The sequence below is a fragment of the Patiria miniata genome, unplaced genomic scaffold (genome assembly GCF_015706575.1).
Source record: "Patiria miniata isolate m_02_andy unplaced genomic scaffold, ASM1570657v1 HiC_scaffold_8, whole genome shotgun sequence".
Classification (NCBI taxonomy): domain Eukaryota; kingdom Metazoa; phylum Echinodermata; class Asteroidea; order Valvatida; family Asterinidae; genus Patiria; species Patiria miniata.
In genome coordinates, this window is record NW_024037075.1 from 3,433,239 (window position 1) to 3,550,412 (window position 117,174).

At 40.2% G+C, this 117,174-nt stretch overlaps 6 protein-coding genes and 1 long non-coding RNA gene across 7 annotated transcripts in view; 6 read left to right on the forward strand and 1 right to left on the reverse strand.

Moving 5' to 3' along the window:
• The window catches only part of LOC119719531 (intestinal mucin-like protein), a 4,502-nt gene extending 3,970 nt beyond the window's left edge, over nt 1-532 (forward strand). The window contains exon 6 of the transcript XR_005269981.1: nt 1-532. This exon is cut by the window's left edge and continues 583 nt beyond it. The gene's annotated coding sequence lies outside the window, so the exon portion shown is untranslated.
• A 4,936-nt stretch (nt 533-5,468) lies between these two features.
• LOC119719663 (mucin-5B-like) lies at nt 5,469-15,364 on the forward strand. The gene is made up of 13 exons (XM_038189161.1): nt 5,469-5,524; nt 6,450-6,590; nt 7,103-7,149; nt 7,331-7,429; nt 7,787-7,864; nt 8,539-8,722; nt 9,475-9,614; nt 10,631-11,098; nt 11,658-11,783; nt 12,458-12,566; nt 13,530-13,790; nt 14,246-14,462; nt 14,924-15,364. Exons 1-13 carry the CDS (start codon nt 5,469-5,471, stop codon nt 15,362-15,364), a joined length of 2,367 nt encoding a protein of 788 aa, XP_038045089.1.
• A 1,705-nt stretch (nt 15,365-17,069) lies between these two features.
• Nucleotides 17,070-25,985, forward strand: LOC119719664 (SCO-spondin-like). Its single transcript, XM_038189162.1, has 11 exons — nt 17,070-17,089; nt 17,168-17,214; nt 17,858-18,095; nt 18,742-18,788; nt 18,962-19,027; nt 19,752-20,015; nt 20,773-21,074; nt 21,878-22,034; nt 23,161-23,401; nt 25,235-25,287; nt 25,765-25,985. Exons 1-11 carry the CDS (start codon nt 17,070-17,072, stop codon nt 25,983-25,985), a joined length of 1,656 nt encoding a protein of 551 aa, XP_038045090.1.
• Nucleotides 25,986-26,404: 419 nt separating this feature from the next.
• Nucleotides 26,405-27,233, forward strand: LOC119719437. Its single transcript, XR_005269933.1, has 3 exons — nt 26,405-26,503; nt 26,698-26,761; nt 27,203-27,233. It is a non-coding gene; the product is annotated as an uncharacterized LOC119719437 (long non-coding RNA).
• A 615-nt stretch (nt 27,234-27,848) lies between these two features.
• LOC119719665 (mucin-2-like) lies at nt 27,849-66,306 on the forward strand. The gene is made up of 67 exons (XM_038189163.1): nt 27,849-28,338; nt 29,015-29,262; nt 30,036-30,264; nt 30,602-31,093; nt 31,618-31,659; nt 32,038-32,058; nt 32,857-32,907; nt 33,659-33,814; nt 34,701-34,735; nt 34,889-34,984; nt 35,361-35,412; nt 35,838-36,025; nt 36,641-36,791; nt 36,977-37,020; nt 37,197-37,313; nt 37,754-37,910; nt 38,581-38,625; nt 39,505-39,564; nt 39,837-39,860; nt 40,404-40,609; nt 40,928-41,069; nt 42,090-42,170; nt 42,913-43,311; nt 44,044-44,103; nt 45,036-45,248; nt 46,268-46,333; nt 46,653-46,757; nt 47,050-47,445; nt 47,542-47,859; nt 48,261-48,593; nt 49,811-50,158; nt 50,989-51,441; nt 51,690-51,935; nt 52,038-52,193; nt 52,316-52,489; nt 52,949-53,098; nt 53,272-53,472; nt 53,728-53,889; nt 54,176-54,367; nt 54,755-54,916; nt 55,330-55,521; nt 55,760-55,921; nt 56,373-56,564; nt 56,800-56,961; nt 57,396-57,587; nt 57,798-57,959; nt 58,382-58,570; nt 58,771-58,959; nt 59,083-59,274; nt 59,465-59,626; nt 59,852-60,043; nt 60,184-60,345; nt 60,617-60,805; nt 61,009-61,203; nt 61,377-61,568; nt 61,824-61,985; nt 62,197-62,388; nt 62,587-62,781; nt 62,955-63,146; nt 63,402-63,563; nt 63,775-63,966; nt 64,165-64,359; nt 64,533-64,724; nt 64,979-65,140; nt 65,352-65,543; nt 65,742-65,936; nt 66,110-66,306. Exons 1-67 carry the CDS (start codon nt 27,849-27,851, stop codon nt 66,304-66,306), a joined length of 12,213 nt encoding a protein of 4,070 aa, XP_038045091.1.
• A 707-nt stretch (nt 66,307-67,013) lies between these two features.
• Nucleotides 67,014-107,770, forward strand: LOC119719438 (mucin-2-like). Its single transcript, XM_038188894.1, has 61 exons — nt 67,014-67,116; nt 67,315-67,476; nt 67,881-68,069; nt 68,243-68,437; nt 68,594-68,785; nt 68,948-69,109; nt 69,323-69,514; nt 69,669-69,830; nt 70,059-70,250; nt 70,429-70,590; nt 70,816-71,007; nt 71,147-71,308; nt 71,534-71,725; nt 71,865-72,023; nt 72,528-72,746; nt 72,954-73,115; nt 73,402-73,581; nt 74,299-74,460; nt 74,981-75,436; nt 75,863-76,027; nt 76,223-76,384; nt 76,743-76,940; nt 77,244-77,693; nt 78,278-78,724; nt 79,053-79,226; nt 79,930-80,079; nt 80,344-80,534; nt 81,019-81,135; nt 82,135-82,192; nt 82,533-82,576; nt 83,313-83,417; nt 84,177-84,213; nt 84,440-84,538; nt 85,721-85,989; nt 86,393-86,513; nt 87,428-87,499; nt 88,018-88,074; nt 90,239-90,567; nt 91,319-91,436; nt 92,220-94,625; nt 95,119-95,375; nt 95,747-95,894; nt 96,540-96,593; nt 97,486-97,620; nt 98,009-98,206; nt 98,541-98,702; nt 99,440-99,637; nt 100,055-100,219; nt 100,551-100,727; nt 101,320-101,481; nt 101,789-101,980; nt 102,474-102,635; nt 103,300-103,488; nt 103,823-103,984; nt 104,211-104,399; nt 104,905-104,964; nt 105,116-105,244; nt 105,517-105,554; nt 106,131-106,232; nt 106,574-106,619; nt 107,304-107,770. Exons 5-61 carry the CDS (start codon nt 68,692-68,694, stop codon nt 107,627-107,629), a joined length of 11,868 nt encoding a protein of 3,955 aa, XP_038044822.1. The 5' UTR covers nt 67,014-67,116; nt 67,315-67,476; nt 67,881-68,069; nt 68,243-68,437; nt 68,594-68,691; the 3' UTR covers nt 107,630-107,770.
• A 3,327-nt stretch (nt 107,771-111,097) lies between these two features.
• On the reverse strand, nt 111,098-112,573 carry LOC119719666 (carbohydrate sulfotransferase 14-like). The gene is made up of 2 exons (XM_038189164.1): nt 112,565-112,573; nt 111,098-111,964 (listed from the first exon to the last, which is right to left on the reverse strand). The coding sequence occupies exons 1-2, from the start codon at nt 112,571-112,573 to the stop codon at nt 111,098-111,100; spliced, it is 876 nt and encodes a 291-aa protein (XP_038045092.1).
• Between the last annotated feature and the right edge of the window lie 4,601 nt (nt 112,574-117,174).

Sequence of the window (117,174 nt, forward strand, 5' to 3'; positions counted from 1 at the left end):
CTGCAGGTCTATGACGGTCAACGCAATAGCACTGCGTGCACAAACAATCGCAAAAATTAGCTCTACCTGACTACCATAGACTTGGTCCAAATTTCTTAACTTGAGCTTTATTTTCAACGTCTTTTTCACAATTAACTACTAAGTTCTTGTTGCTTTGGAATATCCTAAAACAGTTTCAGTTTTGGACCACTCTGTACAAGTAGCTTTTATGTATTAATCAATGAATTATTTATTCCTTTATTTTCTTAGAATAAAATATTTAGGCCACGGTCGTCGCTACAGAGGGGAGGGGTGCCACAGCCCCCATTAGTCAGTTTTGTTGGTAAAACCATGGTGATGTCAGCAAAATAGAAAATGAAGAATGGACAAGGAAGGGGAAAGGAAGAGGGAAGAAGAAAAAATGGAGAATGTAAATAATAAACACCGCTGCTAAAAACCCTGTGAAGCTAAAATCCGGTTCGGCAACCCATGGCAAAAGATTGTACATTCTGTCATGTCGGCACGAGCTGCCACGTGAGGTCGCTTCATAAACAGCCGTGCTCGCTCATAGGCAGTTACGAATTGAGCTGATTCTTTATAGTGACGACTCAGAATCAAGCTAAAGAGGGGAAATCTCAAAAGAGAGTCAAGCTACAGTTTTACTGTGACAGTCATGTTTGTGATGTAATATATGAACTTTGATGACCCGTCTCATCTCCCTTAACACGAGCACATTTCATTCAAAAAGTCTAGGAAATGCCTCAGATTGCACCACAGAACATCTAGAATCCAAAAATTGTCCCGTGGCCCTTAGGCGGGCCCCGGACACCACGTCTTCAGGGCTTCGCGCTCCGCACTGGCATATTATAAGTTCCACTTTAGGATTTGAAGACACCCCCCCCCCCAGTCTGGGATCAGGGAACGGGCCAGAACAAGGTATACGCACACGTACTGGGCGTGTACACGCAGTTTTGCGACGAGCAAAAACTTTTCAATATGATAGGGCAAAATTTTGACGATTTTCTTTTGAAGTTGAAGCTATCCCATTGCAAAATAAAATCCATTCAAAGTAATCAACATAATTAACCATTTATATATTTGTGGAGGAAATTAGAAATGGAGTTAAACGGATCATTTTGGGCGGAAATTATCAATTACACTCACTTTGCGTGACGGTTCGTCGGCAAATTTCACGATGGCACACCCCTCCCAATTCAAAATGGTCTAGCGACGCCCGTGATTAAAAAAAAATCTAGGATAATCTTGTAAACTTTTGTTGATAAGTGGACAATGATACACCTGTGTTTAGTCATTGAGATACGAACATAGATTGATACCAATCATACAGTACAGGTATAATATATTGACAATATTTCACTGTTGCTCTTCACAGTGTGTGTACTGTTTCAAATTAGTGAATGATAAAATCATTCATTCTGAATGAATGAATAAATGAATCATTCACTTTTCGAAAAATGAGAAACACTATGTGAGAAATGTCAATAAATATGATTTTGATTTTGATTTTGATTTTTTCCCAGTCCTTTGTGACTTTAATATTTAATATTTAAAACAAAGCTTCACAATAGTTCTTTCAGAAAACGTTGACAATTTTATTTTGCTCTTTTAATTTGTTTGCATTTTGTTTTATTCTCACGAGTGTATTCCGTAACGGTTACAAAGAATGGTGTAAAACGGTTACAAAGAATGGTGTAAGTAAAAGCTTCTAATTATTTTGGAAAGGATCATCATCAAAAAAATTTTAATGCTTGCAACGTCGTTTTCGTTTACATACATTTTGTCGTTAACATATATTTGTCGTTCGCATACACAATGACCTCGGTTCCACAATTATGCCCCTTTTTTGTTTTAAGATTTGATTCAAAAATGTTTTCAAAGAACATATGTCTCTGAATATCTGCAACGGAAAATTGAAGTTTGATTTAGCTGACTGGGGGACATTAAAGTGTTTCGTGAAATGTTGTTTAAGGGTCCTGTTAGGAATATGAAATTTTAAATTTTTCACAAACGTAGACTTGAAATCAAGTTGTTAGACATTGTCGTAATTGTCCGACGAGGCCCCCGATATTTACAAAGCACGGCACTAGCTGGCGCCCTGTGTCGTGTTTACATCGGTAGCGCCAGTATCACACCCGGAGGAAGGGACTTTTTATCAGTAACCTAGAGAGTATTATGTTATTATTCATGAGGACAGAACTACGTCACAGCATATTACTTAGTTGACGAGAATTTAAAGAACGGATGTCGTCAGGTTGTCACATAGCCTAGTGGTTGGTGGGATGGGTTTCTGATCGAAAAACCTTGGTTCGAATAATGTCCATTTATTCATCTACCGTGTTTCTTCTCCCAACTTATCTAAAGGATTATTTGAATTGAAGGGGAAAAGAAGACTGAAACCTAAGTTTCTTGAAAAAAATATCGCGAACCGCTAACCAGGCGCTAGTGTCCCTTCCTCCGGGTGTGATACTGGCGCTTCCGTTTACATCCGGCATCCGACAGGTATTGGAATTGACGCACACACATATTGGGGCCGAGGTTGCATTGAACGTTCCCGCATGTTATTATACCCCACACTGCACGCACCCCTGGACGGTACTGTATTCGTACAGTACAGCACTGTGTCAACGCCAGTGCAGGTGGAACGGTATAATACGCGGCGGCGCCGGTGTCACATGAAAATCCGACTCCTATGAAAATTGGACCCCTATTTCCCTATTATTGGTTGATCCCTCGCACGTGACAGGTCACTCTCCCGAAACGATCCTAAATATAGCATAGTATCGTACTCACGCGTGCGCAGTACTACCAATGAGTCCACATTTCATGGAGTCGGATATTCACGCAACACCGGACGTACTACACCCGGCCATATTACCGGCTATATTTCAAGTCTAACCCAAACGTGACACAATTATTAATCTAAAATATTAGTTATTTATTGTTTGGGATTTTGTGGGGTTTTAAGATTTGAGGAATTTATTTATTTGACGATATAAAATATTTCATCTTTGGTTTTTGGTGGTTCAGCGTTTTGCCTTTTTTTTCGTTTGCAGTGCGTAGAATGCGAATAAAATAAATGCATGCAGCAAAAAATGTTGTTGTTGTGTACGTGTGTGTGCCTTTGGTATTATGTATGGTTTGTGTTTATCACTCGCAAAAATACCATAACATTTTCTTAGCAAAGCAAATAAATGAAAATGATAATAACATATTTAAAACTATGAAAACTTAGAAAACATATCTCAACAGATAGGAAAAAGATGCATTTTTGATCCAGCAGGTCAGGCAATAATTTATAGGGTGTGCTTGTGCTTTGCCGTTTGGCTCTCGTTTATTTCTTAAGGTGTTTCGTAACTGTTTGATATCTTGGCTTGAACCTGTTTACGAAATCTCAACTGCTCTTCCGGGATGTCAAATTCCACTAAATAATGAACGTTGCAATATGCTCAACAAACACAACTGTTTGCAGAGGGGTAATTTATAATCCTGACTGATGAAAATTATGATAATTTAATGCACACCTGCCTCTCGGTGCTTCAAAACTGTTACATGTATTTATTTTTTAAAGATGCGCATAGTTTTCGTTCCATGGCTAAGATAAAAAAAACATCTTTGCTTAATCATAGTTTTAATTGATCGAGCAAGTATCGACTGGAAGTGAAGGCGCTGACAAAATTGATTTGTCCATTATGTATTGGCACTTGTGTGGTATTCCAACACCTGCGTGATAATTTGTCAGAGTTTTTGACAAATATTTCATTTATACTTTTATCTAATTCTAGTTCATCTAAGTATTTCTTTCGTAATCAAGCGGCATGCCCGTCAACGTTGGTATCGCACTTGACAATAGTCTAGCAAGAAGCTTAGCTGCGGTACTCTTGATAAAGAAACAGCATTTAAGACGCTCAAACGGTCTCAAACAGTCTGTACAAACATGTATTCTGTAAAACCTCTAAGAGGTTTAGCTGAAGAAAAAATAATTGGTTTGATAAATTTTAACATCATACGTTGATGCAAAAAAATGTACTCGACACTTAACTTGGGCGTCGGCCCAACTTGGCATGGCGTTGGCTATTGCTATTTGTAAGCTATGTTTTAAAGGTTTTTGAAATTGCATTGCTAGTTTGTGATAAAAAAAAAATCTTTGTAATTATTGAATATTGATGACATATTTAGGACAACATGATGTACCATTTAAGTGATAACGCACTGTCTTCCGCTGCAGTGGCGTGGCCAGGAATTTTTCAGTGGGGGGGGGGGGGGGCGCTGGGGGGGGGGGGGCTGGAACATTTCATGGGGGGGCGTCATGTAGATCAATGATATTTTTTTTAGAAACTCAAAATCTCAGTGGGGGGGGGCGACTGGGGGGGGGGCGACAAGGTTTCATGGGGGGGGGGGGTCCCCCAGCACATATATTAGGGGCCTTTGTTTCGCAATCAGTGGTGCTCAGTCACCGACGACGGAAGAAGTGCAATTAAGGTTTCGATTGAAAGCTAACAAACTACTATTTAAGAAGAAGCCATTTTGACGTTGTTCAATTTCCTAACTTTTACATATGAGCCCATTGGTTTTGGATTACCTGTATATTGAAACACCCTGTATAGACCTATGTGGTAACTAATTACTTGTATAACGGCAAGGCTGAAAATGACTACACTTCGTCAGTAGTGTCCTTTTTGTCTCTCGAGCTGAATAAGTCTAGTTTGTTTGTTGGTTGCTTGCTTTGGTTTTTGCGTAGATTAGCAATTATGAAATCCATAGCGATAAAAATTACACTAGTTACCCTTTAAAACTTATTTTGCTGATGCTGCAAGTAAGTGACCAATATATCTGAAGATTACTAATGAAGAAGTTTGTTGCATTTGGTGAAATTGATTTTTTTTTTCGTCAATATTTTGTTTGGGTAAAATAGAAACAGAACTACTTCAAAATGGCGTCACCAGCGTTCGATCTGAACTCAGGCCGCACTATGCATATATAGAGCGCATGCCTTATTTTGAATGACGTAAAATCAATTTTGAATGCAATTTTGACTTCCTGCAAGCGCAGCATTTTTGGTTCCGCATAAATCAGTGCACGATGTCGAAAGACAGTTTTGAAAGTCACCAAATTGAGCTAATTTGGAAGTGAAGAACTGATTGGTCACTGCTGTCTCGTTTCTGATAACCCCAACAGTTGTATCCAATGACGACCCTTCTTTTCATTCAAACCCAGTCAAGCAACCAATCAGCTGCATCCGAGGTTTTCAGAGCAATGAGGAGTGTTTTCCTTTTGCTAACGCAATCAGTTTTCTCAACCAAGTCTAGTACAAAAACCGCCGCCACACTCACAGCTGTTTGAGAAGCGCGCCCACCTCAGTGAAGCAACGACAGTCGGAATTTCTCCGTTTATTGTCGACTGTCCTCAGACTTAAAGACGGAAGAGAAAAATAACCGGCGGGAAAACTCAAGACCATTAGTGCCGTTGCCATGGCACGCATCTTCTTGCACTGTCTGGCACTGCTTGTTGCCGTTTTATTGACAAGGTATTGTTGATTAACTTTTACTTCTGAATTTACATCATTGATACATTTGCCTCTCTACAACGTACGCACATGAAGTCTATTGGGGGAATGTTTCAAGTTAAGTTATTGGTTGGGCAATTCCGTAAATTCGGACGTACATGTCAGACAGTGAATTGAGCTTCTGTTGATAGTGTGAATGTGAAATATTACTAATGTGTGATAACTAATGAAAAGAAAACATTACTTGCAACGATTTTGCTCAACAATTTCACTTCATGTTTCACGAGACACCCCTCTATAATGGAGTGTCCAGCTCGCGAATAAGTCGTAAACAACTCCTTTTATGGAGATTGTCGTGTGCGTCGCGCGTACTGCGCGATGTCGCGCATAATGCAGCTGAGGCGGTGCGCTGTGAAATAAGAATACTGACTCTTCGATGGTATTGCGAATGCCTACGTGAGGATTGTGAACGTTCAACCAATACTACCGTAAAAGTCTCTGCATTACATAGTAGTCCAAATTTCATGTGACACTGGGAATAATGTTTAAGACCAGCAAGCCGGTCTTTATAATCCGTTTAAGACCGACCACATGACGGTCTCTCGAACAATAGGGAAAATGTCAACACTAACAAAAGCAGGAAGATTTTTTTAGTGTAAACGTAGGATTTGAAATTGTTATTTAATTATAAAAATTAATTTTTAAAAAGGTCTTACAAATTTTGTTGAGGTTTGGGCCCTGAAAAGCACATTTTAACAGACAATACGTAATGACTTAAAAATTATTATTTCTTCATGAAATCGTGACAATAGGCCTATAGCTAGTTGGTAGTTTCGTCTCTAAATATCAAATACATGTATTATTCTTGAAATGATTTTGTTAGTGATGGCGTACATGATCCGATCAATAATTGTGTTCAACCTCGATTTCTATCCTGATGCTTCAGATGCAATGCGATGCGGAACGATGCACTGTGTAGAAAGATTGAGAGAGTGTACTACAGGCGAGGTCTGTACCAAGTCTTGTCGAATGTCTTTGAAGAAAGAACCATGCCCATTGATCGGCAAACACCAAATTACATGTTAAGGTAAGTAAAACGTAAATCTGATATGCACATTTGGTATAACGATTTTTGACGCCGAATTGGAGTTGGGGCAAACAGTTTAGAAATGCGCATGCTCAGAATAGCCCCACTCGCGTCCGCGTCACGGTGAGTGAAATTGACGCGAACATCTTGATCCCGCTGAAAGTTCATTGAACTACTTGAACTGCTTTAAACTGGCCAGTTACTGCAGATTCGTTAAGGTTCGACTATCAAGTTTATAGCAATTGCCGTACCGTGCTGAAGACGAGCTATTGTCGCACTCATCTCATTTATTAAAGTTCGGCGCGTCATTAGAACGGACCTGAACGTTTCGAACAGTATGCTCGAAAAGAATAAATATTTGAAATATTGTTGAGAGACCGTACCATTCCTTTTGGTATTTTATGTACAGCGAAAACTTATCATTTTGTTATGCATGTAAACATTCACCTGAAACATTTCCAAATAAGAGCCTTTTGGGTTTATTTTGATCGTTTATTAACTTTTTTGATCAGATGGGTATGCTGTGATGGAGAGGATCGTCCAGACTATTGCGGAAAACGTAAGTAAGATAGGGGGCATTCTGGAGTCTCATGACCTAATACTGTTTAATGCGGGATAAATAACATGCTTAAAGTGGCTGGATTGCCCGCCGGTTGCTATGAGCATGACGTAACAGACAACATAGTCTAAACTGTTTGGGAACTGTTTTCTTTCATTGGCCTTGATAAATCCTTTTGCAGCCTTCTGCGATCCCTTTTGCCCGGAATATGAGGGTGAATGCAACTTGGAGGACAAGAGATGCAGGGACAAAGCCGATATCGTTACGGATTCAGGAGTCGGTAGGTGTCTTGTTTCCATAATCCATACATAAAAGAAACTCATATGTGATTAAAAGAGAAAAGTGGTCTTCTTAATGCCAAGACTGGAGACCAATCTAAGAATGCCAATTAATTAGACACCTGTCTACTGATAGGAATCGACCTTTAAGTTGCGTCTGCTGTGCTTCTACCGTATATTTTATACTTCGACCTCATAATATTTACTCTTCCACCTGTCAAAGCCTCACATGTCACATATTTTGATACACGCCTCTGATGAATTCACATATAGCTGTAACTTATAAATACGTCTAAACAAAAATCTAATGGCAGAAAACAAACGCTGCACTGATCTGTAATATTGCTTTTCATTCGCAGGCCGTGTCGAGAAGAGGGGCAGCGCACAGTACTCTTTTGAACCGTCCGAAGAGCCATTTGCCGATGGGAATCCTGATGGTAGGTTAGATTGCAAAAAGCTTTTAGCCATTTTAGACTTGTGTGTCATAGTAGCAGTTAACGCAGTGGATGATAATGTTAAACAAAAATCAATACTTTGATAAATATTCAATCGGGATTTTGTATTAAAATGTTGTCTTGTGCTTTTTACATCAGAATTTTCCTCCAACGAATGTTTACTTTGTAACTTGTAAATAGCAACGGTAGAGCAAGGTGATTGTATTGTGTACCTGTGTATTTTACTGATTGCATTGCCTATGTATATTTATTGTGAGTGGATGTCGAATACCGAGGAATTGTTTTGGCAGTTCAAGAATGTAAAGATTATAACAGTTTCCCAAAGAAGGGAATGTTATTGATGTAACTGAGAAAAAAAATTGGCCTTGTAGAAAAAAGCCCTACTGAAGCCTCGATACTAATTCCTTGAGGTATTGTTCATCGAATTCTTTTTGGCAAGACTGTTTGGCTGTGTCAATTGTGCATCCAAACACTGCCATTCTTACTCATTCAAAGCGCTAAGTTAACACATCTTGGTTCTGAGCTCTCTATCCTACTACAGTTTCATCTTCGTATTTCAGAATACAATGATGTACAAGAAACATAATGATGATGAGGGAAATTCCTTATGCAGGAACTCGCACCTTACAACTGTGTATCGTTGTATACATTGACAGGAATGTGCACTCTTTGTTGCGGCGGATCAATCAGGACATTCGATGGGCTGACCTACAACTACCCACTACAGTGCCGGACAGTGTTGGCATCCTTCAAAGCTGAAAACCAGTTCACTGTGGACATCGTACCTAAGTATGAGTGCAATGATATCACCCATGAATGCAGAAGTGCTGTGAACATCACGTAAGTACATTATTTTCCCCATTTTTAATCTTGCCCGTGAAGCTAATCACCTCCGTAGTAAGCAAAAGAAATCAGCCTCACGTTTGCCACGTTTCGCTCTGAAAAAAATATATAGTTTCATCTTTACATTGCGGCATTTTATATTAATCCACACCCGGACTGGGACCACGAGTGCAGAAAAAAAAATGCAAAACAAAATCAGGCCAACTTTCATCACCCTTTAGCTAACAAATTCTCCAAAATGTTCATGAGGCAAAGACAGGATCTTCAGTATCGCCAGCCAAGTTTGAGGTTTTTTTAAGGAGACTTTTCTTCAAAATTTTGCACCTGAGAGTGAGACGAAGTGATTTTAATTTTAAGTCGAAGACTAGACTGGTATATGTCTTACTGTTTGAAAAGATTGACCTCTTAGTTGTGTGGTGGCAGACGATGGATATGTGTAGAAATAGAGACCGCGTACTGATTGATGCAGTACTAAAGCGGTGTTGGACTGGTTGTTTCATGTGCCAGTCTATTTTCTGGCGTTGCATTTTTGCAATACTTTACGTTTTGAGACTGTCATCATGTACACAGTATTGAGAGGAATTTTCGGACTACCCCAGGCCTCGCCCCCAACCTTACGGTTCAGGCTCCTCGCCTTGCGGCATTCATCCTAAGTCAACGCCTTGTTCTCTGCCCTGTTTGAGTTGCTTGGCGAAAGAACATGTTTAATGTATCGTTTATGCCGTGCATCTATTTCTATGACTCGACAGAAATAATCTAATGATGCTTGAGTTTCTACCTGGTGGTGTGGTTCGCTATAATAACCGAGTTGTACAGCCGCCGTACAGTAGCACGTCCGGCATTCTGATATTCAAGAGAGGGGCGGAGATAGTCTTCGAAGGGACAGACGGTGAGAAAAAAAGGAAACAAACTCTTTATTCCCTGAAATAAACATGTTTACATGTATAGTTCTGTTCACTGTTTGGTCTAATTTATTTCGATACTTTTTTGGCAAGGGTCGTTAAACAGGTCCTTCAAATCATATATTTTCTCAGATATTTTTTTGTGTGTATTTCGTGGCTCGTGCGGCGGTGGGACATTTCTAACAGGATACAAATAATTCCAAAGATTGTTCAAGACATGTTCCACATTTTTTTTTTAAAGAAAGCGATGAGAAAATCAAGGTTGGGGAAAATGCTTGTTCGTTGTTTCGCACTCTGCGGACGTGTAAGAAACAACATGTGTATCTGTAATGTATGTATTATGTACCACACACACAACGTGTACGCTGCATTGAATAGACACGACTTGAAATACGTATGGGTATGCCACAAAATGCCGTCGCGTCCGATGTAAACACTTAACCGGGTGTTTTTTTTGTCTTTTCTCGGGAACGGCAACACGTTAGGTTATTTTCCTTCCAACCTGACCACTGGAATAGTATAAATAAACAACTCAAAACGTTAAATTTTCGGGGATTTCAGGCCGTACTGTCCTTTAAAATTCCCCGGTCAGATTCGACCCTGAATCTGGGACAGTATGACCAGACTCTCTTAATCTGGGTCAGATTGACAATTGTTCGGGTGAAGTGACCCACAAGAGTGTCTCAGAGAAGTGTCATTATGACCTGGAAAAGTGTCGGCCTCAGGTCAAAGATTTGGGTCGCATCTGACCCAGGACTTTTAGGGGTGTATATGCCTAGGTATTTGGTATCATGGCTCCTAAATTCTCGCTATAGACCTTTATCATGCTGCCACCATTTCAGTCATGTTCCCTGTATCCAATAACAGTACTGAATGATAATGTGTTTTGTGCAAACAAAAGAACCAGACTATTTTTACTTTCAGCCTCGCTTTGGTTACGTTGAATTAAATGGAAAAAATCAAGATGGCCGCAACATGAGAATGGTCTATTATTTGTTTTCAGAGACTCGAGTGTTCTTCGACGGGATCAACGGCGTGTCCATCGAGGTGAATCGGATCTACCAAGCCGCAGACGGCGTGCACAGCCTGCGAGGCCTGTGCGGAAACTACGACAACGACCACAGGAACGACCTGGACGGCTTAGCCGTGGCAGACCTGGCCGGTAAATACAAGTTTCCGGAGGGCAGGTGCCAGCCGATGGACGCCCAGTTCATCGTCCCGTTCTCGAGCCTGAGCGATGTGCAGCAGTCGGAGGTCCGCACCGCTTGTAACGATTTTGCAAGAGACCCGATCTTCAAAGAGTGCAGGTCCAAAATCGTGATCGAGCCCTACCACACCTCCTGCTGGTTCTCAATGTCGCTGTGTATACTGCAGGGTTCGAGGTGCGACATTTGCAGTATTTACGCCGAGTTCTCGGAGACCTGTGCACGCCATGGTGTCGATGTGGAATGGAGATCAGAGTCGTTTTGCCGTAAGTATTCCAAACCCTTTGTTGCTTTCAAAGTTCTTTCTTTACGACTTGATCACGTTGCTCGCCTTGTCTGTTGACTTATAGGATAATGCACCTGTTATATTGTAATGATCAGCAACTTTAGCAAATTATTCCTTCACCAATTTCAAAATCTTCGGCATGTAGTTTCCATGTTTATGGATAGGTTTCGATAGAAAAAACCCTTCCGGCAATTTAGACAAATGAACTGATAAATTCATCATCAAAATGTTTAACCAAGTCAAAAATTGCAGTAACTACTCTGTGAAGATACTATACGTGTACATTACAGCTTCAATCAAAACTACATATTTAAAACGTCTATCAAAACGAATAATACAACATTTCGGTGGACCTTCCAAAGCCGATGACAAATCACTGCCTAAACTATCTTTTATCATTATAACTGATATACTTATAATACACGATCTATTTTCAAAGCAGAAATGAATCATGTAAGAACCGATTGGAACCATATTACACATGATCAGATAAATTGTTGGCTAGATGTATTATTGGTTGGGTGTTTTTGTCAATGCAGATATTGAATGCAGTAATGGCATGGAGTACGTGGAGTGCGGAACAGCTTGCCCACGCACATGTGAAAACATGTTCTACTCCGCCGACTGCGCCGAGCGGTGTGTTCCCAGCTGCCAGTGTCCATACGGTACGTTTCTTGCCTGGAATTATGGGAGCAGAAAGAGTGTTGGTCACAGAGAGTTGTCTGGAAAACTCAGTTTTGCACTTATAACAATTGTATATCGCTCTTATATGTATCTCATACTTCTATTCTACATGACAGTCAACTTTACGCTTCGCCGTAACTATAGTTCAGAAAATCCAAATGATAGTTAAGACATTCCCAACTATAGTTGGGTTTTCCCCGTCTATAGTTTGGACTATCCCAAATATAGTTTAAGGACATTGCTAGTATAGTTGGGGCGTAGCAACGTTAACAGAACGTCTTACTCTAGCCCTCCACACTATGGACCCCAACATGCCTGAAATCTATGTTTTGGATAAAACGTGCAATACCCGCTATGTTACCTATTCATTTACAATGCTGTACATTCTGCACACCATTCTGCGAATTGCATGTATTGTCTGAAACAAGGATATTTTAGACTTTTGGGGTTCATACTAAAAACCCAATCTCCTTACGTCTTGAGGCCAAACGTATCAACCAAGCGGTTTAATAAACGCACGGATGATGCAAATTTAACATTGTACCTGCTACTATAAACATATCATTTAAATAATTTGCCTTTCTACACAAAGTTTTTGTTGCCGAACAAATTGATACTGACCAGATGTCTTGGATCAACCTTGACTTAAACACAGGTACCTACTTGGATGGAGAGCTCTGCATCCCTAAGGAAAGTTGCCCCTGTCTGCAAGCAAGCGAAAGCTTTCCAGCCGGTGCCATCATGAAGGATGGGTGCAGGGAATGGTATGGACTCCTTATCATCTTTAACGTCTTTCATTAAACGGAAAGGGTCAATAACAAACTCACTTAGACGAGTACATTGTCAAGTCACTAAACACAGGTCGTTGACCCAAATTCTGCTATTGTCAGTCCGGACAGACAGGAAGTGACGGCGTACAAAACGATACAGTGGCATTCCTCAAAATGTTTTGAATTCAATTTTTGGCTTTGGTGAGAGATGGTATGCCATTCAGTTTTGTTCGCTTTTCTGTGCGATTTTGATTGTGTAGAGTTGGCTTGCTGCACGTTTTTAGTCAAAATGTACCGGGTGAGTAAGAAAAAAAGCGGAACCCAAACCGCAAAAAAATATATTTCATATTTAAACAAATTATGTAGCACCCAAAAATAATAATGAACAAGCCGATTTCATAAACTACTTTTAGATGAAAGAAATTACTGAAATTGCTTATTCCGTTCTAACTATATCACCATTTAAACACAATGACCCTAAAACATCTTTCGTCCAAAAATGCGATTTCAAGAATAGTCGTCACTATTGTCTTCAAACACACCAGCAATAAAAACTCAGTTTAAAATTGGAAAAAACATACAACAATGTCCTTTTGAAGGCCTGTCATTTGAAAAAAAAGTGGATTCTACAAATCATTTTTGATTAGTACCGAGCAACAATTTGGTGCGTGAAAAGGTGCATGGGATGTATGGAAGATTTGTGGGGGAAAAAACGTGTTTTAATCAATATGGAAAAGGTGCTTTGTGTGAAGAAAATGTTCTATCTGGTGATTGAATAAGTGCATAATGTCATGCATGGAAGATTTGTAAGGAAAAATGTTTCTATCGGGCGCCATATGAACTAGTCCGATTAAAAACATTAAAATGGAATGATCTTGAAGAATTTGTTTGAAAAACAACAGGAAAAAATTGGAACGATGAAAAGTTTGTTTTGTTACATTCAACTCTTTTCCTCAGTGTTTGCATGGAGGGCATGCTGCGGCAGTGTACCACCCATGCCTGCCCTGCAACCTGTTCAATCTTGGGAGGCCATGCCTTCCGCACCTTCGACGGCAGCAGGTACGAGTTTGACGGTAAGTGCGAGTACGTGCTGGCGCAGAACCTGAACAAAGACGACCCGCTGTTCGGTATCTTCATGGACAAGTCGGTCTGCGATGATAAAGATCTAAACTGCGTTCCGTACATCAGCATTATGGTTCCAGATGGAACCACATACGAGTGAGTTTTGATATCTATTCTCTGAGGATTCAGCTCAATCAATGTCTGGGTTAAGTTGCGGAACTTGTATTGCAATAGACCCATTTTGTCGGGTACGTGATGCAGAATTCTAAACAACTTTCACAAATATTCACGTAATGAAGTTGTTAGTTTGTAAACAATGGTGACAACTTCATTGCAGGAGAATATTAGGGAAGTTGTGGGGGAGATAGGGAACTATTTGGGGGTATTTTCTTTTTGATAATACAAGCATGGCATTTGGCATACAGTCAATCAAGTGTCACTTGATGCGTCTGGGGAATGACCTTCTTTTATTGTTTTCTTCCAAATACTCAGCTGTGTCATTACTATGTTTAAACCAAGTAAACTTTTTAACAATAATTTGGTCGGTTACGTTTTTGATAGATGCGAATGATCTACTCTATCTTTAATGTGTCATTACTGTTCCAAAACAGACTTCAGACGGCGGGTGCAGTGCAGATATCCAAAGCCAACCAACCCACACAGGAGCTGAAGCTACCATACAGCAAGGTGGACGGCGACAGTACCATCACAGTCACCCGTATTTCGTCTGTCGTGACTCGCGTGGCGTTACCAAAGCTGGGCATTGAGATCATGTGGGGCAGCGATAACCGCATATATCTCTCCGTGACAGAGCACCTGTTTGGCAAGGTATAGGCCTATTTCTTTCTAAATGAAACACATAATATTATGTATGACGTAGGCATATGTAATATGTTATTCCAAAAAAAGTGAAGCTACGGACTAGACTGTTTAAAGTGAAAATCACTTTACAGGGCGAGTCAAAAAAGAGGAAGCCCAAATGGTGCCCCTTTTTTTCTAAAGAAGTTCTACATGTAGCGCTTTCCAAATCTAGGATATGAAAGCCCAATAATAATAACAAACGCACAAAAGCCAAATTTAATAGGCGAATACTTTCTCATCTGTTTCACTGTCAAATACAGTAAGTTATTTCTGGTTATATTTTTTATATTTTCTTACTGGATAAAAGTTTAAAGGGTTTTTCATTGATTTCTAGAGTGCCCGGGGACCCTGCTCAAGTAGTACGTACAATACCTTTTCAAAATTAATGAACATTTACACTCTTAAGCCGTTTCATCTGTGCATCTTAGATTCATGGTCTTTGCGGGAACTTCAACCAAGTACTCAATGACGACTTCCAACTGCCCTCTGGATCCACTGTGGCCGTTGCTCAAAACTTTGTCGGCAAGTGGATCTCCAATGCCCTTTGCGAGGAGACGGACCACAAGGACAGTATCAACTTCTGTGAGGTCGAGAACTCCTTCGAGCAGAGTGCCAAGACTGTTTGTGGTAAACTGAAGTCGGAGCCTTTTCTAGAATGCAGTGCGAAGGTGGATGTGACCACGTACCTGAAGCAGTGCCAAGTCGACCGATGTAACAGCTTCGAGAGAGCTGAGTGTCTAGCCTTCGCCGCCTATGCCTGGGAGTGTGCCAAGGTGGGCGTGGAGATTGACTGGAGAAGCCCAGATCTGTGCCGTAAGTTGTGCTTTCCATTGCCATTTCTCGGTGTACAGCCAATGTCTTCTATTTGATGATACAAATGCTGTTTTAAACTACTTATTCGCCCGCTGGTGTTCCTCAAATCCATCGATCTTGATGACATTTAACCAAAGTGTGAGTCATGCCACTTCCTTGCAGTCCTTCCGTGCTCAACCGAATTCATTATTTGCAGCACTTAGATTCAAAGTATGCCTAATTCAAAAACAAATTCAGCAGCTACACTTGCAAATATTGGGAGAGCAAACATGTCTTTTTCGTACATGTTTTTTTTTTCTCAAAGTCTGTTAGAAATAAGCCTAATTTGTTATCCGTACGTGGCTACACATACAGTTGAACTTCATACTTAACATTCCAGAAGGCAAGGGTCACATTAATGTGACCAAACTGTAGGTAACACTACTTCATCATTACGAAAATATCGGCTTATATACAAGGACAAAAACAGTCGGAAAGTCATTTCTTCATTTCCTCCTTTTCTCTCTCAAATTTTCCTTTATTCCACTAGTCACTGTGTCGATTACATGTCTGCCGTATTAAACTAAATGTTGCAAGATAAATACAAAAATTGTTCCTGGATCAGGAATGATCTTATTTCTTGGTTTCCTTTGTTTTATGCCAGCCATCGAATGCCCGAATGGGATGGTGTACAAAGAGTGTGGGTCCATGTGCGAGATGTCTTGCCGTGATCTTGGGAACTCTGCCAATTGCACCGAACAGTGCGTCCAGGGTTGCCAGTGCCCGGGTGAAATGGTATGCATTGGATGCAGGATATCTTGTTAGGCCTTACAGACAAGAAATTTGATATTCATGGATCAATTACGAAGATTTAATTAAGAGGTTACTTTCAAATATCAAATGACTCTTCCCGGTCACGCTCAAACAAACTTTAAGCAATGGGGTGGTTTTGCCAGATGTTGAGCAACATACCGAGTGCCTATACTGATGATGGTAAAGCTTTCGAAAGGTTTGTCTTAGTGTACCCGAATTTACCAACAATGATGGTTATCTTCCAAAAGTGTTTATTTTGCGTGCCTGGGCACCGATTTTTATGTTTTGTTTACTTCATGAATTCAACCATTATACATGTATAGGCCTACATTTCAAGCAACTGTACATCAATGTTGAATATTGCTCATGGAAAAAAAGCTTTAGTCTTTAGTTTAACAAGCAGAGAACCATTTACTTGTGCTGATTGATTTTGAATACCAATGACTCCGATTTCAAAATCGCTAGGCCAAATTATCCCTTTGTTGTCTAAGTTAACGTTACAGTAAATGTGAGGTTGACACACCGAGAAAAACTGAAATCTTCTTTCATGACTCATGTTGAAGCATTGCACGTACGTTGGGATTGAGTAAGACCTCATTTCCAATCTCAATTTCTGAATTATTAATGGCGTCCAGTTTGATGAGAAGCAAACCCTGCTTTGTTCCTCAGAGGATAAATTCCATATTAACGACAGTGCTGATCCTTTTATCTCTAGGTATACAGCGATCAATTGGAGAAGTGCGTGTCGCAGTCGGAGTGTCCCTGTCACTTCAAAGGAAACGTATACCAGCCTGGCAGAACGTGGAAGAGTGTTTGCAATAAATGGTGAGTGTAGTTTTTGATCTTTTTATCCGAATAAAGTGTACAGTTGACGCATATTTCTGAATCTTTATTATTATTTTTTTTTAATCTAATTCTCAGCAGTCTGGGGGAAAATCACTTGTCATGGCATGCAATCATGTTTCAACTATGACAGTAAAACATCCCCAGTATTACATGTCTTAGTGTCTAGAACTTGGGCAATTATTTTGGTTGGTTTCTCAATTTATCAACATTTTTTTCGTCAGTGTCTGCAAAAAAGGAGTCGCTGAATGCACCGACGAAATCTGTACAGGTAGGTACAAAAATACATCGCTATTTAGAGGCAGTTGATATTACTTTAGATCCGTGCTTATTATCCTTCCTCTTTAAAAAAGAAGGATAAAGAATAGGAAGCTATTCCAACATGCGCCGTGCATTATTCATTGGAATAACGAATCATGACGAACAGACACTCTTATTCCCACCAAATGACACATTTAAAATATATTCCACAATTTCCTGTATAAAAAAATGTTAAGGTAAGAATTACGTATCGCCCTACACTTTTCTAAAGCACAGGTTCTTAACATGCACCATAACAAATCGGATTTAAATGTGTAGTCGAAGACGCATTGTGTCCATTTGGAAATATATTTAAACCTGTTTTGACAGCAATATGACGTATTGTTTTCATTCAAAATGACGTTTTGCTCTCCTGAGTTTTCTTTTGTTTTAAATTTCAGACAGCACACAGCTAACAACTGTAAAAAATAAAATAAAAAAAAATAAAAGAGTTGTTCGAGAATGCTTACTTAAGGTACATTTCTTAAACAACCCGCAAGAGCTAAATTATTGTCTGACAACTAATAATTTGAACGAAAAATGCTTTAAAATATCCGGAAAACCTATATTAATTGTGGTATTTAAATGTTGGTGGTTTCGTTTACAAATGACAGCTGCTGGAGAGGAATGCACAGGCACTCAAGAGTACATTGATTGCCTGGAATGCCAGCGTGAATGCACCAACATCCATCTGGCCTGCAATGCCAAGACTTGCACCGCGGGATGCGGGTGCGGCGTGGGCAAAGTGCGGAACGAGGACGGGACGTGCATGGACGAGGATCAGTGCCCGTGCTACTACAACGGGCACAGCTACCAAGTGGGCGAATCGTTCAGGAAGGACTGCAACTTATGGTAAAAACAATCCAAGCCACCCTGTACGTGGTGATCAAAAACACACGAAACCCTGATGTCAGGACTATTGTTTTTAGTGAAGTTCTGCATGTAGCACTCTCAAAATCTAGAATATAAAAGCCCAATTCATAAGCTTTCTTTTAGTAGAAAAATCATTCAAATCACTCATGTACTTTTCAAGTTATAGAACTTCAAAACGGTGGTTGGCTTTAAAATCCCAAAACTTGAAAAGTACATAAATGATTTGAATGATTCATGTACTAAAAAAAAGCTAATTAAGTGGGCTTTTATATCCTAGATTTTGAAAGTGCTACATGCAGTACTTCATTACAAAAATTGGTCCGGCTATTTGGGTTTCCTTTATTTTTACTCACTCTGTATAGTAAAATATAAAAGTGATGCATTGAGTTTTCTAGATTGTGTGCGTAATTCAACACAAGACCTTTTTGTTAATTCAGCCTCTTTGTTTTTGCATGCAAAGGGCCGACTATGACAATCCTCATATCTTGATATGTGCACGCACAGTTGATATAGGCCGACCGTACTGACTTCCACGACAGCTTAAACCAATATCTTTACAAGTCAATTCATTAACACAATTAAAATACATCAAAATTATGAAAGTCTTCTTTCCTTTTCCCCCCAGCGTTTGCACACCATATGCTATTTATTGCCAGAACAAGGTTTGTCCAGGTTAGTATTGCTATACAAAAGGATATTAAGATCGCAAAAATTAATTGCAACATGATCATTGATATTTTTCTGAGTCACCGCTTTGATTATACCGTTTAAGTCTAGAATCAATTTACGAAAACAAAATGTTAATTTTAAAAGGATCTTAACAATACCCTTTCTTACCACTACAGCTACCTGCAGAGGTTATGGGGATCCCCATTATGTGACATATGACGGTAAACAGTATGAATTTCAAGGTAAGCCTGTTAAAAAAAGTGTTTGTAATGATTTTAAAAGCAAAATTTTATAACACTTCCAAGTCCTAAACTCTTTGACGGGAAGGCGTGCTATACATGGAATAAAAAACAAACATTGAACAGTTTTAATTACATGTATTTGTTTTCTGAATGTAGCACTTTTTCGGGCACATTCTGTATAATCTCAGGGAGTCTGAGATGGTCTTTGGAATGTTTAACATGCCAAATGAGCGGTAAATGAGGGCAGTTAAATGCTTATATTGTGACCTCGCTTTGGGCAGGTTTAAGGCACATAACAGGATCATTTGCATTCATCCCAAAAGTCATCTAGCGAACTATCAAAATGCTTATATATGGACTAAAGAAATCAAGAAACTTACAAGGTGGTTTCTAACGATTAGTCAATTGACCGATCTTTGCAAACAAAGAGTTTTATTGACAAAATCGTGTTCCGATATCAAAATATTGTGCATGGTTTTTCATTGTTTTCTCGAACAGTGTGATATCCACTGAGCTGAAACTTTAATAGGTTAGGTTTTGAACATTCCTCTTTGGATATCGAGTGATGTTATTAGTAAACCAAAAAAAGAAATGCATGAAAAGCAAATAATCTTATATGCATTGAAGCAAAGATGCAGAGGAAGTTGAAAATAAGTACAGATGGTTCGAAAAAACTACTCTGAAAGAAACGGAGATTATAATTTATTACGCAACATCATTTCAGGGGATTGCAGCTACGTCCTCACCAGCAACAACTGTGGCACGGGCGACACTGGTGATGTAAGCTTCACCGTGATCGTAGAGAACGTGCCTTGCGGGTCAGGCAAGGTGACCTGCACCAAGGCCATCACCTTCCTCCTCTTGGACGTAGAGATCCGATTGATACGCGGCGATGACCCGCTTGTCATCCCAGCACCGCCTGCTCCAACTCAGGCCGTCTACAGATTCGTCTACAGCGGGATCTTCTTCATCGTCAACACTGGTTACGGTAAGAAGTCAAGTGCACTTTCAAAAACATCAAGCCCTGAAATTGTGGAAGTCTTTTGAAAATCCTTGAATAAGGCACAATTATTTTGAATCACAATTTAAATGACAGAAACCGTGCCCAAAGTAAAAATGAACCTGAACAGTGCTTTCCTGAAATGACATCACGGCAACTGCGCCCTCAGTTGTCCGGAAAAGCATAGACAATTTAAAATAAGTGCAAGTTTCAATAAAATTGACCAAAAAGGGATGCCAAATAGTTTACATACATTTAAGAGGAGTAGAAAGGAAAAAAAATCATTGCATTGCCCGTTTAATGTACAACGCCATGGTCCAGTGGTTACGGTGTTTGACTCGTGTACGAAGGTGCGTGGGTTCGATCCCTGCCAGAAACAAGCTGTTTGTGCCCTTGGGCAAGACACTTAACTACAATTGCCTCTCTCCACCCATGAGTATAAATGGGTACCAGTGAGGGTCGAGGACCGATTGAGCGCTGATATCGGCTGCCGCGTGGTCCCACGGCCTGATGAACGGGAAAATAATTGTAAAGCGCTTTGAGATTGTTGATAAAATTATGATGAAAAGCTTCATATAAGCACAATTATTATTAATTATTATTATTTAAGTCAGAAGCATCAGTTAGTCAGTGAGATAGTTACAGAGAGGACACTAGACAGACTCTTACATATAATTTATTTAAATCAAACTGTCACTGTGCAGCTTCATTTCATCCTCGATTATCTAAACCTTTTTTTCGCCAGGCATTACATTGATGTGGGATTTCGGCACGTCGATTTATGTCACCTTAGACGGGAAGTATCAAGAAACGGTCTGCGGTCTCTGTGGCGATTTTGACTGCAATGCCGAGGACGACTTTAGGTCCCGCTCGGGTGAAGTTGAAGCCACAGCCAACATCTTTGGGCACAGCTGGAAGACGGACGAGAGTTGTAAACTGCCGCCGGATATCATTCATCCGTGCGAGGAACACCCGGAGAGGAAGAACTGGGCGGAGTTTGCCTGTGGAATTATCAAGAAACCCATCTTTGAACTCTGTCATGATTTGGTAGGTTCCAGTTAGTTGTAGTTTTGCGCAGAGGCTAAAACCCCGCCCAATAAAGACAGTTATGGCTGACTCTCTAGAGCACCTGTTGTAAGGATTAATTTTCCAACTAAGCTCCGTTACTCTACTTTTTTTCCAGGATTGCCAACATTCCAAGAAAATGCAGAATTCCTCTTGTTCATTTTTCATGATAAGTTTTGTATTTTCAAAGCTTAAATGTAATAATACGACTAAGCTCCCCTACAATTCAAAACTTCCATTCCTTCGACCGAGCTTTAGTTGAACTTCTTTTTTTTCTCCAATATTGTCCATAAGGAAAAAGCGAATAATTATACTGATACCCGATGTTGTACTACTCTAGCTTTTCATCAGCTTATCACCGTTTCTAATTACCTATAGGCCTACCGTGGCAGCATGATACAATTAAAACGAACTCAAGCTGTTACTGATTGGATACATTGTAACGCTACGCACGAACGCATTTTGTTAGATTTAAAGAACAAAGTGTTAGTTAATGCTGCTGTTCTATTAACAGTGGAATATGCAAGTTGTTTTAATTCAAAACACTTTGTTTCAAGAGGACATGCAATTTCTCACTTGACCCACTCACTCACTCATCTCCAACCCTGTAAGGATGTGGGAGACGTTAGGGATGTGTACGCTGTCAGCCGTCTCCAAAAATGAAATAATAATGCAAAACCATAAAGAAAGTAACTGGCACACTGCTTAGAGATCGTCATTTCATTGTGGATTTGGCCAATTGATGCAGGCCTATAGATCGCAGGAATGTTTTTTTGGTAATCCAGATTGATCCGACCACATACTACGACAACTGCGTCTACGATAGCTGCGGCTGTGACCGGGGCGGCGATTGCGAGTGTCTGTGTACGGCCATCAGTGCCTATGCCTCGGCCTGCAACTCCGTGAACGCACCGGTACCTTGGCGATCTGACGGAAATTGCGGTAAGTTACGCGCCTACTCCGAACAATTGCCTGGGTTAATTTTACCCAAGCAAGGGTGAAAGCTGCAACTACCCCAAAATTGGATGGTGCTTTTCCCAACTGTTTGGGTTAGAATATGGGTTAAATTCAACCAAAACTTGTGGTCATACAAGACCCAATTAAATTTAGTCTGGTATGACCAGTCTGGTATGACCAGTGTGCAAACCAATTTGCATTGGGCGGCCCTCACTGAGGACAGGTTGATACAACTGATAATGTAGTAACCAACTGATAACGTTTCACCTAAACCATAATGTAACACAACATTGACCGATGGTGTAGTAAACTGTACTACACTATCGGTCAATCTGTTCGAAATTCCGTAATTACATAAGTACATAAGTGATTTGAATGATTCTTGTAATAAAGGTAAGCTCATTGATTTGGCTTTTATATCCAAGATTTTGAAAGTGCTACAGGCAAAACTTCATTCAAAAATTGGTCCTGCCATTTTAGGTTTCGTTTTTATGTAATCACCCTGTATATAGCTTGGAGTTCTGATTCAGAGTCCTTGCCCAGATGGTTCCAAACCCCGTTGACGCAGAAGCTTGCCGCAACATTGTTAAAACACATAGGTCACATTTAGCTAAGGCCACCCCAATTTGTTATAGTGTAATCTTACAGCTATTTAGAAGGATCAGTTCGTTATTGAAAGCCCTATAATACTCACGAGTAGAGTGCCAACCGTGCCATCTTTGTGTGGACCTGACAAACAAAACAGGTCCACACGATGCGGGTTATGTGAACCTTCTGTGGACTAAGCCTGGTCCACACTAGGTTTCCCCCTCTCTGAAAAAAACCCAAACTGGTATAGAACACTTTGGGTTTAGGGTTATATGTCGCAAAATGAAGAGGAACACTCAAGGAAATCATGAAAAGAAAATGGGTTGAAAGGGTATTCACAGTACAAGTAAAATCAGTACTTTTCCCCTGTTTTATTCTAAACGAAGACAAAAGAATGTCCACACTATGATATATGTAAGGTAGGCCTGTGTGGACGACTTGAGTATCCGATTGTTCTACTGATTTAAACATGTTTTGTTTTGATCATCATAGTCCATATTTATTTAATTTTTCAATTTCCCAGGTCTTCAATGTGATAACGGCATGAACTATCAGCCGTGCGGGGAAGTCTGTCCCGATACGTGCTACGTGGAGGAGACGTCAGCGAACAGTGGCTGTGAAGTCTCTTGCGTGGAGGGCTGCCACTGCCCAGAAGGATTCAAGCTTTACAAGGGGGAATGCGTCGACGTTGTACGGTGCCCGTGCTTGTACAATGGCCAGGAGGTGAATCCTGGCTTTGTTATCATTGTGGATTGCGAGCGATGGTAAGTGACAATTTATTTATTTATTTTATTTCTTTCTGGTAATGAAACCAATGATTCCTCAAAAGTGCCCTAGGCACTGTAGCTCGAAATCCTGAAGACACCTGTATAGAGAGAAGACAATGAGAATAAATTACAGTTTTTAGAGGTGGGAGGAAAAGCCCAGATGAATATTTTGAGGAAACCCGCGGAATCAGGTAGGGACTGAAAACCCAATCCACATTTTGGCCCAGTTGGGATTCAAATACGGGTCACAGCGGCGAAAGGCGAGGAAAGTACAGCTTTGCCAACCTGACTCTCAGTTTATGGTCGACAGAACACGACACATTTTAACTAATGTGTCCAAAGACAACTTGACCTAACTTGTCAGAGATTGGAAAAAAGCTTTACAAACCAGTGAAGTAGACTTGTAGTTGACTTACTGTCTAATTTGGAGCAATTCACAGTGCAGCGCGGTACGAAGAGTTTGCAACGGAGAGTTCATTTTTCCCGATGTATTGTGGACAATATTAGTTTTTCAGATCAGTAGTTTTGTAAGCAACACTGATTCAAGTATATGCTTGCCCTTTCTTTTCTTTTCATCAATACGGTGGGATTTTTTTGTAAGGCGGCAGAACGCTTTGCCCCAATCTATCACATCTCATTGAATACCTGCATGGTGAGTTGACTTTTGACGGGATGACTTGTGGTTCACTTGTTTAGAACAATGTTTGTCACGAGGATGGGGGCAAGGGGGCGCTCACCCCCCCCCCTCCGCTCCCTAAAAGGCAACAAAAAAGGAGAAAAATAGGTGCAAAAACAGTTATATTGCTGTTTAACGCACATTTAATGACATGGACGTCTGCAGGGATGTCAATGGGGATGGGGTGGCCGGCAAAGGACCCCCGCCCACCCTCGAAAACGAAAGATAAAGTGAGAATATCCTATACAGAAAGTACAAGGATTTAGAGAAAAAATGTGCTTTGCCCCCTCCCCACTCCTCTAGAAAAAAAATCTTGGCCAAACCCATGTGTAGGACTTGTGATGGTGTATAATCCATCACAAGGTCTTCTTCTACAACGTTGATTGGATCAGCTAAACAGACCACACTCAGTTTGATTTTTGACCTTGATGCTGTATTATTGTTAGAATACCTATACTATATGTATATCGAACTAGGGAAAGGACTGTGATTCCCTCTGTCGCTAGAGTTTCATTACGTTCAATGTTGGTTGCACAAATGACACCAAAACCAAACAATATTAATATAATTAACTCATATTATGGTTCACTCCTCAACCTATAGCTAACGCAGAGTTAAAACTTGTTCACCAAGGTTTCAGAGCTGTCAATTGGCCACAGTAGTCTGTTTGCGCATTATACAGTATTTTCCCAAAATAATTGTCCGTCTGACTATTTTTAATATAACTACAAAACCAATAAGAAAATTGTGAAATGTTTTAAATGTGCAGATACTCCTTATCCTTGTTTTACACCTTTATGAGTTTCATTCCATCACGCCTCGCTGCTCAATGGTCAAATGATCACAACAACATTTTCAGATAAGAAGTATGTTCATGGTTTTGCAGCTATTTCTAAAATAGTCAGACGGACATTTTTTTGGGGTGGGGCGGGGACGTACTGTTGTATAACCGGCAGGCAGTATTCATGAATGTCCTTCTCTGTGGTTGACCGCAATGTAAAATAGGGCATTTTTATCGTCACAAGAAATGGAATCTTTAGAGAACATGAAAGATTAATTGACGTTGTTTAAGTATGCAGATACAACTTTGTCCATGTACACTATTCAGTGATTTTTAGATGTAATAATTTTCCCTGGCAACTATATTTTTGTAGTGAATGCACCGATGGTGATATGGTCTGTACTGACGAACCTTGTACAACACCAAGTGAGTTAATTGTTTTTTTTTTTTTTAAATGATTTAAGGTTTTAATTGACTCGTTTAGTTTTGGGTTTCGAACTATTGTTGGTACTATCTTGGGCTGTCCTAACATCATTTTTGCCCATTATACACCTTTAACAATAGTAATCTACGAAACCGTCACATCGTAATTGATTGCTAATTGTAAGCTAAAGGTTTGGACTACAATAATATGTTTTCTCAGAGAATAACAAGTAGACGCACAAAAAATATTCATTTTAACGAGATAATGACATATATCTTCCCAACTAACATATTCAGCGTAAAGTTGACATTGCTTTTATAATTTTCCTTGAGCACCAAATCTTCAAACTGTGTTTTCTCAAATTCACAAAACCCGCTAACGACCTCTTGGACCACGAACCATTTATTCTTGTGGGTGTTTTACCCAAACGTTACGAGTGTTACGAGCCTTACACCATTCACCTCTCCCCCCCCCCCCAGTGACTACTGTGAGTGTCACCCCACCATGCACCTGCCCACCCGACGAGTTTGCATGCCGTGACTGCTCCGCTTGCCTGCCCTACGAAGAAGTATGCGATGGTGTGAGCAACTGCCAGGATTCCTCCGATGAAGAGAACTGCGAGTGTGTCTACGGAGACAAGGTTTATCCGGTAAGGACCCAATTGCCTAATGCAAAATCATCAGCAATTAAATACGTGTAAGCATCGGGGTCCCGTGGTTTCGGTGTGTTCGCGGCCGATGGTACGTTGGTTGGCAGTTCAACCCTGATGGGAATATGGTGCTTGTGTTCTTAGGCAAGACACTTTACTGCAATTGCCTCTCTCCTCCCAGCAGTATACATTTGTACCTGTGAGCGTAGAGCCCGGATTGCACTGACCTCGAGCTACTGCCTCATGAGCATGGGTAATTAGTTGTGAAGCGCTTCCAGATTCTGGTATAAAGCGTTATGTAAGGACCACATCATTACTTATAGTATTCATCTCTTGACATGATAATTCTCAATCCCAAACATTATTTTGTGACCTACATCCTCCTCTGCTATACCAAAACAACGAACCTCTGACATCCAACCTTTATATGTGGTGATTAATGTTATTTGTTTTTCTTTAAATAGATTGACGTACCATTTGACGGAGATGGTGCCTGCGAGACCTGCAAGTGTCCAATCAACACTACGACACCGACATGTGAAAACATTTGCACAATCACCTGTCCTCCAGTAAGCTCTGATTTTTGCAAAAATGCAAATTCGCATAATATTGAATTTTCCTTGCAAATTATGCATTAACGTGCCATTGATTTCCAAAAGAAATGAAAGGGGGGGGGGAAGGACTGGCTATGATGACGTCAGTGCAATTCTCTTTATGGGCTCAAAGTTTGAATAATTTGAAACTTGCTTTTATATGTTCACAGTACGAAAAGATTTACCTCAATGAGGATGACCCGACCAAGTGCTGTGAATGCGGACCATTGATAGGTGAGAACGAAATGTGTCGGAAGTTTTGGTGTGCAGTTGTCTTAAGTCCAGAGATGTAATCGAGTCACTCATGACTCATTCAAAAGTCAAAATCTCATATTAATCACAGATCAGGCCGCAACTGAACAGAGCATGAACAATGACCATGGAATGTCTGAGTTATGGCTCGTTTGCATGGCTTGTGGCACAACGTAAGATTAAATGACTTGCTATGACTTCTTGTGACTTGTTGTGACTTGTGATTGACTTGATAACTGAGCTGTGTGCCTCTCGTTTTAAATAAAACTTCTGTTTTTCCTCAAACAAACCAATTTACAGATTTGGTTGTTGTTTGATAACAGACACAGTGTATTATAAATTCCCCGTAAGTCGCATTCGGTACTTTAAACCATGTTCTCGCTCTCTAACATATGTTACTATATCTTCTTCTTTTTCAAATAGTTCCCACTACACAACTTGCAACTACAGCAGGTAAGTAAAGACAAATAATGTAAAACTATACATTGAGATACCAGGGGTGATTGATAAGTTCGTGGCCTAAAACACTTGAAATGTTTATTGTTTTTTATGTTTTAAATATCGGAAGAGTTAGACATTTTAAAAGAATATCTAGGTTCACCTAAAGCAAAGCAAAAAAAAAATAAACACTGGAAATGTTTATTGCTTTTTTATGTTTTAAATATCGGAAGAGTTAAGCACTTTAAAAGAATATCTAGGTTTCACCTACAATTAAACAAAATTTTTAAAGGGGTTTATATGTACCTATCATTATGTCTATAGCATTTGTTGCACTCGGACACAAACACAAGGAAAGAAGAGATGTTATCTGAATCGATAGAAAACAAGCCTTATTGGATGATTTTTGTGCTTTAGTATGTGAAAAAAACCCAAATAACTAAACAAAAACTCTACCACCTACGCTTTTACAATTTATCATTTGCTCAATATGCTGTACATTTCATCTCAACGATCAGTAATTGTAGTCATTATGGACATTCGTGTCATATTATTTTATTTGCCCCCTTTTAATATTCAAAGCATCAGGAATTCAAATCGAAGCAGTGTTTTTATGTATTACATTCCCTTCATGTTTCCATTCTCAGGAACTACCATCCGGACTACAACTCTCACTCCCAAACCGATCTGCGAGGACCAGCTGGACGAATACGAACACGTCCAGGTTGCTCGTTACAACTACCCGGAGAACCCAACACAGTTGATCCTCCCCACGGAGTGGTGGAGGCCAACCACCCCAGCCAGCTATGAAAATCCCTACGTTGGCTCACATCTAGAAGTGCGCTTCACTCCCAATGCACGGGTCACCTACGTGACCGTGGACAACGACCAGGACACCTCGATGACCATTCAGCTCAGTTTCCAGTACTCGCCAGACGGGCAGCACTTTGGCACCATCGACAACGGCTACGAGGCCATTTTCACCGGCAAGACAGGAGAGAGAATCGCCCTGCCGGACAACGTCCCTTACATGGTGGTTTTGTGGGTGTTCGTGGTAGAGAGTACAAGTATACCGGACGGCATGGGGTTCAAGGTGACGCTCTACGGCTGTGAGAAGCCCGGTAAGTTTAGGGACCATAATCTCTAGGCAGTGTCTGCTGTATGTAACCCAACACTTTTTAACGTCCCGTGTAAGATTGACCAGGATATTGGGTTCTTTTTTACCTTTCCAGGGTCAAACTTGGCACATCCCAGGGTCAAAATGACACGTTTCTTTTTCAATTTGCCGTTAAACCTTAGTAAAAGTGTCTGTTTGACCATGGAAAGGGTCAAGCCAACTAGACTCCTGATTCTTGGCCACATCTGACCAGGGACTTTTTAGATTTTAGAAGTGGGTAAAGTGCTTTTGCTGCAATATTCACGGTCCTCGTAAATATGCAAGTGGAATCAGACAAATTCAGTCAGTTTTGTGAGATTCGAATCAAAAGAAAGTTGAGTACGATTGTTAGTTATAAAGTAGGGGGCACTCAATGCGTTTCGTCTTACTTTTGAAACAATATACACAGCTCTTATCATTCGTTCGAAATCTGAGCACGGGCAGGACACTAGAAGGCACAGTGTCAAGGGGTCCCAACACTTCTAGAACATTAAACACTGCTACAAGATAAAAGAAAAGATATTTTTCTTGGATCCTACTTAACCACTGATTTTTGTTTAAGTCAGTGGCAATGATTTTAAAACCTAAGATTGGGATTTGATTTAATGAGGTTTCATTGTCTCTCTTTTTCTTTTCCAAAGTATCAACCCTGCCCCCGCCGACCACCACAGCGCCGGCTCTCATCACCACCACCGAGGTGTGCGTGGACGACCTGGATGTCTACGGCTCCCTGTCCGTCCTGCGGTTTGACTCCGTCTCGGAGACTCAGTATCCACCCAACACTCCCTGGAGTCCGATCATCGCCAACACGGACGACGCGCCCTACGGTGGCGCGGCGCTGGTAGTTTTCTTCATTCCCAGCGTCCAATTGACCTACTTCGTCATCCAGGTAAAGGTTCCTATTTTACCTGAAACTCCAGTGAGGAATGCACAATTCGGGCGATTCACAATGCATTGCGCCACCAAGGGTTAGCCGTGGAAAGTCATTTGTTCAAGTTTACGGGCAACAAAACATTACATGTCCCATTTGAATGAGTCTCGGTAAACAACTATTTTGTTATAGCTTGGGGCTCTGCCACCTTACAAAAAAAAAACATATGGATAAAAAGAAAAGAAAAGGGCAAATGGTTAATTCATACCCCTACAAAACTACTGACCGGAAAACTAACAATTTCAAATGTCCCGAGCTGCGAATTTGTCGATCAACTCCCACAACGCACTGGGAGAAAATGAACTCTCAGTAGCAAACTCTTGGTGGCGCACTGCATTATGAATCGCCCGAATTAAACAAGGGGTAATTCAATGTTTTAACCCTAAGGTATCACACAGAGCCCTGCTAAACCATTTAAACCTTAAATTACCGCCTTTGTAAATTTGCATTCTCTCCTGACCAAAGATACATTTTGTCAGAGTGACACCTCTCTTGATTTTTTTCTGACCACTGACCACTTGGGTCCTAGCTGTATGGTATCATATTCATGATACGTTTTGTATAGTGCAATAAGTATCTGTACCGATGACATCACACTTTGTTTACTGTGTGCTTTCCTATGGTGCTCAATGGACCGAGGGCCCCCACTGGCTCCATAGGAAAGTGCACATGTAAACAAAGTGTGACGTCATCAGTACAGAGGCTTATTTAGTATCCATTCACACATTCAGAGCATTGCTTCGGGCGTCAGCCAAGTCAAGGTGGCCATCAAAGTGAAACTGCCCAATGAGGATAGGTTTAGCGAAGTCAACTGGGACGTCGGCAGCCGCGTGCTAAGCGTTACCTTCGGGGAAAGGATATATTTGCCATCGGCCATCCAATACGTCAGCGGTATCCAGATCCATATCATTTCGTCAAACACTGAAGACAGCTACCTTTTCAAATTCCACGGCTGTGCAGGTGGGTAGTAGATTTTTACTGTTTTTTATCCCCCTGGCTGTAAGCCGGTGTGGACGTGCGTGTGTGTGTTATGTTTTGGTTAGGTCAGCGAGATAACTTGAGAAATACTGTTTTTTAGGAACATCAGTTATATGAAATCATAAAGCTTGAAGTTCACGTACCAGAAAATGTGCCATTTCAGATTTGGTTTTCAAAATAATAATTATTTGCAACCAAGCAGGAGAAAATGTAAGTACATGTATTAAGGGTCATATTTATGAAATTGGTTCACATAAAAAAATGGTCAAACAACACACCTGAAGTAATCTGCAATTATGTTTTTTGTTCACTGTTATAGCACCAGAATTCACGACTCCGTTGACTACTCGGGTAACTACCCAAGAGCTGACCACGACTCGGGAGCCCTGCACGGATAACTTAGACAACTACCAGCCGGTCATCGTCATCCGAATCGACATGGACACCGTCACTTACATCCACCAGGACACCGGCTTCAAGCCGGACGACCCACCGTCGGAGGACAATCCGCACAACGGGTCCCACGTGTTGGTCGTCTTCTGGCCGGCTGCCGAAGTGAGGTATTTCACTGTGACGGCCGAGCACGGGAACCAAAAGGAAGTGACTCTCGCTTTGAGCTTCAAGGAGAGTGAGCCCGACGATACCATCCCTGTGTATAACGAAGACGGGTCGCCGATCTTCAACGTTCAGTCTGGTGCTAAGGTGCCGTTTCCAACTAACGTGACTTACGTTTTCCACCTGAAAGTTTACATCATCGACCCTAATCCCAGCAGCGTATTTCTCTTCACCTTCTACGGCTGCGAGCAGATACGTGAGTATACACTCATCCGACTTTGTTTTTGCAAAGTTCTCAATATGGTGTAACAAAATATCCATGCATTAAATAATTCAAGAAAGGATTTTAACCACTTTATGAGAACGTTGTAGTAGCACCATAAAACAATTAAGCTGGACACCATACACTTTTTAATGCCGCCTTAGGCATTTTAATGACACATTTTAATAGTGGCCGTATTATCACCATGAAGGGTGTACATGTAGTAGAACCACGAAGAGCTGCAGATGCCTGGGACACCACGAATGATTGCACTACCACCTTGAAGAGTTGTTGTAGCACCTAGTAGCACCTAAGGTCCCACAGTAACACTAAAAGTCCCATAGTAACACAATGAAGCATAATGAACAGTATATAGGTCGTAATATACTTACTTAACTTCGTACGTAAGAATAACTTGCAACGTTAAACGCTTAGGGATTTTAACACTTTCAAATATATTCTACCATCGTTCCAATAAACTCAACTGTACCTATATATTGATGTTTTCTACCAAACAGTGCCAACCACTACTCCACCTGTCGTGACAACCACGGCTCCAGGTTGGTCAAGTCACATTTTAACTGGCATAGTAGATCATAACAACGTGCATTATAGTTTTCAATATGTGCGACAAGATTAGGAGATATTCCAGGCTACTTTTCATACATCTTTTGTCCTACATATTGACCACTTATGTATATTGACACTCATTTTGGAGGAACATATATTGAGCGTCATTTGGGGAAATACTTTTTATATGTTTCCTTTCACTCTCTGAAAGTTACTTATTAAAAAGTGTATTTTATTCATCGCCTGTGTCGAAAAATCGTGTAAATGAACTGGATATAACGAATCAATATTCCTTGCAGTTATAGATGATTTAATCTTTCAAATTTGATTTATCTGTAACTTGTTTTTGCTTTGTCCTTTTTCACCAGTGACAACGCCGACGGTTACAGGTAACCCGTTGAACAATTTATACGTTTACTTTACTATGGGAAACGAAATAAAGACTCCTTAAGTGTTTCCCATGCGTTTTTTTTTTTTTTTTAGAGTCGTGTCACAATGGAGACACAGTAGTAACGTGTACGATGCAACTACCAAATGCTTATGAAAGAAACCCTTAAATAGCAGTGGCGTAAATCTGTGCCGGCGAGTGGGGGTTGGGAATATCCAAAATCCTTAAATTGCCCTGTCGTGGAAATTCGAAGGGGGGGGGAGGGGGTTGGACCCCACATGGTACTAGGGGGCGTTGTTTATGATACAGAAATGTACATCTTATGCAAACTTGAGCGCTTACAATACATCAAGAGGGTGCATTCAAAGCTTTTGTGCTGTTCGTTTTCCTGTTTGTCAGTGCTATTTGATACATTTAAGTTGTTAGAAAGTTCGAAAATAACCTTCATACCGGCATTTTTGGTTTCTCATTACAAACTCCTGGGGGAGGGGTAATCAAATTTTCCCCCTTCCCCTCCCCCCCCCTCCCCCCCCCCCTCGTCAAACGGTGGGGGGTATATCCTCTCCAACCCCGGGATTGAGGCCTTGCTATAAATATGGAAGATATTGTAATTAATTGTGAATCCTGCATTAAAAAAAATGCCCTTTTCACAATGCGATTTTAGCCATTTTAAAGTGAACAACAAATTGACAACTCCATTCAGGGTGAAGTGACATGGGCCATAATGGGTAATGTTGTCAAATTGTGACCTAGATTAGTCATGTAATAACTAATCCTAATACAATGCTTCTTTTAACAGAACCTGTAACGGGCGTGTTGAACCATACCGCAGCACTAACCACAAGAGCACGTAAGTATGACTCTAAAGCCTGCTGGAATTAATACATAATGTACCTCTTCCTGGCGCAAATGACGCCTTATTGGTTGCGATATCATCGTCTTCTACGAATGATTTGCAACAGCCAGCCGACCCCGTCAAGTTGACGTCTGCACTTGTAAGCAGGTGGTCTTGGCTTAGGATCCCACCCGAAGCTTGTGATATCATTCTCGCAATTTTTTGGACAACACAGTATACAGTGATTAAAGACATACGTAGGTGGGAGGCAAAAGTCATAACCAAAATAATGCCTACTTCATTTATTGAATGTTTCAACTTTGACCGTCAGCTATGATATGAGTTTGGAAATATATCGCAAGCATCTGAACAGCTTTCAATCAGAAAGACTAAAAAAAGACCGAAAACATGTCATTGGTTTACAGGTGCTTCCCATATGGATTTGAGTTCCATTCCTTGTATATGTAGATAAAATTTAACTACAAGGTTTCATTTTTACGCAACATTTATTCGTCTTCCTTTTTTCGTTTTGTCACGCTCATTAAAATACCAAGTGGCCTAAAAAAAAAAGAGGGCCACACATCCCTGAGACGAAATGACAGTACGCTTTGTTTACGTGTGCGCTTTCCTATCGGGGCCAAATGGGGACGAGAGCCACCCGACACCCATTGCAACGCATATAGAAAGCCTGACGTCATTATATCTCTGGGCTTTAAAATTAATATTTCAACTGTGAAAAACTTCGAATTCATTTACTTTTTTTCAGCATGCATTTTAAATTGCTTTTGCAATGAGGACTGTTACGGTGATGTGACATGTGCCCCGGACTTTTCGCCGTGCCCCCTGAACTGTTATTGTGATAACGAGGGTAACAAACCAGATTCCTTGGGCCGCTGCGTCACTGGACCGACTGGTTGCTCCAGTAAGTTAACATTAATTGACACAAGGCGCACTATGGGTAGGGTTGTACCAAATTGAGTGTGGGATCAACCAATCCATATACAATGCCATTAATAAAATGGTAACCACCATGTTAAATTGGTTGAAATTGCTCCGAACTGTTGCATTTTAACGACAATCATCTTATTTTTTCTCTTGTCGAAGTCCAGCATGACAAAGAAGAATTGAACCTATCGTGCGTATCACAAGCGAACCCTTTTTTGAGGAAGGCCGTTGTTACACGTATTTTTTTTCGTTTTGTTGCATTGGCCACAAACGTAACACCAAACGACTTTCCAGACAAACTGGTTTACGTTTTAATTACGTTGTTCTTTGATATTTCAAAAGCATACCTCTTGATATGACATACGCGATTGGTGAAGAACATCAGCACGGTTATAAAAGAATTCAATATGGGCTCCCAGTTGGTCAAGGCATATACTTCCAGTCTTTTAGTTGAAACGTTGTAGGAAGTATTTGTAATTCTGTGCATGGAATGCTGTATCTCGCAAGAAATGATTTATGGACTAGCTGCAAACCAATATGAATAGAGTTAAGCCAAATAAAACAGAGCCGTTCAACACAAGTAAGCAGGAGTTCGTGGGTTCGAGTCCCACTAGAGTAATTGTGTTCTCACCATCTCTAGGGACAACACTGACTACACAGTGTTTTAAACAAAAAATTCATCGGTGAAGGGCAAAACTGAATATTGAAGTTACATTATCTGACGCAAAGTCCATATTATGAAAACAGAGCTGCGTAAACGATTTTAGTTGAATGGACGATAAAGGTTTTATCTTTACTTCTCACGTAAACTATCTTTATATCCTCTATTGTTTAACTATTTTTGCAATGTGTTTTTCTAACAGCCGTTGCTCCGACTGCCACTGGTCCTGTTTGTGAGGTAAGCATTTGGTATGTTTTTTATACCTTCGAAAATATTTTCATACGTAAAAGTCGAGTGTAATAATGTCAAAAATATTTGCCTACCAAAATAAACAGCATGCAGTTCATGGAATTGATTGCGCTTGATTTTTTTGTCTTCACACCTTGTAAGACCGGAGCAACAATGATTCCAGATGACTGCCAGACGTGTGAGTGTATTGACAACGAGTATGTCTGCCACAAGGACTGCCACAAAATCTGTGCCGATGTGAGTAATACGTAATAGTGTTACATATTTTCCGTATGTCAAAGACTTCATACATTTTCCTCACTGTGACATGAAGAATACCAGTAACTAAGAATAGATGAAATGAATGTTAATTTTAGCCGTTGACGTCATTAGCTGCAATCTAAACATGTGAACACCAAATTGCGAGATGTTCAATGTTACACTGTCCTTAGGGACGATGTTGGTACTGACACAAGCCTGGCCAATGCAGTGCAATGATAAGGCGAACTGTGAAAAAGTACTCAACGGTACTCTTTGGTCTTCCGTTAAATGTTCTTGACGATCACTTATTCAGTATAAACATTTCCCTATGCCCCTAGTTATGAACAGGTGAAATGTATCTTTTCTTCCGTAGGATGAAGAACTTGTTGAATACGACGATCCACTTTTATGTTGCGAGTGTATCAGTAAGTTCATAGTCAGTCTTCGCTTTTCTTAAAGTTTGTGCATGATGCAGATCCTTTAAGCCGGCCTCGGGTCGACCTGCGATTTTTTGGCTTATCTCTGGAACGGTAAAACATCTATAGGTTAGTTAGGTTCCTTCCAGCCAGACATTCTAAAATAGGATAAGTAAACAATCTTTAAAAAAATGACATTTTCCGGGATTTCAGGCCGTAATGCCCCTTTAAAGAAGCACTTCAAATTATTGGTATAGATGTTTAAATATCACACGCTCAATCATTTAATGTGAAGAGCAAAAACAAATAATTGTATAGACGAATGTAACGAGGAATGTGTAATGTTTGATTCTTCACACTTTGCTGGCTCATCTTTTGTGAACCAATGTTCTTAAGTTCCACAAGATTTTACTCCATCATTATTTCTCCAAAAGGATGCAATGACTCTTACGCGCACTCCGAGGAACCAGAATGCTGCCAAAATGTCACTAACTGCCAAATACCACCAGAAGACTCTGGATCCGAGTATTGCAACGCTTGTAAGCCACCATATGCCTTCAACGGCACTCACTGTGTCTTACCCATCAACTGCCCTTGTTACACTGAAGATGGATTTTACCAGGTAATTCAGACTTAAAGCTATAATATGCAATATTTGCTTTTGCTGTAATTTTGTTTCAAATGGAAAGAAATGGGGGTTAGTATTATGTAGCAAATATTGTTACACTATAAAGCTGTTGTGCTTTTTTGATAAATTGTCTGATAAGCCATGTTTGCTTGGCTTTGTGGGTAGGCATTACATTCACTGTGTGGACTTCCGAACAAAAGAGGTCCACATAAACCAAGTAGAGGAGACGTTGTGTGGACTTGGGCAAGTCCACACAGTGTTTCCCCATTTCTGGAAAACAGGTTAAGAGGCATTTTTTGTTAGGTTTATCTGTGGCAGAATGAAGAGAAACACAAAAGGAATCATAGAAAAAATTGGGTCGAGAGAGTTTTCACAGTTTGAGAAAAATGAGTTTTTTTTCCACTGGTTTTTCTTAACTACACGAAAGCAGTGGAATGTCCACACTTTAGGCACACCTGTGATGTGCACTAACGGTAAAACTCTCTGTCTTTTGATAATTAATGTAATTTTCCTATCACAATTTTTCTTACTGCACTGTATCCCCTGCTGAACATTCTAAAAGACAATACTAAGATTCGCACATTTTCATTTTCCCCTTATGTAAAACAGAATGGTGAAAGTTGGGATAAGAGCTCCTGCCAAACGTGCGAGTGCGTAGACAACAGCATCGTCTGCAGCAACAAAACGTGTGATGTGGTCTGCGGACCGGACGAAACAGTAGCCCCTCCAGATGATGATCACGAATGCTGCTTCTGCAAACGTAAGGTCTTCTTTTCTTTTCTTTTGGACATGATTCAAAAGAAGTTACAAACAGAAATATTCATTCGTTTTTGCTAGGACCCAGTCGAGTACTTTGAAGTTTCCAACAAATAGGTTCAGTTGGGACTAGGAACATAGCATATTTTTCATGAATGTTATTTCTTATTTTTTCGTCTACTGTTTTAGCGTGCGTCGGATGCTACTATGTGCCGCAAGAAAGATGCTACGAAGTAAGCAATGTTACTCTTTGAGACGTCTCCCATATATTCTGGAATGTTTTGTATTCTTCTGAACAAAACTGTTTGATAAATGTGTTTCTTTAATGATGAGTCTACATATTTCCCCATTGCCCATTGCAACATTAGGTTTCGATGCTACATATCAAAATGAATACTTCTTTCCGCAGGTAAACTCTACTTGGCATGACGACCTGTGCCGTGAGTGTTCATGTGAGAGTCCCACACCGAACGAGTACTTCATGAAATGCTTCACCATCGAGTGTCCCGATCTCACCTGCCCACCTGTACGTATTCTTATCAATTTTGAAAGCATCCGTCCAAGAAGCCAGCTATTTTTTTTCTCATTTTTGTCATGAACGGTATTAGTTCAAATAATTAGGAAACTCTCACAATCTTGATATAACTTTGGAAAATTGTGTTGTTATGTAATAAAACCCATTTGAAGGTAGCCCTACTAGAACTGAGACCTGATGAGGTTACAGTTTATTTACATATGCACTTTCCTATGGGAGCGAAGTCGGGACTCCAGACGAAGTAGGGACCGTCTACCAAATAGGAAAGCTCACATGTAAACAAAGCGTGACGTCATTAGGTCTAAGGCCTATTCACTTGAGCGACTACACTTTCAGCAAGCTGTTGTTGATGTAGAGTGTTAACATTACCCTGGATGTTTGTTAATGTTTTCTTTTCTTTCTTTTTTGGCCGATTTGTTTGGAATTGTTAGGGCTATGTGATTGTACATGACGATGACGAGTGTTGCCCTAAATGTGAAATAGAGTGTCCCAATGCGCATCTCTGCAACTCATATGACTGCATCCCCGACAAATGGCTGTGCGATGGGGAGGAAGATTGTACAAATGGAAACGACGAATTAAATTGTGGTATGAATATGAAGTGTGTTTGATGTAACCATTTGCCGACCAAAACAATGGGGATGACAACATTGTATCTCACTAACACGCTCCTCAAGTCCCCGGTCAGGTCCCACCCAAATAGTGATCAGAAGAGAAACACGTCTGGGTCAATTAACACGGAAGAGTGTCGTTTATATCAAATTGGAACCCAGATTCTAGAACGAAAATGACGTGTTGTAATGAAGCATAACAACATGAACGAAGGCAGCAATGAAACATGATTGGCGTTACATAGATTAGGAGGGCTTCATCCCATGGCGATGAACACGTAAATGTACACGTAAATGTATGCTCTTCCCATCAGTTTATTTTTTGTTTATAGCTCTTCAGTGTCAAAGAAGTAGCAGCAACGAAAAAAGTAGAGTGGGTCTGGAACATCGAACCCAAAATCTGTTGGCAATTGGGCAGATTGAGGGTCCAAGTTTAACGTTGGTTTGTTGTGAATGTGTCCTTTGGCAAGACACTTTGTCACTAATTACTAATCTCTACCCAAAAGTAAGATGGTACCTGAGAAGGTAGAAGTGATTACTGTGATTTATTGTTTCTGCATTGCGCCAAAATAGCATCAATAACCTGTATACATAGAGTATCTTTGTGCCATATATGAGTAACAGCCTTTTTTCTCTTATTACAACAGCCACAACCGGACCTCCCCCTACCACAGCAAAGACTACAACACCGCGTAAGTCTGTCAATTGTGTTGAAATAAGGGAATAAATGTGTGCTTGGCTGGTTTTAAACACTCTGTTGACTACCGGTTGGAGTGTGGATGCTGATAATTACCCGAGCAAACAAAACACACAAAAACTTGTCCGGACAGTCAAATAAGTCAAAAATTATACATTTCTAACATTTTTTTTCAATAATAATTTTGCTTCATATTTGTTTAAACACCCATGTAGCTTTTTGATGGTAGTGTCCATGTCGTACTTAACTCCTAATATGGAGATTGGCGCGCACAATGCGCGATGTCGCACAGAACGCAGCTGTGCGCAGGTGAAGTGTGAATTATTAGGCCTATGAAATATTGACTAGTATTGTGCATGCCTACGTGTGCATTGTGAACGTTCAACCAAACTGTAACTAAAAGGCGCCGGGTTTCATAGGAGACAAAATGTCATCTGACAGTGGAGAAGTGTTTAAGACCAGCCAGCTGGTCGTTATCAACCATTTAGAACCGGCCAGGTGACCGGCTCTCGGCCAATAGGAATGGGTAATTTGTCTTATGTATTTATGAATATCGGTGATTGCCAAGTTCCCTTTAGCTAATAAAACGTTCCGCCCATTAATCTCTAAACATACCAAAAGATCTATGAAAGCTGTAGTATGGTAATTTTGAAGAAACCAATGTTCTAATTAATAGTGAAGATGTTGAAGTCCTCACTCACACAATAAGATTTTAGAAGTTAAAGAAGATTCTAGAAGTTTTCTGCCGTTCTTGTACGTGTCTCATGTTGCTTACTTTTACGCACAATGTTGCTGTATATCCTAGAATAACTGAGCATTAGCATTGTAGCAAACCCCTACATGACTTGCTGTGTTCGGACTTTCTCGCTTTCAGGACCAATAACAACTGTTCCAACCACTGTGGCGTTCACTACTCATGCTCCAACAACGACAGGTGTGGATTTATGTCAGAATCTTTTCTAAGACGTATTTTTTGGGGTCTTTCTTGTTTTTTGACTTCACGGAAACGAGAGGCGGTAGGGTAACCGGCAAGAAATGAAAAAAGCTATGCTATTGCTGAAACTGGAATTATTAACGTTTTTGTTTCCTTAACGTTCTTTCAATTTACCCTGGTTAAAAAAAGTGATAACGTTTGAAGGTGAAGTAAATATATGCTCGTTTCATTATGTGTCATGAATTACAATTTATTTTTTCTTATTTTTTCAGAAATATTACCGACAACACAGCCAAGTGAGTATTGTTGTTATGCTTCAAAAGATGGACCAAAAAAGTATGGGGGAACATCTGTGGGCTTTAAATATTATAATTGCAAGTTTGTCATAAACATAAAACATATATCACTCAACTTGTACTAAAATTGTGTATTTTAAAACGAGTTTTGGCAACGTTAACAAAATGGTCGGTGTGCTTAACTAGGTATAGACCCCACTTTGAGGGTATTTTTTTCGGGGGGGGGGTAGGGTTATGAACTTCAAAAGTCATTAAGATAAGATTGTAGATAACGGAGCATCAATAATCCTCTGTACTGATGAAGTCACACTTCGTTTGCATGTGCACTTTCCTATGGAGCATGTTGGGGCCACCGGTCCACCAAGCACCATAGGTAAGCAAACGCACAAACAAAGTGTGAAGTCATCAGTACAGAGGCTAATTGAAATTCTTTTCTTTAGACATTGTTTTTTGCTACATTCAAACTTTATAGTTTAAAGCTTGGGTTTGTTACTGTCTGGCATGTTTTTCAAAGTTCTGTTTTGCTGGTCATTTCCTACTCAGCTTGTCCGGACGGTCAGGGGCCTAACGACTGTGCCAATCTGTGCCGACAGCAGGCGTGTAACGACGATCCTTGCTACACCAATCAGGTGGTCTATGGCAACACGGTGTTGTGCTGCGAGTGCCTCAACAACACCGTGTACAACGGCGTCGATTGCGTCGCACCGGAGAAATGTCCCTGTGTCGACGAGGACGGAGTGACTCATGGGGTATGAACAAGTTACTTTGCAATTAGACTTGGTCAAAGACTCCAATGGATTTTCTTTTTTCTCCCGAAATGCAACCGGTCACTGAAGTGCTTTAGAGGGCGGTCGAGTGCGCTAGCAACAGGATTTTAGCACTTGGCACTGTATTTAAGCTTATGCTCGCATTGTGAGCCAAACTTTTTGATTTGATCCATTGTGTTGGTAACACTCTCCTCAGTCAAACTGGCTTGGCCTCTCTTACCTGGGATGGGGACTGGCTGCATTTAAAGACGGGTATCACGATGGTTTAAACGAATGTGTGATTTGTTTGTCTCTCCTCAGCCAAATGAAGAGTGGCAGGGAAGTGGCTACTGTCAGCTGTGCCGATGTGTGTCTAACAGGATTCTGTGCTACGATGACGTCACGTCCCCAGGTTGTGTGCCTACGACCATAATGCCTACGAGCGGACTGTCTACGGCAACAAGTAAGAGTCAATGTATCTGTCTTGGTCCAAGAGGGCCAGTCTTGTATCTTAAATGTTCATCTGACTGTCTGACTGACTTACTGACAGTCACTTGTGATTTAGTTGTTGGCTGGTGCAGAGAGCTGGGCAGTGTTATCGTAAGGATTATCCTCGGGGTTCACTCCTGAAGGTGACTTTCAGTGAACAGCCATTCAGCATCAATGGGAGACGCTGGAGATTCTTTGTGCCGGCAGACTCTCACCGATCCTTCTCAATTGTTTCCGCCCATGTTTAAGCTAATTTGCATTTGCTCAGAAAGACGCAAACAATGGAAAAGGACCGGTACGATTGTTGCCTGCAGGCGTCTCAATTATCAAAAGTCTCCAATTGAATTAAATTGTGTGCGCATGCGCTTATTGACCTTTTAAGACAGTGATTACCAGCCCATTTTTCTGTAATACTACCCCAAAACGAGATGGTCAACTTTTTAGCTGTCCATTTAAATGACATTCTTTATAATTTAAATGTTTAGTTAAACGAAGTCTACTTTTACTGAACGAAGGGCCTGAACAGTTCCTTGAAAATGTGTTTTTGTTAACTCTTTATCTTGAGTGGGAGCGTGGCCTAGTGGTGAAGGTTTGTGACTCATGATCACAGGGTCAGGGCTTCACAAACCTAAACCACGAGGCCACACTCCCACTGAAGAATAAGAGTTAACACACAAACAAATGTTCAAAACAGTTCAAGTAACTGTTCAGCTGATGGCCATACGTTGTGTCCTTGGGCAAGCCACTTCATTCCCACTTGCCTCTCTCCACCCAGGAGTATAAATGTGTACCGGCATTACCTGGGGAGCAACCTGCGATGGACTAGCCTCCCATCCAGGCTGAAGAAAGAAACATTCTCGGTCGTTTCATGAAACCGAGATAAACGCCCGACCGTTGGGCGACATTGGCTTGTGACAGACTTAACGTTTACTTATCTTGAAAGATTTTTGGACAATAACATCAATGATCATATGTTGTGTTTACACCTCACCAGACTTCCGGACGACAACTGTTTCCATAACGACCGGGGCAGTGACTGAAACCACAACAGAGTTTGTTTCCACCGTTACTCCCGGTAAGATTGAGAAGCGCATTCTAATCTGAGCCTAATAAATGAGAAGTGTTTCAAAACCTGTAATTGTTAACAATTAGTTACAACTTCAAATCTGCGCACATCATTAAAGGCCAATTATAAGACTTGTATCAATTGAACTAATCCATTTTATCGGTTTTAGTATGTAGAATTCATGGGGTTGAACTCACCACAGTCATTCTGTAACATTTCAGCTGAATTTGTGCTCAAATAGGTAACGGTGATCATAATACATTACGGATCAATGGCAGTGTACTAAAAACCGTGTGTTAAAATGCCAAATACGCTTTTGACCGCGAAAGTACTGAGTTGTTACCACCCGATTTTTTGTTTTTGTTCGACTGGTTTAAAACAAATTTCTCCTATTTCTAATTTTTTTTCGCTATAGAAAGTTCAGTTAACCAATATACAGGTCTTAAGAAGAAGAAAAAGAAGAAGAAGATTAGCAGCACATCTAATTAACTGGTTTCAAATCTACTGTTAGAATTACGTTACTTACCCAGCGTTTGCAGTATGGGCATGCAGTTTACGTATGCTGGCCGAACTTCGCAATGTCATTCATTAGCTAAAACATTTTATATCATACAAAGAAAAGTCAGTTAAAAGTAGCCCATGTTACAAAAAAATCCTTTGTGGGTTTGTAAGGTTCTCAAGAAACATGGGAAACGCAAACCTGCCCTTATTGCTTACTTCACCGTGTAAACCATCCATCTTATCTGCACAGCATATTGTTACGACGACATGGAGACCATCGCCGGCCTGACCGTCCGCTTCTATGACTCTGAGAGCGGTTCCGAGATCCCCAGTGGTGCACCCTGGCCCTCCACGGGCGAGACCGGCTCCCATCTGATAGTTACCTTCTCTGAACCGACGAGGATCAACCAGCTTCTCTTCACCACCGTCTCGGGCGACGGCGTGAGGGTCAAGATTGGGGTGACCTTTCGACCTGGGGACCCGACCGCGGTCGACACCTACCTGTTCGGCGGGCAACCCCAGTTGCTGAACTCCGGGGAGAGGCTGGACATACCGACGGAGCCTGCTGTGACCAACGTCTACTCCATGCGTATAATATTCTACAATACTGATGCGCAGATTGTGAAACTGTTCGGCTGTGCCGAAAGAGGTGAGTCGTTTTCATGGGGAAAATTTCGGAGTGTGGATGCTTCGTGTGGAATTCTGAACAAAAGAGGTCCACATAAACGAAGTAGCAGTGACGTTGTGTAGACTTGCCCACGTCCACATAGTGTTTCCCCCTTTCTGGCAAACAGGTTTAGAGGCATTTGTAGGTTGGGTTTAGCCCTGGCAAAATGAAGAAAAACACTAAAGGAAATCATAAATATTGGGTTTAAAGAAAAATGTTTTTTTTACAGGTTTTTCTTAACTATACGAAAACAAAGGAATGTCCACACTACGTATGTAACGCCCGGAAGGCCATGGAAAATCTACAAGCACAACACAGTTCCTCAATACATCGTACATCCAATGGGTCCTCTATACCAACGAAACCCAACCAATCCCCATAGGTTCCCTCGTAAGTTTTGGCCTATGGTCCTTATTCCCTTTGCACTCTGCTTGATGTTCACCATAGCTGTTCCACATCCTGTTCCAGAATCTCCCTCCTCCACGGTCCACTGATCGCATCAGCTACTTAAACTACTACAACAGCAAGAGTCCGGCAGTCTCCTGATGACGAGCAGAGCATACTGTTCGGAACGTCGACTTAAACCAACTGGTTCTTCTCAGAACAACACAACGCACTACACAACACAAGATATCGTTCACATGGTGTTACCGCAAACCTCCCGTTCATTGTTCATTATTAATAATATGATACAATCCTGTGATTTTTTTGTAGTTACAACAACAACTGTATCAACGACATCTGAGACTTCTACTGTGACTCACATTACGACTCGTAAGTGTTCAATATAATGAAGCATTCAGTTCCACAACATTGTAGACTTGGATGGCTATAATAAGTCCTCAAAAATTCAGTTGTGTAAATCTTTGCTGGGGACTGGGGAGATGGGGATTGCTTAATTTTTAGCGGGGGGGCCTAGCTTTACCCTAGGGGGCGCTGTTTATGATAAAGATTATGTACATCTTATGTATACTTACTCCCCTTCACCTGATAATCAAAAGCTTTTGCCTTTTATTTCTCTTTTTTGGTTACTATTAATACTTTTTGACTGTTCGGAAGTTCGAACAATACTTCATAATCCACCTTTTAAACTCCCACTTCGAACACGAGGGGGGGGGGGCGATCCAATAGCCCATCCCCCCCCCCCCCACAACCGGTGAGAAAAGTGGCGGATATATTCCACCCATCCTTCCCCATGCAATGTTATATTATGGAATGCAAACTTATGTCATTCACCATACCACAATCGGCCCTCCGTTCTCCGTCGACGGGCAGTTTTTATTCTCCATGTTTGAAATTGAGAAAGCTTTTCTCATGCTATCCCTTATTCAAAATAATCTGACTTTTTGCAGCGCTATTTCAACAATCATGTAAAAAGGGAAAGTTTACTTCTGGGCAAAACTAAAAATAAATCATAAAATGACATCCAATCGGTCAATTTGGAACATATCAAATATGTTACAAACAGACGCAAGTGATTTATTCGGTATTTTATTGATATTTTATTCCAAAAAAGTGTCAAAGTCCGTCTAGCAGATATTCTACAGTGGTGCATACCGGTTTAAGACTAGATTCTTTTCTTTTTTCATGTGAAACAGAGCTAGCTTAATTCTTATCTCGTTATATCTCGGAAGTCCATTGTCAGGTGTTGTAGATTTGCGTTAAAATCATTTGCTGTAACTTTATCCTGACGTTCGTTTCCTCAGCCAATTTTTGCGCGACAAAGTGTGTGTGCGATCTGGACTGCGAAGGTCAAATCGACGACGACCAGTGTCCCTACGTGGTCCCAGAACATTGCATTGGCTGCATTGGCTGCCCTGATGGTACCAAACCATGGGGCGCATATTGTGTGCGGCCCCCAGATAGGGAGGAGTGTATGACCACGCTTAAAATGACAACTACCCAAAGCACCACACCCGGTAAGCATAGTTCTGATGTGGGGACGATTCCTTTGGTGTGCCTTTTTGGATTCTAAGTTTTACGCTATACTTCCTGTAGACCAATCCCAGTTGCTCACTTTTTGTGATAACAAAACATTACTGCCACATGTGTTTTGAGAGTAAACACTATTAGAAACACTTTCTGGCTATCACCTCGTGCTAAAAAATGTTTAGCATGTAAACATGTTAACAAACTGATAGCAAGAAAGAGTTTAGAATTGTGTTTACTCGCAAAACACATTTTTGTTGGCAAGGCAGATAATATCCACACAGAGGCAATTAGGCTACCATTGCCTCTATGCCTAAAATTAAAAACTTGGTCCCATGGTCAATTTGAACTCTCTTGGAAAATTGCTTATAACTCTGTAACAAATTATCAGATTTGGAGTTTTGATGTCTCAGTTGAAGGCGTATCTTTCAAACCATACCAATATTATCTATGCTCGCTACTCATTCTACGTCTGGCATTCCGTTGTATTTTGTTGGCATGTTTTTATACACACCTGTGATGGGTGCTACGGTATGGAAGCGTTCCAGTATTAAGGGCTACTAAAACTGTCAGCATTATTTCAAAATCGAATTGGTGTATACAACCCACCACGTCCGATCACTTGGCTTCAATACAATCTGCTTTGTTTTTCCATATAGCCTGGTTTTCATTTTGAAAACCTTTCATTTTCATTGCCTGAGAAGTAACTGAGTACTTTGTAAAGTTGGTTACGGGTACCAAATCCAATAATCTGGAATCGGTTCTTGACATCTGCCGATGGGTACTCGGGTACCCGGTGCCGACGCACACCCCTACCACAAACAGTGTTACTTAATGATCACAGGCCACGGCAGTGCCTCCCGAGATAATTTTCAGGTGAAATACGACCTGCAAAGTGATTGCACGTTTTCCGCCAACGGAATGTAGCCAAAGTCTTTATCTTTGGTATTATAAGATGAAGCTTGAAACGTTTTTGAGGGGTCCTCATTTTTTTTCTTCAAATAAGCAGAAGTGACCACAGAAGAAGAGACGACAATTGCAACCACGCAAGCACCAACAACTGAAAAAACAACAGGTAAAATGGGCAGCCTCATTATAATTGGGCTGCATAATGAGACAGGCTGTCAATTTAAACAGCAAACACCTCTAGTTGTACTCGTGTTGCAACAAGAAACCAAGATGAACAATATGTCACACAAACACTTTTGTTTCGAGATTCATTAAAGTACATCTCAGAAACAGCTCATTTCATAAACAACATCCGTGGATAGAATATAAGAAAATAATAAAAGGGATTTCAGATATTCGATCTAATTTTGAGTTCTTCATTCGAACAATTTTACCGTTAACTTAATAATTGTGACTAAAGATTTTTTTCATTTGAAACCATCTAGCTGCTCCAACAACTACTGAAGCCGCAACGACTACTGCAGCTCCAACGACTGCTGCATCTCCAACGACTGCTGCAGCTACGACACCAACCGGTCCCACAACACCAAGTAAGCGTCTCACTAGACTTTTCCCGTAGAATTTTTAAAGAATATTCTCACAATAAGAACTGAGTTATGCTCCAGTGTCTGATCACATTTGGGTGCAGCCCAGAGGGAAAAGATTTACAGAATGCACCTATCAACAGCCTCCAAACGTACATAACACTTTACGATTGTACGCATTTCGCCTATTTTTAAAATATAACTCGGGCCGTAAAAGGAATATTTTAACTCGCGTTGTGACAATGCTACAATGCCTATTTATTGTCACTTAAACTTGTTCCCCTTTTTCGAACACCAGAAGGGATCTGCGATTATGATCTAGACACCCTTGGCAATTTGACTGTCAGAAGATACGACACCGACAACCCTGCAACGGACATCCTTCCTAAAGAGCCGTGGGAGTCCACAATACCCAATGGTCCCGAATTCATCATTGCTTTCTCCAAAGCAACCGAGATAACCCAACTGGAGATCACCACAGACAACGGCCACAAGGTTATCGTAGAGATCGGATTTTCCAAGTCTCGGAACCCCAACATTATCGATTACCCCTTGTATGGTGGCATGGCAGTGGAAGTGAATTCCGGGGAGAGGCTGGATGTTGTGCCTTCGGTGAAAGACGTGTACTTCATTCATTTCAGCTTTTACACTCAGGAGTTCCAAACATTCCAGGCGTATGGTTGCTTAATAGAAGGTGAGTTTGCTGTCTTATAACTTCACTGCTCTTCCGTCTTATGTCTTCTTATTATTTGTGAAACATCTTTACTTTACCGTTGTCCCCATCATTTAGGTGGTGGAGGAGACTGTCCACCCAAAGCAAGATGCCTGTGCACTGGGGATTGTCGGGGTTATAATGTGGACCCTAGCTGTCCGGACGATCCCAGCGAGAACTGCACTAATCCGTGCTGTAAGGAAGCTAACACATTGATGTGCTTCAGGGATTGCCCGGACGGTTATTCTCTCAAAGGCGAATATTACTGTGTAAGAAAACCCTCAACATGTACGACACCTCCCCAAACACCTTCTGCACCACCCACCACCACGGCCGCCTTAACAACGACGCCCGCCGTAACAACGGCGAGACTAACCACGCGGCAAACAACGTCAAGTAAGAAAAGTATCATTCCTGAAACTGCTCTGCTAAAGTTCATCGTACATGTATGATTGAAACATCAAACCCCAGCTTCAGAACAGAACTAGAAAAAATCTCCTAGCCATGTACTGGCAAGGGAGGCTAAATATGGTTCAATTTTTGCATCTTCATACTAAAAATATGATAATATAAAAAAGATGAAGTATTAATAAAAACACTTAATTAGATTTATGGATGATTGGTCATTCTATTTAGTGCATTACAACCAACATGTGTTGTGAATTGTTCCTGGCACATATAAAAGAATTATTGGGAACAAAACATAAATCCAAATGCCATTCAGTACAAGAGTATGTACCTTAATGCATGTATACCTTTTGATCAGGTGACTTTTAGTCGTCCTTTTCCATTTTCAGTAATTTGTGATGAGTCGTGTGTCTGTCAACTTGACTGCTACGGATTGGTTGAGGATGCAAATTGTCCGAACACCGTGCCTGACTACTGCACTCGCTGTATCAGCTGTCCCGAGGGCACACAGAAGAGCCAGACGGGAACATTTTGCGTAAGACCCAAACCGCCAGAGCTTTGCGCTACTACAAAAGTTCCAACCACCCCCATACCTACAACTGTGGCACCGACGACGCTAGCACCTACAACTCTGGTTCCAACTACCACTGCACCTACAACTATCTTGACCACTACACCTTTGGTTACCACAATACAGACAACTACGGTGCAAACAACTAGAGGTAACATTTTTGCATTCGATTGTTATAGAGTATTTAACTTATTTATTGCGGACAACATCAACTTACCTTTTGATAAAATTATTAGTTGAACGGTTTAAAATGCGTTAATTTTATCAATTGGTCATGTGTGATCTTCTGTATGATGATGCAGTGAGATTACACAACACATTGAATCAGATGTGGAAACGCACCTCTCATGTATAAGCAAGAGGAGAAAGAAATGACTAAAACTGAAAAATTAAATACCTCCACGTATACCAGAACGAGTACCAGTACGAGTACGAGTACGAGTACTCCAAAACAGGTACTCGAATAGTACTCGAGTACGAGTACGAGTACTACAACACTGCAAAACAGTATAGCCAAATATTAACAAAAGGATAGGTGCACTATTTGATAATCACAAGGCACAGATCGAGTCTTGTTGTTTTAATTGGTCCTCCAAAACTACAGGCGGTCTTGATACAAAATTCTAGGAGCCACCAGCCTGTACCATTACTGATAACTTTAATACAGGGCGTTCCGGTTTCTCGGGGTCTCTTTTCTGCCTAGTTATAAGACAAGAGGAATAACTGAACCCATTAAATTTGTAAAAAAAATATAAAAATATGAAGCTGCCCCGCCTCTTCTGGAGATTGATCAGGCATCACAGATATGATTAGACATGTTGCAAGCATGGGCAGAGAGCTATGAATGGGGAAAAAACATGTTGATGACAGGATTTTGAGAGATGAAAACCAGTTTGAAAAAAAGTAATTACGGTGTCTCACGGCATTCTACGGGTGACTCCAAAAATGAGCCCCACTTACGACTTGTAAGGAAATAGATGAACTTATACTTGTAGCTGGATATTGAACTAAGTGAAGTGCCGGCAAAGCATTAACCTTTATCGAAATGTTTAAACAAGTTAGCAGTTATCAGCACCACCCATTGTGAACTGTATAATGGTGTAGCTTGTTGTAGCGCATCCTGTTGAACCAAACCAAAGTTACACTTGAATTTGTGTTTTAATAAAAAGTGCCGACTTTTAAGTGTGGTCACCGGAGTGATTGTTTGTTTGTTGATGTTTTTTTTCAGAAAACGACAATATGGAATATAGAATGCACCCGTTGTAAACCAGAAAGTTACACATCTTACCTTGCTGGTTTGATTAAATAATTTGAACTCAATATACTTGTGATTAAGCTGTTTCTTATTTAACCTTTTCCATTTTTCAGTAATTTGTGATGAGTCGTGTGTCTGTCAACTTGACTGCTACGGATTGGTTGAGAATGCAAATTGTCCGAACAACGTGCCTGACTACTGCACTCGCTGTATCAGCTGTCCCGAGGGCACACAGAAGAGCCAGACGGGAACATTTTGCGTAAGACCCAAACCGCCAGAGCTTTGCGCTACTACAAAAGCTCCAACCACTCCAGCACCAACAACGCTAGCACCTACAACGCTAGCACCTACAACGCTAGCACCTACAACTCTAGCACCAACTACCACTGCACCTACAACAATCGTGACCACTACACCGTTGGTTACCACAACACAGACAACTACGGTGCAAACAACTAGAGGTAACATTTTTGCATTCGATTGTAATAGATTATTTAACTAATTTATTGCGGCCAAATAGATTTACCTCTTGATAAACGTATTAGTTGAGCTTTGACGTTTAATGCGATTGAATTCCATACTAAACCTGTTTCATGCATATCGCGATAATCACAAGGCACATATTCAGTCTTTATTTTTTCTAATTGGCTTCAAAACTACTGGCGGCCTTTACCCAATATCGTAGGAATTCCAAGACCATACCAGTACTGACTACTTACTGTGGTTTTCAGGATCCTTTGGGGTCTCTGTTTTGTGAAGTAATTTGACGAGAGCAAAACCTAAACCCTCTATATTACATGCAAACCAATTGACGAAGCTGCCTGCGCTTCCTCTGGATATAGGTCGGGCATGTGCAGAAATGACCAGGCGTGAAGCACACAGTGTTAAGGAGCTGTGAACAGAAAAACCTTTATCGTTTTGCTTTGATGAGAGGATTGTAGGTAGTGAGCTGGGGAATGATGAACTTACTTATTTGTCACTGGTTATTGAACTCAACTATCAGTTGTCAACCTTTTATCAATTTATGACGCATTTTATCCTGTCGGTTAGATGGTATCAGTTACCCCTCGTGATCTGCGTATCGTGTTGTAGCACATCATGTTGTACCACACCACCGTTTTAGACTTAGGTGCAGAGTGCTTTGTGTTATTACCTGAGTGATTGGAGAAAACGTCTGAATCGATGCAAAACAGAGAGAGAGATACATCTGTCATTGCTAGTATAATTGAATGGCTGAACTCACTTTATTACTTTCAACGGACAATTTCTTAGTGACGTTTTCCATTTTCAGCAATTTGTGATGAGTCGTGTGTCTGTCAACTTGACTGCGATGGTTTGGTCGAGGATTTGAATTGTCCAAATAACGTGCCGGACTACTGCACTCGCTGTATCAGCTGTCCCGAGGGCACACAGGAGAGCCAGACAGGGACATTTTGCGTTAGACCCAAACCGCCGGAACTTTGCGTTACAACAAAAGCCCCAACCACCCCAGCCCCTACAACGCTAGCACCTACAACGCTAGCACCTACAACACTAGCACCTACAACGTTAGCACCTACAACGCTAGCACCCACAACGCTAGCACCTACAACGCTAGCACCTACAACGCTAGCACCTACAACGCTAGCACCAACAACTCTAGCACCTACAACTCTGGCACCAACTACCACTGCACCAACAACAATTGCGACCACTACCCCTTTGGTTACCACAACACAGACAACCACGGTGCAGACAACTAGAGGTAATTAACATCGAAAAAATGTACACTGTAATTAACGCTTACTAAGCCAAAATCATCAAAAACTTAAACAAGTTTGACCATTTGCATTCAAGCATTTCAAATTCAAAGTTCCATTCTAGCAGTAATTGTGGCTCACATAGGATATTTGTGTTTTTCAGGCTTTCTGATGAAACAAATTTGAGTTGTTTGGTCCTTCTAAGCTTAGTATTGGAAACGCGGCATGTTATCCTTTAATTGTCATTTTTCAGGAATTTGTGATGAGTCGTGCGTCTGTCAACTTGACTGTTACGGTTTCGTTGAGGATTTGAATTGTCCAAATAACGTGCCTGACTACTGCACTAGTTGTTTAAGCTGTCCCGAGGGCACACAGAAGAGCCAGACAGGAACATTTTGCGTTAGACCCAAACCGCCAGAACTTTGCGTTACCACGGAAGCCACAACTACTGAGGCACCTACGACTGCAGCACGGACTACCACTGCGCCGAAAACCACAGGTAAATATTGTAAGCCGTAAATGAAATGCAGTAATGGATTGTCAGTCTATTTTCAATCATGAAGTAGTTTGCCTTACTTTTGTTGTTGTTTTCAATTTACAGAAGTAACCACTGAAGTGATAACTACAGTTGCCCCCACAACAAGAGAAGTGACAACTACCGCGGTGCCAACAACCACGGAAGAGGTCACAACAACAATCAGGACAACTACTCCTGAGGCAACTACGACACAGGCAACCACTGTACAGACAACTACAGGTAGCTTTCGTAGCATCTTCCAAGCATCTTGCACTTTTCCGTAGCATCTTCTAAGTACAATCTCGTATATCTTAAACTCCCTTTAATATACAATACACATTTGTCCATAATTCTCACAACAGAAGAGGCCACTACCACAATTGTTACAACGCAGGTCACGACAACTGAATCAACTACAGCGGCGCCGACAACCACGACGGAGGCCACAACTACCGCTGTGATAACCACAACACCAGAAGTGACTACCACTGAGTCGACTACTCGCGCTGTGACAACTACTGAAGCAACTACTACAGGTATGTCATAGAAAACAGACTGATTCATTAGGCCATGCCCAGTGCCACTCTAGTGCAAGTGTACGCAGTCGGACATTAATTATGCCTGTGATTGGTCAAAACATCACAGGTCGTGGATTAATAGATCGGTCAATGGGAGACTTTTGAGACGTTGGTGGCAGCAAACAGACCGGTCCTTTTCCCATTGTTTGCGTCATATTGAGCATACACGCTTTAGCTTAAATTGAACAGGATCAGTGTGTTTGCTGCCACCTACGTCTCAAAAACCTCGGATTGGTAATATTGAAAGAGTTGATTCGGGATAAGCCTGCCAATCTAGCATTTTCGTTTACCTTTTCATCCATCTTTGAACTGAAATATTTATTGTACGTGTTTGAAATTGGGAATGTTACTCATGGGTGTTTCAGGTGGATTTCAAAGTTTGTTAGATATCCTATTTTGAAATATATTACCCATCAGTTCCTGGTACGACTACTGAAGCAAAAACTACTCGTTTGACAACGACCGAGGCACCTACCACCACCGAACAGCCAACAACCACAGTAGAGGAGACCACTACAATTGTCACGACAACTCCCAAAGTGACAACAACGGTGCAAACAACAACGGGTATGTCAACTAGTGCAAAAGAAACTTAAAGTTGTCAATTTACAAGATACATTTCTTATACTTCATTAAGGTAAATGTTTCATTAAATTTCATGAGGTAAATGTTTCATTGAATTTCATGATGTTAGACATTTCTCTCAACATAATAAAACAGCCAGTGATATCATTTAACAGCTGCCACTACTAGAATAGAAACCACCAAAGAAGAAACCACGATTGCTACAACACGGGCAGTCACAACGGTTCCTTTGACAACCACTGAGGCACCAACCACTGAGGAAGTTACAACTACGGCCGTTATCACAACGACACCAGAGGCAACCACAGCTGAACAGACAACTACTTCAACCACAACAAGAGCTCCAACTACAACTGGTACAAATTGTAGATCTTTTAAATATCTTTTCTATCTTTGAGATAGAAGTGGGGTTGAATACCTCCAAATGAAAACTGCCAAAACCGACTTTTTGGCTTTCGTTGCAGTACAAATATCGCCCCAGTAAACCTTTCAAGAATGCATCAAAATTCCTTTAGAAATGCTCGAACCTTGGACATCATTCTGCACTCTTTTTTATTAATTGTGTAACAAATCAATCAGATTTAAATTGAAGCTGTATAATTATTTTGCAGAGGCCCCGACAACCATAGAGAAAACAACAACCAGGAGGACAACCACTGAGGCACCTACAACCACTGCCCAACGCACAACAACCGAGGAAGTCACCACAACAGCTGTGACAACAACACCTGAGGCAACCACAGTAGAGACAACCACGGTGCAATCAACTACTGGTAATCATTGATATTGCTTTAAAAGAGTATGAAAATCCTGATGACAATGTGTTAATGCTTACAAAAAAGACATGAAATGGAAGCCACTAGCTGACAGTGCTACATTAAAACAATAGTGATGTTGCAATTTTGACAGACATGCAATTTCTTAACTTTTTTCAAACGTTTCGCGTCGGGCGTCTTACTATTTGTAGTGTTCAACTTCAGGCATTGAAATAATTGCTTTTTTTGAACTGCATCTATTATTTTCGCTGCCTGACGATTTTTGTTGTACCTGATTGTACAGTTGCTCCAACAACTGAGGAGACAACTACAACTGTCATCACAACTACCCAGACAACAAGAGCCCCAACCACCACTGCTGCACCTACAACCACTGAGGTTGTGACTACCACTGCTGTGCATACAACCACTCCACAGGCAACAACAACAGAGGAGACAACTACAGTAAGGACCACCACAGAAGCTCCAACCACAGGTATTTATACGCTAAAAAGTAACAGTCTCACACTTTTTTGTGTGTGTTTTTTTTCATTATTTTCACTTTGCTTTGTATGTCAATTTAAACAACCTACATTAATCACCATGTTTATGAGGAAAAAGACCATTATTAAAGAACAGAAATGAACCTTGACAAACGGTTCTGAAAAAATTATGAGACGTCGTGTCACAACGACTGTCACGTGAGGGAAAATTTTAGTCTTTGAGACGTATTCACATCTACAGCATAACTAGAAAGTGAAATAAATGCTAATTTTCCCCTACTGCAATCCTGAAGGTTATCCAGGGTATTGAAAAATATGTCTGTTTCAATCGACATCTTTGCTAATAAACATCACAAACACAAGAATCAATCATTTTTTAGAAGCCTCAACGACAGTTGAGAGGACAACCACTCGCGTTACAACCACTGAGGCACCTACAACCACTGCCCAACCCACTACCACTGAGGAAGTCACTACAACGGTTGTGACCACCACACCTGAAGCAACTACAACAGAGACAACCACTGTGCAATCAACTACCGGTAACCGTAGATATTTTTTTACAACTGTACAATTACCTGGGGCAAAAGCGTAATTTATAACCCCATGATCAACTGATTTGTTGAACTTCTAGGTCGATAAGATGTTTTTGATTAAATCACATGATAAGCGTACAATTTCTTCCAAAGACCTATTTAATATGGAGATGATCTGACGTTCAAACAACTAAATTTATAAACATAGCCACTTATGGGATATGTTTCAATATCTCAGTTTATATTCTTGGTGATATTTAATTTTTAGCAATTACATTATTATTGTGAGTTAACAGAGTACAACTCATATTGAAGGACCTTTTTAACTGTTAGCTTCTGTTTGATTTGTGCATGGGAATATAGAATTTAGGGCATCATCTGAAATCCAACCATCATTTGTGTACTCATATTGTGTACAGAGGCTCCAACAACTGAGGAGGCAACAACAACCGTTGTAACAACCACCCAGACTACAAGAGCCCCAACTACCACTGCTGCACCCACAACCACTGAGGTTGTGACTACCACTGCTGTGCAGACAACCACACCACAGGCAACAACCACAGAGGAGACAACTACAGTGCGGACCACCGCAGAGGCTACAACCACAGGTGATTACTGATTGATTGATTTTGCTGGATTTCTTCAACGTTTCCCATGCTGTCCAATTAGTTTTGAGTGTTGTATTAGTTATAAAAAGTTCAAATATCTGCTCAGGATTTAAATGAATTTCAGGTTTTGAACAACGTTCTCTCAGCTTCAGATCTGGTGTAGATAACTCTTGAGGAACTTGAAATGCATAAACTGATCACTGCCTAATACCTTGATTAAATAATAATAATTTTTCAGAAGCCCCGACAACAGTTGAGAGAACAACCACCCGTGTGACAACTTCTGAAGCACCTACAACCACTGGCCAACCAACAACCACCGAGGAAGTTACAACGGTCCTTGTCACGACTACACCTCAAGCAACCACAACGGAGACAACAACTATTCAGACAACCACAGGTTGACTTGAAATACTGTTGTTTCTATAGTATATATGGTTTGCATGTAATGTAAAAAGTAATGTTCAGTATCACCATTAGATTTGATCTTCACCATTGTGACAGAACATTCTGCAAGTAATGTTCAGTATAATCCTTCTCGTATCTCATAACATACGTCTGCTCTAATCTGAAGAATGGTTTGGAAATTTGTCAGTCAAGTTGTTGGTTAGGAAGAGGAAGTGAATATAATAGTCAGTTTTCGTGTAAACGTATATACATATATGAGGTTTTGACGTAATTTCAAACCATCAAATCTGATATATTTTAATGTATTTAAAATCCAGGGTGATGGGTTCCAGCAATCAACAGTAAATCGATATTGTTTTAAAATTCAATAAATGCCTTCGTATTCTATCAATTTCCATCAAATGTCTACCCCTTCCTTCTTTTCGCTTGTATATCTCACACAGAGGCTCCAACAACTGAGGAAGCAACAACCACAGTTGTCACAACTGTTCAGACTACAAGAGCCCCAACAACCACTGCTGAACCAACAACCACTGAGGTTGTGACAACCACTGCTGTGCAGACAACCACACCTCAGGCAACAACCACGGAGGAGACAACGACAGTGCGGACCACCGCAGAGGCTACAACCACAGGTGATTTCTGATTGATTGAGTTTGCTGGATTCCTTCACCGTTTCCCATGGTGTCCATTCAGTTTTGAGCAATATATTGGCGATATAAAGTACTAATATCTGGACAGGAATTAAAATGAATTTCAGGTATGAACGCTTTGTCGGCTTAAGGCCTGGTGTTACTACCTCTTAAGGAACTTTACATGCATAGCCTTATCACTGTCTAATCCCTTGATTAAATAATAATTATTGTTCAGAAGCCCCGACAACAGTTGAGAGAACAACCACCCGAGTGATAACTACTGAAGCACCTACAACCACTGCCCAACCAACAACCACCGAGGAAGTTACAACGGTCCTTGTCACGACTACACCTCAAGCAACCACAACAAAGACAACAACTATTCAGACAACCACAGGTTGATTTGAAATACTGTTGTTATATAGTAATTCTTTTTTATATATTATGTTAAAGTAATGCCATTATAGATGTGATCTTCACCATTCTGACCTAACATTCTGCAAGTAATATTTAGTATAAGTATATATCTCATAACATATGCCTACTCTAATCTGAAGAATGGTTTAAAAATTGTCAGTCAAGTTGTTGGTTCAGAAGTGGAAATGAATATAAAAGTCAGTTTTCGAGTAAACTTTTATCTACAAAACATTTGACGTTTTGAGTTATCTCAAATCTCAAAACTGATTTTATTTAAAATCCAGGGTGATGGGTTTTTGCAGTCAACAGTAAATCAATATTGTTTAAAATTAAATAAATGCCCTCGTAAAATTATAAATCTCCTATTAAATTCCTTCCGTTCTCCTTCTTGCTTAACTGCTAAATCACATACAGAGGCTCCAACAACTAAGGAAGCAACAACAACAGTTGTCACAACCATTCAGACTACAAGAGCCCCAACTACCACTGCTGCCCCTACAACCACTGAGGTTCTGACAACCACTGCTGTGCAGACAACCACTCCAAAGGCAACAACCACAGAGGAGACAACGACAGTACGGACCACCTCAGAGGCTACAACCACAGGTTAATACCGATTGATTAGGTTTGCATGTTTCATTCACAGTTTATACCTGCTATAAAATCAGTCGTAGTCAATTGAGTAATGCACAAACCCTTCAGCTATTTTTTTATTTGCATATTTAACGTTCCTTGTTTGTAACTTTTGCTGCAAAAGTTTTGACGCAATTTTTGTTTGTAGCCTAAATCCCTTGACAAAACAATATAATTGTGCAGAGGCCCCTACAACAGTTGAGAGGCGTACAACTCATGTCATAACCACCGAGGCACCTACAACAACTGCCCAACCCACAACCACGGAGGAAGTCACCACAACAGTTGTGACCACAACTCCTGAAGAAACTACTACTGAGACCACAACTGTCCAGACAACAACAGGTAGATTATATTATTTTGTTTTATTGTCAGAAAAAGTACTCATCATGCAAAAAAGAATGCCCTAGGATCATATATCAAGTAAATCCTAAAAAAAATTCTGTTGTAAATATGGTGACAAATCCTACTCAAATAACACAATCGTTCTCTGCTCGCTGTACATATATGCCGCTCTGCCGAAATATATTTGGAATTGTCGGTCAACTTGTTTGTTCAGAAACAGAAATGATTAAAACAGTCCATATTTTGTGTAACATTTGAACTGAAATAAGTTTGGTTATTTCTTTTCTTTCAGATTCAGGGTGATGCATTTCCGCTTTAATTACAGACAATCAATTTGTTTGTTATATTGAATGATTCGTATAATTACTACTCTTCTGTCAAAAACATAATTTTTCAATCGAATTCCCGTAAATCACGTACAGAGGCTCCAACAACTGAGGAAGCAACAACCACGGTCGTCACAACTACCCAGACTACAAGAGCTCCAACAACCACTGTTGCACCTACAACCACTGAGGTTGTGACTACGACTGTTGTACAGACAACAACTCCAAAGGCAACAACTACAGAGGAGACAACAACGGCGAGGGTCACCACAGGGGCAACAACAGGTATTTTATTTTTAAGTTTGAAATTTCATTAAGTTTCATGTATCCTAATTAGCTGTGGTTCTACATAATGTGTATTTTTAAATTTTCCCTCTAGCGGTTGTTCAAAACAAAAAAACATGATTTCATAGTTTAAATTAAATCAGAATCTAATTCCTGATACGCATTTATATAGTAAATACTGGAACTTTTATATTTTCCAGAGGCCCCAACAACAACTGAAAGGAAAACTACTCGAGTGACAACAAGGGCGCCTACTACTGCCCCAGCAACAACCACTGCGGCACCCACAACAGCCCAACCCACAACTACTGAGGAAGTTACCACAACAATCGTAACTACTACACCTGAGGCAACCACAACAGAGACAACCACTATTCAAACAACCACTGGTATTTTTTCACATATATTTACTACACAAGTAAAATGATAACAGATTTATTTCCGCAGTAATTGTACTTATTTAAATTAGCATGCGGAAAATAAAATGTTTCTTTCACATAAATGATATACAGTTGCTCCAACAACTGAAGAGGCAACCACGACAGTTATAGCAACTACTCAGACGACAAGAGAACCAACCACTACTGCAGCACCTACAACCACTGAAGTTGTGTCTACCACTGCTGTACAGACAACAACTCCAAAGGCAACAACCACAGAGGAGACAACCAAAGTACAGACCACCGCAGAGGCTACAACCACAGGTGAATACCGATTGATTGAATTTGCGGGATTCCTTTACAATTTGCCATGCTTTAAACTATAATATCGACGATTTAGTATATTCGTTAAAGTAAAAAAAATAAGCATTTTAGATTATTTTCATTTTTAAGGAACCCTAAACGATGACAACGATTACAACCTGGTCATTTGTTATAAAATATAATTTTGCAGAGGCTCCAACAACAGTTGAAAGGACAACAACTCGTGTCACAACCACCGAGGCACCTACAACCACTGCCCAACCCACAACCACGGAGGAAGTCACAACGACAGTTGTGACCACGACTCCTGAAGAAACTACCACTGAGACCACAACTGTCCAGACAACAACAGGTAAATCATATAATTTGGATTTGTTTGTATTGTCAGAAAAAGTACTCATCATGCAAAAAGCAATGCCCTTGGATTATATAGCAACTATATCCTCGAATATCCTGTTGTAATTATGGTGACAAATACTTCTAAAAAATATGCAATTTTCTCTTATCGCTTTACATATCAGCCGCTGTGTCAGAATATGCCGAAATTAAATGTTTCTTTCACCTGAATGACATACAGTCGCTCCGACAACTGAAGAGGCGACCACGACAGTTGTAGCAACTACCCAGACGACGAAAGTACCAACCACCACTGCGGCACCTACAACCACTAAGATTGTGACTTCCACTGCTGTACAAACAACCACTCCTAAGGCAACAACCACAGAGGAGACAACGACAGTGCGGACCACCGCAGAGGCTACAACCACAGGTGAATAATGAATGATAAAGTTTGCAACATTGCTATGCAATTTTCCAGGCTACAATTAGGTTCGAGGATTAACCATTTTTGTTATTAAACAACACAACGATTACAGCCTGACACCTTGGTTATAAAATGTAATTTTGCAGAGGCTCCTACAACAGTTGAGAGGACAACAACTCGTGTAACAAGCACTGAGGCACCTACAACCACTGCTCAACCCACAACCACGGAAGAAGTAACCACAAAAGTTGTAACGACTACGCCTGAGGAAACTACTACCGAGACTACCACTGCCCAGACAACAACAGGTCAATTTATATAATTGTTTTATTTCTATCGTTTAATAAACTACAGATCATATATAGTGGTCAAATGTCATTCTCAAAAGATACACTTTTTGTCTTGAACCTGTCAGTCAATTTGTTTCAGTTTGTTCATAATCGGAAGTGAATACTTGTCAATATGTTTCATGGTTTTTTTTCTGCTGTTGTAAAACAATTAAACAAGATTTCGAAGTGAAACATGATCTCCACATTATTATTCTTTTATTCGTGTTTTTTGTATTTGAAACACCTACAGAGGCTCCCACAACTGAGGAGACAACAACCACAGTTGTCACGACTACACAAACAACAAGAGCACCTACAACCACTGCTGCACCTACAACGACTGAGGTTGTGACTACCACTGTTGTGCAGACCACCACTCCACAGGCGACAACTACAGAAGAAACAACTACAGTGAGGGCCACCACAGAGGAGACAACAGGTATTACGTGTGTCAGCTTACCATTTCTTTCTTATGTATGTTGTCAATTATCATCTTGCAAAATCATATAAACGTAATTTCAAAATCTACGTTCAAATTATTATTTGAAAAGATGAACAATTTCCACTAAATATTCAATGAATAGACTTCCGCTATCATAATTTTGGTAAGTGACACAATACTAAAAATCCGAACATTTTCAGAAGCCCCAACAACAACTGAAAGAAAAACCACTCGCGTGACCACTAAGGCACCAACTACCACTGCTCCGGCAACAACCACTGAGGCACCTACAGCCACGTCCCAGCCCACAACCACCGAGGAAGTCACTACAACAGTTGAGACAACAACACCTGAAGCAACCACAACAGAGGCAACCACTATTCAAACAACTACTGGTAATGTTTTCTTTAAATAGTTCTACTACACAATAAACGAATAAAAAAGTACCTTAAAGGTACTTTCAAGCAATTTGTACTTGGTGAATCTATTACACAATTTTAGAAGATGTATCTTTCGTGAATGTCTTCGATTAAAATTAATGACTTCGTTTGGACTGAATGATGCACAGTTGCCCCAACAACTGCGGAAGCAACAACAACAGTTGTCAGAACTACTCAGACTACTAGAGCTCCAACAACGACTGCTGTGCCTACAACCACTGAGGTTGTTACGACGACTGTTGTACAAACCACTACTCCAAAAGCAACAACCACAGAGGAGATAACGACAGTAAGGGTCACCACGGAGGCTACAACTACAGGTTAACACTAACTCATTGAGTTTGCAAGTTCCACTCCCAATATATTTTTTTTCTGGTACAAAGTTAGTCTTGCGGTGTATCGATAAGTACAAATAACCGAGCCATTTAAATGAGGGATTATAATAAGTTTTTGGCACGTGATCTCAAGTTTCAAATCTTGTGTTCCAAACTCTTTAATATTTTTATATCTATTTCTAATGCCCAGTGTATAACAAAAGAATGCCTTGTTATTAAATTGAAATGTTAACATTTCAGAGGCCCCAACAACAGTTGAGAGGACAACTACTCGTGTGACAACCACTGAGGCACCTACAACAACTGCCCAACCCACAACCACGGAGGAGGTTACCACAGCAATCGTGACCACTACACCTGAGGCAACCACAACAGAGACTACCACTATCCAAACAACCTCTGGTAAAACTTTTCTTTAGTCAGTTTTAAAACGTTGTAAAAGAACAGATTAAGGGTCACATCACAGAATGGTACATATAGCTATTTCAGTTTATGTGAATCTATTAAATGGTTGAAATAAATGCACCAATGGTAACTGTCCTGTCAAGTACATTTCTTATGAAAATAATGTCCTTTGGCGAGACTGGTTATGTTTCACATCATTGATATACAGTTGCTACGACAACTGAGGAGGCAACAACAACTATAGTTGCAACCACCCAAACAACAAGAGCCCCAACCACAACAGGTGCACCAACAACCACCGAGGTTGCGACTACTACTGCTGTACGGACAACCACGCCAAAAGCAACAACCACAAAGGAGACAACCACAGCAAAAGCAACCACAGAAGCTACAACTACAGGTGTTTACTAATGGGTTTCCTTCATCATTTATTCATGCTGAAAAATCAGTCTAGATTCTGCAGTTAACTGGTTGAAATAAAAGTGTTTTAACCATTCTTAATCTGTTATTTATATATTTCCATCTCTTATGAAACTTTAAATGCAAAAGGTTTTCAAAGCCTGATCAGTTTCTAATAAAGTAACATATATTTTTTCAGAGGCACCTACAACAACTGAAAGAAAAACCACTCGCGTGACCACTAAGGCACCAACTACCACTGCTCCGGCAACAACCACTGAGGCACCTACAACCACGTCCCAGCCCACAACCACCGAGGAAGTCACTACAACAGTTGAGACAACAACACCTGAAGCAACCACAACAGAGGCAACCACTATTCAAACAACTACTGGTAATGTTTTCTTTTAATAGTTCTACTACACAATAAACGAATAAAAAAGTACCTTAAAGGTACTTTCAAGCAATTTGTACTTGGTGAATCTATTACACAATTTTAGAAGATGTATCTTTCGTGAATGTCTTCGATTAAAATTAATGACTTCGTTTGGACTGAATGATGCACAGTTGCCCCAACAACTGCGGAAGCAACAACAACAGTTGTCAGAACTACTCAGACTACTAGAGCTCCAACAACGACTGCTGTGCCTACAACCACTGAGGTTGTTACGACGACTGTTGTACAAACCACTACTCCAAAAGCAACAACCACAGAGGAGATAACGACAGTAAGGGTCACCACGGAGGCTACAACTACAGGTTAACACTAACTCATTGAGTTTGCAAGTTCCACTCCCAATATATTTTTTTTCTGGTACAAAGTTAGTCTTGCGGTGTATCGATAAGTACAAATAACCGAGCCATTTAAATGAGGGATTATAATAAGTTTTTGGCACGTGATCTCAAGTTTCAAATCTTGTGTTCCAAACTCTTTAATATTTTTATATCTATTTCTAATGCCCAGTGTATAACAAAAGAATGCCTTGTTATTAAATTGAAATGTTAACATTTCAGAGGCCCCAACAACAGTTGAGAGGACAACTACTCGTGTGACAACCACTGAGGCACCTACAACAACTGCCCAACCCACAACCACGGAGGAGGTTACCACAGCAATCGTGACCACTACACCTGAGGCAACCACAACAGAGACTACCACTATCCAAACAACCTCTGGTAAAACTTTTCTTTAGTCAGTTTTAAAACGTTGTAAAAGAACAGATTAAGGGTCACATCACAGAATGGTACATATAGCTATTTCAGTTTATGTGAATCTATTAAATGGTTGAAATAAATGCACCAATGGTAACTGTCCTGTCAAGTACATTTCTTATGAAAATAATGTCCTTTGGCGAGACTGGTTATGTTTCACATCATTGATATACAGTTGCTACGACAACTGAGGAGGCAACAACAACTATAGTTGCAACCACCCAAACAACAAGAGCCCCAACCACAACAGGTGCACCAACAACCACCGAGGTTGCGACTACTACTGCTGTACGGACAACCACGCCAAAAGCAACAACCACAAAGGAGACAACCACAGCAAAAGCAACCACAGAAGCTACAACTACAGGTGTTTACTAATGGGTTTCCTTCATCATTTATTCATGCTGAAAAATCAGTCTAGATTCTGCAGTTAACTGGTTGAAATAAAAGTGTTTTAACCATTCTTAATCTGTTATTTATATATTTCCATCTCTTATGAAACTTTAAATGCAAAAGGTTTTCAAAGCCTGATCAGTTTCTAATAAAGTAACATATATTTTTTCAGAGGCACCTACAACAACTGAAAGAAAAACCACTCGCGTGACCACTAAGGCACCAACTACCACTGCTCCGGCAACAACCACTGAGGCACCTACAACCACGTCCCAGCCCACAACCACCGAGGAAGTCACTACAACAGTTGAGACAACAACACCTGAAGCAACCACAACAGAGGCAACCACTATTCAAACAACTACTGGTAATGTTTTCTTTTAATAGTTCTACTACACAATAAACGAATAAAAAAGTACCTTAAAGGTACTTTCAAGCAATTTGTACTTGGTGAATCTATTACACAATTTTAGAAGATGTATCTTTCGTGAATGTCTTCGATTAAAATTAATGACTTCGTTTGGACTGAATGATGCACAGTTGCCCCAACAACTGCGGAAGCAACAACAACAGTTGTCAGAACTACTCAGACTACTAGAGCTCCAACAACGACTGCTGTGCCTACAACCACTGAGGTTGTTACGACGACTGTTGTACAAACCACTACTCCAAAAGCAACAACCACAGAGGAGATAACGACAGTAAGGGTCACCACGGAGGCTACAACTACAGGTTAACACTAACTCATTGAGTTTGCAAGTTCCACTCCCAATATATTTTTTTCTGGTACAAAGTTAGTCTTGCGGTGTATCGATAAGTACAAATAACCGAGCCATTTAAATGAGGGATTATAATAAGTTTTTGGCACGTGATCTCAAGTTTCAAATCTTGTGTTCCAAACTCTTTAATATTTTTATATCTATTTCTAATGCCCAGTGTATAACAAAAGAATGCCTTGTTATTAAATTGAAATGTTAACATTTCAGAGGCCCCAACAACAGTTGAGAGGACAACTACTCGTGTGACAACCACTGAGGCACCTACAACAACTGCCCAACCCACAACCACGGAGGAGGTTACCACAGCAATCGTGACCACTACACCTGAGGCAACCACAACAGAGACTACCACTATCCAAACAACCTCTGGTAAAACTTTTCTTTAGTCAGTTTTAAAACGTTGTAAAAGAACAGATTAAGGGTCACATCACAGAATGGTACATATAGCTATTTCAGTTTATGTGAATCTATTAAATGGTTGAAATAAATGCACCAATGGTAACTGTCCTGTCAAGTACATTTCTTATGAAAATAATGTCCTTTGGCGAGACTGGTTATGTTTCACATCATTGATATACAGTTGCTACGACAACTGAGGAGGCAACAACAACTATAGTTGCAACCACCCAAACAACAAGAGCCCCAACCACAACAGGTGCACCAACAACCACCGAGGTTGCGACTACTACTGCTGTACGGACAACCACGCCAAAAGCAACAACCACAAAGGAGACAACCACAGCAAAAGCAACCACAGAAGCTACAACTACAGGTGTTTACTAATGGGTTTCCTTCATCATTTATTCATGCTGAAAAATCAGTCTAGATTCTGCAGTTAACTGGTTGAAATAAAAGTGTTTTAACCATTCTTAATCTGTTATTTATATATTTCCATCTCTTATGAAACTTTAAATGCAAAAGGTTTTCAAAGCCTGATCAGTTTCTAATAAAGTAACATATATTTTTTCAGAGGCACCTACAACAACTGAAAGAAAAACCACTCGCGTGACCACTAAGGCACCAACTACCACTGCTCCGGCAACAACCACTGAGGCACCTACAACCACGTCCCAGCCCACAACCACCGAGGAAGTCACTACAACAGTTGAGACAACAACACCTGAAGCAACCACAACAGAGGCAACCACTATTCAAACAACTACTGGTAATGTTTTCTTTTAATAGTTCTACTACACAATAAACGAATAAAAAAGTACCTTAAAGGTACTTTCAAGCAATTTGTACTTGGTGAATCTATTACACAATTTTAGAAGATGTATCTTTCGTGAATGTCTTCGATTAAAATTAATGACTTCGTTTGGACTGAATGATGCACAGTTGCCCCAACAACTGCGGAAGCAACAACAACAGTTGTCAGAACTACTCAGACTACTAGAGCTCCAACAACGACTGCTGTGCCTACAACCACTGAGGTTGTTACGACGACTGTTGTACAAACCACTACTCCAAAAGCAACAACCACAGAGGAGATAACGACAGTAAGGGTCACCACGGAGGCTACAACTACAGGTTAACACTAACTCATTGAGTTTGCAAGTTCCACTCCCAATATATTTCTGGTACAAAGTTAGTCTTGCGATGTATCGATAAGTACAAATAACTGAGCCATTAATATGAGGGATTATAATAAGTTTTTGGCACGTGATCTCAAGTTTCAAATCTTGTGTTCCAAACTCTTTAATATTTTTATATCTATTTCTTATGCCCAGTGTATAACAATAGAATGCCTTGTTATTAAATTGAAATGTTAACATTTCAGAGGTCCCAACAACAGTTGAGAGGACAACTACTCGTGTGACAACCACTGAGGCACCTACAACAACTGCCCAACCAACAACCACGGAGGAGGTTACCACAGCAATCGTGACCACTACACCTGAGGCAACCACAACAGAGACTACCACTATCCAAACAACCTCTGGTAAAACTTTTCTTTAGTCAGTTTTAAAACGTTGTAAAAGAACAGATTAAGGGTCACATCACAGAATGGTGCATATAGCTATTTCAGTTTATGTGAATCTATTAAATGGTTGAAATAAATGCGCCAATGGTAATTGTCCTGTCAAGTACATTTCTTATGAAGATAATGTCCTTTGGCGAGACTGGTTATGTTTCACATCATTGATATACAGTTGCTACGACAACTGAGGAGGCAACAACAACTATAGTTGCAACCACCCAAACAACAAGAGCCCCAACCACAACAGGTGCGCCAACAACCACCGAGGTTGCGACTACTACTGCTGTACGGACAACCACGCCAAAAGCAACAACCACAAAGGAGACAACCACAGCAAAAGCAACCACAGAAGCTACAACTACAGGTGTTTACTAATGGGTTTCCTTCATCATTTATTCATGCTGAAAAATCAGTCTAGATTCTGCAGTTAACTGGTTGAAATAAAAGTGTTTTAACCATTCTTAATCTGTTATTTATATATTTCCATCTCTTATGAAACTTTAAATGCAAAAGGTTTTCAAAGCCTGATCAGTTTCTAATAAAGTAACATATATTTTTTCAGAGGCACCAACAACAGTTGAAAGGACAACAACTCGTGTAAGAACCACTGTGGCACGTACAACCACTGCCCAACCCACAACCACTGAGGAGATTACGACAACAGTTGTGACCACTACGCCTCAGGAAACTACCACAGAGACAACAACTGTCCAGACCACCACAGGTAAATAAGAAATACGGTTGTGTCGATAGTTTAGAAAAAAAGCACAATGCCCTCGGATCGAATAGCCAGCGGATACACATATTTAGATAAATCGTTGAAGGACTATTCAACATAGCCTTATCTGTCTCATATCGCTTTGCACATGAACCCGCCTTGCGGGTCCAGTTACGCATTTGAGAGATGTTGGGTCAAAAGCGGAAGTGAAGTTACAAAGTAACATTTTTATGAAACGAGGAGGTAAAATATAGTTGAGGTTTCAAAGTAATTATGGTCTATTATTACAAACAACCAATATTTTGCTAAATTGATCCAAGGCCTTCGTAAATTATTTATTTTTCAAAAACATATTTTATCAACTGATTACTCTTTACTATATCTTGTGCTTTGTTAATACACACACAAAGAGGCTCCAACAACTGAGGAAGCAACAACCACAGTTGTCACAACTACACAAACAACAAGAGCACCATCCACCACTGCTGCACCTACAACCACTGAGGTTGTCACCACAACTGTTGTGCAGACAACCACACCACAGGCAACAACCACAGAGGAGATAACTACAGTGCGGGCCACCACAGAGGAAACAACAGGTATTATGTCTATAAGTTTGTTTTTCATTTTCATTTATGTTACAAACTCATAAAACTGTAACTTTAAATTGAACATTCGAATCATTCATTCAAACGATAAAAGATTCGACACTCAGGTATGTTAAGCATTTTCCATTCACGCAATCCTAAAAATCTAAACATTTACTTGTCAGAGGCCTCAACAACAACTGAAAGGAAAACCACTCGTTTGACCACTGAGGCACAACCAACCACTGCCCCTGCAACAACAACCGCGGCGCCTACCACCACTGGCAAACCCACAACCACCGAGGAAGTCACAACAACAACCGTGTCCACTACTCCTCAAGCAACCACAACAGAGACAACCACTATCCAAACAACGACTGGTAATGCTTCCTTATAAAATATTTGATACACTCTAAATGAGCAAAATAATAGTCAAGGTACTTAGTGGTAACTATAGCTATTTCAGATGGATTGGATCTACTTCACAATTTTAGAAAATGTATCTTTTGCGAATGTTTTGTACTAATAATGTACAGTTGCTCCAACAACTGAAGAAACAACAACAGCGTTTGTCACTACTACACAGACTACAAGAGCCCCAACTACCACTGCTGCACCTACAACCACTGCCGTTATGACTACCACTGCTGTACAGACAACCACTCCTAAGGCAACAACCACAAAGGAGACAACTACAGTAAAGGTCACCACAGAGGCTACTACCACAGGTGTATATTCAATGATATTGCAACTTTCACAAATTATTTCTTTTATAAAAACAGTGTTCCGGGCAGTAGTTAATTCGAGATAAAGCAGTTTCTCATCTGTTAATTAAGTGTTAAATGTGATTAAAGCTTTCATTAATTTAAAATGAACTATGAATTGTTCAGAGGCCCCCACAACACTTGAGAGGACCACTACTCGTGTGATAACCACGGCAGCCCCTACAACCACTGGCCAACCCACGACCACAGAGGAAGTCACCACAACAGTCGTGACTACGACACCAGAGGCAACCACAACAGAGACTACAACGGTGCAATCAACTACTGGTAATCGTTGTACTCTTTACAGTCAAATTTTCAATAAGCAACTGTGTATCTAACGCTCAATGGTTAATTTATAGAACTTGGTTTGTTGCAAAGATTAATTTGAAAAGTGAACAAAAACACCTAAATTTTCGCACAAAAAGTGATCGTTAAAAGATATATTTATCAACTGATTTATGGTTTTTAATCCTTGTTTATTTTTAAAAACACGTTCAGAGGCTCCAACTACGGAGGAAACAACTACCGCAGTTTTCACAACTACCAAGACTACACGAGCCCCAACTACCACTGCTGCGCCTACAACCACTGAGGTTGTGACTACCACTGCGGTGTTGACAACCACTCCAAAGGCAACGACAACAGAGGAGACAACTACAGTTAGGGTCACAACGGAGGCTACAACCACAGGTATTTTTTTACTGATTGAGTTTTATTCACAAGTAGTTCCTTCTCAATCATTAGTCGGGTCGTAGTAAATCAGTAACGGAACAAACCCTTCCAACAAAGCTCGTGATATCCCAGCCTAATCCGACGACATCAACATGAAATATACAAATTTCAGAGGCCCCGACAACAGTTGAGAGAACCACTACTCGTGTGAGAACCACTGAGGCACCCACAACAACTGCCCAACAGACAACCACTGAAGAAGTCACAACAGCAGTTGTAACTACTACCCCCGAGGCTACCACCAAAGAAACAACTGTTATCTACACAACCACAGGTTGTAATAATTTGTAATAAATGTTTATGTCATCGTTGGCAAATAAAACTGTTTACTTTTGGCAATTATAAGGTTTAATCGTTTTTGTTGTTCGATGGGGGAACTATTCATTCCCCCTTTATGTTGCGATAGTCAAATATCCATTGAGTTTAGGAAATTACTAATGTTTTCACATTAAGCAATCGTTTTTTCACCCTAACTAACTGTTTACCTTTGAACGATGTACAGTTGCTCCGACAACCGAGGAAGTGACAACAACAGTTGTCACAACTACACAGACTACGAAAGCACCAACCACCACTGCTGCACCTACAACCACTGAGGTTGTGACTACCACTGCTGTACACACCACTACTCCACAGGCAACAACCACGGAAGCGACAACTGCAGTAAAGACCACAACAGAAGCTACAACCTCAGGTTTTTATCAATTTACAATGACAAACGTGTTGATTAATTTTGTTGCTTCATCTTCTGGTACACTAGTTATAATGCAAAGATTTTTCAATTAAATGTTGCCAATTCAATCATAAAGGGATTTGTTTAGAACGGTCGATCCAAACAACAACCGTCATACATTAAAAAATATGTTTTACAGAGGCCCCCACTACAGTTGAGAGGACAACCACTCGTGTTACAACCACCGAGGCACCCACAACCACTGCAAAACCTACAACCACTGAGGAGGTCACCACAACAATTGTGACTACCTCACCCGTGGAAACCACAAAAGAGACAACAGTAATCCAGACAACCACAGGTTAAAATGTTTTCCATAATTGTTAATTGTCGTTATTGTAATTGTTGCTGCTAGCGATATGAAGGTTTACATTGTGTTGCTATGTGATCAGGAATGCTGTTCATCTCTTTTATTTCAATTCTTTAAGTAATCTTTTAAATTGCTGGAATAACTTATGTTTTCTCGAATGAAACTGTTGTCAAGTATTCTTCTTAAACGCCTTTTTTTCTTCTGAACCATGTACAGTTGCCCCAACCACTGAGGAGGCAACAACTACAGTTGTCACAACTGTACAGACGACAAGAGCACCGACCACAACTGCTGCGCCTACAACCACTGAGGTTATTACTACCACTGCTCTGCAGACTTCAACTCCAAAGGCAACATCCACAGAAGAGACAACTACAATAAAGACCACCACAGAGGTCCTAACCACAGGTATGTTTCAATTTCCAATCTTTCACTTTTCAAAATATTGTTCCTTTGATGACCAGTGTTGATATTTGAAAAAAGAAAGAAACGATAATATTTCACTGCGCTGTCATGTCTTGATGACAATCTTGATTCATGTTTTCAGAGGTTCCCACAACTGTTGAAAGGACAACTACTCGTGTTACAACCACCGAGGCACCCACAACCACTGCAAAACCTACAACCACTGAGGAGGTCACCACAACAATTGTGACTACCTCACCCGTGGAAACCACAAAAGAGACAACAGTAATCCAGACAACCACAGGTTAAAATGTTTTCCATAATTGTTAATTGTCGTTATTGTAATTGTTGCTGCTAGCGATATGAAGGTTTACATTGTGTTGCTATGTGATCAGGAATGCTGTTCATCTCTTTTATTTCAATTCTTTAAGTAATCTTTTAAATTGCTGGAATAACTTATGTTTTCTCGAATGAAACTGTTGTCAAGTATTCTTCTTAAACGCCTTTTTTTCTTCTGAACCATGTACAGTTGCCCCAACCACTGAGGAGGCAACAACTACAGTTGTCACAACTGTACAGACGACAAGAGCACCGACCACAACTGCTGCGCCTACAACCACTGAGGTTATTACTACCACTGCTCTGCAGACTTCAACTCCAAAGGCAACAACCACAGAAGAGACAACTACAATAAAGACCACCACAGAGGTCCTAACCACAGGTATGTTTCAATTTCCAATCTTTCACTTTTCAAAATATTGTTCCTTTGATGACCAGTGTTGATATTTGAAAAAAGAAAGAAACGATAATATTTCACTGCACTGTCGTGTCTTGATGACAATCTTGATTCATGTTTTCAGAGGTTCCCACAACTGTTGAAAGGACAACTACTCGCGTGACAACCACTGAGGCACCTACAACCCCTGCCCAACCTACAACCACTGAGGAGGTTACCACAAGAGTTGTGACCACAACACCTGAAGCAACCACAAAAGAGACAACTGTTATTCGGACGACAGGTAAAACAAGTACAGAGTAATTGTTGCAGTATACATCATTTTAAATTTGATAAGCTCTTACTAATCAGTTGCCCAAACTGTCCCTATAGAAAATAGACATGTAATCATACCTTATGCGATTTGGAGCAAGTTCGGGTGAACCATAGTAGACTAGAGATAAAATCGTGCCGTAAGTTACACCTGCACCTAATAGCAATTAGCAGATGCCTCTAGTTATAGCCTACCCTGGTCAAAACGGCATCACAAAACTTGTTCCAAATAGACGCCTAGAGTTTTGAACCATTTGCATTCAAATTTAAGTTAATCGAACTATGGTTTACGATATATTACTCCTGGCTCGAACTTTCTTCTGGTTGTTGCATGTTTGCTAGGCGATTAAGGAATGATTTCTTTCACATCACACATGTCAAAATGACATTTTCTCATTTAGGACTGATTGATGGCTTCTAAAATGCATCACGATCTTCACAAATTATTTTCCTTTGATACCTTGACAATGCACAGTTGCTCCTACAACCGAGGAGGCAACTACAACGACTGTCACCGAGGAGAGAACAACTACGGTTGTCCCAACCACCCAGACAACTAGAGCCCCTACTACGACTGCTGCACCTACAACCACTGAGGTTGTGACTACCACTGCTGTGCAGACAACCACTCCACAGGCAACAACTACAGAGGAGACAACTGCAGTATATACCACCACAGAGGCTACAACCACAGGTATTCATCCGTTTTCAACTTCTATTTCAAAAAAATCATTGTTTCTTTTAAGATCAGTCTTTGGTTTTCACTATATTCGATAAAGTGCAAACAACCGCAAATTTTAAATTGACTGTCTCGAAATGAAAATTTTAAAACACTCCAAAAAGACTCGTTCATATTGCGCAGTGTGATCATAACCAGCTTTCTGTTAAAATCACGTTTCAGAGGTCCCAACAACAGTTGAAAGGACGACAACTCGTGTAACAACCACTGAGGCACCTACAACCACAGCCCAACCCACAACTACTGAGGAAGTCACTACAACGGTTGTAACGACTACTCCTGAGGCAACCACAAGAGAGACAACAGTTATCCAGTCAACCACAGGTAAAAAGCAAATTTGTTTATCGTTGCAGATATTACGTTAGATATACTGATATCTGAAACTGGCACTGGATATTGCTTGCATAATCTCGATGACGATGGCATTTACATGTGCATTTAACTATCCACCCTTCCGCCAAAAGATTCTTCATTTTAGCAATATTTTATTCTTTGTTGAGGATCAGATCCAATATGTGCTTGGGCATGATCCACGTGTCAATTATTGTTTAAAGGTCATCCAGATTCTCACTTGACAAATAATAATGTTATTTGCACAAATCTCTCATAGTCCAAACCACCAAACCACCTACAACAACCACGGTAACCACAACGGAAGTGACAACCACGCCGACAACTGCTGCCCCACCCACAACCAAGCGGACCACAGTTGTTGTCACCACCACTCCAGAGGCAACGACCAGGGAAGAGACAACCATAGTTGTAACAACAGCAGAGGCAACCACTACAGGTATATTCATGATATTACTGGTATTCAGGCATATGTAGTGAATTTTCAAACAAATGATAATTTAGTTTTACAAACGAAGAAAAAGCAAATCAAAATCAAGTGCAAATCAAACCAATAGGCCTATTGAGCAACAAGAGATGTTTCAAGGTCTTAGGAACCACTCTTGTGGTTAATGCAAGGTCAATCAGCAGTTTAGTAGCATACAGAGAGAAATCAATTTTACTCAGAAGCATTACTAGCCGTATAGATGCTTATAGCCTCGTATAGGTATTTTTTAATTGAAGTGAAATTGTATCTGTTTCAAGCGAAAGACTTATATGCTTTTTACGCACACAGCGAACATTTAAATATAATTCTCAGTGTAAATCAAAATCCAGTAATGTGGCTAAAGCCGTTTTCCCTATGATGCAAATACGGTCAACATTCACTTGTATGACAACATTTCCACACAGTACAATATTCTCAAAATAAATAAAAAGTTTCGAATAACGATCTCATGTGTAACTGTAGAAACTGTTGAGACTATCAAATATTTTAACCTTCTCTTAAATTCCTTGTCCACTTGGCATTTTGAAAGAAAAACAGTGCAAAATATTGTCCTAAGGTAATTTATAATTGCACAGTTGATAGGAATTTATCTGTTTGCTTAATCATAGTAATGTACCAAAATAAGATAGCATAATAATTCTTTGTTTGCCGTTATGTGAAAAAAATCAGAAGCCCCAACAACAGTTGAGAGGACAACCACTCGTTTGACAACCACTGCGGCACCAACAACAACAGCCCAACCCACAACCACTGAGGAAGTCACCACAACTGTTGTGACCACTACGCCTGAGGCAACCACAACAGAGACAACCAAAGTCCAGACGACCACTGGTACATATTTTATTGCCGGTTACCTTCCTTACCAAACTACAACATTTAATAAACCTTTTAAGTCGAAGTTACAGGGCAATGGTTTTGTATTGCCTGGATAGGCACGAGTAAACCCTCTGTGCGTTCATAGTTGCAAAATAAGCATAACAAAGAACACTCTGTAAGATACCTGCAATATATAACGTCTATAGTGAGTAATAATTTATGTATATATGTTAGGCCTACTGCCCTGATAAAGCGGCAAACACACTGTGAACCTATGGTTTAAGTACAGTTCTAACCGTTGAGGGTTCCATACTATTGTATATGCTGTTTTTTCCTTTTGAATACAAGTATGAAAATAAATGTGATATTGAATTGAATCATGAATAAACAAGCCATGTATTTTTTTTCTGATTGCTATTGTTTCAAACAACTCTTATTGTCTGGAACCCTTGAATGAGTCTCTTTAAACTTCTTAAGAATAGGTCCCGTTTGCCTCCTTGTTTATAAATGTTTCTTTTTGTGTTTTCTGCATCAGCTCCAGCTACCACAACTCAAGAACCATGCTCTGACAATCTGGACACGTACGACTTAGTGGATGTGCAAAGGGAAACTTCTGATAATCCCGGCTTCCAAGTGCAACCTACCTACTGGTGGACTCCTGCAAGCCCACCCACTCATCCGTCTAACCCCTACTCCGGCTCCCACTTGACTGCCGAGTTCACCCCGAGGGCTGTTGTCACTTCCGTCGTGGTGCTAAGAGAGGACGGGGCAGTTGAACGAGTGAAGATTGCGATCGTTGTTAGGTACAACAAGGGTAGCAGCTTTACTTCCCTTAAGGGCGAGAACAACGAACGTCTGTTTGTCGGTTTTACTGGCAGCAAGATACATGTACCTGTGGATACGCCAGCCGTTGCAAGCATGGCTGTGTTTATTTTTGATCCACCTACCTCTGTTGGCTTCAGGATAATATTCCACGGTTGTGAGGGACCCGGTAAGTATTCGCGGGTGTACATCATTATGATAACATTATCAAAAAGGACCATCATAAAACTATAAAACGATAATAACTGAAAAACTTTATTATAATAATTTGCATCGTCATATGAAATCGTTTAGTGTTGTCACACAAAATGACAAGGTGTGAGACGATAGTTTTTAAAGGTCGGTTCATATTCTGTCCTCCCGACAAGTTTTTGCGCTCCGAATTCACAAAGTTTTGATACATTTCCAATCCGGCAAATCTCACAGCAAATGTTTCATGATGTCAGATTTGCTTCGCATTCGCATTCGCATGAAGTGTTAGCGTGCTTAATAACTGTTTAAGAGTTGTATCTGTCTATAGGGCCCTGCATTTGAAGTAATTTTGCAAATGAAAGTGCAACGCAAAAAAACCCTGTTTACATCGGGTATATTTCAGTTGAAACTACCACAGAAGTGGCAACAACTGCAAGGACCACTAGAGTGACAACTGCGCCACCTACGACCACCATTACTACAACTACAGTCGTAACAACCACTCCAAAAGCAACAACAACGGAGGAGACAACTGCTGTTGTGACCACAACGGAGGCCCCAACCACAGGTATAGTTTTATTAACTATATTATAGTTATTATTGGTTAGATAACTGATAATAGGTATAGAATTCAGTTCTCAACTTGAAGGAATCTATGAGATTGTATTAATCAAGTGAGTCTCTATATGACAGGAATTTTAAAGGTTGGAAAAAATGACTGACATTGACTTTTTGGAAAAATATGTTGCTACAAACATTTCAGAGGTTCCAACAACTACTGAGAGAGTTACTACGCGCCTGACAACCACTGAGATACCTACAACCACTGCCCAACTGACGACTACTGAGGAAGTCACTACAACGGTTGTGAATACTACTCCATTGAGAACCATAACAGAAACGACAACAATCCAGACAACCACAGGTAAAGACTGGTGCTTGCTGTCTATATAAACGTAGCATTATGCTGCAAATAATGCCCTGCCAGTAGACTGACTAGGATACGGACCCTTAAAAAAAAAGACTAATGAGCATCACCCAGTGCCAATTTGGGGTACAAACTCACTGTTGTATGTCACTAAGGCACCTCTGAAAGGCAAAAATTAAAAAGGGGGTTTATTTTTGAAAATGTATTGCAATGACAGGTGATTGTATGTTTCAGGAAAATTTAGTAAAGTGTGGGTTTTTTATTATTGAGCCTTGAGTGACCAATCTGTGACTTGTGAGTTAGGTCTTATTTAGGAACATGTTTAACTAATTAAACGGCTGGCTTTATAATACAGAGGCTCAAACGACTACTGAAAGGACAACTACTCGTTTGACTACTACTGAGGCACCTACAACCACTGAGGCACCTACGACCACTGAGGCACCTACAACCACAGCCCGACCCACAACCACTGAGGAAGTCACCACAACAGTTGTAACCACCACTCCCGAGGCAACCACAACAGAGACAACTGTATTTCAAACCACTACAGGTGGCCTGTTCATTGATAGTCTTTTTTATGTACAGCATAAACTAAATCTCACCACATTGCCGAGAGTTCAGATCTGAATGCCTGGGTTTCCGATTCTATGATTGTCATTGTCTGAATTCAGATGTATCGAGTCAAGGAGCCAAGAAATAGTTGAGACTAGCAATACTAGATTGCAATTTATTCAACCTATGAAGAAAGAAAAGAACTCATACATAATTAAACCAGTTTTCTGGATTCTTGTGATCCTCGATAATTTGTGATATTAATATTGGCTTGTGCGTTTTGTCTTTAATCCTGCCACAGCACCGCGGCCGACAACCCCGGAGGAATGTGCCGACAATCTCGACGAGATCGTGGACATCCAACGGACAACCAAGGAGGATCCGGACGTGAATCGTCCTCCAACTTACTGGTGGAATCCCCCAGCTCCACCCGTCAATGAGTCTGCTCCTTACGACGGCTCCTACCTGACCGCTGAAATCACTCCTAGGGTCCGGGTGACCTCAGTCATCATAGCCAGTGACGTCGACGCAATGACCGAAGTGAAGTTTGCTGTCGAGGTCCAGTACATCCAGGGCGGTCCGTTTACTGAAGTCAAGAATGGGGAGGCGTCCCTGTTTGTGGGAGAGACTGACACCAAGATACACCTGCCGTCGGACTTGTCCTACGTGTCTGCTGTGAGAATCTACATCTTGAGTCGTTTCCCGTCAGCTAGCTTTCAGATACGGTACAACGGCTGTGAAGAAACCAGCAGTAAGTATTCGATTTCCAGTTAGATATACAGGATGCATCAAAAATATGTTTACGCTCAAACAAATGTCCCTAAAATGAGGATTCGATTCGTTTAAGTGCGCAAGCCGTTTTTCCACAACGTTTTGCAAATGTAGCCACTGTTTAGTCATGCATGAAAGTGCCAAAATGATCATGGTGTCATTTAAAGCGTGAAAGGTTTATCTACCCATATGTATAGAGCGATATTTCAAAAAAGAATGGTGTTTTTTTCATTTGGGGGGACATTTATTTTCGGTGTATACGTCTTTTTGATACACCTTATTTTTTATTATTTCAGAATATAATTGTGAGATAACATAAACTAAATCTCACCGCATCAATGAGAGTTCAGATCTGAATGCCTGGTTGTTATTGTCTGAATTCAGATGTTTCAAATCAAGGATCCAAGAAAAAGTTGAGACTAGCAATACTAGATTGCCGTTTAATCAACCCATATCAAGAAAGAAAAGAAGTTATACATGAACCAGTTCTCCGGATTCATGTGATCCTTGATATTTTTTTATATTAATATTGGCTTGTGCGTTTTATCTTCAATCCTGCCACAGCACCGCGGCCGACACCGCCGGAGGAATGTGCCGACAATCTCGACGAGATTGTGGACATCCAAAGGACAACAAAGGAGAATCCGGACGTGAATCGTCCGCCAACTTATTGGTGGAATCCCCCAGCTCCACCCGTCGATGAGTCTGCTCCTTACGACGGCTCCTATATGACCGCCGAATTTACACCAAGAGTCCGGGTGACCTCAGTCATCATAGTAAGTGACATCGACACAATGACCGAAGTGACGTTTGCTGTCGAGGTCCAGTACGTCCAGAGCGGTCCGTTTTCTGAAGTCAAGAACGGGGAGACGTCCCTGTTTGTGGGTGAGACTGGTAAAAAGATTCACCTGCCGTCGGACTTGACATACGTGTCCGCTGTGAGAATCTACATCTTGAGTCGTTTCCCGTTGGCTAGCTTTCAGATACGGTACAACGGCTGTGAAGAAACCGGTAAGTATCCTTCCAGCTAGGTATAGTATGTACCTTATTTGTTTATTATTATTATTATCATTACTATTGCAGATTGTATTTGGATGATTTTTTTTTAGATTTACATATTGTCATTCCAGTTAGAAGCAGTTTGCAGCATTCCTATTCCCATTAAAATAACTGTACAGAATAAATTGCTAGATGTTAATCAACGTTTTCTAATTTTTCACAATTATGTTACCCCTTTCACTTCAAGTCATTAGGTGTTTGCATTAGGTTGTGAATAATAATGAAAATAAATGCAACGTTCTTTCCTCATTGTATTAATTTTGTTTTACAATGGTTGTAGCTACAACAGTCAAAACCACGACGCAGGTGTCGACAACCGAGGCGATAACGGTGAGCCCAACTGCACCAGCACCAACGACCACGTCACGGACCACGGAAGTTGTGACTACCTCGCCCATAGCCACTACAACAGAGCGGACCACTGTGCGAGTGACAACTGTTCCATCAACTGCAGGTAGCTAGGGTCCAGCATTGTCGTGAACCTTTGGCAGCGTTTTTACAGGGTTCCCAGCCACTCTAGAAATCAGGGAAAACCTTAAAAATGACTTTCCATTATTCAGGGAAAAGTTAGGGGAAAATTCAGGTTATTCGGGGGAAACACACCCAGAAATGGGAAAAATCAAGGAATTTTGGCAGTGGCTCAGACGGATATTTTATTTTTCCAGTTTGGCGTATGTGGGTCTTGTGCCATGTGCCTAAGTTGTGTCCATTGACTGTTTGACACGATATTGGCTTTTAGTGTTGATGATGTGTGAATATTACACACCTCTCCAGAACGGGAGGCCATTGCTTGTCAACAAGTTGCCTGCATATTATCAGTATCTAATTAGTTCCTGTCTTGCAGCCGCCTCTTTACTTTCCAGCAACCTCGCTGAAATGAAAATATTTCTCATGGAATTCTGGAAATTTCAGAGAATGCATTATTTGGTGTACTATGGTCTCAAATTGTCACGCGTTAGATTTGTAAATCGAATTATGGCATCAATAGCGACACTCACACTTTGAGAGCATTGCACGAAAAATATTAAATAAAACGAGTGTCTTATATTCCCTTATTTGGTAAGTCCCTGTCTATATGTATTACCAAACGTTGCTATCTTGCCTATACAAAGAAATATCTAAGGTTTCGGTTTGTTTATCACTTACAAATTCAACAGCTCCAACAACAGCAGTTATAACAACAGAAAAGACCACGACCGAAGTTGCTACAACCAGCCAAACAGCCCCGCCAACGACCAGCAGGAGAACAACAAGTGTTGTCACTACGACACCACAAGTTACAACTGCGACACAAGCCACAATACCAAGTAGGTTAACCAACAAAAACATAGGCATAAGTTTTGTCGCGGTCCTCTAATGCATACCACCTTTGATTTTCAAGACAAACAAAACTTGTCAATGTTTCAGCAGATCCAGTTCCAGTTGATTAGAACAATTCCCTGGCTCAAAGGTTTTGGGAGAGTATCTTACCCATGGGGTTATGGGAAGGCTTCTATTTGTGTACAAGGTTATTGGAATTCCTTAATATTGTATTTTGTAAAATAAAAAATAACTATCTTACTAATTGTTAGATTGTTATCCGTTGGAATACGATGACTGTGCTTGCCTACGGACCTGTGCGGATGAGCAGCGACCCGTGTGTCCCGAGCCTGGATCCCCACAGTGTACTCCGGCATGCAGCTGTCCCCGAGATCAATACTGGGACGATGACCTGGGAGCTTGTGTCGATGAGTGTAATTGTACAGAATATCAAGACCATAAGGTATAGTGATTTTGCAATTGAAGTGGACTTTGCCAATCGCTAGGTCAATGGGCACTCAAGGTGACATCCGCACTGTTAAAATGCCACTTTTTTTCTACATGTTTAGTCTCGGAGATGTTTAGATATTTGAGCAAGATGACAGTCTGTTTGTGATATCAGTGAAACCTTGAATTGAAAAGAGTCTTGAATATATTTTTGAGTTGTAATATTTATACATTTGGTGATAATTGAGAGAGGATGGAGAGTTTGTTAAAGCCCTTCGACTTGACAATTTATGCTATGGTGCTAACCGACATTCACAAGGCTGAATTGCATGCCGTAGATTCGAGCATGTGAAGAACATGGGTAAAATGAAGTGTTAATAAGTGTTTTTTATGCAAAACACATCAGTGATTTACTCTAAAGGCCAAAAATCAAGTCTACATGGGTATCTTATATACATAATATTTCCTTGACGTACAGTAACTGTTGTGTGTTTTAACAGGACGATGACTACTGGTTTCAATCCGAATGCATTGAATGTAAGTGGGTTGACAAGGACCTCTGCAAAGTAAGCTGTGGTGAAATGTGCCCTCTGAAACCGAGTGACTGTGATGCTGATGTAAGTATTATGTCATGGAGCATAAAGTGTAGCTACTAGTCCTATAAGCAGACCAATAAAAAAACAACTGTTACTTTTTGTTCAACTTAGCACTTAACAAAACGCTTCACCTTGATGCACTCTAATATGTCCGGTAAGATTTGATCCGGCATCTTGGTTCTATTTGACCTGTACTTTTCAGGGTCATTTTTCCGGTTCAAAAAAACTTTTCTTTGGATCCTCTCCGGGTCATTCGGATGCGGAACAGCAAAAGTGTGATTTTATTAGTACCAAAAATAGTGTAAATTTACCATGAAAAGTATCAGGCCACGTGAAATCTGACCTCATCCCGAACCTTTTAGAGGGTAAACGGTTAGCTTTGCATATGACCAAAAGCTACTCACGAACAGTGACTTCGGAAAAGATATACTACCAGTATTATGTCAGGAGATTTACATTAAACAAAAAAGGGTGGGTAAGCTCTCAGGGAAGATCAATATAGAATAAAACATGTTTAAAAAATGAATGCAATTGCACTTACTTAGAGTGACCGTTTGTTGATACACCTTTTGAACTGTGCAGTGACTAACCAGTAACTATAATATCTCTAAAATACTTTATGTGCTTGGATAATTTCATTGGTCGGTATAAAAAAAAAACAATTGTGTACTGCTGTGATATAAAGGGATGTGCCATTTTTAACCCCCTAGGGCGCGATGTATACTTTTTCGCCCCTCGGGTGGTAAAAACGTCAAATCCCACATCACATCAGTCAACAATTGTTAAATATCACAAGGAAAATAAAGATGTTCAAACTGTGCTTTTCAGTTCGGAAAAGAATTTGTGAATTGAAATTTGAACGGTCTTTTGACATGAAGGCATGCTAGTGTGAAATGCTACCATAGTACCTTAAAAGAAGGCCGTTTTAGTTCAAGAGAATGCAATAGCAAATCATGAAATTATACAAATTTCATTTTTGAGTTGTGTATGTTTTTCATTTGGCTGTATTTTACCGTACAGGAAGAGCTAGTGGATGAAATGAAAGATGACGGCAAATGTTGTCACTGCATTCCCATAGGTATGTACTACTGTCTCATATGTACCTTATAGTTTTGTAAAATTTTCTTTGTTATTAATAAACGTTCGATAGAAAGTCTTTCAATTTAGCAAAGGTAGCAACGCACTCTTACTTTTTAGCTGATCGTTGTAGTGTTACACTTACTATAAGAAAGTCGTTTAAATTATTCAGTTTTAAAATTTAGGTTTCGTGGACCTTGGTTATTATTTTGTACATATTGATGTTTGTGGGGTTTTATTTTTCAATATAAAGTTAGATATTTATTTCCTCTGTGGAAGTTGAGCGAATTATTCACCATGTAGCAATGTCATCAAGAAATACATCTTCAATTTCATTCCAGAGCGTTGTCAATATGAAGGTGACGACTACGATGTTTACAGAGAGGTAATATTATCTGTACTCTGGAGAAACTTCTGAAAAAAATTCGTTGAAGAATGAATAGGAACATTCATGTTTAAAACTATTTGCAGGTTCTACTAAGTTTGTGGGTTTTTCTTTTACACGCTGCGCTGTATTGTTTGAGACGCAACTTTATAATCTCTTTTGGCAATTGTTACTAATGGTAAAGATTCGGGGGATTTTCTCTAGAATTGAACTTAAATTCAAAGTTGCATTCTCCTTGCTTTTTTCGAGTTTAGCCAGGAAAAAAAGGTTTCTTTTATTCATTGCAATTTTTCAAGCAATACAAATTTTTTTTTTTTTACCGCCAATGTTAAATTATGGACTCATTAATAATTCAAAGATAACTTTTGTGAGTATTCAAAGACATTTTTTTGCGCAACAAATACCAGTTATTCAGATGTTGGAAAATAAGGGAAATTTAGCTTGTTTTCTTGAAAACAAAATACAAATTGAAAACTCGTCAGAACAAAAAATAGATAAGCTGCAGAGCACCAGTGTACTTTGAAACGTTGCAACTTTGAAAAAAAAAGAGTTTGACTAATAACTCTAGAGCAAATTTATATTTTGGTCATGAGCATAGGTAAATGAAGTTAAAGGGTTGAAGAGCTTTCAAGTTTTCATTGTTAAGACATGATATGTCGAGGCCCACAACATTTGGCGTCCGGAAATGACAGATTTGACAGTCGGCATTGTTTCTTTTGTTTGTACATTTGTTCAGCCTGGTGAAGTATGGTACCCTGAGAAGTGTATGCGATGTGAATGCAAGGAGAGTGGCAATGTGATTTGCCAGACCTTCGTGTGCCCTACGCCACAATGTACCGATGTAAGTTGAAAACCTCCTCTCTTTTCAAAAAGTAAAGGGGCAGTTAAACCTTTGAGTGACAAAATCGTCTGAAAAAACAGTAGGGCTTATATAGATAATCCGAAATAAATAAGATAAAGTTTAGTCAGACTTGTGTTCGAGTCACCAAACATCGAGTCCGAGTCACCTCTCCCGAGTCCGAGTCCCCACTCCCGAGTCATGCAGGTCGAGTCCAAGTCCCAGTCACGAGCCACAAAGGTCGAGTCCGAGTCCGAGTCACGAGACACCTTTAATCTATATGACATATATTTTAGAAGTACTGCTTAAACCTCACAGTAAAAATTCTCCTTTTTTCACAGCTTTTATTCTAATTTAATGAACCAGAAATACATGTATAACATGTCAAATAAAGCAAGACACCAGTGTAAAAGGATAATCTTGTACTGAATACTATCAAGCTTGCATTTACGCAATATCAAGTGTGGACGCTGGGGTACATGTTTCGATGCATTGGTTTCCCAAATTAATATATCGGAACGAGCCAACTGCACGAACTGTGTATGTACAGTACTTAGATGCGTTTCTTCTGCACCGCACAAACTGTATGGCTTGCCCAGAAGAGGATTGTCTTCAAAATATTTTGTAGTTATACTGTTGAACAAAAATAAGTGATTTATACAGTAGCGTATCCATCTTTTGATGTCGATTGTTGACTGGATTGCTTCTGGCAATACTTTAACAGGCGCCAAAACAAAATAAATGTGTATGGTTTCCCCACAGCCAATTAATGATCCACACGTGTGCTGTCCATACTGTCGTAAGTACTCCTTACTTTATTGACGATGCAATCAGTTTAGAAATTGAATTCTTACATTTTTACCCTTTCTTCTTTTGGTATAATCATAGTTTTGCAATAAATTGTTGCATTTTTGTAGTGATCCACTGGTCCTATGTTTGCATGGGACCTCTGTAACGGCTGTAAGTTAATGTTCCCCTTGGTGTAATATACTGAGGCACGTTTTGTTACCATTTCGCACCTGCAGCTCCAACAACAACTCCAATACCACCGACTACAGCTGTGCAAACTACAACGCAACAGCCGACCACAACAACACCAGTACCTACAACAACAGGATCCAAATGTACTAATTGTTTTGCATTTACTGTATTCTTTTATTGCGAATTTATAAGTTGGTCGAAATCACACATGAAAAATACAATTGAAATACACTTTTCAGTTTTTGGAGTATGTCTACTCTAAACTAATCTTCCGAGTGAAAAAAATCTACATCTTTTAATATGGGTTTTGGTGTCACAGATGTTTTTATTAACCCTGTATACTCAGTCTTGTCACAATGCTACTCGAGTGGAACTCGAACCTACGACCTCCTACCCTCGCGTAGTATACTAATTATTGTATGTATCAGTGCAGTGATAACAGCAATTTCATAAGGCGACAGATGGAATGTTCCATTCCACCTGTCACCTCATGAAATTATTCTTTCCATTGCACGAGTTACACAACACGTGAATATTTCCTCATCCGATTGGTCCGAGCCACCAATACAACGGCCGTGCAATAAAACCTCTGTTTGCCGTGGAATGGAACTTTGTTTCCAGTGCCGCCGCGCCGTGCATTGGGACGAATATTTCAATAACATGTGACCGACGACCCACCAATCAGATGACTTGGCTTTATTCAGACGTTGTATAAATCTGACTATACAGTGCCTAAAAAGAACGCCGGTGAAAGGCGAAGCCCCATATTGAAAAGTCTGTTTTCATTAATCACACTTCAGTGAAAAATCAGGCATAATGCATAAGGGGTGATACATTTGCCAACATTAAAAAGCAAAACTACCAAGTTATTATGAAATACCTCACTGCACTGTGATAGTGAATGATAGTCTAAAGCCTCCTGTAAAATCTTGGCAGCTGGTGTGAATGTGATGCTTTTTCAAGAAAAGCGGTATTTTGTGTATCAATTTACAAGCAAGCTAGACTCGTTCACGATCTTACAATTCTTCGACGTCTATAAATTGCATCGACAAACACAAAACTTCAAACAAGTCATTGTTATAATATTTATATTTATTAAAAAAATTAAAACGCAAAGCTAGAAAACTTGTGAACTGACCTTGACATTTAGTGAAAATCCTTATTCAAACCATCATGGAAACCTTGTAGGAATCTGCTGTAGATAAATCCTACAAACATTTTGTTTGTTCAAGGATCTAAATGTGTTATTTTGTAAATTTTACGTAAATCTTTTACTATTAATTTGGTTGTACCAACGCAGCATTTTTTGCTTTGTTCGATTTCAGATTGTCCAGATTACTGCCATATACCCGATAAGATTCCCTGCGAAGATAGCCAATTCTACTTTGGCGGGAATCTACCCTTTAAGCCAGATATTCGCTGTGAACCCGGTTTTCCCTTCAGTGTCGATCCAGATTGCGAATGTAAAGAAGGCTACTACAAAGACGGGGACGAGTTCCTGCAACATTTTTGGTTCACATATGGAACATCGATGTGTTTGATAGTAGAAAGACCGTGCGACTGCCTGGATGAAACCACCGACACCTATTATGGGGTAAACCTGAGTGTTATATTGTTTGCAGCAAACAATTTTAAAAAACAAACAAACATTTTGTACAATGACTTGCTCAGAATGCTTGGTACATTTTAATTTTGAATTCTCCGGGCCAAAGACACTGTTACTAATCACATGATTCTTGGCAATCTCTTGCATAGTTAGGTAGAGACGCTCAGCACCAAAACATTGTTCACAATGGGTGAGAAAGGCACACAGACATCAGACCATGCCGGAGCTGGGGGTTGCTAGCATAAGACTTGCCCCAAATCACGTGGTATAGTAACAGTCTCTTTGGTATGGCGAATGCAAAACGTGCAAAGAATTGGATTAAGTCAGCGTTCCAGATTTTATTCAAATTTAACTCGCAAATGGCTTATTGTTTGATGTGGCAACTTCGTAGGTCGGCGACAGTTTCATCAGGGGAGACTGTGAACTCTGCACGTGTGTGCTCATGCCATCAGGATACGACTTAATGTGTTTCATAGATGGAGATCTGCCTAACTGTACTCTTACAACTACAGGTGAGTAAGTCAACAAATATTGAGTGGCTCAGAGTAAAATGGGGGAGGAATATTATCGCAAGGTAAAATCTGGACTTTTCCATTTCACGAGGCGAAGCCGAGTGAACTGTAAAAGTCCAGATTTTACCGAGCGATAATATTCCTCCCATTTCACTCTGAGCCACTCAATATTTGTTTTATATAATTTATATAACTGACATATAGATCCTTGTCAGTTGAACTTTTATTTCAATACATAATTAATCTCTTTCAAACCACCCCTTTACGAAAATGTTTGAACCCAACTCTGTAGCGCTGTCTCTTTGGAACAATACGTCGTCACGAACGCTGAAAGCGCACACCAGCATGCATTTGCACACAAATACCGCGTCATGGAACAAGAATAATCCTATCTGTTGAATAGTATTTCCCATTCCCCGTAGGCGAATGGGACTTTCTGAGCCCCGGCGTGAATGGGAGCAATTACGAATGTCATGTGATGGAGATGTGAGTTCCACCAATCAAATGACAAGGATCTGTATGTCAGTTATAGAAAGAAGGATAAACAAGTAGAACAACCTAGTCATGTGCTTGTCACATGGACAAACACAGAGCTAGGTTGTCGTTATTTCTGGTATAGTATGCATGTTTAAGGAACTATGTAATAATGACGTTGGACTTGTCGGATTTTTTTTAACATTTGGCTTATTACAAATACAAATTTGAATTATCGTCTTTTGTTCCCTATAAAAGTTACACTGATAAGATTGCCAGAATAAAATCAGATCTAGGATCTACCTAAAGACAACTCCAGGAAAAGTGAAGGACAGTTTGTTGCTTTCTATTCAAGATAGGTTTCTTTTACGATAACTTTCTTTTAAGTTTGCTTTGATTGTGTAACCCAGTTGTTTCAATCTGCTTTTAACCCGTTACAGCTGAAACTACAAGTGCACCGCCACCAACCACCACAAGAGCTCCAACCACTACAAGAGCTCCACCCACCACAGGTAGTCGACATCAGTCTGTTCATGTATTATGTTGTAGTGTCACACCATTTATAATGGATCGCACAAATTAAGGAAAGAAATGGTCAAGCAGTTTTGGTAGCACTGTATCAAAGGCTACAAGGGCCTACAAGCGTTGAAGCCAATGCTGCAGAGTAGTTTGTCAGAATGAAGCTGAATATCAACCCATTTCGTGGCACATAAAACAATACAAACTAATTTGGGGAAACAAGATGTGAAGCATCTCCAATGTTTGGGGAATCGACCACAGCTTACCATGGAGAGTGGTCAATAAATATGTACCTTATAATCTCTTCTGTAGTTCACTAAAAACAAAAATCACGATTGATTGCTTATATTCTTTGCGACGAAGCCTTTGTGAAACTTATGTCTAGTTGAAGGTTAAGCTCGAGCACTAAAGTAAGCAAAATACATTGCTTCATCAAGTGTTATTTTACGTTCTTGTTTGTGAACGATACAAAGCATATACTTAATTTATTCTAACCTTTTGGTTTTAACAGCGGGTACAGTACCGACCACAACACCCGCAACTTTCCCTCCGACGACACCAAAGCCACGTAAGTTTCATTATGCATACGATATTCTAAAATATCCAACGGAATGTATCGCACCCCAAACGGTTCAATTTAAACATTAACGTACAGTGTGAATCACAATAATGCAAGCAAAATTTAACGGAATATATATTGACTATAATGTGGGAACAACATAAATAGTATAGGTATGGTTTGAAAAATACGCTTTTCCACTTTAAAATGAGACATCAAAAGTCCAAATCTGAAAATATTTGCCAGAGTTATGAGTAATTTTCCAAGAGAGATCTAATTGACTATGCCACCAAGTTTTGAATTTTATGTATTGGGACAAAGGTAGCCTATTTGCCTCTGTGTGGAAATTTGCCTGGCCTGCCAACAAAAATGCGTTTCGCGAGTAAACACATTTCTAAACACTTTCTTGATATCACATCATGCTAAAAATTAATAGCATGTAAACATATTAACAAACTGATAGCAAGAAAATCAGATGTGGACGCTATTTAAGTGTAAAAGTGTATCTTTCAAACCATACCTATATTATCTATGTTGGTTACACATTCTACGTCTGGCATTCCGTAATAATTTGTTTGCATTTTTTACACACTGTGAATAACTAAAGTTTGTAAAGCACCAAAATGCAATAAATCAATCAAAATGTGCACCGATGCTCTTACCTTTTACTTTCATCGTTTTATCGAAAAGCACGTAGCCCGCAGTTTCCTTTGATACATTGAGGTAGCGTCGGTTTTATCCGTCTATAACAATTAAATTGATATATAAGGATTGCAGAACTGCTGACAATTTACCTTAAGTTGTGAAGTTTGCAAAGACTATACAGGTAAGTATTGCTTGTTTTTGGCGAGCTGCGAAGCAGATGCGAGCCTATGTAATACCAATTTCCGTCCGTCTGTCCGGGCGCCCGTCCGTCCGTGCTTACCAGTGACCACTTGTGGGGTACCTGTCCATTGTTGGAGGTACCCCGCAAGTGAAATCTTTAGAAAATAGGGTACCCCACAAGTGAAATCTTTAGAAATAGGGACAAAGGGACAATAATAGGGTTGGTGTTAGGGTTTGTGTGAGTAGGATGAGTAGGGGAGCTAGGATGGGTGGGACGGGGCGGGTTGGGGTGGGGTGGGGTGGGGAGAGGGGTTGGAATACTGGGTTTGGGTGGGGTGGGGATTTGTAGGGGTGGGGTGGGAACAGGTAGGGAGAGACAGGTAGGGGGAGACAGGTAGGGAGAGGATGGGCATGGATGTAGGGGTTGGGTTAGGAGGGGGTTGGGCAGGGGGCGGGATATAGGATCGGAGTAGGGGTTGGGTTTGGGATGTGTAGGGATGGGTTGTTGTAGGAGTTGGATAAGGGAAGGGGCAGTATATAGGGATCAGAGTAGGGTTGCATGGGGTCAGGTGGGGATGTATGGGTGGGGGAATGGGGTGGGCGGGATATTGGAATTCGAGTAAGGGTTAGGGTGGGGATGTGTAGGGGTGGGTAAGGACAGATAGGGGAAGATAGGGTAGGTGGGTGTAGGGGGTTGGGGTAGGGGAGGGTACGGGTCAGGGGAGGGGGAAGGAGATAGGGATTGGAGTTTGGGTAGGGTTTGGATGTGTAGGTGATAGGGTGGGGATGATTAGGGGAGGATGGAATGGGTGTGGGTAGGGGGTTGGGTGGGGGAGGGGGAGGGGGCGGGTTGGGGATGGGGTAAGGTTTTGGGATGGGGTAAGGTTTGGGGGAGGTGGTGATGGTGCTGTGTCTACATGTACATGTATACCCATTCTTGTTCTGCATTTGTGGCGACTACACAAGAGTTTTCCCATGGTAATATAAGTATGGGGAGCAGAAGACACTGTTGGGGCTGCAAAAATCCACAACTGGGTCCTAATTACCCTAACAATGGAAAACTCCCCCATAATACAGTGACGGCTAACCTATATACACATATATTTATTAGGTAATCTGTTGACTTTTTATGTTGACATTTAAAAACTGACCCCTACACCTAGGCACATCAACAATAATCATGATCCCCTTCCATCATGCCCATCCCCAACCCTACCTTCAGCCTCCCTTCCTGCCTTGGACAGCGAGCCATGGCGGCTTCGCCGTTCTAGTTACAAATTGAGTTTCTTTCAGTAATTAAGATATTTGCTTCTACTGCAATTTATTCTTTAATTATTTCCTGTTTCAGCATGTTCCGATCAGTGCTACGGAGAACCGGAGATTCCATGTGACAAACAAACCTACGATTACTACCTGGCCAATGGGTTCCCTCCCTTCTCGGTCGTCATATTCTGCTCACCGTTTATAGTTGGTCCCGAGAACGGGCCCACCATACCCAACTATTACGCAGATTGCGACTGCGGCGAAGGCTATTACCGGGACTACGATAACTTTGATGATGAGAAATCCTTATTAAGCGAACTCGGCTTCAGCTGGGAAACATACATGTGTGTGGAGCTTGAGAAACCGTGCCAACCACCAGGACCATGCCCCTTCAATGAAACATTGACCCTTCAGGTATTTAGGATTGATACAAGTCACTTTTATACGTTCTACTATTTTTAATGAGGATATTCATTGCATTGCTCTCACCTTTGCTCTAACCCTTTCATTTCGTGATGTTCCATTTCTGGTAAAATGGATCCTAGAACGACCCATGTTTTTTTTTACCAAAGAGAATTAACACAATTGACACATTGAGGTTATGTTTGGCATCTGATTAGCTTTGGTTTTTAAAATGTTATTTACCTCACTATTGCTTTGTTAGTAACGTCAATAAGTTGGAAATTGTTTAACACTGATTTCTTTAAACTCAAGACCATGGCTCACAAAACGAAACGTAATACATGAGAGGATAGAATTCCAATGCATCCACATGTCGAATTCGTAACCTGTGGATTTTGGAGCCCACATTCTTACCAGTTCAAGTATACAATCATATCACCGAATTTATACTCTCTTCCCCGTTAATTTTAAATTTCATTCCGAATTTTTTTTGTACTGTTTTTTTTTTAAGAAAAAACAATAAGTGACTCTTAGTAACATAGTAACTAGTAACTTTAAAATATTTGAATAATTAGCGGCCGCAAAACCAACCAAAAATAAAAACATATTTAGCTTTCAAAGGTCCAAGAATAGAAAAGAAATTACCTTTCGGATTAAATAAAGCAACAAAATTGAAAATATTCTGAAAACAAATTAATACATCAAGTCCAAAAACTGCACGTTGTTTGTTATTAATTTGCGGATTTTATTTACTTTTTTAAAGCCTGGAGAGTCGATCCAGCAAGACTGTAGTATTTGTACTTGTGAGCTGAAGGGAGGCAGCACTACTGGACGATACGAGTTAATCTGTGATCCTATCCCAGGCTGTACCACAACACCAGGTAGAATTGTCTTCAAACTTTGATTTACTTATATATTTTTGGTCTAGTTTCGCCTAGTATTTAAAGACTTCATTCAACGGATAAACGATACATTGAATGTCCAAAGTCCACAAGACATATCAGTATCGCCTAAAAATTATTGTTTTCTAACGATTTCATAGATCTTAAAGAGCATCCCCATTCTTTGTATTTCCACCTACATTCCTTTATGCCAGGTAGCTGCACTTTAATAGGTGAGGCGTGAAAACGTATTAAAACACTGAGTTGTCCCTGCCCCCAGCTGTTTTTCATTAAATTTGTTTTTGACTGAGGCTCCAACCTTCTCAATAATAGATCAAGCCTGGCTAAGGAAGAAATCTCAAATGTGGCTTAAGTAATCATATTAACAGCAATACAAAACCAAGAGATTTAAATTGACACCGGTTGTGTCTATACACCGTTGGTCCGATTTGGAAACCAGCGGTGTTTAATCCAACTCACCCAAGTGTGTATTTGCCTACAATTGGGGACCCGGCCCCTATTGTCACTGTTTTGTTTGTACTCTTTAGGAAGACCGCCCATATGTTTTGTACTCGATCGCCAAATGGTGGACTTTCGGGAATTGGGGACCTTAATGTTCTCTATTGTTCAACGTCCCCTATTGAATGCAGAACCAAACGCCACTGTTTTGCCGTGAGTGTATTATTTATCAAACGGAGAGCAGCGGTTGAAAAATCATTCACCTTGTGATGAGCTCCAAAGGTCACAAAAAATAAAGTATTGTTATTACTGCATTATTTACAGGAATTACCACTACCATAGTGACAACACACATCACTACGCCCATCCAAACAACATCTAAACAAACGACCGCTGTCCAAACAACACCCGTGATGACAAGTATACGGACAACGCCAGTTCAGACGACCACACCTATCAAGACAACAATTCAGACGACAACACCACTAAAGACAACTACACCATTCATCACTACCACGCCTATTAGGACGACTAAACCACCTTCGTCACTAGCTCCAACAACGACTGCGGCTCAAACCACAACTACAGCTCGAACAACCACTGCAGCCCAAACAACCACTGGGGCTCACACAACTACCGCTGCTCAAACCACGACTGAGGCTCCAACAACAACCGCAGCTCAAACAACCACTGCGGCCCATACGACCACTTCAGCTCCAACCACTGAAGCTCCAACGACCACTGAAGCTCCAACGACCACTGCAGCTCAGACAACCACTCCATTTCAGACAACCACTGAAGTTCCCACAACCACTGCGGCTCCAACGACTGCAGCCACAACCACTGCAGCCCAAACAACTACCGCAACTGAGGCTCCAACAACCACTGCAGCGCAAACTACCACTGCAGCTCAAACAACCACTGCAGCCCATACAACTACTGCAGCTCCAACCACCGAGGCTCCAACAACTACTGCAGCTCAAACAACCACTGCAGCGCAAACTACCACTGCAGCTCAAACAACAACCGCAGCTCAAACAACCACTGCAGCTCAGACAACCACTGAAGTTCTCACAACTGCAGCTATAACAACCACCGCAGCCCATACAACCACTGCAGCCCCTACCACTGAAACTCCAACAACCACTGCAGCTCAAACAACCACTGCAGCCCATACAACTACTGCAGCTCCAACCACCAAAGCTCCAACAACCACTGCAGCTCAGACAACCACTGAAGTTCTCACAACCACTGCAGCTCCAACAACCACAGCAGCGCAAACTACCACTGAAGCTTTAACAACCACTGCAGCCCATACAACTACTGCAGCTCCAACCACCGAAGCTCCAACAACCACTGCAGCTCAGACAACCACTGCAGCGCAAACTACCAGTGCAGCTCAAACAACAACCGCAGCTCAAACAACCACTGCAGCTCAAACAACCACTGCAGCCCATACAACTACTGCAGCTCCAACCACCGAAGCCCCAACAACCACTGCAGCTCAGACAACCACAGAAGTTCTCACAACCACTGCAGCTCCACCAACCACAGCAGCGCAAACTACCACTGAAGCTTTAACAACCACTGCAGCCCATACAACTACTGCAGCTCCAACCACCGAAGCTCCAACAACCACTGCAGCTCAGACAACCACTGCAGCGCAAACTACCACTGCAGCTCAAACAACCACTGCAGCTCAAACAACCACTGCAGCTCAAACAACCACTGCAGCCCATACAACTACTGCAGCTCCAACCACCGAAGCCCCAACAACCACTGCAGCTCAGACAACCACTGAAGTTCTCACAACCACTGAGGCTCCACCAACCACAGCAGCGCAAACTACCACTGAAGCTTTAACAACCACTGCAGCCCATACAACTACTGCAGCTCCAACCACCGAAGCTCCAACAACCACTGCAGCTCAGACAACCACTGCAGCGCAAACTACCACTGCAGCTCAAACAACAACCGCAGCTCAAACAACCACTGCAGCTCAAACAACCACTGCAGCCCATACAACTACTGCAGCTCCAACCACCGAAGCCCCAACAACCACTGCAGCTCAGACAACCACTGAAGTTCTCACAACCACTGCAGCTCCACCAACCACAGCAGCGCAAACTACCACTGAAGCTTTAACAACCACTGTAGCCCATACAACCACTGCAGCTCCAACCACTGAAGCTCCAACGACCACTGCAGCTCCAACGACCACTGCAGCTCAGACAACCACTGAAGTTCTCACCACCCCTGCAGCTCCAACAACCACAGCAGAGCAAACTACCACTGAAGCTCAGACAACAACTGCAGCTTTAACAACCACTGCAGCACATACAACCACTGCAGCTCCTACCCCTGAAACTCCGACAACCACTGCAACCCAAACAACCACTGCAGTCCAAACAACTACCACAGCTCAAACCACAACTGAGGCACAAACAACCACTGCAGCACCAACCACTGAAGCTCCAACGACTACTACAGCTCAAACAACCACTAAATTCCTCACAACCACTGCTGCACAAACAACCACTGCAGCTCCAACCACTGAAGTTCCAACGACCACTGCAGCTCAGACAACTGAAGTTCTCACAACTACTGCAGCTTCAACAACCACATCAGCGCATACTACCACTGAAGCTCTAACAACCACGGAATCTCGAACCACTGAAGCTCAAACAACGACTGCAGCTCCCACAACTACAGCTATTATCACTGCTACAGGTATGAGGTGTTAATGCAAAAAAAACCTATTTTTTGGTGTTTACCCCATGTGATGATATTTATTGCTATTTTATAAAACAAATTGTGGATAATACGTATCCCAATTCAGTTATTCAGGGCGAGCGTTTTAACTGAATTGCGCGACATGGACAAAAGAAAACAAATCAGTAAAGTCCACAAATCTGTGCTGCATTTAATAAAGAGGAGTCAATAGAAGTCGTCAATTTAGCAAAATGATCAAAAGTAAACAACCTGCCAATAAGATGCACTGCTGGACCAGGGACCATATGGTGCAAATGACTGATGTTGAAGCTTTCTCCGGAACTGAAAGTTAAGTTTGGTTGATGTGTTCTTGTTGTTCTTTATATTGATATGAAACAATAATTTTTGTTATGTTTAAATTATTGAATTATCAGATACATGACGATGAATTTGTAAGACCCAATCACCTTGTTCAAATCTTCATATCTGCAATGGTGTGTTTTCCCGGCAGCGTACTGTCTGACCCCTTTAATGGACCTGGGCCTGGTGGAAATGTGGGTGATCTCCGACGACGCCGGGACCAGCATCCCACTTGAGGATCCCACAGATCCTTGGAAAGTGGACAACATACTAGAGTGGGAGATCATCGAGGCCACTTTACGCTATTGGGCGCAGATCAGGGGTATCAAGATCCTGGGCCAGGTCTCCGAGCCCATGGAAGTTACCTTAAGCTACAGTGTGAACAGGACCCAGATTTTAATGCCGCTGGTGAGAACCTCGAACCACTTTCCTTTTGTGCTTGCTTTTGTAATGGTTCTGAAGAAGAACTTCAATATTTCGTAGGAAAGAGCAATTCCAATTAAAAAAGTAAATTCAGTTTGTTTTTCACCTAGAATAGGGGTTGTCACGGTAACTTAAGTAATTTAGGCTACCAAAATGTACTGGAAATGCTACATCGTCGTAAAAAAAAAACATTAAAACAGATTTTTAAATCTCAGTGTGTGGCTGCAGACTCTCCTATACTAAAACAAGCTCGATCTGAAAAGTCATTTTCTAATTTAGAAAAATATCATTTTGCCTTAACAGCACCCACATTACAGTTAAATGACATTGCTTTCGCATGTCTTCTTTCTCGATAGGATCTGCATATAGATCTTCTAAAGGACACTTACGTCAATATCATATTCGACGAACCATTGCGTTTCGTCACAGACTTGCAATTCAAGCTGAAGAAATACCCAACGACGGCAACAGCGATCCAAATGGACTACTTAGGCTGTGTTGAACGTACGTGCGCTCCTTTAAGACGTTCTGATCTAACATCATCAGTTTATTATATTCAGATTATGGAGAGATAATAGTCGACTGTTAATATATTATTTTTTAGCTGATTATACTTAAGATTGCTGAAACAAACATCTGATATGTAACACTTAAAATTCCGTGTACTAAATGAGAATCCTGTTGATAATGGAAGGTAAGGTACAAAATGAAATTATTCGGATTAGGATTTGGTAATTGTTTGCTATTTGAATTTGCAAATACATTATTCTCTGCCAATGCAGTCGCATCGGCTCATAGTTGTTTTGGTATAAAGATGCAAGATCAAACCAAGACAAGGGAAGCCTAAAAAGCTGGTCCCAGTGTGCACAGATTTCGGATATGATTCAGAATGGCTATCGACGGGAAGTCTTTACATGCATCTGGTTTACAAAGTAGTTTTGCTGGGTAATCCTATACAATAGCACTGCCCAGCACTCATGTACCTTAAGTCACCTAAAGTCACAAGTGACAGTGTTTCAGTCAGTTAGTCAGTCATAGGTATACACTTGGCTGGTCCCCTGGGATAAGTAGAATATTCTGGGAATGACAGCTATGATTTTAAGTGTATTATTTACGAAAAGTGGTAATCACTCTGTTTTGTTGTCGCAGCGGTGAGGCCACCTGAACCAACAACGGCAGTAAGCGTACCAACTGCTTCAACAGGTTGGTGTCAGTTGTAGGCTTACCTCTTGTTTTGTTCTTTGTAATCATGCCCGGAAGTAGCTTTAGAACATTCCTTTCAGACAGTGAATCAAGTGCAACCGGTTGAAGAGAAAGAGCATCTTAGCTTTGTGATCTATAGTCTGTTTACTCTTTGGCGAGTTTTAATTAAGTAGCATTGTTGTTAAAAAAATTCACAGAGGGTAATAAAAGGAGAGTGGGAAGTGTACCCGTACAGTGTGTATTTTATAGTTTTATTGCATTAACTTGTAACACCTTCGGTGCTGGAGAAAATGCTAATTGTTTTCTCCATTGCTAGAGCATTTGCTGGCGGCTACAATATAAGCCGTTTCACATTCTACTCCTCTGCACCTGTGTTAATGTTTGAAATGAACTTAGCAAAACTGCGTTACAACGTCTGTGGCATCTTCGAACAACGACGGTGTGCCAGAGTTATGGCATCAATTGAAATACTACTTTTACATAAATCACATTATGACTCTGGTACAAATATAATGCATGCTTTCCGGCCTTACCAGAAACTGCCTGTTGTTATTTTGGGAAATAGCCATGGCTGCGCAATGAGGTTCCACATTAACATGTCAGCTTCCCCCCCCCCCCAAAAAAAAGATTAAATGAGATATTTCAAATTAACAAAGAGGAATGTCTGTCTCTGTGACATGAAATCCTTGATAATGTTAACCAAATTCTGTAGTCTTTAAATATTGAGAAAATATATATTTCTTGTGCCTACTGAACCTTTACTCCAGTGATATTTTAAGGGCTGCAAGATATATAATATCAGAAGCAATTCACATTAAAAAGATGACTCAACGCGTGTTTACTACACATGTACATGTAGTCAATGTCTTGGGTAAATATTATTACGTTTCAGAAGCGCCAACGACATCAGTCACCACAGAGGTTATCACAACAGAGGAGACTACTACAGAGATAGTCACAACCACAGCTGCTACAACTACTCCCGAAGCTACGATCACGGAAAAGACAACAGTTGCAACTACAACCGGTGAGTAGTCAAATGTTGCAAGTTAAGGTAATTGTAAAATAAAATGTTTTTTTCAGGCTTCAAGAATAAAAACAAACCAAAGGGATAACATGAAACGATTTGATATTGAGAAACAAATGACATGGTAACGTATAAAAAAATTCCTGTTTTTGAAAATGGCGGCCACTTTTGTCACAGGAAAAATCTGAGATTGCCCTATCGCCAAACATTCTTTAATAAAAAGCACATTCTCATAAATGCCAAATTGCATGCTTCTGTCATCAAAGGCACAGTTCTACCAAATATTTCAAACAGGCAATACTATTAAGCACTATACTTGGTACCGTCTTGCTTGATTTGGAGAGTCTGTATTTTTCGGCATCAAATATGTTTTAATCCTTCGGTGTAGCTTTAACCGAGGTTCCTACAACAGCTAGGACTGCCACCACAACGGTGACAACTCGGGAAACCACGGTAATTCCAACAACCACGGCTGCGCCAACCACAACGCTGGAAACTACAACTGTTGTTCTTACAACAACTCCTGAGGTCATTACCACGGAAGAGACAACCACCGTTGTAGCTACCACCGAGGCTACAACAACAGGTATGATCTGAACTGATTTATTAATTTCCAAAATAACAACATTATTTAACAAACAAATGTAGAAAACATAAAATAATGAGATGAAGAGTGGGGAGGCCTTTCTTTTAATAATAACGTTAAAAAAAAAATTAACTATTGCAAATTACTTGAACGTATACATGAAATGAAGCAACCATTTTTTAAAGTTGAACAAGGAAATTGAATGGAACGGGGTTTGAGCCTGCGACCTCCGGATTGCCGTTCCTTTGCTCTACGAATTGAGCTTTCTGACCCAACGGTTTGGCGGTTCCCCATAATTTGGGATGATTGTTTTGCTTTGTAAAATGACTTGCAGAAGCCCCAACGACTACTGAGAGCACAACGGTTCGAGTGACCACAACACCGGCACAACCTACCACTGAGCAACAAACAACCACTGAAGGAGTCACCACAACGGTCGTGTCTACTACTGCTGAGGCAACTACAAGACAAACCACGGAAGTCCAAACGACTGCAGGTAGATTCGTTGAAACTTTTCATCATTTTTGTGCTTTTTTGGTTTTTATGCCAATGCGAATCTGCATACTCATGATCAAAAGTGTGATGTCATTTCAGGCAGAAACTTCCATGTTACAGCTATTTCAGCACAAAATATTGCCAGAATAATAGATATTTTGCTGTCGTAAATGTTCTTTTCTTTGGTGATTCGTTGTTGTTGAAGTACATGACTGTAGGCCTATGAGCAAACTTTTTTTCAGAAAATGTTTTCAATGAGCAAATTTTGGGTTCACAATTTTAACAGCAAACCCCTCAACTGAACAGTGTAATCCTGAGATAACATCACAGCACAATGCCCTCATTTGTCCGATCAAGCATGGAATTTTTCAAATGTTTAAAGAAATGCACTTTTTATTACGATTAACCAAAAAGGGATTTCAAGCTGTTTTCATATATTTCAGAAGAGGAGAAAGTTGCACAAAATATGTTCCCAAGTAAAATTCATGTTACGGGCCTTTAAGTCGTTTTAAGCGTCTATACTTGAGTGGGTGAACTACGTAAGTTTTAAATACACTGAACACTTACACATAATTTTTAACACCGATCATGTTTCAAAGGAATATTATTAATTCCTACTATAATGTTCAGATGAGTAAATGCATCTGGATACTTCATATCCAGTTTTGCTTTGTGCTTCGCCATAACACAAGTAGAGTATGCCGAAATAATGTTTTTATTTATCCACCTGTAACGCAGTGGCTTCACCAACTGCGACTCCAGAGACAACAACGACTGTTGTGACCACGGTCTCCACCACAGTGGCACCAACACAAACCGGAGCACCAACGACCAAGGAAGAGGTGACTACCACTGCTGTGTATACAACCACTCCAATAGCAAAGACAACTGAGGAAACTAGTACTCTTCGAACCACAACAGGGCCGACCACAACAGGTAAACGTGTTTACTGTCAGGACTGTTTGGGTAACTTAATGAAGAAATCTAAATAACTTTATTAACTGCAATGACCGTTGTTTGCATTAATAATTAAGCTTTCAAAGAGATTTTCGATTTCATAGGAAGTATAAAAAAGGGAGCATGGTCCTCTGATTACAACTGAACACGAAGTTCTTTTTATATTTGTTTACAGCAGTTGGTATGAAAAAAAGTTATGTATTTGATCAATAAAGGCCTAATGAGCTGCTCATATAAAATCATAAAATTCACTTTGCAGAAATCTAAAATTTAAGTAACAAAATATTGTAACACTCTATCTTGAAGTACATTGCAAACAGAAGATTGTCGTCTTGCCTTTTGGGGCTGTTTTTAAAATACCAAATCTTACTGTAATTTCATGATATGTATAAACAGAAGCCCCAACAACCACTGAAGCAAGAACTACTCATATCACAACAACCGTGGCACCAACCCAACCAACAGCCCAACCCACAACCACTGAGGAAATTACAACATCAATTGTGACTACTACACCGGAGGCAACCACAACAGAGAAAACAACAGTCCGTGCAACTACCGGTTCGTCTCTGTTGATGTACTTCCAATAAGTTGTCCTGCACTAAACTATAAGCACATGTTTCGAAACCTTGGTTTCGTCTCTGACTTTAGGTTCATGTCTTGTTTAAGAATCATTAAGGCGTTGAAAAAGTCCAATGAAATTTACGTATTTACTGAAAAGGGTTTGATGTGCCTGAAACGGGCCAAGGATTTTAGCCGGAGTCCCTTAAGAAAGGAGCCTCAATTCTATTCATACTGAGATCTGAAACATGCCGAGATTTTGTCAATCGATTTTAGTGGCAGTGTGGTGTTTAAACATTGCAGTAAGGCTGCTTTTGCTTTACCTCGACAGAAGCCACAGCAACAACTGTGGTCACCACCAAAGCCACGACTACAGCCCCACAAACTACCACAGCACCACGAACAACTGAGGAGGTCACTACTACTGCCGTGTACACCACCACGCCAGAGGCAACAACTACCAAAGAGACAACCACTGCACTGATAACAACGGGAGGAACAACAACAGGTGGTTTATTTTACTACAATACTTTATTCTGCAATTGAGAGTTAGTTCTGCCCTGTGTCACAACGCATGTCTGATTTGAATTTCATACAAATGGAAATGGGAAGAAACCTAAGTTACGGTACTGCTTTGTACATTACTTTGAAATGCCCATTGGTATAAGCATCGGAATATCATACTGGCTCCATTGAACATGTTGAGGCGATTGTTATTTTCAGGGACCAATTTGTCATCCGCCGAATAACCTTTTTGATATAGATCTGACATTGAGTGATTAATGATTCTGTTATAATTTTTGCAAATTGAGCATAAATCAACCAATCTGTCTGTAAAACTCGTCAACATAAAATAACACGTTATAAATATCAATAAAGTGTCATTATCGATTACCAAATAATAATATATCAATAATACGATATCAAATAATGATAAAAACATAATAATAATAATGTGTATTTAAAAAGCGCATTTATCCACCAGTGATTGTGCTCAAGGCGTAACACCATTATTACCTGCTCATTGGGCTACAAGGTAAATATCTTCTGAATGCATTTTCCAATACGAGTCTGAAGTGATCTCTCTGTGAACTTCATAGAAGCGCCAACTACAACGGAAGCCACAACCACTCGTGTAATCACAACAGAGGCCGCAACAACCTCAGCTACTCCACCAACAACCGAGGAAGTCACGACAAAAGTCGTGACTACTACACCCGAGGCAACCACTACAGAGACAACCACGGTGAAGTCCACAACAGGTAAATGATGAAACGGACAACTCTTAAGATACAATGAAAATTAAACAACATGTTATCACCATGAGTACATCATTAAGTTGGGCAAAGACGCGTCTATCCGTCACCATACGTTGAGATTCGAAAAACTCAACCACAATGTGAAACTGTCTAGATTTAAAGGCACGTAGGGGAATTGGTGATTACCAGCCACGTACCTCCCGATTTTGTGACAAAAATTAAGCTAAAAGTAAAGAAGGGTTTCTAAATGTACTCTGAGAAATTATTCTCTCTAAGATCATGTCATCGAACAAAAATCATTGCTATACAGTTGCTCCAACAACCGAGGAAAGTACGACATCCGTTGTCACAACTGTAGAGACAACAATAGCACCTACAACTGCCACATCACCTACAACCACCGAGGTTGTAACTACTACTGTTGTGCAGACAACCACTCCAAAGGCAACCACCACAGAGGAGACAACTACAGTAAGGGCCACGACAGAGGGTACGACGACCCGTAAGTGTTTTTCTTCACTTTTATTTTTTGTTTGATGTACACGTGCATGTTGAGTTTGAAATATGTCAATCACATGTCAATCACACGGCAATCATATTTCAAAACCCACGTTCGGTCTCAAGTAACTGTAGATGCATGAACGATGACAAATGAATGTCATTTACACAGTCGATTTGAATGGGTCGATCAACTTCTAACTTAAGACCGGACGACGAGAGATTGACTTGGGATTGACATGGAATTACCTAAATCAGATTTGAATAGTTATAATTATGGTGAAGATTGCTTAGGCCCTATTCAATAATTGCGATGTGACTCTCTGAAAAGGGATGTCGTTCAAAAGTGAATAACTTTTGTATTGCAAGAAAAATGCAATTTGAAAGCAATTTTGTTTTAGGGGTGAAATCCGAAAGCAGCATGGAGAACTTGGCAACTTTAAGTGTTGTTACTGTTGTAATGTTTATCACTGAGTTGGTTCCATTTCTACCATCAGAAGCTCCATCAACAACTGAAGCAACAACTCTCCGCGTTACGACCACTGAGGCCCCTACAACCACTGCGCAACCTACTACCACTGAGGAAGTCACCACAACCGTTGAAACTGCCACACCAAGAGAAACAACAATAGAGACAACAACATCCGAAACCACCAAAGGTAAAGAAGTAATGTCTCTCGAGTTGTACAATGCCATGGTCCAGTGGTTGCGGTGTTTTGACTTAAGTACGATGGTGCGTGGGTTCGAACCCCGCCAGGGACATGGCGTTTGTAGCGTTGCGCAAGACACTTAACTACAATTGCCTCTCTCCACCCAGGAGTATAAATGGGTACTTATTTGAGGGTACACGACCGAATGTGCGCTGATATTGGCTGCCACGTCATCTCGTGGCCTGATGAATTCTTGTAAAGTGCTTTCAGATTGTTGATGTAAAATGATTGATTTACATTGTTGATGTAAAACGATGTAAAACGCTAAATAAACATTATATTTTTTTTAATTTGTTTATTTATATATTTTAGCTGTATTCTACACAATGGTATAAAACAAAACTCAATATGACATGATTAACGATTATAAGTTTGAAGGGTTTTCATTTACATGTAAAGTAATATTGAAATGTTTCCATTTATTTTTATCATTTCCACAAGGCATGTATATTTCCGGGTAAAAAGCTGAAGCAAATAAACCTTGAACCCCCCCCCAAAAAAAAAAACACGCTGCTTAAAAAAGCGTAAAAGAAAAGCTTTTCTTTCTCGTCGTATGTTCCTCAAGCAAAGTTTTACTCCTTTTAAAAGCCATGATTTTTTACTCGCTTCATAGTGCCCACAACAACGGAAGAAAGAACTACCGTTAGAACAACCCAACAAACCACCACTGTCCCAAAGACCACTTCAGCTCCGCCAACAACTTCGCGAGTCACAACCGTGACAATTACTACGGCTACGCCTCTAGTCACAACGGAGGAAGTAACCTCCACAGTGTCTGCAACAACTGGGTCAACTGCTGCTGGTATGTTTGCCTAAGGGAATAAATGTGTGCTTGGCCGGTTTTAAACACTGTTTAAGACCGGTTTGGAGCCTAGATGCTGATAATGAGCCCAAGTCCAAAAGAACTTGTTTATCAAAAGTTCAAGACCGGCCACGTGACGGGCTCTCGACCAGTATGAATGGGTAAACTGTCTTATGATTAACAAATATTGACAACTGATATCTCATTAACATAGTTACAGTTTCTCCTGAAACTGTAGTATTTCGCGAGTGCAACGTGTTTCATCAGTTTTGTTTATTACGGGTCTTTAAAACCGACTACTTAGTTATGTAATCTTTGACTGAAATATTTACAGTGGCCCCAACTTCAAGTGAGGCAACCACAATTCGCGTGACAACCACAGAGGCTGCAACAACTACTGCCCCTCAGACTACCACCGAGGAAGTCACCACAACTGTTGTGTCGACCACCAAAGAAGCAACGACAACACAGACAACCACTGTTCAGACAACCACTGGTATGTTAAACTCCTATATGAAATAAGAATCTCAAACGTATAGACTGAGAACTTGCCACTGATGTATCACAAACGCGGACGTGGATTGAATTTGTCCATACAGCTAAATCTCAAGTAAGTTGTTTTTGGTTGCATCAAGAAAAGTGACAAATATCAGGTCATCTAGCAATCAGCTCTTCCATTTGTGTATCTGCTAAAAAAATTAATTCATTCAATATTTGTTTAGTTTCTCCTACAACTGAGGAAACAACCACATCTGTCCATACAACGCAAGAAACCACGACAGTTCCAACAACAACAGAAGCACCGACAACAACCAAAGAAGTAACTACCATCATAATTACTACAACTCCCGAGCTGACAACCACACAGGAGACAACAATTGCAACCACAACCGAAGCGCCTACTACCACAGGTGATTATGCTCATCAATTCATCAAACTGTTTTCAATAAAATAAAAAAAATCAATTAAAGGCAGTAAAACATGAATTTACAAGTCAAATTCTCGTGCATTTTGTTCCAAATTCTTATATTCCCCTAACTTTATCAGATCATGTTTGGTGATGATAAGGTTAAATTTTGTTGATGTATCAAAACATTTTCGTATGAATTGTCTGCGAATCAAATTAGGCCTTTACGCTCGTGAAAGACACAACTTGCCAAATATTTGTTATTTCTTCTTAACTTTTCACTGAGTGTGTCCTGCTTGAACCTATGTTCACTATAAATAATGTGTAAATGTTATCGATAATCATTTGTGATCTTTTACACTACTTTTTGCTTTAGAAAAATTTCCAATTTTACCAAACCAGAGTATTAAATTAAACTCCATTGCAATTCAAATCATGCAATTTGAAAGAAAGAAACGAAGCACGTAAAACTTGTTACTAACTTGTGGCATTTTATTATATAATTGAAGGGTTGGTTACAACGCCTGGGTCGACAACAGTAAGGCAAACTACTTCTGTGACAACGGAGGGTAAGTTACAAGATTTACTCCAGATATTGCGTCCTTAATTGGCCCTTTTGGTTAGTACTGGTTATTTTAACATTTACGGAATGAAATATCCGAAAGCCCTGGCCGTTCGAGGGTTACATCTTTCGTTAAGAAGTAAAATCTTCTTCTCTAGCACCGACGACACGAAGGCAGACTACGACTGAGGAGGTGACAACTGGTCCCATCACCACAGTGACTGTAAGGGAGACTACGACAGAAGGCGAGACAACAACCCACGTCACATCAGTCCAAACCACTACTGGTAAATAGAACCCTAAAATATCACTTATTTGGGATAAATCATGGCGAAAATCTGAGCAAGTTATAATTTATGTTTGCTTGGTTTTTATTTGCATTTTACGTTACCTGTCTTTTTTTTGGGGGGGGGGGGTTCCTGTACTATTTTTTACGTGCAAATTCCAATTAATTAAGGGTTGGTTATATTTCTTCGAGTGTGAGAAGTTATTTTCAAACAATTGAAATGTGTGCGCCTACAGAATGTACGTTTTCTCTTTCACTTTACTGTACACACAGGAGTACACGTTTGCATTCAAGACGGGGTAGAATATCAAGTAAGTACTGCAGAAGAATAGCATAGTAATACATCAATTAGGAATAGCATACTTTTTAGCAAGTCTGTATAGAATACCTTAATCTAAGTACGATCTAACTGACTTAAACGGGATGAGCTAAATACATTTGAAGTAAAAGCTGCATTTTTAGCTACACTATAGGAAGGAGATAAGGTCAATCTGTTTACTAAGGTAAATCGATTATTAAAAGGATTTTTTTTTGGACAGTATTATTAGTATTAGTCATTATTTCAAAACTTCAAGTTGATGTTTTGGTACTTACAGGCTTGCCCGATGCTTTAACATATCACAGACATTCAAATATCTAACCACGTTTTAGACTAAAACAAATAAAGAAAAGTGGATTCGATTAAAACGCAGTTGTTACGGTTTACATGAAGATAACTGCTCTCCAATGGAACACTTAAAAATTATCGATTGTTTTTCCCTCTTAAGAAGCCCCACTAGATCTTGAACAACTAGGGTTGTACCACAATTACAGCACGCACATTTTACAACGGAAGCCTACCTAAACAGTACCCTGTTTTTTTTTTTTTTTTTTTCATCATTTTATAGGAAGGTAATGTCATGCCGTCACCAGACAAGTGTAAAGTGCGATTCTGTACAGCGAATGGCGTTGAGGACATTGAAATAGTCTGCAACAGAACGTGCTATAACGTAAGTATGGTAATTTCCTTGTTTCGTTTACAAGTTCTTCATCTAGTGTAATTTGCAGTCCAAATGCCGGTTCATACTCAACGGGAATGCTCTCCAATACTTTGAACACAAGCAAAAAAAAAAATTATTTCAGGACAAACTTGAGTGACACTTGATTTATTTGTTCGAATGAATTTCACTTTAAAAGTCTGGTTCCCGGCTTCAAACCCATGCAGTGAATTTTCTTTCATATAGGGTGAATTTTCACTCTTGGGAAATGAGAACAATTGAAAGCAATTCAAATTGGTACGGCATTGCTGGATTCTTAATTTCTTCGATTTCCTTATTACTCTTCACAATAGGGATACCTAGTAGAAACAGACGAGGCCCACTGCTGCCCAATTTGTGGTAAGTGCTGCACATTATTCTCACATCTAAAGTTTCCAATGGATAGTTATTTTTTTAAGGGTTACTATAAGAGCATGCATATGTTTTGACCGAAACGAAAGTTAAGAAACGCTCCACGATTTGTGGTATTTCCCCTAAAGGTCAGCGATTTCAACATCAAAGACCTGGGTCAGACGTGACTCGGAACCGGGTCAGACCTGACACTTTTCAAGGGCAAAAAAGATAACTTTCTTATTATATTAATTGACATCTTTGGTCCATGTGATCCAAAAGATGATCCAGAGAAGTACCATTTTGACCAGGAAAAGTATCAGGTCGAATCTGACCCGGGTTTGGGGTCAAACTGACCCGGGGCTTTTTTGTAATGGCATCGTCCATACCTGCACAAATTATACGTCTCGACCTAAAAAAAAAATCAGGGTCGGGAAAAAAGATACTTTTCTGATTTTATGTGACACTTTATCCAAGGTTTCTGGTCATTATGACCCAAAAAAATGATCCAGAGAAGTACCATTTTGACCGGGATATGTATCAGGTTGACTCCGACCCGGGTTTGGGTGTAATCTAACCCTGGATTTATTTTGTAATGGCATCGCCCGTACCTGCACAAATTCAACTTCTAAAGTTTTCCACTGCATTCCAGGTGATGTAAAAAAATCGGTTGTTTTACCTTTCATTTTACAGTGCCGATTGAAGAGGATTGCTTCTTCCAGAAATATCTGAGTCTGGTGGTGGCAGACAACTGCGTCTCCGAGAACGAAATCCTGTACACGGATTGCGAGGGGAAGTGCGCCTCAAACAGCCGCGTGACCACGCTGCCCACGTCTCACATCCAGTTCGTCTGCGGCTGTTGCAAGCCGGACAAACTGTCCATCAACCACGTCAAGATGTTGTGCAATAACGGAACGACCCACTTTTACTCTTACTACGAAATTGAATCGTGCGCCTGCAAGTCTTGCGAGTACTACCCTCTGGATTACGCCGAGGCTAAACTCATCCCGTTGGTTTAAAGGCACATGGGAGCATTTATAATTACAGGGAAACAGACACATCTATTTAGTGAGAAAAATACCTTGCTCAGAGTGAACATAGGGATATGTGAAATTATTCCACTTTAAATTTTATCATCCAAAAGAAACAAGGTGGTTTAAAAAAGGCAACTAAATCTATTGAACCCCAAACAGTGTGCATGTTTTTCCGTTTCAAATGTAATTATAAAAGTCACTGGGCTAGGAATGTTCACAGGTGTGTCGTTATGCACCCTACTTAGAGTTGGAGCAATTTTTTTTTTTCGGTTCAAAATGACACTTTTTTGTCAACATGACACTTCCGGGTCAAAATGGCGACTTTCGGGTCAGAGAAGTGTCATTTTGACCAGGAAAAGTGTCAATCGCCATAGAACCCGGACTCCAGGTCAAATCTGACCTGGGACTTTTTACAGTGTTATGAAGCATAAAGAAGAGCTGAGTATGGCTCTCTTGGAAAACAAAGAACAGTGGAAAATATTTCTTTACACTTGTTGCATATGGTCACGTGAACTTGATGTGTTTCCAGAAAACGATGGACACTGAAATGAAACCGACGATGGATTTGGAAATTTAATTTGCGTTAGTTTTGCTTGAACATGCTTTGTTTAGTTAGATAAAGAAGAAAAGAGACATACTAAAATTTTCAAATTAGTTTGATTTTGAGGTTTCAAAACATTTATATGCTTAATATTTTAGAGAGACTAAAAGCATTGTGTTTAGGAAGTCATTGCAAGATGTTAATTCTTGTTTTTGTTACTTTCATCTGAGAATAATTTTACTGCTTTGAACAAAATTGTTAGATTGAAGCATACATTTAATTACCAAACGCAATATGGGTTTTTGTTGTTTTTGTTTTTAGCCTTCACCGATGTAATTTAATAAGCACTGAATAGTCGTTGCTGTCCGAAAGCTTTTAGAGATAAATTCATCAACTTGCTCAGGTTGGACTCGAGCCCAAAACCTCCTGCTTGCTAGTGCGAGTACCCGATTGTGTTTTCCCCTCCTAGAACCCACCACGTATAATGCTTAAGTATGTTTGAAGTAACCTAGCCAACATATATACACATGTATTTATTTAAGTATGGATATAACTATTACAGAATGGAAATTATAATAAGTTGTGTTGTGATCAAGCCTGCACCAGAGGATAAATACCCATTCAAAGTATTGGTTTACATGCTAAAAAGTATTAAACACTCCAACGACATTTATTACGTAGACATGTACATGTATATTGTTAAAGATGTACATGAACCATATCATTATAGACCAACTGTTCGGCGGAAGCAATATTTCACCCGTTTATGACCAGGCTTGACGGGAAACCTCTCCAACATTGTGAGTTTCCAACAATTGGCACCTAAAGCCAACAGATCCGTTAATTTGTCCTCATTTTACAATAAGGTCAGAGAGGGCCTTATTGTCATTGTCGTTTCATGAGTTGCAGACACATTGCTAGGCCGAGGTACACCCATTCAGGCAAAAAACTTGTTTGACATATGGTTAATGTGGCTAAATACAAGTACACAAACCAAATAGCGCCCTCCAATTTTGTCCGCCACATCGCTGAAAGGCGAAATGGAGGGTTTGCAAGCCGACAACTCAAGTACACATGTACATCACAAGATAGCATGCATGGTTAAGCTTCGTTTTCACATCCATGGTGGTCAAGTTCTAAGTTAAATACCAGTATCATAAAAAGGAAAATCATTTAAAAGTGTTTGGGAACCTCGTGTTAAGATAGATCTATCCTTAAGTATTCCCCTAAGCGAAGTTATACATACGTGTCACTAAAGCTGTGAAAAATTGCTAATGATGTAAAAACAATCGGCGTGGATGAATAAAAGCTATAAATGATGCATTTAGTTAGGCAAATACGCCATTAAAGCATAGCAGCAAGCTTGAGAGTTTGTGTATTTGTTTCCTCATTCTGTCCTTTCTATTTTCCTAAGTTGTACCGTTTATCCTATGGCAATTTTTTTCTGTTAAGCCCCATCTCACGTCAGGTGCCTAAAATGCTGACACGAAAACTGAACCGAAGCTTCAAAGAAATATAAACAGATTAAAATCAGATGTTCCCAACACACACACAAATGTAATCCAAATTAAATATTGATTTTTATTCTTCACTGACATGCCCTATAAGCATTTAATTAAAGTCAATTAATTTAATGGAATATTTCAATGGACGCTCTACTGTAACATCTGTTTCTCTAAACAGATTATGTCCCAGAAGTAATTTACATAAAACGACCAAAGGTAGTTTTTATTATCTCCGACATACTATTATCCTTGCTTTTAATAAAGATATAACTCTCGACTACGCATCGGGTGCTATGCGCCCATCGGGTGTTTAAAAAGTCATATCCCACATCACCGCATTCGACAGTTGTTAAATATATTGCGACAATGACTTGTTGGTTAAACAGGAACAAAATTTCCCTTAATTAGATATAATTCCAAATCACCAGGAAAAAGATTCACACATCAATCGAAGGCATTTTGAGATGATTTTATAACTACGAATGTACAGGGTGAGTGAAAAAAACAAAAGCAATAAAACATGCTGGGACCATTGTTTTAGTGAAGTTCTGCATGTAGCACGTTCAGAATCTAGGATATCAAAGCCCAATTCATAAGCTTTTTTGCTACTACAAGAATTATTTAAATCACTCATGTAATTTTTAAGTAACGGAATTTTAAACACAACCGACGTTTTAAATTTATGTCCTGGGATCACAATAAGGTAAGTGTTCTTTCAGCAAAACGAAAACAAATCACATAGGGATGTGTGTGAATCGTTTTCGTTTGCAGAAAGAACGCACACCTTTTTTTTGTGATCCGTGGACAGAACTTCAAAACAGTGGTTGTGTTTACAATTCCGCGATTTAAACAATACATAAGTGATTTGAATGATTACGAATTGGACTTTCACTTCCTAGATTTTGAAAGTGCTACATACAGAACTTCACTAAAACAATAGTCCCGACATTTGGGTTTCGCTTTTTTTTTTCACCCTGTACATGCCGGTATACAATACCTTTTTTACATTTGCGAAGCATAATGTGAATGGATGTCTAACAATAAGCCATGATTCTCATCATATTACTAAGGTTACATAACTTTAAAGAAAAAAACTAACCCTATGTTTAAAACGGCTTACTCAGTGATGAAAAAAATCCCGAGTTTTTTCTCCTACACTGCGAAAACAGTGGTGTCAACCTTAAAACCATCGGTATGTATATAGGGCAATCTGGTGTAAACATTTACTCAGTCTAAAGGTGTCCGATACTAGATGCTGTTAAATTAATGCCACAGCTTTTGAAGTGCAGGTTCTGTTGTCAATACTGTTTAGGGCTATTTTCTTTTAGCTATAATCTATTTGGGAAACCGTTAGAGTTATATCAGATCAGTGCTTATACTTATTCCAAAGCAAATTTTTGTATTATTCTATTCATCATAACTACCAAATAGGCTTTTGGTCAACTGACTGGCAGTACCATCCACTGAGTACCCAAACAGTTTATAGTCAATCTCGTAGTATTTGCTCATTCTCTGTATGACACCGAGTGGCACCTCCTTGTAATAGTTAACAAGGTTCTTCACAGCATTGGAGTCGTGGTATTCAGGGAACTTGACAAACCGGTCCACGCCCAGCCACTTCAAAACGTACGGCCCTTCGACGGACAGGTTTTCAAAATGACCGATGAAATCGTACTTGATTTGGCACGGGTGAGTGATGACGTGTTGCGGAAGCCAATGGTCGTTGATTTGGCTCATTCTAATACCGCTGCCCAGATCGCAAACGTATGTCATAAACTCGCTCAGTGTGATGTTTAGGAACTGCCCCTCTTTGAAAGTTCGCACCTTCTTGTCTCGATACCGCCTGACAATGTCTCGCCCAAACCATCGTTCCCACTGGAGCTGCAAGTCGGGTTTGTTACGCGTGGCCAGAGCGCAGAACTTACTCATGTAGGCCGAGAGAATGCGACTCATTGGTTCCCGGACAAAGATAACTTTGCGGTAGTTGGCCAATCGGGCGTTCTGCTCTTCTGCGGAGTATCTACCCAGCGTGGCAAAGCCCGTGTTGTTGTGCGAGCGCAGTTTACTCAGTACCCCTTTCCAGGTTGAGCAGGACACTTTAGGGATGAAGTTGAAGAGGAGCTTATGCGCGTCGTTGACGAGCATGTGAGCAAAGTCCACGCGACCCGAGGTTGACATGTTAAAATACTTGCAACCTTCCTTCAGCAGAGTCAATCTTCTGTCCTGCTCCTTCGCCATGATATCATTCAGATCGCTGTGCTTAAACGTAGACACCTTCAGGGAAATAAAACACGCCAAAAACGCTGGACTTATTGGCCTAAACTTCAAGATAAAGTACACGAGTAAAGCTTTTAGACTGTATTTAAGTTACAACCGTAACGTAATAATAAAAACTCCATATTCAACAACGTCCCGTCATTATTATGGTCACGCATGTTGCATTGGATGTTTGAGGAAATACCTGATACCGGTAGGCCTTCATACTTTGAATATGCCATAGTTGGTTCATTTTATCAATATGCTATCATTTCACTTTACCAAGACATATTTACCTAGTCTAATTTGAACTCTCTAAGCCCAAGAATAGGCACAAATAGTAAAGTCTGTCTCTAAACGCACATCTCTGTGTGTTTGTCTGTCCGCATTTCGATTATTTCAAGAACCGGGCACTGTGTGAAGTTGACAATCAATCAAATTAGGTTTTGCCCTTCACCTTGCACCATCCCATTCAACAGTTTACAATTTACAAAATCGATTCAAGGAGCAAGATCGAAAATAGCCCTTCTCGTGAATAAGGCCTAAAGGCTGGCCTCGCCTGCACCGGCAAAACTAAACCTGGGTATAATACACTATAAACTATTCTCATGTACTTACGTTTCTCATAATTGCAACCTGTGAAGTGGTCATTTCGTTTCTTCCGTGTAAATCTAGAACGAAATAAAGTTGTTTTTGTTTATGAGTTGCTATTAGTTTATACATAAAATGTTCATAACTTTTAAGAGTGTTTCTCAATGTGAATTAATTGGTTTTTCAGAAGAACTTTTGTTCTGAGCAACTATTCAATATTACTGCGTTATTTTGCAATATATCGCGTTAGTTTGCAATATTATCTCTTTTTTATAACAGGTATTGGGTTTTTTTCCGGATACCTCGAAAAATAAAAAAATATATATATTATTGATATATATAAATAACGCACTAGTATTGCAAAATAGCATGCGATAGTAGGCCTATTGCTAAATACGCTATCTGGGGATTGAAAAAAACTTTTGCGTTACTTCACAATATATTTCTTTATTTCGCAAAATGTTTGCATCGTTTCGCAAAATAACTGCATTATTTCCTCAAACTATTGCATTATTTTACTCCCAAAAAAATGTGTTAGTTTTTTTTCGCTTTTGAAACCTGGCACGAACCGGCTTCCATATTTATTAAATAGTACAAATTAATATCGAGAATTGAAAATAATTCTCCGATATAGCACAGCGTGATTTTCGCGTGGGGCCGCCCGGAGCTTCCTCGCTCATCTCCGGTCAACGTGACCGCGCCGTGCACGGTGAAATTATTTTGTCAAATTGCCATAATTATGCTCTGATTTCAATGAAAATACTTTAGCCGAGGCTTGACCAGCTGGCTGCATGCATATGCAATCACTGTGTTAAAAGTAATCAGTGTATCATGACTTTCGATCCAATGACCGACTTGTGTTCATGATAAAAAAAAAAAGTCAGTACCAAAGGCATTTTGGTCTTCGCGTGTAATATTTCAAATGGTAATTGGTTTATCGTTGAATCCTTTGCAACCCCGTAATATGACAGAATGAATTCAGGATTGGGAGAAATCGTGTAATAGGCCTCCGCTTGTCTTGTAGCGTCCAACAATTGATCAAGTCGCAGAGAAGATGTCGTCATCCTGAAATACAATTTGTCAGGAATTAAACAATTCTAAAATCTAGGAATTATCCATTCACATGTATACATGGTCTGAACAAGCCTGGTAAGGCTTGTGGGGACACTTTTGAGGAGTCCTTGGTTTCATTACCAGAAAGAACTAAAATACATATTAGATATTATGACCTACCGTGGGCACGCAGCTTGAAGCGGAGATTATCCCGAACGCTGCCCTTGATCAGCAGGAAACACACCAAGACCGAACTCAAGGAGAGGCCGAAAAGAAACCACAAAGCACGCGGTAGGGCTGGCATTATCACTCTGTGATGCAGGAAAATAACAAATACCTCATATAAGTTTTGAAAAAAAAGCTGAAAATCACCGCGTTTTTTTTACAGAAATAATCAAATATTGGCCTTCAAGCAGACAGGTATTTGGTCTACAGTAGTTTGTTGGTATAGGCCTAGGTATTTGGAAGAGCACTGAGTAGGTAATTGTTTTGTATAGGACTGAGAGACAGATAGGCATCGTTTGATTTTATGTTACTCATTTAAAGAGCAAAAGAACAACAAAATGTGATCAGAATCAATGTGTTTTGGGGCTAGAACTGTGTTGATACACATCGTGAAGTGACGATAACTGACGATTGTTTTCAGAAGAAGCATAGAAATTAAATCAATATGTCATTTTGTATATGTTTTGTAATCAAATCACTGTCTTTGCTTTTTTTTCAGAGCCACATGTCGCGTTTAGAGTATTAAAGTCCATTATACCGTGGAGTGTCCGAAAGTTCTACCAACGATGAATTAACAAAGAGAGAACGTTTTCTATGCTACAGGGTGGTGCAAAAAGAAGGAAACCCACTTTTGACACCAATTTTCACTTACTTGTTGAGCATTTTTCAAAATTAAATTTACTGGTATTAAAATATTGATCTTTAAACATTAATGAAGAAAAATATGATTGCAAATGCATATTTTGTCTCTGAGATATAGTAGTTTGATAATTTCATGTGCCAAACGCGTTTGTCCAAGGACGACTTTATCCCATCCGCTTGACTGACTTCCGGAGTTGATTTGAAGAAGAAAAAAAAGACACTACATGAGACTTACACGTGGACAACAGTGAATTTGGTGACTTGTATTGAAATTAGCATAATAACACTATTCTTGCGATTTTTTCCACCAGGACTGATGCTCAAGGCGGTACATCATTATTACTCCTGCTCATTCGGCCCATGAAACATTCCAAATGCCATCTCAGCTCCCTGGGGAGTATACAGCTCGATGCAGCCTGTTAGGCGCAAGGAAGCTAATTCAATCACAATAACCTCACAGGTACCCATTTACTCCTGGTTGGAGAGTAGCAACGAGTGACAAAGTGCCTTGCCCAAGGGCACACGCACCATGACACCAGGCTGGACTCGAACCCGCAACCTGCAGCTTTACCCGCAGACCACGAATCCAATGCCCTTAATCTCGAGGCCACAGCAGGAACAGTGTGAAAAGACCTAGATATCTGCAATGAACAACTCGTCAGAACGATCTTTATCCAATCTGGTACAAGACACTATTGAATAAGACAAGACGATTTAAGTACACGTTAGCATTTATCAATACTTACCACGAGTGTCGATTTCTTTTTGGAGAGCAGTGCAAGCTGTAAACAGCAATTTTGAGTTGATGCGGTCTTCTTTTTTAATATATCTTTTTAAAGAAGGATTGAAATTCGCATCCGCAGTAAAGCCCCTTTACAACTTTTAGACCAAACTGTGCTGAAAATGTCCACCGGTAACTGACTATGCTGAACGAAACTGTACGTTTTGTACACTGACTTGAATCTGGCATTACGTGGAATAGGCCTAACGTATGTGAAAATAACTAACTACATGTATCTACTTAAAATACTTGCTTGCATATTAATTGTCCTTACCATCTGTTTTCACGAACTACACAGTCCTATCGATTTCAATATTTAATTTGGCCGGATTCATCCTATATTTACATACATATTTAAATTGGACATACGTCTTACTGCATACAACAAGCGCACCAGAGTGTAGCTTATCTTGTCAGTATCATTATGTGGAATATATCACTTTTGTTTACATGTTGACAACAGCAGCTTTTATTCCCAAAGTGCGAGGGTTAATCAGTTCTTATAAATAAATATAGGTTTTCCCGGACAATTTCGGAAAATGTGCGTTTGAATTTGTAAAACATAAATTCAATTTGGCGGTGATTTTGAGAACGACGTACATCCTGGTTTCATTTTCGCAATAACTAGCATTCGATTTCATTTTGCATCAATCAAATGAATGAATGTGCATAACGTTTCATTTAATGGATTTCAAATACGTGATTAGGTTTTCGGTTTGACGGATGCGTTGCCGATTATTACGAATGTGCAATCCAATTCGCAGAAATTCGATTGTCTATTGTGACACAGGCTAAATTGAACATTCTGTTTCATTTGTTACAATTTAAATTCGCATTTTCTGCATTCAATTTAAATAAATTATGCAGGCCTATACAAATCATGATACAACTTTGATTCATTAATTAATGATTCATTAATTAATCAATGTATGCCTTATTGATCATTAATGTCTTTGTTCTTATATACACAAAGGCCTATGTGAAATGTAGGCAAATGAAATGTGAAAATGATATTAATATGACCAATATGAAATCAATCAAAATAATCTTGTAGCCATATTATTGAGACGGTAAAGGGACACATCACGTGTCATGTTACATGGGATCTGCATGGAGACTTTTTGAATATTCAAAAATTCAATCATTCAATCAACCATTCCTCAAATGTTACTTTAACACATAAATGAATTCCAATGCTTGACCAGGCATACGTTAAATAACACTGCGAGGGAAATCGGCTGCACATTTAGCGAAAAAGATTGATGATAAATTAAAAGGAAAACAGGATTGCGGATGTGCCTTCGATTTCGCGCTAAAATGAAATGTCAATACACTAAATGCAGTGCACATTCGGGAAATCGTACGCTGATTTTTTACGACCGAATGCACTTTCACGGAAAAAGAATTATCATTTGTTAAATAGAAACAGAGATATGGAACGTTCATTCTATTTCGCACGAAAACGAATGCTTCTTTTACAAATTCGTGTACACATTTCCCGAAATTGTCCGGGAAAACCTATAGTTGTCTTACTATCTAAACATTTAGTAAGTTAGTTTGGTTGAAATCAGAAATATGATTGAATCGTTTCATTTGCGGCTTGATTTTAAGTTATAATATCCTGTATCGAATTAACTTTCGCGGCATGTTTCTAAATCGTCATCGCATAGGCCCCAAAAACCCGACATGGCTAAAGAATGATCAAAAAAGAAATATACATAAAATCACTTGAATGCTTTGCAGTAAAAGTAACAAAAACGTTCTTCATCAAAAAGTAGTGATGATCACTGTGACGCAAGCTATAGGCGAGCTTTTATCTTGATAGCCCATCAATATCAAAAAATCACATGCTGTGCCTGACTACAATGGCTGCCAACAAGTTGAATTCCTTTCGATCGACTATACTCTAAGTGAATCATAGTAGCATGTTCTCATC

Coding starts and splice junctions, on each gene's coding strand:
- LOC119719663 (XM_038189161.1), top strand. CDS start 5,469: ATGGCACGCATCTTCTTGCACTGTCTGGCACTGCTTGTTGCCGTTTTA. Junction 7,150..7,330: donor TCCAGACTATTGCGGAAAAC/GTAAGTAAGATA, acceptor ATCCTTTTGCAG/CCTTCTGCGATCCCTTTTGC. Junction 11,784..12,457: donor CAGCTGCCAGTGTCCATACG/GTACGTTTCTTG, acceptor ACTTAAACACAG/GTACCTACTTGGATGGAGAG.
- LOC119719664 (XM_038189162.1), top strand. CDS start 17,070: ATGACAGTAAAACATCCCCA. Junction 18,096..18,741: donor AGGAAGGACTGCAACTTATG/GTAAAAACAATC, acceptor TTTTCCCCCCAG/CGTTTGCACACCATATGCTA. Junction 22,035..23,160: donor GCGATCTGACGGAAATTGCG/GTAAGTTACGCG, acceptor TCAATTTCCCAG/GTCTTCAATGTGATAACGGC.
- LOC119719665 (XM_038189163.1), top strand. CDS start 27,849: ATGTTTCCATTCTCAGGAACTACCATCCGGACTACAACTCTCACTCCC. Junction 52,194..52,315: donor CACTGTACAGACAACTACAG/GTAGCTTTCGTA, acceptor TTCTCACAACAG/AAGAGGCCACTACCACAATT. Junction 53,473..53,727: donor AAGAGCTCCAACTACAACTG/GTACAAATTGTA, acceptor ATTATTTTGCAG/AGGCCCCGACAACCATAGAG.
- LOC119719438 (XM_038188894.1), top strand. CDS start 68,692: ATGACTACCACTGCTGTACAGACAACCACTCCTAAGGCAACAACCACA. Junction 79,227..79,929: donor AACTGTTCCATCAACTGCAG/GTAGCTAGGGTC, acceptor CAAATTCAACAG/CTCCAACAACAGCAGTTATA. Junction 103,985..104,210: donor CACTGTTCAGACAACCACTG/GTATGTTAAACT, acceptor ATATTTGTTTAG/TTTCTCCTACAACTGAGGAA.